Source organism: Scophthalmus maximus, chromosome 20 (genome assembly GCF_022379125.1).
Source record: "Scophthalmus maximus strain ysfricsl-2021 chromosome 20, ASM2237912v1, whole genome shotgun sequence".
NCBI classification, from domain to species: Eukaryota; Metazoa; Chordata; class Actinopteri; order Pleuronectiformes; family Scophthalmidae; genus Scophthalmus; species Scophthalmus maximus.
In genome coordinates, this window is record NC_061534.1 from 17,675,354 (window position 1) to 17,819,532 (window position 144,179).

The following is a 144,179-nucleotide window of genomic DNA, read 5'->3' on the forward strand; positions in this document are numbered from 1 at the left end:
TTGCTCCAAATCAAAGGTACATGGTCTAATCTAATCCAAACTTCTCAGGCATGATAACAGTCCCGCCATAAACACATCTACATGTCAATTTTGGACATAAGTCATAGCGCCACCTAATGGTAATAGGAAGTTTGAAATTCTTCTTTTACATCCTGTGCCTCGCAGGTTCAATGGAGAAACCTCAAATTTGGTCAGCGTAGTTGTGAGACGTGGCTGATATTGTACTGTGAAATTTTTGACCATGTGTCAAACGCTGTTGCCATGGTGACGCCCTGTTCGCCATCAAATACCGATACATGTTTGAGGCACTTATGATGCTTGGTTTCTCACGAAACATGGCAGACATGTTCAGAGTGGCAAGACGATATGTCCAATATGTGTCTTTTGTCCAATTGTGTCAAAATGGCTCCATAGCGCCCCCTACAATATTTCAAAGTCAATTCTAACGCCTTTAAATTTGACTTAGAAGAACCAAATTCGGTCGGCTTATGTACCTCCCAACGAACTACCAAAAAGCCTCTTGGAGCAATTAGCTCCGCCCAACCGGAAGTCCGCCTTTTTGATTTTAATAGGCAAACGATGGAAAACGATGGAAAAACAAAGGTGTCGTATTTTACCACCAGCTCCTCCTTGGTGGATAATCAAATCCACCTCAAACTTGGGCGACGCATAGATGAGACCTTCCCGATCAAACGGCGAATGGGGTTTTATTGTCCACATCGAAAGGCGCGGCCGCTGCGAAGCGCGATTCGCCATGAACAGGAAGTTGCTCCAAATCAAAGGTACATCGTCTAATCTGATCCAAACTTCTCAGGCATGATAACAGTCCCGCCCTAAACACATCTACATGTCAATATTGGACATAAGTCATAGCGCCACCTAATGGTGATAGGAAGTTTGAAATTCTTCTTTTACGTCCTCTGCCTCGCAGGTTCACTGGAGCAACCTCAAATTTGGTCAGCTTAGTTGCGAGACGTGGTTGATATTGTACTGTGAAATTTTTGACCATGTGTCAAACGCTGTTGCCATGGTGACGCCCTGTTCGCCATCAAATACGGATACATGTTTGAGGCACTTGAGTTGATTTGTGTCTCACGAAACTTGGCAGGCATGTTCAGAGTGGCAAGTCAATATGTCCAATATGTGTCTTTTGTCCAATTGTGTAAAAATGGCTCCATAGCGCCCCCTACAACATTTCAAAGTCACGGCCCCCGCCTTTAAATTTGACGTAGATGAACGAAATTCGGTCGGCTAGTGTATCATCCACCGACCTACAAAAAAGCCTCTTGGAGCCATTAGCTCCGCCCAACCGGAAGTCAGCCATTTTGGATTTTACCTTGGCGTAAGCAGTGAATGGAAGGCGACGCACTTTTACCACTTCCTCCTTGGCGGTTAATCGAATCCACCTCAAACTTGGGCGACGCGTAGATGAGATCTTCCCGATCAAACGGCATATAGGGTTTTATAGTCTACGACGAAAGGTGCGGGCGCAGCGGAGCGCGATTCGCCACGAAATGTGAGGTGTTTTTTCACTGTGTCGGGGATGCTTCTACAGGCACGAAACACAGCACACATAATACAAACGAGGACAGGTTCGATCGGACATGAGTTTTGAGTTCGGCAGTTGCAAAGCAGCTCCTTAGCGCTCCTTACAATACAAAAAAACCAAGCCACCCGCGCGTATGAAATATCACCGGCGAACGTATCTACAGGCGGAAGTCTGTCGGTGCCACGAACTGAACCCGCCGGGAAACGGCATTTTCAAAGTGAGGACACGGGGAAGAGAAATCGGCGCGTCCCGACCGGCCGTCGCGAGACTCGGCGGACGCGTGGAGAGCGGCTGCCGGCGCGTCCCCGACGGCAAGAGTGCGAGGGCCCGATCATCGCTGCTCGCAGCTTTAATTATTAGGGCCCGAGCACGAGGTGCGCGGACCTGGGGCATTGCATGCACCAGGGCCGCATGCACCGAGGTGCAAGGCCCTATTGTTTCCGTAAGGATTATTATTATTATTCTTATTCAGCATCGTTCACTCATTTTACACCCTGTTCCCATATGCGAAAACGGATGAAAATTGGCACACACGTCAGAAACTGCTCCCGCTACTCAGGCCTAGAGGCCCGGCACTGGGTGTGGCCCAGGGGCTTCACAGCGCCCCCTGGAAAAATCAGCAGGTATAGGAAAAAAAATTTTGGAGTATCCTACATAAATGAAATTTGGGAGGCAGATACATCTTGTCGGACCTGACAAAAAACCTCTTGGCAAAATTTCCTATGACCAACAGGAAGTCGGCCATTTTGTGTCAAAATCCATATTTCACGTGCCATATTTTAATGAACTACTACTACAAATTTCACATGAGCTACTTCAAATTTGTCGTGTGTCATCTAAAGACCCATGGGATGAAACGATATTAAAAGCTTGAGTGTACGTCAGAGGCCCATGCTGTGACGGCGTGGCGAAAATGTGGCGAATTTCGATCCCTCGCCATGAAAATGGAAGTCGCTCGTAATCGAAGGTACATGCTCCGATCGGACCCAAACTTCTCAGGCATGATAACAGTCTCGCCCTGAACAGATTACCATGTCAATATTGGACATAGGTCATAGCGCCACCTACTGGCAACAGGAAGTAACATGTGTCTACACTTTTACGCCCTCTGTCTTATAGGTTGACCACATCATCGTCAAATTTGGTCAGCTAAGTTGTAAGAAGTTGCTAACGTGGTACTATGAAATTTGTGACCATATGTCAAACGCTGTCACCATGGTGACGCCTTGTTCGCCATAAAATACGAATACATATTTGAGGCACTTATGATGCTTTGTGTCTCACGAAACTTGGCAGACATGTTCAGAGTGGCAAGACAATATGTCCGATATGTGTCTTTTGTCCAATTGTGTCAAAATGGCTCCATAGCGCCCCCTACAAAACTTAAAAGTCAATTATCCCACCTTTAAATTTGACGTAGAAGAACCAAATTCGGTGGGCTCATGTACCTCCCGACGACCTACGAAAAAGCCTCTTGGAGCAATTAGCTCCGCCCAACCGGAAGTCCGCCATTTTGATTTTACCTTGGCGTAAGGGGCGAACGGAAGGCCTCGTACTTTCGCGAACTCCTCCTAGGCGGTTCATGGGATCCGCCTCAAACTTGGGCAACGCGTAGAGGAGGCCTTCCAGATCAAACGATATCAAAAGATTTTGTCTAAATCGAAAGGCGTGGCCGCGGTGAAGCGTGATTCGCCATGAACAGGAAGTTGCTCCAAATCAAAGGTACATGGTCTAATCTGATCCAAACTTCTCAGGCATGATAACAGTCCCGCCCTGAAAACATCTTCATGTCAATATTGGACATAAGTCATAGCGCCACCTAATGGTGATAGGAAGTTTGAAATTCTTCTTTTATGTCCTCTGCCTCGCAGGTTCACTGAGGCAACCTCAAATTTGGTCAGCTTAGTTGTGAGACATGGCTGATATGATACTTTGAAAATTTTGACCATGTGTCAAACGCTGTTGCCATGGTGACGCCCTGTTCGCCATCAAATACGTTACATATTTGAGGCACTTATGATAATTTGTTTGTCACGAAACTTGGCAGACATGTTCAGAGTGGCAAGACAATATGTCCGATATGTGTCTTTTGTCCAATTGTGTCAAAATGGCTCCATAGCGCCCCCTACAAAACTTAAAAGTCAATTATCGCACCTTTAAATCTGACGTAGAAGAACTAAATTCGGTCGGCTCATGTACCTCTCGACGACCTACCAAAAAGCCTCTTGGAGCAATTAGCTCCGCCCAACCGGAAGTCAGCCATTTCGGATTTTACCTTGGTGTAAGCAGTGAACGGAAGGTGACGTACTTTGACGAACTCCTCCTAGGCGGTTATTCGGATCCGCCTCAAACTTTAGCAACGCGTAGAGGAGGCCTTCCGGATCAAACGATATCAAAAGATTTACTCCACATCGAAAGGCGTGGCCGCGGTGAGGCGTGATTCACCATGAACAGGAAGTTGCTCCAAATCAAAGCTACATGGTCTAATCTGATCCAAACTTCTCAGGCGTGATAACAGTCCCACCCTAAACACATCTACATGTCAATATTGGACATAAGTCATAGCGCCACCTAATGGTGATAGGAAGTTTGAAATTCTTCTTTTACGTCCTCTGCCTCGCAGGTTCACTGGAGAAACCTCAAATTTGGTCAGCTTAGTTGTGAGACATGGCTGATATTGTACTGTGAAATTTTTGACCATATGTCAAACGCTGTTGCCATGGTGACGCCCTGTTCGCCATCAAATACGTTACATATTTGAGGCACTTATGATGCTTTGTTTCTCATGAAACTTGGCAGACATGTTCAGAGTGGCAAGACAATATGTCTGATATGTGTCTTTTGTCCAATTGTGTCAAAATGGCTCCATAGCGCCCCCTACAACATTTCAAAGTCAATTCTAACGCCTTTAAATTTGACTTAGAAGAACCAAATTCGGTCGGCTCATGTACCTCCCGACGACCTACCAAAAAGCCTCTTGGAGCAAATTAGCTCCGCCCAACCGGAAGTCAGCCATTTTGGATTTTACCTTGGGGTAGGCAGTGAACGAAAGGCGACGCACTTTGACGAACTCCTCCTACGGGACACGAGTAAGGGAATTTTCCACTTCGTGGCTGAGAATGAATGGGCATTTTCCTGCCATTGGTCAAAGGTCGTCACAATGGACTTGCGTCCCTGTTAGGGTGTCATATGGCTGTGACTAAGATCACGAATTGGACGCAAAGTGTGCTGAAGCCACTGCGCCTGTCGGTGGCGCTATCACTCCTTTCTGGGCTGGGGGGGGTGCCCCGGGTATTGCCGTTGGACACAGGGGCCCCTACCACTTCCCTAACTCGTACACCTGTCCAACTGATGGACCTTTTTGTCCACTTCATTCACTTTGTAAATTTTTGGGTGTCCGCTTCGTGGTACATTTGTCGACATCGCAGAACTTGTCATGGTAGTACAGTACGGTACAGTAAATATGTCCAATCGGAGGAATATTTGTCCACCCTGGGTAAATGGCCCCCTTTTGCCCAAAACTCGCTTGCCGACTCTGGGGAGGGGTACCAGGGGCCCCCGGGGCCCCCAGGGGCCAAAAGTCCAATTAGCCCAGAACTCACTTGCCGACATCGGGGGGGAGAGGCCTGAGGGGGGCCCGGGAGTACCAGGGGCCCCCGGGGGCCAAAAGTCCAATTAGCCCAGAACTCACTTGCCGACATCGGGGGGAGAGGCCTGAGGGGGGCCCGGGAGTACCAGGGGCCCCCGGGGGCCAAAAGTCCAATTAGCCCAGAACTCACTTGCCGACATCGGGGGGAGAGGCCTGAGGGGGGCCCGGGAGTACCAGGGGCCCCCGGGGGCCAAAAGTCAAATTATCCCAGAACTCACTTGCCAGCACCGGGGGCTTTGGCACAAGGGGCCCCCGGGGGCCCCCGGGGTAGGTTGCACTTCCACCGAGTGGACATGTTCCCCCCACTGAGGAGGACTGTGCTGGCCGGGTGGAAGAGACCACCTTGCCTTTGTCCAGTTGGAATACCCTGACCTCAGCTCTAAGGTATTTTGAAGTGTACGTACACTTCGCCGCCTATTTTTAGGACCCCCGGGGAGCCGGGCAAGGGGGGGTTGGGGACGTCCACTCCGCGACATGGGCCGCTTCTTGCCACTGGACGGTTTCCGGAGCCCGCTTCCCTATGGTGGGGAAGAGAAATCGTCGCGTCCCGACCGGCCGTCGCGAGACCCGGCGGACGCGTGGAGAGCGGCTGCCGGCGCGTCCCCGACGGCAAGAGTGCGAGGGCCCGATCATCGCTGCTCGCAGCTTTAATTAGGGCCCGAGCACGAGGTGCGCGGACCTGGGGCATTGCATGCACCAGGGCCGCATGCACCGAGGTGCAAGGCCCTATTGTTTCCGTAAGGATTATTATTATTATTCTTATTCAGCATCGTTCACTCATTTTACACCCTGTTCCCATATGCGAAAACGGATGAAAATTGGCACACACGTCAGAAACTGCTCCCGCTACTCAGGCCTAGAGGCCCGGCACTGGGTGTGGCCCAGGGGCTTCACAGCGCCCCCTGGAAAAATCAGCAGGTATAGGAAAAAAAATTTTGGAGTATCCTACATAAATGAAATTTGGGTGGCAGATACATCTTGTCGGACCTGACAAAAAACCTCTTGGCAAAATTTCCTATGACCAACAGGAAGTCGGCCATTTTGTGTCAAAATCCATATTTCATGTGCCATATTTTAATGAACTACTACTACAAATTTCACATGAGCTACTTCAAATTTGTCGTGTGTCATCTAAAGACCCATGGAATGAAACGATATCAAAAGCTTGAGTGTACGTCAGAGGCCCATGCTGTGACGGCGTGGCGAAAATGTGGCGAATTTCGATCCCTCGCCATAAAAATGGAAGTCGCTCGTAATCGAAGGTACATGCTCCGATCGGACCCAAACTTCTCAGGCATGATAACAGTCTCGCCCTGAACAGATTACCATGTCAATATTGGACATAGGTCATAGCGCCACCTACTGGCAACAGGAAGTAACATGTGTCTACACTTTTACGCCCTCTGTCTTATAGGTTGACCACATCATCGTCAAATTTGGTCAGCTAAGTTGTAAGAAGTTGCTAACGTGGTACTATGAAATTTGTGACCATATGTCAAACGCTGTCGCCATGGTGACGCCTTGTTCGCCATAAAATACGAATACATATTTGAGGCACTTATGATGCTTTGTGTCTCACGAAACTTGGCAGACATGTTCAGAGTGGCAAGACAATATGTCCGATATGTGTCTTTTGTCCAATTGTGTCAAAATGGCTCCATAGCGCCCCCTACAAAACTTAAAAGTCAATTATCCCACCTTTAAATTTGACGTAGAAGAACCAAATTCGGTGGGCTCATGTACCTCCCGACGACCTACGAAAAAGCCTCTTGGAGCAATTAGCTCCGCCCAACCGGAAGTCCGCCATTTTGATTTTACCTTGGCGTAAGGGGCGAACGGAAGGCCTCGTACTTTCGCGAACTCCTCCTAGGCGGTTCATGGGATCCGCCTCAAACTTGGGCAACGCGTAGAGGAGGCCTTCCGGATCAAACGATATCAAAAGATTTTGTCTAAATCGAAAGGCGTGGCCGCGGTGAAGCGTGATTCGCCATGAACAGGAAGTTGCTCCAAATCAAAGGTACATGGTCTAATCTGATCCAAACTTCTCAGGCGTGATAACAGTCCCGCCCTGAAAACATCTTCATGTCAATATTGGACATAAGTCATAGCGCCACCTAATGGTGATAGGAAGTTTGAAATTCTTCTTTTACGTCCTCTGCCTCGCAGGTTCACTGAGGCAACCTCAAATTTGGTCAGCTTAGTTGTGAGACATGGCTGATATGATACTTTGAAAATTTTGACCATGTGTCAAACGCTGTTGCCATGGTGACGCCCTGTTCGCCATCAAATACGTTACATATTTGAGGCACTTATGATAATTTGTTTGTCACGAAACTTGGCAGACATGTTCAGAGTGGCAAGACAATATGTCCGATATGTGTCTTTTGTCCAATTGTGTCAAAATGGCTCCATAGCGCCCCCTACAAAACTTAAAAGTCAATTATCGCACCTTTAAATTTGACGTAGAAGAACTAAATTCGGTCGGCTCATGCACCTCTCGACGACCTACCAAAAAGCCTCTTGGAGCAATTAGCTCCGCCCAACCGGAAGTCAGCCATTTCGGATTTTACCTTGGTGTAAGCAGTGAACGGAAGGTGACGTACTTTGACGAACTCCTCCTAGGCGGTTATTCGGATCCGCCTCAAACTTTAGCAACGCGTAGAGGAGGCCTTCCGGATCAAACGATATCAAAAGATTTACTCCACATCGAAACGCGTGGCCGCGGTGAGACGTGATTCACCATGAACAGGAAGTTGCTCCAAATCAAAGCTACATGGTCTAATCTGATCCAAACTTCTCAGGCGTGATAACAGTCCCACCCTAAACACATCTACATGTCAATATTGGACATAAGTCATAGCGCCACCTAATGGTGATAGGAAGTTTGAAATTCTTCTTTTACGTCCTCTGCCTCGCAGGTTCACTGGAGAAAACTCAAATTTGGTCAGCTTAGTTGTGAGACATGGCTGATATTGTACTGTGAAATTTTTGACCATATGTCAAACGCTGTTGCCATGGTGACGCCCTGTTCGCCATCAAATACGTTACATATTTGAGGCACTTATGATGCTTTGTTTCTCATGAAACTTGGCAGACATGTTCAGAGTGGCAAGACAATATGTCTGATATGTGTCTTTTGTCCAATTGTGTCAAAATGGTCAAATTTAAAGGCACTTTGTAAATTTTTGGGTGTCCGCTTCGTGGTACATTTGTCGACATCGCAGAACTTGTCATGGTAGTACAGTACGGTACAGTAAATATGTCCAATCGGAGGAATATTTGTCCACTCTGGGTAAATGGCCCCCTTTTGCCCAAAACTCGCTTGCCGACTCTGGGGCGGGGTACCAGGGGCCCCCGGGGGCCAAAAGTCCAATTAGCCCAGAACTCACTTGCCGACATCGGGGGGGAGAGGCCTGAGGGGGGCCCGGGAGTACCAGGGGCCCCCGGGGGCCAAAAGTCCAATTAGCCCAGAACTCACTTGCCGACATCGGGGGGAGAGGCCTGAGGGGGGCCCGGGAGTACCAGGGGCCCCCGGGGGCCAAAAGTCCAATTAGCCCAGAACTCACTTGCCGACATCGGGGGGAGAGGCCTGAGGGGGGCCCGGGAGTACCAGGGGCCCCCGGGGCCCAAAAGTCCAATTAGCCCAGAACTCACTTGCCGACACCGGGGGCTTGGGCACAAGGGGCCCCCGGGGGCCCCCGGGGGCCAAGAGTCCAATCGGCCCAAAACTCACTTGCCGACTTTGGGAGGAGGGCCCGAGGGGTGCCGGGGGGTACCCCAGGGGTACCAGGGGCCCCCAGGGGGTACCTGGGGGCCCCTGGGGTAGGTTGCACTTCCACCGAGTGGACATGTTCCCCCCACTGAGGAGGACTGTGCTGGCCGGGTGGAAAAGACCACCTTGCCTTTGTCCAGTTGGAATACCCTGACCTCAGCTCTAAGGTATTTTGAAGTGTACGTACACTTCGCCGCCTATTTTTAGAACCCCCGGGGAGCCGGGCAAGGGGGGGTTGGGGACGTCCACTCCGCGACATGGGCCGCTTCTTGCCACTGGACGGTTTCCGGAGCCCGCTTCCCTAGGGTGGGGAAGAGAAATCGTCGCGTCCCGACCGGCCGTCGCGAGACCCGGCGGACGCGTGGAGAGCGGCTGCCGGCGCGTCCCCGACGGCAAGAGTGCGAGGGCCCGATCATCGCTGCTCGCAGCTTTAATTATTATTATTATTATTATTATTATTCTTATTTTTCAGCATCGTTCGCTCACTTTTCAGGCACTTCCCATATGCGAAAACGAAGGAAATTTGGCACACACGTCAGAAATTGCTCCCGCTACTCAGACCCAGAGGCCTGGCACTGGGTGTGGCCATGGGGCTCCATAGCGCCCCCTTATGTAAGGGAGTCTTTTCGGGTGCAAATAGTGACAGCTCTGAATCGAAGGTGCTTGGTCTGATCTGTACGAAACTTTTTGGGTATGATAAGACGACCGCCCTCAACACATCTCCATCTTAATATTGGCCATAAGTCATAGCGCCACCTACTGGCAATTTAACGTGACAAATCCTACTTTTATTTCCTCTGCCTCGCAGATTCACCCGATCAACCTCAAACTTGCTCAGTACACTTATACATATTTGACAATGTCATATAAAAAAATCGGTGACGTTTCGTCGGAAGCCGTCCGCGCGGCTATTGAAAAACTACGAGCTAACGGCTAACAAAATTGGAATCATCATAACTCAACCATATTTGGACAAATCTTTACCAGATTCCTCATGAATGATAACTGTCCCACCCTGAACAGATTCCCATGTCAATATTGGACATAAGTCATAGCGCCACCTACTGGTAACAGGAAGTATGAAATTCTTCTTTTACATCCTGTGCCTTTCAGGATCATTGGATCCACTTCATATTTGGTCAGCTTAGGTGTGACACATGGCTGATGTTATACTGTGAAAATTTTTGAAACGACTCAAACGCTGTTGCCATGGTGACGCGTTGTTCGCCATAAAATCCGTTACATATTTGAGGCACTTATGATGCTTTGTTTCTCACGAAACTTGGCAGACATGTTCAGAGTGGCAAGGCGATATGTCCGATATGTGTCTTTTGTCCAATTGTGTCAAAATGGCTCCATAGCGCCCCCTACAAAACTTAAAAGTCAATTATCCCACCTTTAAATTTGACGTAGAAGAACCAAATTCGGTGGGCTAATGTACCTCCCGACGACCTACGAAAAAGCCTCTTGGAGCAATTAGCTCCGCCCAACCGGAAGTCCGCCATTTTGATTTTACCTTGGCGTAAGGGGCGAACGGAAGGCCTCGTACTTTCGCGAACTCCTCCTAGGCGGTTCATGGGATCCGCCTCAAACTTGGGCAACGCGTAGAGGAGGCCTTCCGGATCAAACGATATCAAAAGATTTTGTCTAAATCGAAAGGCGTGGCCGCGGTGAAGCGTGATTCGCCATGAACAGGAAGTTGCTCCAAATCAAAGGTACATGGTCTAATCTGATCCAAACTTCTCAGGCATGATAACAGTCCCGCCCTGAAAACATCTTCATGTCAATATTGGACATAAGTCATAGCGCCACCTAATGGTGATAGGAAGTTTGAAATTCTTCTTTTATGTCCTCTGCCTCGCAGGTTCACTGGAGCAACCTCAAATTTGGTCAGCTTAGTTGTGAGACATGGCTGATATGATACTTTGAAAATTTTGACCATGTGTCAAACGCTGTTGCCATGGTGACGCCCTGTTCGCCATCAAATACGTTACATATTTGAGGCACTTATGATAATTTGTTTGTCACGAAACTTGGCAGACATGTTCAGAGTGGCAAGACAATATGTCCGATATGTGTCTTTTGTCCAATTGTGTCAAAATGGCTCCATAGCGCCCCCTACAAAACTTAAAAGTCAATTATCGCACCTTTAAATTTGACGTAGAAGAACTAAATTCGGTCGGCTCATGTACCTCTCGACGACCTACCAAAAAGCCTCTTGGAGCAATTAGCTCCGCCCAACCGGAAGTCAGCCATTTCGGATTTTACCTTGGTGTAAGCAGTGAACGAAAGGCGACGCACTTTGACGAACTCCTCCTACGGGACACGGGTAAGGGAATTTTCCACTTCGTGGCTGAGAATGAATGGGCATTTTCCTGCCATTGGTCAAAGGTCGTCACAATGGACTTGCGTCCCTGTTAGGGTGTCATATGGCTGTGACTAAGATCACGAATTGGACGCAAAGTGTGCTGAAGCCACTGCGCCTGTCGGTGGCGCTATCACTCCTTTCTGGGCTGGGGGGGGGGGGCCCCGGGTATTGCCGTTGGACACAGGGGCCCCTACCACTTCCCTAACTCGTACACCTGTCCAACTGATGGACCTTTTTGTCCACTTCATTCACTTTGTAAATTTTTGGGTGTCCGCTTCGTGGTACATTTGTCGACATTGCAGAACTTGTCATGGTAGTACAGTACGGTACAGTAAATATGTCCAATCGGTGGAATATTTGTCCACTCTGGGTAAATGGCCCCCTTTTGCCCAAAACTCGCTTGCCGACTCTGGGGCGGGGTACCAGGGGCCCCCGGGGCCCCCGGGGGCCAAAAGTCCAATTAGCCCAGAACTCACTTGCCGACATCGGGGGGGAGAGGCCTGAGGGGGGCCCGGGAGTACCAGGGGCCCCCGGGGGCCAAAAGTCCAATTAGCCCAGAACTCACTTGCCGACATCGGGGGGAGAGGCCTGAGGGGGGCCCGGGAGTACCAGGGGCCCCCGGGGGCCAAAAGTCCAATTAGCCCAGAACTCACTTGCCGACATCGGGGGGAGAGGCCTGAGGGGGGCCCGGGAGTACCAGGGGCCCCCGGGGGCCAAAAGTCCAATTAGCCCAGGACTCACTTGCCGACATCGGGGGGAGAGGCCTGAGGGGGGCCCGGGAGTACCAGGGGCCCCCGGGGGCCAAAAGTCCAATTATCCCAGAACTCACTTGCCGACACCGGGGGCTTTGGCACAAGGGGCCCCCGGGGGCCCCCGGGGTAGGTTGCACTTCCACCGAGTGGACATGTTCCCCCCACTGAGGAGGACTGTGCTGGCCGGGTGGAAGAGACCACCTTGCCTTTGTCCAGTTGGAATACCCTGACCTCAGCTCTAAGGTATTTTGAAGTGTACGTACACTTCGCCGCCTATTTTTAGGACCCCCGGGGAGCCGGGCAAGGGGGGGTTGGGGACGTCCACTCCGCGACATGGGCCGCTTCTTGCCACTGGACGGTTTCCGGAGCCCGCTTCCCTAGGGTGGGGAAGAGAAATCGTCGCGTCCCGACCGGCCGTCGCGAGACCCGGCGGACGCGTGGAGAGCGGCTGCCGGCGCGTCCCCGACGGCGAGAGTGCGAGGGCCCGATCATCGCTGCTCGCAGCTTTAATTATTATTATTCTTATTCAGCATCGTTCACTCATTTTACACCCTGTTCCCATATGCGAAAACGGATGAAAATTGGCACACACGTCAGAAACTGCTCCCGCTACTCAGGCCTAGAGGCCCGGCACTGGGTGTGGCCCAGGGGCTCCACAGCGCCCCCTGGAAAAATCAGCAGGTATAGGAAAAAAATTTTTGGAGTATCCTACATAAATGAAATTTGGGTGGCAGATACATCTTGTCGGACCTGACAAAAAACCTCTTGGCAAAATTTCCTATGACCAACAGGAAGTCGGCCATTTTGTGTCAAAATCCATATTTCACGTGCCATATTTTAATGAACTACTACTACAAATTTCACATGAGCTACTTCAAATTTGTCGTGTGTCATCTAAAGACCCATGGGATGAAACGATATCAAAAGCTTGAGTGTACGTCAGAGGCCCATGCTGTGACGGCGTGGCGAAAATGTGGCGAATTTCGATCCCTCGCCATGAAAATGGAAGTCGCTCGTAATCGAAGGTACATGCTCCGATCGGACCCAAACTTCTCAGGCATGATAACAGTCTCGCCCTGAACAGATTACCATGTCAATATTGGACATAGGTCATAGCGCCACCTACTGGCAACAGGAAGTAACATGTGTCTACACTTTTACGCCCTCTGTCTTATAGGTTGACCACATCATCGTCAAATTTGGTCAGCTAAGTTGTAAGAAGTTGCTAACGTGGTACTATGAAATTTGTGACCATATGTCAAACGCTGTCGCCATGGTGACGCCTTGTTCGCCATAAAATACGAATACATATTTGAGGCACTTATGATGCTTTGTGTCTCACGAAACTTGGCAGACATGTTCAGAGTGGCAAGACAATATGTCCGATATGTGTCTTTTGTCCAATTGTGTCAAAATGGCTCCATAGCGCCCCCTACAAAACTTAAAAGTCAATTATCCCACCTTTAAATTTGACGTAGAAGAACCAAATTCGGTGGGCTCATGTACCTCCCGACGACCTACGAAAAAGCCTCTTGGAGCAATTAGCTCCGCCACACCGGAAGTCCGCCATTTTGATTTTACCTTGGCGTAAGGGGCGAACGGAAGGCCTCGTACTTTCGCGAACTCCTCCTAGGCGGTTCATGGGATCCGCCTCAAACTTGGGCAACGCGTAGAGGAGGCCTTCCAGATCAAACGATATCAAAAGATTTTGTCTACATCGAAAGGCGTGGCCGCGGTGAAGCGTGATTCGCCATGAACAGGAAGTTGCTCCAAATCAAAGGTACATGGTCTAATCTGATCCAAACTTCTCAGGCATGATAACAGTCCCGCCCTGAAAACATCTTCATGTCAATATTGGACATAAGTCATAGCGCCACCTAATGGCGATAGGAAGTTTGAAATTCTTCTTTTATGTCCTCTGCCTCGCAGGTTCACTGGAGCAACCTCAAATTTGGTCAGCTTAGTTGTGAGACATGGCTGATATGATACTTTGAAAATTTTGACCATGTGTCAAACGCTGTTGCCATGGTGACGCCCTGTTCGCCATCAAATACCGATACATGTTTGAGGCACTTATGATGCTTTGTTTCTCACGAAACATGGCAGACATGTTCAGAGTGGCAAGTCGATATGTCCGATATGTGTCTTTTGTCCAATTGTGTCAAAATGGCTCCATAGCGCCCCCTACAACATTTAAAATTCAATTATCCCACCTTTAAATTTGACGTAGAAGAACTAAATTCGGTCGGCTCATGTACCTCTCGACGACCTACCAAAAAGCCTCTTGGAGCAATTAGCTCCGCCCAACCGGAAGTCAGCCATTTCGGATTTTACCTTGGTGTAAGCAGTGAACGGAAGGTGACGTACTTTGACGAACTCCTCCTAGGCGGTTATTCGGATCCGCCTCAAACTTTAGCAACGCGTAGAGGAGGCATCCCTGATCAAACGATATCAAAAGATTTACTCCACATCGAAAGGCGTGGCCGCGGTGAGGCGTGATTCACCATGAACAGGAAGTTGCTCCAAATCAAAGCTACATGGTCTAATCTGATCCAAACTTCTCAGGCGTGATAACAGTCCCACCCTAAACACATCTACATGTCAATATTGGACATAAGTCATAGCGCCACCTAATGGTGATAGGAAGTTTGAAATTCTTCTTTTACGTCCTCTGCCTCGCAGGTTCACTGGAGAAACCTCAAATTTGGTCAGCTTAGTTGTGAGACATGGCTGATATTGTACTGTGAAATTTTTGACCATATGTCAAACGCTGTTGCCATGGTGACGCCCTGTTCGCCATCAAATACGTTACATATTTGAGGCACTTATGATGCTTTGTTTCTCATGAAACTTGGCAGACATGTTCAGAGTGGCAAGACAATATGTCTGATATGTGTCTTTTGTCCAATTGTGTCAAAATGGCTCCATAGCGCCCCCTACAACATTTCAAAGTCAATTCTAACGCCTTTAAATTTGACTTAGAAGAACCAAATTCGGTCGGCTCATGTACCTCCCGACGACCTACCAAAAAGCCTCTTGGAGCAATTAGCTCCGCCCAACCGGAAGTCAGCCATTTTGGATTTTACCTTGGGGTAAGCAGTGAACGAAAGGCGACGCACTTTGACGAACTCCTCCTACGGGACACGGGTAAGGGAATTTTCCACTTCATGGCTGAGAATGAATGGGCATTTTCCTGCCATTGGTCAAAGGTCATCACAATGGACTTGCGTCCCTGTTAGGGTGTCATATGGCTGTGACTAAGATCACGAATTGGACGCAAAGTGTGCCGAAGCCACTGCGCCTGTCGGTGGCGCTATCACTCCTTTCTGGGCTGGGGGGGGGGGCCCCGGGTATTGCCGTTGGACACAGGGGCCCCTACCACTTCCCTAACTCGTACACCTGTCCAACTGATGGACCTTTTTGTCCACTTCATTCACTTTGTAAATTTTTGGGTGTCCGCTTCGTGGTACATTTGTCGACATCGCAGAACTTGTCATGGTAGTACAGTACGGTACAGTAAATATGTCCAATCGGAGGAATATTTGTCCACTCTGGGTAAATGGCCCCCTTTTGCCCAAAACTCGCTTGCCGACTCTGGGGCGGGGTACCAGGGGCCCCCGGGGCCCCCGGGGGCCAAAAGTCCAATTAGCCCAGAAGTCACTTGCCGACATCGGGGGGGAGAGGCCTGAGGGGGGCCCGGGAGTACCAGGGGCCCCCGGGGGCCAAAAGTCCAATTAGCCCAGAACTCACTTGCCGACATCGGGGGGAGAGGCCTGAGGGGGGCCCGGGAGTACCAGGGGCCCCCGGGGGCCAAAAGTCCAATTAGCCCAGAACTCACTTGCCGACATCGGGGGGAGAGGCCTGAGGGGGGCCCGGGAGTACCAGGGGCCCCCGGGGGCCAAAAGTCCAATTAGCCCAGAACTCACTTGCCGACACCGGGGGCTTGGGCACAAGGGGCCTCCGGGGGCCCCCGGGGGCCAAGAGTCCAATCGGCCCAAAACTCACTTGCCGACTTTGGGAGGAGGGCCCGAGGGGTGCCGGGGGGTACCCCAGGGGTACCAGGGGCCCCCGGGGTAGGTTGCACTTCCACCGAGTGGACATGTTCCCCCCACTGAGGAGGACTGTGCTGGCCGGGTGGAAAAGACCACCTTGCCTTTGTCCAGTTGGAATACCCTGACCTCAGCTCTAAGGTATTTTGAAGTGTACGTACACTTCGCCGCCTATTTTTAGGACCCCCGGGGAGCCGGGCAAGGGGGGGTTGGGGACGTCCACTCCGCGACATGGGCCGCTTCTTGCCACTGGACGGTTTCCGGAGCCCGCTTCCCTAGGGTGGGGAAGAGAAATCGTCGCGTCCCGACCGGCCGTCGCGAGACCCGGCGGACGCGTGGAGAGCGGCTGCCGGCGCGTCCCCGACGGCAAGAGTGCGAGGGCCCGATCATCGCTGCTCGCAGCTTTAATTATATTTATGTTTACCATCTTCAAGTCTTCAATCCTGAAATGCACTCTAATTTCTGCAAACTAACAAATTCTTCCTTTGTTTTGATTTTTAAATAAAAACTATATAAAACTTAAATATGAATATGACTTCAATATTAGAGCCAGCATTCACTTTTAATTGGCGAATACCCCCTGAATTCCTCTCTCCGAGAAATTAAGGTAACAAGTGCATTATTTAGTAGATTTGACATGGCTGCCACTTATTCACAGAGAAAGAATTAATACGCCCCTGGAAACGAAAGCAAGGAGAAGAAGAATACTGAAAATAATTAATTATCGGAGCCTATTTCTAGTTCTCCTCTTAAGCCTATTTAAAGGGCATTAGGTATTATGAATGTGAGGTGGTCTAAATTTACCGCTTTGATATCTATCTTCATCTGACTACATTAGTATACTTTTCCAGGCTCTGCAGACTCCTCACTTTCTATTTAAATCACATTGCATGACTTTGAAATCCAGACTCATCTTTTTCTTCTTCTTCTTTTGATTCTGAATTTCACACACCCGCCAAGGTTAATCTCGGCATAAAGGTTTACAGCAGCTGCGATCAGATTTACACACCTGAAAGATAAACCTGACATGTGTATTTGCTAAACGGGTGAAAGGCAGCCGCGAGTGACTTCCAGAAATTAATTATGTATATGCTAAAGAGAACTCATTCGGGAATTAAGGAGGATAAGTAGCAGTCCATTTTGTGCCTGTTAGGGGCCCTCTCGGAGCTATGGTGGCTACATTAGGGAGACCTAATGGGCCCTGGGAGGGGGTGAGGGTTTGGGTGGAGAGGTGGGGGTTGGGCCCTTTTGCCGCCCAAGGTCCCTGGGCCCTGGTGACAGATGGTTAGCCCTCCTCGCTGGGTGGCTGTGGCTACAAGGTCTGTCGCGAGGCTGATCCACAGCGTTGACAGCGTAGCAGAGATCAAACGACATTGTGGAAGGTGAAGAGACGGGTGGCGTGCCAGGGCGAGAGCTGGAGAGACTGGGTTACGGCTCAAGCGATTTGGGAGTTTGGGAGAAATTTGCCAATACGGGTATTTTTAGACCAGACTAACTCATAGCAGTTATTTTTATGCTATTGTTCAACGTTTGAAAATGTACAGAGAAAATGTCCATAAAGCTTCTCAAACAGAATACCAGGCATTATGGGAGATTCAAGCCTCTACAAGAGGCTTGAATCTTTTTATACATTGACAATACAAACTGAGCTGCATGAGTAGGAGTTAAATGCTACTTTAAAAACGTTTTCAAGCCAAGAAAATAATTCCACATCTCGCCCTGCAAATGCATAAATACGTAAAAAGATCGATATTGCTTGAAAGCAAATAAAATTTGACCATTAAACATGGGACGACTTGCCTAAGCTGTAACAGCACCTACACATGTACTTACTGCACACTGCAGAGTCGAGCGTTAGCAGGTAGTTTGCACCATGTGTTGGGTGTGAGAGTCAGTCTGTCGTGAGGTTTTGTTAAACCTCATTAAAACTAATGAAGGCAGGGAGTTCAACACAGCTTCACATTAATAGTCGGATATAGTTTCATTTATTTTTTTTGGATTTTATGAGGACTTGTGTAAACAAGTGTGAATTTTCCAATCCTAGTATGATTTGACCACGTAAAAACTTTCTTTGTTGAAGTGTTTTCTCCATTGCAGTAAAGTTCATGCACCGGACATGCAGAATGCTATTCTATTACATTGCTCAACTAATGTACCAACATTTTGGACAAGACGAGCAAAGACGCAAAAGTGTTTTTACGTGTGTCTGTGAAACTGAAGAGTTGATAAATCCTCATTCAAAACTAGCTCGGCATTAATTCCCCACCTCCACTGCCCCTGTGGGTACAAGACACCGGGCCCGTTAGACGATTAGCCCGTCTTACATTCCCGGTGATCGGATTAGACGATCCCCACAGTCTAGTCTGAAACTACTCCAGACCCGGCAGCTCCGGAGAGCATCTCAATATCCAATTTCACAGCTTTCTAAACCTGGATCGCGGAGGCTATTTATTACTGTCACAGGCTTTTGTGTGGAGCGGGGGAGGAGGTGCAGCTTTTGTGTTTCATCTGCTCTGGAGCAGGAATATGATCAACAAGATGGTGAAAAGTGTAATGAGGGGGGAACCCTACAAACACTACAAACGCTACAAACACAGCTCTGCTAAATTAGACCACGAGGACGCTCGTTTCAGCTGTCAGCAGCTTCTCAGAGACCTTTGATCCACGCGCAGCCGTGACGACTGGAAAACACGTATGACCCCGGCGAGTCCTACAGCACAATGCAGTGTGGTCTGTAATTGACGAAAAAAGAAATGGAAAAACAACAAAGAAAAGTGTTAACTTGCGTCAGGGTTTGGAGGACGTAACTTCAGAAGGAAATGGGGATGTTTTGGGAAGTTTTTGATTGCGGCTCAGAGCTACGGTAAAATAGATTTCACAAAGTTATTTTGGACAGATAGCTTAGTGCTGGTTGGATGACCAAAATAGAGCCTCCTAGATAATAAAACCATTTATGAGGCCGTCTTAAACCGGACCAGCAGCTGTAATAGTGGCCTCCATTATTGAGGCTATATAATTTCCCTGCTTTTTCCTCTTAGAGCCTCTGTTGTTCCTCTGAATTACCCCTGAATGATTTATGCTCACTGGTCTGGCCACTGATAGACCCTGGCAACACAGATAGAAACACACTTAGGGCTTTTTGGTGAGTAAACACACTGTATTAAAAGCCAACTTGTTTCAAACAGCCAAACACATTTGTTGCGGCGCGGGCCACTCGTTGTCATTTCGCTTGTCAAACACCGCAGTGTCGCAGCCAATCAGGTGGCTCCACGGGCAACGCAAACCATTTAACCTGAGCAAACACAGCGTGTCACAGAGCCCGAGGACGACTTAAGAGCCTGAGCAAACACTAGCGAGAGCCATCGGGCACGAATCAAGGCGGCCCGGCTGAGGACAAGTCACTCTCATAATGGGTTTGTGATGACTCAAGATCGAGCGGCCATCTGTTTGTTACAGTGGGGGAGGACCGCAATTCACAGTTCAGATACACAGAATATTAGCCGGTAGTGCAGCAGAGGCAGGGAGGATTTGGCCGGGGGCACAGGATGTAAAGCATATGTCCATAAATGGTAAATATGTTGATGGCTGAGGCCCTGATTCCCTGAGCTGGGGCCAGATAACAGGATTTGCATGGTGATTTTCAGCCTCAGTGACACAACGCCTTAAAAAGGTGTAAGACAAGTAATCCTACCCGTGACCTTAAGACTCGTCACTACACCCGGGTGCAAAATGCTACCGAGCAGTTGCCCCGTCAGCAGCACACCGCTGACCTGAAAAGCTCACCACTTATTTAAAGTGCAGCACGTATTTGCATTGGATTTCAATGAAGGGAGTTTGAATAAACCGCAGTCACTTGTGTCCTGTCTGTAACCGTGAAGTTCATTTGAACACCAGAAGTCAAACCACAGACAGGAACCGGGTTTCCCCTGTACAGGACAATAGATACATCGAAAGCCCCCTTCACAACACAACCCCCACATCCCGCCGTCTAGACCTGCCACCTATTAGGAAGCAGTTGTGGCAGCAGTTTTCAGATTCTTTGTTTTTACTAAAATTACAAGTAAAAGTCCTGCAAATAAATTTGTGAAAAAGAATAATCAGAAAAAGTTAAGGTATGAAAGTCAAAGTGGCTCCAGTGGAGCTAATCTAACCAAATTTGATACACTGTTTGGTGGTTTAATGTACTGTACCTTTTTTAATTTTCAATCTGCAGAGTAGCCGCTATAAAAATTATAGTATAAAAATTTGCTCTGAAAATGTGATGGGATTGAATACCAATCCCACCACCGATGTTGGTATCATTTTGGTTCCAACAAATGAATATTCACAAGTAAAGCAAAAGTACCTCAGAATTTAATGTATTTACTTTTCACCACTGCAAAAATGTCTGTAAAATGTTCTAATAATTTGTAGGATTATATTTTCTTTCATGTAGCTAAGGTCCAACTGCTCTTTCCAGGCTTCACACTGCACAAATACAAGACTGTTGGTGAAATACCAACTATTTTCCCACCATAAAATTACTCAAATGTAACTTTAATTTAATAAATTTGATTTACATATCATGATCAGCCTGTAAAATATACACAATTTCTACGTTTGTAGAAAGCAAAGTCCTTTCAAAAATGTAAAAATTCCCAAGAGGACATGAATAATATTTCTCTAGTCCTGAGCTGACAACTGAGAAGAACTAGGAATCAGAGATGTGATTTTTTAAATGATCGTACAGTTTGTAAGAGCTGATATAATTATACATAATGCATTATATGCTGGGCAGAGCAATATATAACATGTATTACAGATTATTGCCATTTAAAGGGAAAACACAAATTAGCTGTTATTCATCATAATAAAAGCTTTACCGCTTTGCTGTTCTTGGTTTTTTATATGTCAGATTAGATGTTGTTAAATATCCTCAGGAAAGCAATCAGTTGTTTAAAGTTAACAGCAATTTGCTGCACTACAGGCAATCAATAAAAAAACCTAGGAATGGGGACTGTAATGGGGTCGGCTTGTAACCTGCTCTGACATATTAAGGCAAGTAGTGTTTTTTCATTACTTACACATCCGTTTTCATTTTTCCCATCAGTGGAACCAATTAAACAATGCTTTCTTAAATTAGTCATTGATTTTTAGCAATAGTGACACTTTGAAGGAAATAATAACTTTAAGGGAGTGTTACCGTGTTGTTGTTGTTTTTTTTCATTACTGCCAGTTTGTAAGAGAAGCAGAAACAAAAGGACAGGAACAATTCACCTACATGAAAAAGGGGTGTGTTAAATTAGCCATTGATTTTCCTCAGGTGTCACTTTGGTTAAATGCTTTGTGGTTCGGAGTTTTCTCTCGAACCTGGAAATTGACAAGATCCCATAATCTATTAGTCTTTAGACAAACTGAAACACATTTGCTTTGGTGTTTCTTTTTTTCATTTTCAGAATGTACATTTATGACCTAAAACTCATTTTTTCTGTCAAGAAAGCAGTGATTTATAGCGCATTTTAACGTGGAAATCACCACGAAATTGCATTTTTTGTCGTATGCGAGCAATAGATGACACTTCCAAAAGAGGAAATACTATCGTTCCTAATGACAAAACCTCAGTGATTAATTAGATTAAAACATCTGAAAAGTGTTTTTCAGGTATATTTTATTACAGAATTTCTGCTATTGCCGATCCCAACCCAGACACGTGGCCTCGAGAACACAACTCATACAGACTAGATTATTTTCGAATGTTCAAATTGAACACAAACAAATAAAATAGAAAAACAAAATGAAAATAAGAACTTTAGAACAGCAAGCCACATGTGCTGCACTTCTTTTCTTTCTTTTTTATCTTGAGACTAGAAAATACATGTACAATTTGAAGCAGCAACAAAATGTGGATTTACCCGATTATATAATGGAACACTTTTTTTTCTTCTTATAACATGAATGTTTGTCATCACATTATAAAGCTCTAGATATTTCTTATACATTTTTTCTTTAACCAAAAACCAAACCTATCAATGGCTTTGCAACATTTTTAATCATAATATACACCTCATGTTCACCTGGAACAAAAAATAATAAAAAAATTCTGGGAATTATTTTTTTCTTTTTTAGTCTGTTATTGTCTATACCAGTGACCAGGGATGCAAACCTTATCTTGAATGTTGTGATTGCTGTTTCCACTTAAACTGTACATACACTTTTACCAGTTATTCTTTTAAAAAAACTCAACACCTGAATGACTAAAATGAGTGGCTTTGACGTATTTCAGAATACAAAGGAAACTGTTAATGTGTTATTTTACAGCGGCCTCCGGGTTTATTGATTATCCTAAACACAGGCTGTTCACATGTGGTGCAGAAATCATACTTTCATCCACACAGTTCAGTACAATTCAAGTGCGTCTTTGAATGCGTTTGTCTCATCATCACTATCCCACGAGGTTTTCAGTCGTTTATCCAGTGGTGTTTGGGTCCTTACATTAAGAACACCGACATGAGATCTACAGTTTGATTGGATGAGGGGCAAAGATGCTGCTGTGTTCAAACAGGTGGCGAGGAAGTTCTCACTGATGGTGGCTAAATGTCTCTTTTATTACTTTTTCTTATTATCGTATCACTTCACCAAAAAAGTATCGTTACAATGCGTCGCCAGGATTCACTTAAATGAGCATAAAAGTACAGGATGGGGGTTTGAGGCAGACTAAAGGACGGTCGAGCAAAAGTGATCATCCTTGGATTTGCTGCACACGTGTGGACGAGACCGTTTCCTTTGCATGAAAATCAAAGTTGAAGATTTTGTTGTTGGGTGACCATGAATTAGCCATTGAGTCCCGTCTCAATAGGCAGTCACATGCTCAAAAATCATAATAATAATAATAAAAATAATAAAAAACAATCAGAATAATTTCCACATTAATGTACAAACATAAAGAACCACATAGATAGCTGGCCCCTGGCAGGTTATCCCCGAGCCGTTTCGTGTCCATAAAGTGCACTCTCCATCCTGCTGCGGACGTCAGAAAGACAAGAGCAAAAAAAAAAGAGGGGGGGTGGGGGGTGGGGGGGGCTCCGCTGAATGTGTGTGTTCAGTCTTATTCCTGGAGCGACTGTGAATTAGAGGACACGACAGTCTCTGGTGTACGGAGGAGGAGACCGGTGGAGTGGAGGTGTGTGTGTGTGTGTGTGTCTGTGTGTGTGTCTGTTTGTTTGTGTGTGTGTGTGTGTGTGTGTGTGTGTGTTTGGGGCTGACATTAATAAACGTAGCCCTCGCTGTAGGGGTGCGGCTGGCAGTAGGGCCCCTCCTGTACGTAGGCCATGTTTTCGTCAAAGTGCGACAGCGGCACCGTGTCCTCCTCGTTGATCTGCCGCTCCATGTCAGTCTTCAGCACAGGCCGCTGATTGTCGGGGAACGCCATGGAGAACAAGGCCTCAGGGTCGCACACGAACTTGTACACGTATCTCTCGCCGGCCACCTGGACACAGCCGGAGGAAGAGGGGGAAAAAGAATTTGGTTTGAACTTTTGGTTTCACACGCAGCACAGCGCAAAGCATCGGATTTAAAAATGCGACTTGTGAATCACTATACACACCGAGAATTTAAAAGAACCTTATCATCCTTAAAAAAAAAGACATTTCATTTTTAAAATTCTCAAACATTTACATGAAAAATTACCATAAATGCAAAGCCTGTAATATCATAGTCATATTTTTAAGAATATTCTCTAGAAAATCTTTCAACGTAATTAGCTCAGAGGGTAAAAAGGTCTAACATCTAGTTTTTTAATTCATGGCAACAAATTTCTGTATTTTTTCCCAACTTTATTTTTATTATTTAAGTTTGCCATTTGCTGACTTGCCCATTTAAATCCTTAAGGTCTTTAGCTCCAACGGTGGTGAGCTGTGCCATAAAATCTACACTACATACAAGTATAAAGCAGGTATAAAGTACATATACAGTAATGTGTTCATACAGAAAGAGACAAAAAATATATATTTTTACACAACTTTCCTGCAGTGCATTCTAATGTACGCGCTTTTGTTATTACACATTAAATTTTATTTCTTGTGTGAATTAGTTTCAGATCATTTGACTCTTTATATCAGTGGAAACTTGTTATCAGCTTGTCAGTCACCTATAGAGCACTTTCAATTCAATTGCACCAACTTGTACGAAAGGTGAGATTAGGTTGACTGATTGACTGCACAAAAAGAACCGGTGGGAGCTGCAGCCTGATCACAGCTGGAATAAGACAATAGAATTTAAAAGAGATAAATGTGGTTTGCTGATGACATGGTTAAACATTTAAGTATGTTGACGTCTTGTTTAACTGCAACCGAGGTCCAAGAAATCTCTGCGTTTTCTCCGATCATTCACAGTTGGTACAATGAACAATGAAACTCTTGTGTGTTTTTTTAACACACATGATGGTTTCAATCCTTTGATCTTCAGCAGGTCCACCATTTTTTAAATAATCCACCTCCTTATATAAGAGAGGAGAGTTAGGACACACCCTCTCCTACAACAAAGGTGGTGCCAATCAGGCATTTTTCCTGATGGCATTTATTCCTAATGTGTATATATCAACAAATATCCATCTGAGCAAAGTTAATCCAAGCTCTGAATCTCCCCCCAGGGCTGCAGATGTGTTATTTTTGTACTTTTGATTGATATCATAAATTCTCTGCTGCATTACCTTCTGCATGATTCCCTTCTCGTAGTAGTAGCGCAGCGATCGGCTGAGTTTGTCGTAATTCATCGCCGGTCGATTCTTCTGTATCCCCCACCGACGTGCCACCTTTGCAACACACAGGAAAACAACGCAATGTCAGCCAGTAAACATCAATAAGAGAGCAGGATGCCAGACGTCCCAAAAACAAGACTCTCGATCTGAGTTCCTGACAAGAACGTTGCGGCAGCTGAAATGTTGAACAAACTTATTAATCCATACTTTCCCTAATAACCGTAATTACAATGCGTCCGGCCTGAGCAGACCTGACCAGGGATGTGTTCATTAGGAGCTTGTCACACACCCAGCGGAGGAGGCAGCAGATGTTACAGCACCTGTCTACCAGACCACCCACCATCCGGCCTCGCCGTCCAAACCCACAGCCCCATGGTGCTCACTTCAGCTTCTCCTGTCTGTTTTTGCTCTAGTTGCCACTTTCTCTTCCCTGAATTTCTTTCTCAAAGCTGAAGTCTTTTTGTCCTCGCAGCCGTTGACATGCCACACCTGGTAAAAAGGCAGAAGTTGCCTACTACCATTCGTCCGTGGAATCCCAAACCCAGTGCGTTTGGTCACCTGATGGCATGAATGGGCCCCCCTGTTAGCTGCAGCTGGCCCAGGCCTCCAGACACCGTTGGGCTACGTGGACCGCTGCCAGGTACCCCTCTATCTCCTCCATGCTGCAGCCCCACCCCCTCCAGCAGCCTGCATCCTCCTCCGTCCCCCGACAGTGAGCAACAGTGACTGAGCCCCACTGTGTGTGATGTGGGCACACACAGACCCAGCCTCTGTTTCCATTTCAAACGGCCCAACCGTTGACACGGGTTATTATTTTTAGGAATATGTCCTTTGAAATATTTAGCAGGGGCCGGCAAAGAGGGTCAGTCGGCTGGATGTGGTGGGTTACAAGGTGAATCCAGGCCTGGACGTGACCACATCGACATTTTACTGTGATGCAATTTACTGTGATTTACTGTAAAATCACATTTCTACGAAGCACATGAATGTATGAATGTAACACACCAAACTAGAGCTGGAACAAGAAGAGTATTCCCATTAACTATTCATCTAATGATACATTTCACATCAAACCAGCAGCTCAAAACCTAAAGGCATTGAATTTACAAGGGTTTAAAGAAAAGCACCAAATCCTCACACTTGAGCTGCTGGAATCAGTACATGTTGAATAAATACGATTGTCTCTTCATCAACTTTTCTGTAAATCAAACAAGTAACACAAGTGTTCCTGAGCCTGAGCCTAATGACCTTTGTCAAAAATATTCTGTGTATAAATGTTTCCCTTAGCCACTCACCTCCTCCGGCTCGATGAGTTTGAACTCCATGCCGCGGCCGGTCCAGGCGATGAAGTGGGAGTTGGACGGGTCGTCGAGCAGAGCCACCAGGAACTGCCAGAGCTGCAGCGAGCCTCTGCGCTGGTACGACGGGCCCTCGCGGTACATACCTGACTCCTGCTTAATGTCACCTTGAGGACACATAATGGTTTCAATACAACTACACTCTGAGGAGTTTTCGGTGTGGGGTTTTAAGTATTGAGTGCAACTCTGGAAGACTCACCTTCGGCCTTTTCAGGCACCACGCAGGTATCATCGTAGAAATGCCTCACCACTTTGTCAAACATACAACCTGGAAAACAAGATAAAAAGGAAAAAGACTTGATATACTATTCAGCAAAGACCCACATGACAACATTCGCTGGTGTCGTCGATTGTACCTTCAGTCCTGTTAGTGTGAGCCAGATAGCCGTCTTGCCGTAAGTAGACAGAATGGCAGCTAGGCACTTCTGCTGAAAGCCAAGCAAGAATGGGAGAGTGGGTGTTAAAGGGCCCGGAGGCAGCATTATGAACACTATCGCAGTTATCTGCGAGCAGTCAAAGCCTGTTCACTCAATGCACCACTGGCTCTGATTAAAGAACATGCCCTCCAGCGCCAGGACGGCAATGGCTCCCAGCCACCGGCGAACTCACTATATCAAAACCATTAATAGGTCCTGCGAGCGTCTCCCCTCAGAGGAAGATTTACTACCGAACAAAACACGGCGCTTGTGTGAAAACTCAAGCTGACATGATGTAAGTTTTTCTTTCTTTTTTTTTCATAACGCTCAAGAGCTCAATAATGTGCTTTTACACACAGATCAAATCTAAACCCACCTGAAGGTGCTGCTTTCTTTAACTGTCTTAGTGAATATTGTGCGATTGCAGCCTGTTAGCTAAACGCAGCTAAATAATTTTAATTTAACCCCCACATTTTAAATGTTCAATTATTGTTCCTGCTTTTTTATATTAAAAAAGTTTAAGATACATCTTTCACATATCTGTTTATTATTTATTCCGTTCATCAACAACGTTGATCTTACAAGATCAAACTTTGTATATAATAGTATAGAATATCAATGAAACATTTTGTGATTAAAATCAAACTTTTCATGTCCGATTAAACATTCTCCTTCAATTACTTTCACTTCTGTATATATTCCTGTATCCCCAGTTTGTTTTACAACATTGGCCAGATTGAATTGTCCATTTTACTGTATATGTCAGAACCTCCCACAACACAGACAAAAAAAAAGGGCCGAACAGGTTACAAAGTGAATATTCAATAAACAGACTGAGGCCCTTCATTTAGGCCCATAAACATTTCTCTGAACTTCATCAAAGTAATGGGCTTGTAGAGGAAATTGCTGCTAATGAAATTACCTGCTCCACGCCCATCCCTTCCAACAGGCCACATGCTCCACTGTGACTGCTAATAAATTTACTCTGATGCTCCAGCCTGGATTCACAGGACAGGACAGTTGTGGATGCAACACTGGCCTGAACCAAAATACACCTTTCCCTCTACTTTAGTTATGACCTCATCATCTTTTGTTGTTTTTACAGTGTGAAGAACTGGTTCTTGCAGTGAAGATGAGCTAAGAACTGAATTTGTTGAAATCTAACATCCCGAGGAGAACTGAAATGAACATCTAACATCTTAGGCCATTCATTCATAACAATTTTGATCAATGATTAATTGTTTTTAGCCATTTTTCAAGCAAAATTGTCAAATAGTCTACAAATGTGTGCATTTGTTGATTTTTCTCGGTTTTATTTGGATATACATTAAATAACTTTCGGTCTGGACAAACAAGCTGTATAAATGTCATTTTGAACTTCAAGAACTTTTTTAGACAAAATAATTAACACATTTTGTCCTATTTTTTACATTAACTGTTGCTAGGGGGGCCACAACCTAGTAGCTTCTTAGAGCTTCAGAGTTTGTCAAAAGCAGGATGTGTTTTTTTCACTAAGGCTGTATTTATTTATTTTTTCCTGAAATGACCCAGTCGTGTTAATTGGTATTCAGAAGCCACACGTCTTTGTGAAACATACAAATTCCAAAGTAAACCTGCCATTGGAAAGTGAGAAAAACATTTAAAAAAACACAGTTTCCTGACTCTTCCATGACTAAAACAGAAGATCAGCAATGTAACAAAGAGAGGAAAGACTCTTAAGAGAGTTTTTTCATGAGCTCATCACCACGGAAGATGTTACTTTTCCTCCTGACTGGTCACAGACTCAAGCTCTGCCTCTCCTGGGTCCTTGTGAATGAACCCAGCAGTCCAGCGTATGTTCATTCATGTCCTAAAGCAGCCCCAGGCTCCGCAGACGCCAGGGGCTGATCATAACGTCCCTTCACTCTCTTACTAAAGGGAGTGAACAAGTGTGGGAGGGCAAATTTTGGACCGTAAACAGACACAGCACCCCTCCTCTTTCCTATTAGAGCACCACAGGAAATGGTGACCGGCACAGACACCCTGCAAAACCAGATCCCCTGCCCTAATAATGGGTAAACTCAATAAACGCCACCCCCTCCTACCATGTATTCTCCCATTCCTGAAATGATAATGCTCTGGAAGAAAAAAAGGCTGCTCTCACTTTACTTACCAGGGCATTTTAAGGTAACACACAAATAAGCATTTTCTATTGAAACCTCTCACCTGAGTCATAGGTGAAGTCTCTGGGCTCCTGCTTGATCATCATGGTGGTGGGGTATGTGTGGGGTAGCGGCGCCCCCATCATGGCCGGGTGTTCAAAGAGGGGGTCGGGGTACTCCTGCTTGAATCCCTGAGGAGGGAAGGGGATGTTGGGCTCTGACATCTGCCTGTGGTAGATGGGGCGGCTGTCCCGAGCCATCGTCGGTGGGGAGGGGAATGAGTGGCATGGCTCTGAGAGCTGACGACGAAATCTGAGGAGGATTCATTGTTATGAGATACACAGAAAGAGCCAGTGACTTCCTAATGTTTAGTTTGATCCTGTTTGAGAATGAAACTTATTTATTAATTTAAATCTTTGAAGTTTTCTTAAATATTTAATTACACAACTAACTTTCATTAAGCCTATACTGAAGCAAATGTCTGATATTGGGCCTTACAATTTTTTTGACTTGAACTAATTTGACTTTTGTCCAATCAACCGCTCGAAACCTAAAAAAAAATCCAAAGCAGCTTTGCTATCTCATAAAACAAATAAAAGCACAAATTAACATCTGCTTGAGAATCAATTAACTCTATTCAAAAGCTCTAAAATCCAGTTAAAGCTTAGATTATTTTATCACAGCTACCAAATGTCAAGAATGAACCTCAGTGTTAAAATGACATAAACTTAACAATTTGACCACTGTAAGTATGGAAACCTGACAGGGGAAGACTACACTTAAAATACTGGCAAAAAATATAAGAAAAGTACAAATGGAATTTACGGAATTCATTCAAGAGAATTCACCAGCTTCTTTTATATATATTTTTTTTTATTCTGACTGAAGTGAGTCATAGCTTCAATTTCCGTAGGTAATTTCCATTGAAGCTTATGCATATGCGACTGATGATCATGGGTCAAAAGTAGACATTGCTTTATTTAAAGGGGTCACAAGGAGAAAAGGTTGTTAATGTATGATAAATATTCTAAATTAAGTCATTTGGGACACTTTCTCAAAACATAATTTTTTCCGTCACTCATGCCCCGTAGTTCTTGGGCACCGCACACTCAGGATTCATTTACACCAATAAGAGGCCTCAGTACCTGTGGTCCATAGAGTAGGCATTGTCAGGGAGCGGCTGTGAGGGCGGTACGTGAGCGTAGGTCCTGTCTGGTTTGGGCGTTGGGGCCGCCGTTGGTGAGGCATGATGGAGGGGGGACACAGGGGTGCTACAGGGGGGCGTCACTGGGCTGGAGGGCTTCATTCCTGCAGGCTGCTTCTGCTCATAGGCACTGCGTAAAAGAGTCTACGTCTTACTTGTGTAAGATAACATCTGAAGCATACACTACTTATCCTGGTTATATTTGGAAGATGCTACAGATGAAGAAAAAAATATAGGAAAATGTTTTTAGAATCTAGTTTTTCTGAGTATATTTGGCCTTTAGCCTTTTTTGATAGTAACTGTGGAGAGAAACAGTAAATGGTCCAGTTGGCAGGGACCTGCTGCCTAGGCAGGTCGACCCCTTAGTATGATAGCTTAGTAAGCAAAATGTTTTATTTTGTCCTTATTACTATACTTTTTTATAAAGATATATCACACCACCTCTTTGCAGTCTTCATAGTGTGGAGATTTTGATATAAACCAAGCACCGCCAAATGTCTTTGAGTGTTTTTGGACCTCTCTGTGAGTCTGAGCAGACATCACCAGGTAAACAAAGGAATCCCACATATGATTCATCACTTACAAAAACAGTTTCATGATGACTCTCTTCATATGAGGTCATCATACAGGCATGCATGTAGAATGGATGTGGTGTTTTACAAATCAAATCAGTTCAGACTGGGTGTAACCAAGCAACACAAGAGAAATCGCTCAGCATGACTGTACTTGTCACAATGAGCTTTGGATTTAAAATGAAAGACGCCTTCCCTTTCTTGTACATCATTATTTGAAATGTTGCTTTCAAACTAATTTGCAGGTGAATAAATACAATTTAAAATAATGTTTTTGAAAAGTTTTTTCAACAATGGGAAATGTTTAAAAAACATTTAAGGTTCATTAATCAAGATTTAAAATATAAAAATGTCATCATGTTTTCCAGATAGGGACACATGTTCTCAAATGTAATTTGTTTTTGGGAAAATGTATCACTATTTGGCAATAAAGCAAATTTTGCTGCATATTATGAGAATAATTTGGAACAAATAACAGTGGCTTCATCTGTGAACGAGGTGTCAGTCAGACAAATAGTTTAGATTATTTGAGAGATATTCAGTCGGCGTGGTGCGGCGCTCACCTGACGTTGTATGGGCACTTCTCTCCATACTGGAGTTTGAAGGGCCGTTCTTGGCTACAGTTGGAGCTAAGCTCTGAACACGGGCTGTGCAGCTCTCGTTTGATCTTCAGCTGCAGTCCGTGGAAAGCCACTGCAATGAGAGAGGAACGGTTATAGAGGAAAAACTCATTTAGATACTGCATGACAATAAACCACCTCCCGATTAAATAGCCACTTGTTTGGTAAAGTGACTTTTTTTTGTCAGTGCTCAGCATTTTTGCAGTAGAATATAATTTTTTGACCAGGGCGAATAAGACCTTGAAATAGAACTCATGAACTCATCAGACAGAAAAAACAGTTTATACTATTTATGGAAGGTTGAGGCACCGTCTCTGTCCTTGTTTGGTCAATTAAGTCAATTTCTGCAAATTCATTCACAAAAAACAAACAAAAATCCACGTTAAAATCTCAATGAAATTAATCATTTCTGTAAAAATAAAAACACTTGGCCTTTACTACAGTCGATGATGTGACTAGCTGATAACACACCCTTACCCTCCTTCTGTGTACTACACTGTGGACCATGTGCAGCAGCTTTCCCTTGATTGAAAAGCAGCTATAATACAGTACAGATACCAGTGTTTGTACCAGGCCATCATTGATAAAGATCATGATGAATATATTATAGTTAATAGGCTCTTTCTACGTATCGGTCCGCCAAAAGGATTTGACATCTCAGGCCATCGTGTACATCAACAACTCACTTCAAATCTCATTTGTTCTGCCTTTTTTTCTGACGGTGACTCAGTTAGTGAAATAAAACTGGGTGTGCGGCGAGCTCCTACTGTATAAATGCTTTATCTGCTTTCAACTGGCTGTCAATACCTTCCAGACGACAACAACAGGGCCCATTGATCTGGGGGGGGGGGGGGGGTGGCACTCTTTACATATGGCTCCGTGGAGCCCGATGCATCTGGGCGGCTGTTAAGTGCCTGATCAGTCCTGATTAACATCCCATCATCTCGAGTCATGATCAACGCTAATCCAATTGGCTGCGTTTCTGAAGAAAAACCCAGTCAGTGAGAATGAAGTCAGCCTCAGGTTGCCCTGCCAATCGCCATCTCACCGCGACTGCACACAAAAAAGCGATGAGGCCATTCCGCAGAGCTCTATCAAACACGGGAGAGGGCCGCTCGTGGTTGGACAGGATGATTTTTGACTGATCTTTCGGGCTGAGAGAAGAAATTATGAATGGAATAAAGGAAATCCATCAACTCCAGGTCAAACTTAAGTACAAATATTTAGACATTTGGTAACCCAAAAACCTCAAATCTGTGGTTTGGGAATATTATTGTTATACATACACCCACACTCAGGAAGGTATCTGGGGCAACAAGGAGCGGAGAGAGGAGGATGTTTTGGGGAGTTTACTCATGGCTGACTGACAGCTGCCGTACAAGCAGGGGTCGATCTGCCAACACCCCATCTGACGCACAGCAGAACCCCTGGGGGACGGGCCACACGGCCCGGCATAACAAAGCTCAGGGGTTGTTCGCAGCCCTTGCTGGGGGCCTGACCTTTCTGGGTCATCGATCGGAGGTCAAAAAGACACTTCCTGAGGGGAGACCTTTGACGATGCTGACATGGAAAAGTCTCGTTAAAGGCTTACAGAGTCAAAACAAATACTTTAGTTATGCCTGTGGAGATCACAATAAGTTTGACATTAACCAACTACTTCAATAAACATACAATTTTCAATTTTTTTTATTTCATCAAAACCCAACTCCCTGGATTTCTGCTTTACCTGATACTAAATTTCTTTTCTTCATTCAACACTCAATCAACGTCAGTTTCTGTGTTTTTCAATTAACAATTACAACATGAGTAATGTCTATAAAATCTTGTGTTTAACTCGGAGCGTCACTTCAGCTATTAACAATAGCTTCACATGTGCTGCAGCACAGGGCCTTAAATTACAAATGGAAATGTCACAATAGATTTTATCAGTGGGGTGCCAAGGTACACAAATCAATACTGAGGGCATTGCCTCTGACTAAAACAGAGACTTCCTTTTTAGTCCAGAATGTCATGCCCATCACCGCTTGATTGCTCTCATTATCTACATATTGATTAACTGAGATGGTAGGGTGTTTAAAAGCAGTTAGAACAATTACTGGGTCTATTTCGAGTGCAAATGTTTTTTTTCTTTTTTTCTCTGTGCCATTAACTTAAATAATCTGTCATTTTCTTTGGTCACTTAATGTACAAATTCACTGGAAGTGTTTGCTTTACATAGAATAAACAACATGGTCACCTTTATTTCAGCTTTGCTATACATGTAAGGAAATATTCAGTAATCTCCTTTTTTTCTTCTATTAAACTTGGTTCTAATAATTTAATTTTAAGTGACATTTTTCTGCGAATCCTTTCTGACCTATCAAATAACTCTTGGCCCCAAACATCGTGATCCCTCAGATACAAATTGTGTGTTTTGGCAGAACCAGAGCCTACGTTTGGCAGATATTTCTCCAGTCCATTCATGAAAAAACACAGCTCTTTTGGCAACAGTGAAAAACCTTCCATTCCATTTTCACCTACTGTAGGTGCTCGCCTTTGCTGTTAAATGATGGAGGCTCAGATCTGCCGGGAACGTGTGGCCTCATTTTACACCTCCTCTACTCCTTCGTTCCCTGCTAAGTTATGCTAATGGTAAGCATCTGTGTTTGAGTTTGAGACAAAGAAAATTCTCCTTCTCCTCCTACAGCCTGAGGACACTTTTGCTTCAAGGCCACTCACATGCTGCTTCTTTCGCTGCACGGATGGAGAGTGCGAAGTCGGCATTGAGGGGAAACTGCCATGGCTCCTCGAGAGGTGATAAATCCATGACAATGTTAAATAACACAGACGGGACACGAAGATCAAACCTGCCTTCAGATACCATCTGAATCTACAGTAGCCTACTCCTCAACTCCTTCAATTTATTTATTTTATGTTTGGTTTCTAATTCTCTGACACAAAAGCCCAAAAATGCAAAAAATACTGTTGCTTCAGCATTGCTGTTAATTCTGAAATAAAACTACAAACTCTAAAATTTAAGTTTTTAAAGTAAAGATCCAAAATGGAGCATGTTTTAGCATGTTTTGTCCATGTTTTAGTGTATATGAAGTCATTTCCTTGACACAACGCTTCTTGTACCATCAGCTAGCACAGGTAGTTACCAAGTTAGCAAACAAATGACAATGCTAGTGGAAAAATTGCTAACTATGCTTCTAACAAAGCCATTTTCCAGCCGTACCACTGGCTAATTTCAGGGTTTTCCATGTGTAAATGAAAGGAGGAAAAAATTACATAGATTGCATGGAGGTAACTTTAAACCTAGGTAGGTGCCACACTTGAGTTAAGTTGCGCCCAGGAAAAAATGAAAAAACAGGCTATTCATTTATTTTAAAGCATGACGCTGCTGCTATTCTACATTTTTCTTATTGTCAACAAATGAGCCAATTAAAAGATAAAAACCAACAATACAACAATACAGCCTCTAAAGGTCCATTCCAACCAACCCACTGCAGTTCTTTGCGCAATGAGTTAACGTAGTCAATGCAAAGCTGCGAGTCACTGACGTCAATGTTGGGTTGTGGTTACTCTCGTGAATAAATGCTCTGCTGGCCAAAACCAAACAAGTAACGTGACGCGAAAAATCTCCATTTGTGTTTGGTGTGAACGCAGCATAAGTGTATTTAAGACATACAGTAAATATTTAAAACCTGGTCACAAATTTTATCTAATTTTTTCAAAAGGCTCTACAGTTGCATAAAAACAGCCAGAGGAGTAAATTATGCTTTTTTAAATTGGGGACAGAGCAGTTTTAGCTGTGGATTTGGGATTTATTAAAAATAAACTACAAGCCTGGACGTTTCTTTTTCACAAATGTTGCTGAAACAACAGTTAACAGAGAAGTATTTCAGTCTGCGCAGAAATACACACTTACCAGGATGGGGTAGGTGGGACTGACGCATAACGAACAACAGTGTTCAAGTTCAGTGTTATAAGGGAACATGTCAGTGCAGCGGTGTGACTCATTTTACTGCTTGATTTTGTCTCGGTGATTTGCTGACATCTGGGAAAATATAGAATATACTTACAGTACATATCAAAGCTGCTTTGTTGCAGTCATGCCGTTGACTAAATATAATACCTGCACCTTTACTCACTTTCTTTCGCCTCTCACTCTCTTTTCTTTACAACTTCTGGCTATATCTCTTCATCTTCTCAGTCTGTCTCTCTATCTCACCGTCCGCCACTCCATCTCTCGGCTCGGTGAAACCCATATGGGAGAGCTGCCGGCTGGGATGCCTGCTCGAGCGCCCAACCACGGTGCCCTCACCCTCTCGCCATCTGTTAGTGCCTCTCCAGTCTACTGCAGGTTTGCCAACAGGACAATTCAGATGGTCAGCAGTCTCCTGCCACCGTGGCCACCCACCCTGGCTACCTCTGAAGGACAACGGGAAAGTCTCTGTGACCTCTGGTTCTCTACTGTACACCACCGCGCTCCTCCATCTTTGATTTTTAGGATAGGCTAATTCTCCACCAAGGGATGGATTTTGTTTTATTCATCCCCACTCACCCAAATGTTATCTATGACCACGACACTGAATCTAAGGTGACCTTGGCTTTTTGAGTCTTCCCCTTTTTCATTTTCCGCAACTTTGTTTCCAGGTTAAAGGGCGTTGAGGACCCAGGGAAGACGCAGGGTGTGGACACACCGTTTTGTGTCTTTTTTCGCAGTTTCATTGGCGCTTTGGCTCATCTGAAAGACATGTGCTTGCTCTGGGTCCCACTGAGCTCCTCACTCCATTTCTGTCCCCACCTTGGCACAACTCCCTCCAGAAGTGGACGGTGCCAAGTCACCAGTTACCTTGTGCAACCACCGTGCACAACCAGGTGAAGTACAACTTACTACCTCATCCTTATCACTGTACGAGTCAATTCAGCTCAGGTCAGGTATTTTTTTAATCCAACTCTAAAAGTATTCGTAGAAACAAAATATTATCTCTTTCTTGAAAAAGTCGAGAATGTGAGAAAAATTCATGCTTGCTTTCGTACTGTAAAATCCCCAGTGAAGGTTGGGCAGTGTACAAGAAGGCCACCAAACCTTCCGCTGAAAAGGATAAATGTAGTAAAAACTAATATTAAACTGCCTGATTTAGAAAATCTTACCACACTGGATGGTTTCAACAAAAAGCACTTTGAGGAGAGGTCTTGGGGGAGCATTTTTTTAAAAGATTTTATCTAAAAAAATTATTCAAAACAGCCATCAATTGACAGTAGTTTTGCCTACCTGGAGTTAAAAATATCCCCTCAACCCCCCAAAAAAACATCAACCACAATATTTTGATGTTTCTTTATGCAAATAAGTCACAGTGCAATAATATTTCAGTGGTGTTGAGAGGTACACAAGCAACAGAGGGAAGGGAGAGACAGATAGACAGCAAGACAGAGAAAGAGAGAGGGAGAGATGAGCCCCAACCCCCACCCATGCACCTGTCTGCAAACCTGCAAGACTGCTGCAGCTCTCGGGAGAGCACTTGTGTAAGCAAAGGTGAGGGCACTGAGAGACACGGAAAAGCACACACTGCCACGTGCACTCTCCCTGAACACAAACACACCAGTCAAGATAAGTGAAAAAAAAAAAAAAAATACCACAGATGTTCACACACATGCACACACACACAACCAAAACACATGAACACAAGCACTGACACGTGCACAAACACACCGAGAAAAAAACAAAACAAGAGACATGGTCTCTCACTCACAGTTTTCAGTCTGGAAGTCTGGAACGAACTGCTCGTCATTGTCGGGAACTTGGGCTGAAAACATGAGCGGAGAAGAAGAAAGAGAGTGGTTGTTTCTGATGTTGATGGACAACCCAGCATTGATCACAGCTCACTACAGTCCAATACCCTCCTGGGATATTAGGTCAGTCTATCCCAGCGCTGTTTGCCTCCGCTGCTGTAGGTTAGAGAGCACAGCTGCGAAAAATGTATCCAACAGGAAATCAGGACAAGATTTGTGTTTCTTTCTTTGGTACACACATATGTTTTGTTTTCCTTTAAGATTTTAATGTCCTTTAACAACATTGGCTTCATGACAAAAATCTCCGTACATAATTGTTTTATCTCATATCTGGTCTTATTAGAATTGTTTTAAAAAAATACCAAAAATAAGAATAAATATTAGCATTATTAAATTCTTTTTATTTAAATTTCATAAATCGAATGGCATTTTGACTTCGCTGAACAATCTCGGAGCAATGCCCCCCCCATCTAAAGACAGATACTGCCCCGTTTACAATTTCCTTTTGTTGTGAGAAGTTAAAGGACTGCCTGTCTAAATTCAATAAAATGTCGACATTATTTTTATCGATTCTTGTCCCTTATTTTGTCTTGTTATCAATATTTACACACACCTTTCAAAAAAAACTTTAAGCACACTAATTTACATGGAAAAGAGTTTACCAGATGTAGGTTTTATGAATTTTATGAATAACCAGCAACAACGTTACAGACCTGAGGACAGCCAGCTAAAACACAAAATAAACTTGAAATGGTTTGAGCAATATGTTTTCATTGGTTCACTGGTGAAATAGGCAACAAATGTCAGCCAGCATGGAACATAATATTTTGCATTAGATGTCTGTCTACGTACTGATGCCAGTTCCTTAGGGCGCCTTGTCAAATGACTGCACCTCGGCCCCGGCTCTCACTCCTTGCCAGCAGCCAAGCACCCATTGTTAACTGTATCTAATTGACTTCTTCCCTACTGTTGAATCCACCTGCACCTACCGAGTTTGGTCTGTTCCAAACTCTTCACCTGCGCTTCAAACGCCCCTGCACTCAGGCTAATGCTAAAATAATGAAGACCACCCCGCCCCGGCTCCAATTAGGCATGTCCATATTTATATCACACATATTTACACTCAGCGACATTTCGTCATGTCCCTCAAGTTTGACACTTGCTTGGCGAAAGGCAAAGGGAGATTTAAATGTGTCATTAGCACGTCTATTTATACACACAATGAGGTGGATCCTCATTATCGCAGGAGCAGTAACATGTCTCTACACGTCTAGAAATCTTTAAAAAAATAATTCACAGATTTTCCTTTTTTTTGTCACTCTTGATGCGATCAGGGATGGGTTTTTTTCTCGGCAGAGGTGTGAATTGAGGAGAGTAAACAATCAACAGATCAAGAGGAGACGATTGCTCCATATTTTTTAAGCGGGTGAAGAGCAACCAAGATGTAGAAATGATTTCTCTCTAGAATCCGCTGTAACTAAAGCCATCAAAACTCTATTGAATGTGATTCCTTTAAATACAATTTGCATTTTTGGTTGAATTACTGGTGATCAGGAAAACAAAAAGGGCTACTCCTAGTTGCAGGCTTTTTTTAAAGGGTCATGACATCATGACATCTATATAATACATTCACTGAAAAAGTTATAAATATATAAAGGGCCATCCATACAAGATAAATCACACTCAAACCTTCTAAAAGTCTCCTCTGTTACGTTTTCCCTTTAGTAGTGAAAACCACAACCAAGCAGCCAAGTCTGTGTCCGAACTGAAGCACAGGATGGATGCGTCACCGGCCTCAGTCTGTGAATGAGACAGCTGATCCCTGCAAAAAAACTCCTGGGGAGAACGGCAGAGCTGGAAATCTGCCGCCATTCACAAAAAAAAAAGGGGGGAGAGGGAGAGAAGGGAGAAAAAGGGCTGAGGGTGAAAAGAGAGGAGTTGTAAAGGCTTTAAACGAGAGGCCTGAGACTGTTGGAGGCGTTTCCTAAACCTGCAGCAGCTCTGCGAGTTTTAAATTTATCATCAAAGCATCAGCACCAGAATTTCGCAGAGAAATCAGTTCATCAACAAAAGAAACCATTAAGCACTGAAGTGAGGAATCTTGAAAGAATGAGAAGAAGAGAAGGGCCTTTCTTGTAAAATACACTGAGTCCCAAAACCCCTGAGTGAACAGCTGTGATAGCTGTGGTTTGGGGGGGTCAAAGCGCTGGCAAACTCCTTCAACCTATCGGTCTTTGGAGTCGAAAATTCAGTCTGTCTCTCATAATTCCTCCTCTTGTTCCAATTACCTGAACTAATAAATCTCATAAATGGGAAGGTATTCCTTTATATCTTAATGGACAGGAAGTCATTCATTAAATCTACAATCTGGAAGCGTACATCATCACATTGATCCACGACAGGCAGAACTGTAATCCTTAACAGTAATACCTCTTATAAGCCGCCGCCGTCTCTTTTCTCACTTTGGATACTGAAATATTAAAATCGTGTCTTATTCTTTTACACGCCCTGCGGTGGGCGCCGCGAAACCTCCTAATCTGACTGCTGCTCGGAGTCGTCTCAACTACTCCAATATCTGTTTCCAAGCATAATTTTCATTTTTTTAAAGCTCTTGCTGGCACTCTGAGATTCTTCAAATGTGTTAAAGAATAGATGGAGCCTTTAAAAGATTGAGAGTCTTTTCCACCTGTGTGAGGGGTGAGAGCTTAAGTATTTTTTGCTACAATTTTCCAGGGAATGTATTACAACTCAATTCTATTTTTTTTCAAAGCACTACATTTGAGAAACTTGTTTAACAATTAGAATTTCAGCTTTGCAGCCTGAGCCTGGATATGTTGAAATAGAAAGGTTGGCTGGGATTTAATGCTTAATTAATTCTATGAAATACAAATAAAAAAAACCCCTACAAATTCTAATCAACATTTTTTTAGCAAAAGTATCAAATTAAAAAAGGGTCATATTTGTGCTTTAATACATTAGATGTTCTTATAATTTCTGTATTTAATGTTCAGTGAGAGGACTAACAGATAACACCAACAGTAATTTAAGAAATTAACAAAGATTTTTTTTAAAGGTTTTAAATTTTCACTTGAACTTAAAATGTATTATTTTATAAATTACCGTAAAACATTAAGTATCAAACAATTCGCTTTTCATAACACTGTATGTACATAACAATAAAGTGCAGTAAAAGGAAGATGCAGTCTACTGTTACCATTGTCTTTAAACTTAATTTTACACCAACGCATCGGCACATTTTTGGACAAAATACTGGTGTTTTGTTTGGCTTCAGATATAATATGCAACAACTAGTTCAAATCACCATCTCAAAGTTATTGTGCTGTCATTCTGTAAAATTGTCTGACTTTTACTGCATAATTTGCAAAACTCTAAAATACTCAACTATACAGAAATACAAACTTTCAGATTACATGCTTTGTCAACCAAAGTTGCATTTTAGTGAGATGCAAAATTACAAAAGTCAAGCTAAGCAACCAAGTTAAACATGGACACAAAACCACAATCAAAGAAAGTAAAAAATAAAAACAGATGAGCAATATTCACCACGAACCAAAACTTCGGTGCTGCAGACACGTTGGGAAGAGGACACTCGTACTTAAATCCTGAAGCATCACGTCTCAGTCAGACCACAATGAGCAAGTCTTGCCATTAGAGAAAAGATATATATAAAAAAAATATTTAAAAATTGTTAACTATTAAGAAAAATATGCAGATGTCACTTTGTGAGACCAAGTGTGCTTTTTTGGAATCTGCAATTAAAAAAAAGGTATAGATCCATTCTTTTTTTTGAGCCGCCAAGAAATGAAATTGAAGAAGACAAGGTGATGGTACAGCTGTAGAAGATAGAGAGGTGTGCTGAGAGAGGAAGCAGATAGAGAGAGGGAGAGAGGGAGGAGAGAGGGAGGCTACAGCAGAGCTCTGGTGGAGGTGGTGGCTGGCGTGCGGCGCGTTAGCTCCTGCCAAAAGCAGAAGAGACAGTGAGCGTCGGAGAGTCTTCTCCTGGTAATTTGTGATGACACTCTCTGGGTAGAGCCTCCTCTGTCTCCCTCAAGACCCCTCGCTCACAGTCTCTAATGTATGCATGACACACAAGGTGCCTCTTCCACACAGGCTTTTAATTGGACTGCGACGCTAGGCATGTAACTCCAGGCAGCTTCTTTTTTTCCCCCCCCACCCCTCGCAACCTCTCCATTTTTAATTTTTTTTAATCCATCCCTCTTCCTTTTTTATTTTTGCTCCGAGATTTTAAAACACTCACCTTCTGCCAGCCATGTCTCCTGCAGCTGACTGAGGTCCTGGAAGAGCTCTGGATGGGGGAACCGAAGCAGAGAACAAGAGTCAAAGCCTAGGAGAAGCATCAGAAACAACTGACTTCATTATTTGCGGGCTGATATGCCATCAGTGCCACTGGAGCATTGTGGGCAAGTGTGCAGCTAATAACAAGTCAATTTGTGTCTCTGACCCCTGACAGACGCTTGTGAGAATCATCACAGGCCACTGTGTTGTAATTGAGATTCTGCAGTTAGCAGTGCAGGTGGCTAGAAACCAATTGAATTTTGCTAAATGTTTAGGAGCCGTGAAATTAACTTCTCCCTCTGCCCTGTGCATATACCTTCAGTGTCCAGAGCCAGGTCGGACTTAATGAATTTTCTCTTTCTGTCATTCGCTGGCCTCTCGCAGCTCTTCGTCTTTTCTTGCAGTCTCTGAAAAAGGAAAAGAAAAAAAAGAAGAAGACACAAATCAATTGTTTTCTTTCCCTCGCTGCAGCGGTGATTCTGTTGTTGGCTGCACCAGGCGACTGGAAGAGCCTCAGTGAGCCACTCATTGATGCCTCACTCACTTCTAAAGTCTGGTACATGCAAAGGGAACCTGTGCTACACTTATCAGACATGGCCTGATTAACAAGTTGTAGCATAGTGCATAACCAGTACTACAGTGTAAAGTAGTGGAGACCTTGTTTAGCTGTTTATCTCTGATGGTGAGAGGGAACCTAAGGGAGGGGGAGGTCTCTGAGGGGCAAATGAGTCTTGGCAGCATGGCAGAGAAAGAGAGAGAGATAAGACATAAGAGATGAATAGAAGAGAACAGACATTAACAACAATAAATATGCTAAAACGGCTTTTTGAGAAGGAAAAAGAGAGAACAACTTTTTTGATTTAAAGTTAAAATAGAGATATGAGAAGGATAAGGTGTGGCATTAAATGATTTAGTTGCAACTTTTTCTTCAGTCATCAATCACTCACGTTTGAGTTACAGTAAGGCACCCGCTGGTCATGAAATCCATCCATTTTGCCCCGCTGTGGATTTCAATTGACGGGCAATCTGCGGAGTCCCACGCGTCGTCAATCCATTCAAACTTTGAAAAGCAACATGGACAGAAAGCAGAGATAAAGACGTGAATGACAGATGCCCATCTCGCCCAGAGTGAAAACGGGACTTAAGTCCGCTGAGGCACATTTCGTGAACCGCTGATTCCTGGTCAAAGAGAGAAATCGCCGACAGCGCGTTCCGGGAAGTTAAACTGACCACCTGCAAAAGCCGTGCGTAAAGCAGGAGCGCGTCAGACCGGAGGGCGCGCGCGAATGTTTTTGCGTCTTTTGCACGAGAGCACAAACTTGGGAGAAAGTATTGAAAGTGACGCGCTCTTACCTACAGCAAGCCCGCACCGCTCTCGTCCGCATGCAGAGGGACACTGGGCGACTGCAGGATCTCGACAGTCTCCGGCTGCTGCCTGCGCGTCTCCCCGCTCACTGGGTTGCTGTCTACCGGCTTGGCATCGCCTCCCGGGGCCTCCCATGGAAACGAGCCGCACTCCGCTTCCTATTGGTTGTCAATGTCTTTCACCGGATCCGATTGCTGGCAGTCAATTTCGCACGGCTGCAGGCGGCGAGCGCGGGAGAAAGTCGGCGGAGTTAGGTGTCATGCCCGTATTATCACTATTTTTTAGTAAGTAATGGGGTTCATTTTAATAGCAGATCATTTTCACCAAAACGGTATCATGCTTTTGAAGTGACACATGCAAAGTGCACATACACGCACACTCCTTTCTTCACCCTCTTTACCCTTCCCCCCCTCCACAGCGTTCGCACACAAACACACTCCTCTGTTCTCACTCCTATCCCGGTCAAGCATGTGTCCATGGTAACAGTGTTTTGAAGAGCCTCCGGAGAGATTTGTGAAGCGCCAGCTCTTCGCTATACACATGTAAGGGATACGTTGTTGAGCTTGAGGGAGACCTTACAGAACACACTGACCTGGAAGTAAAGCACAGGTCAACTGAGGTCAAACCTGAGGAGAGCTTCCAAAAAGCCTAAACACTGCATCCAAACACACACTGCAGATGAATGAGGGGGAGGGCTCCAATAAAGCTGGTGTTTTCTCAATAAAAACGATGAAAGTTGTTCGAAATTACCATCGGGTAATTTTTATATTTCCAAGAATGAGTTTTTCGGTTGACAAAATTTCTCAGAGGCAAATTTATGTCCTCGGTATAAGATATTGTAAGACAAATCTGCTTCTGAACATTGCAGTAAATTTAAGCACTTTATCAAGTCAAAAAGATAAAACAATGTTTTAGTTTCAATTCAACACAAATACAAATTAATATTACCATTTAGAGCAAGTACTTCCCTAACACTAACAGGAGGAAGCTTTCTTTTTTTAAACAGTAGTAATATTGTGAAAATGTTCGATTATAATATACAACAATCAAAATACACTCCTGCTCTTATACAGAAGATCTAGTGCAAACACCCGAAAGAGAACTTTACCACTGCATTAAAAACACTGGACTAAAAGGTGGTTATATCCGAAGTCAGTCGTGGTCAAACTGATGCCATCTTGGATCCAGGCAGGGGTCCATTACCAAGCAGGTGAAGTGGATGTGAAGTGAAGTACTGTGTCACTCCTGCTGAACCTCCCCGAGGATGGAGAAACGCAGGTCAAGTGCAGGCGTCCATCCATCTGACATGTAGACACGCAGTACACCAAGTGCCCCTCCGGACAACACAAAGGTTTCTTGTTGCCTAAAGTTCACTTTTTGAACATGCACCCCAGGCAGAAAGAGCCTGGGGGGAACCAAACAGAAACACTCCACATCCCCACAGCCCTAAGAAACTTGATACCTAACCGCATCATTCTAATTTTCAAACAATTCTTTCATCATTAAAAAATATTTTCTTTTAAAGTAAACACTGTGCATTACATAAATAATAGTAAAGTAGTAATAGTGGTAAACAGTACAAACCCCAACAACCATCCCAGGCACATCATGTTCATGAAGGAATAGCTAACTTTGCATAACATAGCTACATAATGTATATGAGCTTGTTGAAAAATATTTTCTCTTGCAAAATGGCAAAAACATTTGCAAAAAGGTGCAGTATCATTTGATAAATCCAAGATTAATATAAAAAGAACACCAGGACACTATGTCAAACAACAAAATCTTTTGTTTTATTATTATTTTGATTTATCACTTTTCTCAGTCAACACTGGAAAGCATAGTTTTTTTAGGCAGAACAACACAGTGAGTTCTAGAATGAAGCATTAAGCAGAAAAAAATAAATTATACTGTGTACAAAAATACAACCTCACTGTACAAACGCTGCATCATACAAAGCAAAGATTAGGGAGACCGATCAGAGCTCGGTCCCCACGGGCATATGGCAGTTTTAAAGACTGAAACAGTCGTGCCTGAAATTATTCTCTTAAAACATGCAGGTGTGTCAAGCTGGTGAATCTGAAACAAATCCCCCCAAATTTGATGTCAGTAGTCATTTTGTATTTAGACTTTAATTGTTTAATGTACGTTGGTGTGTGCAGCAAATTATATTCACTCAACTGTAGACATCAGAACAAATCAATGACCAGAAGAGGTCAAACTGCTTCTTGTCATTGTCTATCTATACAGTCATGCAGTTCTATTTAACACTTGACTCTTTTCTGTTGCCTTCTTACCGTTTTGTCATTTTAAAAGTACTGTACCCGAATACCTGCTCAAAAAACCCCCACAGAATCTTATAAAAATGCAGCCATCTCATGGAAAGAGTTTGATATGGTTAAACCAAGCTGCGCTGTAGAAGTGTCAAAACAGATCTTGGTCACTCATGCAACAAAAAATGTACACACAATTGGTAAAAACTGTCTAAAAATCTCAAGTGCCACGTCGAAACAAAGAGTATCATGCATTTTTTATGAGCGATCAATAACAACAATAATTCCTAATCGTTCCACTGACGGAGCAGCAACACAAGCAGATCCAAACATGACAAGCAGGAACTATTAAAAGAAAGCAAAAAAGAGATTCTCTGTCTCCGCACTACTCGAAGCCAGTCAGGAGTGAAGCTATGAGGAAATGCTGACCAAATAAACGGCACTTCTTTACTAAACACACTTGAAAGATGAGCCGCAAACTCCAGATATGTCAGTTCCAACAACAGGACAACTCTATCACTGCCCTTCATGCATCTGGGGTATGCAAATGCAAAACAAAAAAAAGTTAAAAAACATCAATAGCAGCAAAATATGAATTAATGAATACATCATGAAACAAAACACATTCATTTGTGGACTGATTCCACATGGCACAGATCACAACAGAAAAAAATAAGAATTGGCTTTTAGAAAATTAGACCACAGAAATAGCTTCACTTTTTGAGCTAAACTACACGACACAATGTAGATCAAAGCGTCAGTCCTAAACACACCTCACTCTGGATTAAACGAGGCCTTTTCATCAAGGTCGCCATGCTGCAGGCAACATACACTGAAACCGACAGTTTGCTACTGTACTCTGGGCAATCGAACAGGCATCCTTTCGGCACGCCTTTCACGACCATCTGAGTGAAGATCGACTGGTGACCACTGCTCTGCAGGCACTTGTGCCGACTCGAAGGTCTTGGACCGTGTTGGATCAGTCTTTGCTCTCAGCATGTGTTCTCCTGATGACTGAAGAGAAGAAGCTTCGGCCTTGTGGCATCCCTGTCAACATAGGAGCCTGATTCTTGTGGACGATCTCAATCTGGTGTGAGAGGGAAATAAGAATTCAGATTTAGTGTGATACTGCAGGTCTCAGTAAAAGTTAGAGACCATTTTCTGTTTCGTGTGTATCTGTTAGCTCCTTGTTTCAGTAATCTGAGCCTAATGCTTGAATCCCATCAGCCTCATGAGTCGCACCTTTTCACCTCCACCCAGCAAGCAGATTTTTTTCTTCAAATTACATTCACACATTCAACGAGTTAATGCTGCTCTACAAACCGATGATATTTCTCTGCGTTGTTGCAACAGGCCAAATTCTTCAGTCCATTTTTAGACTAAACATTGATACCCATAACTTTTCGAACATGCTAATTAACCTTTGCTCAAGCGCTAACAAGTCAAAATTGCCACTTGTGCACAAGAAATATTTAAATCTAGTAATCTAGTGAGTGGAATGGCATTTTTATTAACTGAACACATTCATTCTATGAAGCAGGATAAAGTTTACACCTGTAGATTCACAAAAAATCTGACTTTACGTCAGCAAAACAGTCCCTTGTTTGTTCTCGTCAACACTTCCAAAGTGCAGGATGAGATGAATATTCCATCCTTCAGGGGCTTTTGATATGTGCCTGTTTAAATAATTTGTTGTTAAAGGCAACTAATGGAGTTTTTTTGGTGGGGTAAACAAACAAAGATGTGATAATGTTTCTCATCAAAATTCATTTTATGTGTACTTTTAAACACATTTAATTGAATTAAATTCTTTCCTCACATTTGCAAAGTAAGTTTTTGGAAGAAATTTATACCTTGTCTACATCAATGTTTGGTAGCAGTCTGTCCTTCCTTTTCTTTGTTCATGTATTGCTGCAATACTTTGCTGTTTATCAGTGAAGCAGCATCAAAATCAAGACATCAGCAGGATCATGTATCATGAGCATGCTTCCAAGAGGTACTCAGTCAGGAAACTGCTTTTAAAACATTGCTCTGTGGCAACACTTGTGGTTGTAAACTTCATGCATCTGAGCAAGACCACCAGAAAACACAAAAACTAGATTTTGAGAGTCTCTGTAAGTTCTGGTGCTTACAGAGGTTAATCAGTTTATCAGGTTCTGCTTCTCCTGGATGATACAAATGCTGATAAAGCAACTTTGAAACAGAGCTGGTCCCGTGATTCTTGTATTTTAAAGAGACTCTCCCTGTCCTTGAGTGCATATGGGCTCTAGTCAAATGGAGTCTGTTGGGATATGTGTGTATATTTTAGGATACTTAACGTTACAATCTGACATTCCCTGTTCTGTAGCAATTACCAGGTTTTGTATACATCCTTCCATCATTTGAAATGATTGATACTAATGTTTCTGATGTACTTTACAATATACATGATAACCTTTTAGGGAGAAACATTGGACACAAAAGGACAAACCAAAGGAATACCCCAGATAAGTTTAGCGAATAATTGAACTCTGTTTTTAAAGATGAATCATTTGGCATCGCAAGTATCAAGAGTCGCAGTTAAGCTGTGTTGACACCAAAGGCAAAGCAAATGCAAAGACGATGTAAACGGTATGAATGACGCGGCTAATGCAAATACACTAAATTCCTGCCGTCAGCTTAACAAAATATTTGTGTGACGCGATTTTGAGAAAGCCAATTAGCATTGAGATCCTCCAGACATCACTGACGTCAGCATTCAAAAGAGAATGGGTGGATATTCTCAGGTTGTTTTTACTCATGTTACTCAAGCGACCAGTGACCAAACTCACGCAAGTAACCCAAGCGAAAATTCACTTTGCCTTTGTTGTGAATGCAGCATTGCAGATATATATGGGCCTTAGGCAGAAATGAAAAACAATTTGAACAAATTAATTTTGTATGTAATATATTCCATTTAGCCTTAAAAAAATCCTCCAAACTAAGAAACAGGTGAGGGTATTGTATAAAAAAAATAGCAAAGAGGCATTTTAAACAAAAATCATACCTGGAAATACAGTAAAATTTAATTCGGTAGCAGTTTTTTCAGATGTATTCATCAAAGAGACCCTAATACATGTCATATGTCACTTCAAAATGCAAATGGATTGATGGTGTTAAATATGCATGCAGAGGAACTGAGATGCAATTGCATAGTTGTTGTTAATAATTAGTGGGATAACAACCCATTTCATCTGTAATGTTTTCATAAGCATTTAACAGGTCAACTGATTCACATACAGCACCAACATACAGTATTAATAACTTGCCGTGGAAATCACTGCGACACAATCACGTGTCATCAGATCCAAACTTTTCCCTCTGGAGCTGTGACAGCAGATGCAAGAGCACTTTCCGGCCACTTATTTTGTCATGCACTGGGTCCTTTTAAAGCTTTGCCCGGGTGGTCCGTATGTAAATCTCAGCAGCACTTCAAATGCCGTGGTGTAATTAAAGCTAAACATGACAGCAATCAACACAAACTGAGGAGTTTCATTTTGAAAAATGAACAACTTGGATAGAGAGCAAACATTCCTCGCGGTACGTGTTTAAGACGTAGATGAAATTAGAAAAAGCATAAGGCCTGCATCATTGAGTATTTGTTATCATAAATTACTGCAGTGATCTGTGGAAAAAATGTGAGGCACGGATACCTGCACTAGAAGCCAGTTTGTCATTTATTTTGAAACTTTTGAACAATTAATTTTCAGAAACAGTTTCAACAATAGCTGAACTAAGTCGTTTAGTGCAAGGACTGTTGTTTTGATTGACTGTTCTATCACTGCTGAGATGTCTGTCATTCACACGCTCTAATCAGTTTGAGTGAAAATGTCTGTGCAGATGTAGCATAGCTGTGTGGGGGCTTTGAATAATGACACTCTCAGGTCTCTAGGAACTAAACACCAGCTGAACATTTCGTTTTGTGCAGTCACCTTGCTGCAGTGATGCAAAAGCATTCATCTCAATATCACTATTGCTAATGAGAACAGGTGTAACAACACGCCTCTGATGATGCACAACATAAGAGGTGGGTGTCGACAAAGGTGCTGCAGGCATGATATATTCAACCTGAACAGTTTGGTGAAAAAAATCCATAAGTTCGGACAGTTGACGTTGGCGAGACGTATGTGCTGCCTGGGAATGTCATATACTATCATCACATGAACCGATCTTAGCTGGTTAGCTATAGTTAGACCACAGACAGACAAGCCAAATCTGAAAATTTGCTTCTTTCTAAAACAATCACCCACTTTAGCTTATGATATGAAAAAAGCTAACGAGTGAGTTAGCATCTTTCTAGCATGTGTCAGGAGCTGCTATATGCTTTTAAACATGCTTCATTCAGGTTGTGAAGAACTTTCAATCAACAACCAGATGCAGCTGATAGAACTTGTCTCATTTTTCATTATAGTTTGTTATTTTCAAAATGGTTAAAGTGCACTTTATTTTTTAGGTGATTACAGTGAAATGCTTTCCAAAAAGAGGTTAATGCAACAGTTCCTCAATGTTGCATTCCTCACATCCCTGTTAAATAGTATAACAGGCTCAAAGCGAACAGCTGAATCACTTGACGTCAATGCACATTGAAAAGTCAACCACACTGAGAGGCACTGTTTATGTAAAATGTATCATAGATACAGTATACATATTTTGGCTAAACTGTAGCTGACCACCTGTGTGTGTCATACACATTGAGGAAAAATAGTGAATACATTTAACAGCTTACTGTGCAGGGAGTTTGCATCCAAGGTTCACCATCAATCTGCATCGGAAGGGATTTACTAGTTCTGTAAGTAATGAAAGAAACATCATTTTATAGTGGAAGTGATGAGTGAAACTACAAAAAACAAGAAACAAAACAAACTCAGCCCACATTGGGCAGCAAGTTACCATTTAAATTTTTCAATATTCAATTGACTTTATATATTTAAAAAACGTCATACACAAAAGACTGATAAAATAATGCGATCACTTATTTGATCGGGGTCAATTTTCCTATGCAGCAGGGTTTAACACCAACCTGATGGTCACGGAGGAGCACTGTGCCAGACGTCGTCCAGCACTCTTCAGGCCGGTGTAGATCTGTCCCATCTCCATGGCTCCTTCCAGCCCCACCACCTCCAACAACTGGTCAGACAGGTCTAAAACACACACACACACACACACAAACAAATATATTACAGATAGAAAGTCCAGCTAACATGGACATGTCTCTCAGTGTTGATGTCGTGGTCTCGTTTGAACACGGGACAATAAGAAAAAGTGTCCTTCTCTTCAGCATGAACACGTCTGGTTCAGTAAATGATTCAATATGAAATATCTGTTGCCCCCAAATGTTGTTGATGTTATTTGTAATTGTAATTGTTAAGATGAAAACACTTGAATATGACCGAAGAAGATTTAGTAAGAAAGTGGAGAAATACATGATACATATTAGACGTAACCTTCTCCGTCTGAAATATTAAACATTCACTGGTAAAAAAAAAAAGAAGGAAAAATGGCAACGAGAAAAACAAGCTCCAAACAAAACAGCTATTAATTAGATCGCACCGGCGATGCAAGGCAATCTTGTGATACAATAATTATTAATTTCTCTTCTGTTTTGCAGTTATGAGCATTGATTTTGCCCCTGCTTGAAGCCCAGTGTCATGCAGGGCCCATCTGTTTCAGCGGCCCGTTCTGCCTCCGACACTCCATTGACTCGTCCTTCCACAAATTAAGAAGCTGCTGCCTCGCTGTTGGGAGTATACAGACACTAATTGAAACCAAGACCCATTTTTAGGCACTTGTGGTGCGTGCGGGCGAGTTAGCTCGCTGTCACCGGTGCTGCTCTGTCGCTGTCATGTTTATCTGAGCCGTGTTGGTTTCCTGAAGGAGTGTCGTAGGTAATGTTGCTGTTGTCGTGAGGCGTTGCTGTCGCTGCCAAGCTGTGGTGTCCAGTTGTCACCATGGTGATGGACATGCGTCTATCCCTATCTCGGCACTGGCTTTCCAGGATTGTAGTAGAGCAGTGTGTGTACATACACAGCAGACCTCTTGACACTGGGCTTTATAGCTGCTCCCCCACCCTTCATGACATCTCACGTTCACGCAAACAGCCCGTACAGACCTGCACTGACACGTGATGGACAGCGTCACCACGGTGATAGGGCTTCCTTGTTGCCTGGGGATACACAGATACAATATACTAGAGAGTGTTTACTGTGGGAAAGACCATAGAGCCTCTCTCTGCCAACGACCTATATGGACAGGCTCCCTTAAACCCATCTTCCAAAGTGACATCACATGATAATTCTTGTCCCACAGACTATAGACGCTTTTAGATGAGAAAACCAATGCCACTATCATATCTGTTCAATTAGTATGTAGCTAGAGCCATGACATTGTTAGCTTAGCTTAGAATAAAGACAGATAAGTAAGTCCCGTTTGTAGGTTAGGTCTTTTTTCGACTCCATAACCCTAACCCTAACTAAAAATAAAATCAGTGAAGAGAATAAAAAATGCAATAATGTTTTAATAATGATAAATTTCTGTATTTTCAAAAATATTTATAAAGTACAGACACACAATTTCAACACAGAAATGAGTGAATCAAAGTCCGACTTCATCTAGCATAATTTACTGGTGAAATTTCCATTTTTATCTTGGATCACCAGCTATTATTTATCATATTAGTGGAGCAAATGAAATGCCTGAAACAATAATAATAAAAACATACAGTGTCAAATATAGACACAAAGACATCATGTTACTGTCCCAAGATATATTGGGAGGAAAACTGAGTCAAATAAGTGTTTTACACCAGAAGGATGTGTAATTATTAACACAGAAGATTATCAGCTGGCAGCCAAATACAAACCGAAACACCTCGTACTCTACTCTCTCGAGTGATAAAGACAATTCTTAACTGCAATAAACACAAACACAGACACGGTGACGTGTGAGTGACACATTTGTATGAATGAATAGTTCATATGGGACATTCAAAAAAGCAGTGCTGGGGCTTTAATCTCAGAGTGTGGGATGAGAAACGGCATCCGCGTCACTGTCTAACAACCACTAACTGTCGTGGCCGGTGGCGGCACTGACACATGTGGAGCGACAGATGTGAGAGCGGAGGAATAAAGGAGAAAACAACTAAGGAGCAGCAGCTGAAAGTAAAACAAAAGAGGAATGGCGGGAAGAGGAAGGAAGGTGTGTGTGTGGAGGAAGATCGTCCAATGAAAGCTACACGAGGCTTGTCATGGGGCATCAGTCCCAAGAATCAACCCTCCACCCATGTATCAACATCCCCCTTCCTACTATGCACCCACCCCTGAAACCTCAGACCCATTCTAAATAATTCACTCCACAGCCATTCCCTTCCACCTGAGGGGCTTGTCTCCTGGCGTCACCAGCGGGACGATTTAACAGCTCCCGAAAGGTCAGGATTTTTTTTTTATTTTGATCCATGCAACGTGCTCGGCGGTTCCCTCTCTGGGCTGATGCACTGTGTTTACCTCTAAATACGCCGTTTTCTTGCTCTGACAAGTTTGGCCGCTCAACTTGAGGGCACCTTCAGCAAGGGCATCCATTCACACACAGAGACACACACAGAGAGACACACACACACACACACACACACACACACACACACACACATACCCATATGCTCTCCATCACACATCAATAAACTGACAAAGATGGGCATGAACATACAGAGACATGGTGGCATACAAAGACACACTTAACACTAAGTGCCTTCCCAGGTTTGGGAAGGCACTTTTTTTAACCACAAACACCAAACAGATTGATTTTTATTCAGGCAGTAATGGAGTGTTTATTATTGCATGATTTGGCTTTAAATTGATCACCTATCTCCCACGCGTTGTCTCCTCATCTGTCCCACCCACATCTTCTGTACTTAATATATGTCTATCTATATCCACCACAACTCTGCAATTTGTATTATTGTGTGCAATATATATATATATACCGTGTTTCCCCTAGTTGTAGCAGCTGAGCACGAAAATTTGTGAGCCAGAGAATAGAATGGAATGGATAGATGTTTTGTTTACACCTATATATATACACATTTTATTTTAATTTTTTTAAATTTCAATCCAAACCACTGCACTTTTTAGCCTTCTTTCACAAGGGCAATACCTAAGAATAAAATGTATGTAGCTTTTTGTAATCTTTTTTTTCTTGAATATATTTTTTTATTTTCTACCTCTTCCCAGATGCCTTTGACTCTTTCTGCTGCTGTAACAAGTGAATTTCCCCAACGTGGGATTAATAAAACTCTAATTTTATCTTCATCTAACAGTCACATAATCAAACTTGAGAAGTTAAAGCATCCAAATAAGCAGCTGTGCTTGATAGAACTATGTTTGTTTGTTTCCTCAGCCACCCCCCACATTTTTTTTTAATTTCAATAGTACAGTAAATGCTGCAATAGATTCTAAAGAGCGTTGAAGGCACAACAGCTAAGAAAAACAAAACCATAAAGCCTAATAGACAGCTTCGCAGAGATGTTTTTTTTCCCCAGCCAGTCATGTTCTGACCAGTGAAGTCTCCTAAGGGATCGCTGGCAGCAATGTCTGGAGAGCCTCACTGAATCGTCATGTTTGAACCCAGACGCTGATTGTAACATCCACTCCATCCCCGAGTACAAACACACCGTCGCTGCAGGAAACCGAAAACAAAAAAAAAACATACTGGGCCATCACCTGAATGGGCAGGAGTTTCACATGATCGAAAATAAAAAAGCAAAAACCAAAAGGAATCTAAAACTTAAGGCAGTTGTTCATTTGTGAGGAGAAAAAATATGTTGCTCTATTTTTTTTTCATTTAAACACTTTTTCTACTAATTTATTTTCATTTATTTCTGTCCTTTGATGCTTTGATTATTTTACATTCAACATAAGACACATTTTTGAAAAGGTCAGTTTTACAGGAACTCATACCAACTGCCTTGTCATCCAGAAGTAAAACATTTTGAAAACCAATCTTTGACATTTGGACAAACTTAACATATTGATGCCCATATGCTTAACCTTAGTTAGGCATCTGCTAATTTCATTAAACACGAAGAAAAGCTGCGGTTGTTGAGCTATTTTAAATATCAATATGAGGTATAATATATGATCTTCAAATAGTTTTTTAATGTGTCAAATTGGTTGCCTTCAATTCTACATTTGTGTCTTGTAAACCACTTTGTTTGAGTTATGAAAGGTGCTCTACTACAACAGTCACTGAAAGGGAAAAAAAGAAAAAAATGTGAGAACAAGGTCATGAAATAAGTGGTAATATTACGAGAAAAGATCATCATTTTATGAGGATAAGTCATAATATTTCAATAATAAAGTTGTAATTTTACAACATATCACAATAATATTTTGGAAAAAAGTCAAAAATATTATCAGAATTAAATGTAATTTTAGGCTGGGTGTCATTCTAGAGGGAGAATATCAGAAGATTTGCCTGTCGCCCGCGTTAAAATGAGGAATGTGGAGCATCTTGTTAAGTTTACTTTGGTGGAGGTTTCACAAATAACATCAGCACCACAGGTCAAATGTGGCTTCCCCCAATCTGCATGTCAAAGTGTCCTTGGGCAAGACACTTAACCCTTCACTGCCTTTAATGGCTCTTCTGGCAGTGTATGAATGTGAAAATCGCAGTAAATAGTAGCGCTGTATGAATGTGTGTTAAAATTGGTGAATGTGACTTTGGGTGGTTGATAGGACTAGAAAAGTGCCTTATAAATACGGTCTATTCCACCATCTACATTATCATAAGTATCAGGACTTGGAAAAGATTGAGCAAGAAACTGTATGTATAAAACTGTGTCCATTAGTGTGTGTGTATAGAACTGTATGTAAGATCTTTACCAGTATTTTTTTTCATTCCATATTAATACTTAGTGGATTGGGATCCACCTGGATCTACCACAGCTTTCTGGACATTTCTCTCATTTTCCGAATAACTCCTTAACGTGGCTCACATAGTTTTACCAGTGACCACAGAGCAGCTGCTCTCACTCTGCTCCATTCATTCATGTATTTCAATTGACGGGCTTCCTTTTGACGCAAATGGATTCATGGGTTTGCCCACCACTCCCCCCCCTCCCCCCGCCCCCCACCCCCGTTAGTCCGCTCGTATTAATTTAGCGCGTCTACAGGCACCTACACAGGACATTAATACTCAAGTGACAGTGCCAAACGGTCACATGATTGTACCTCTTCTTTGCAAACAAAACCTGCTTGATATGATTCACCTTGTCATCGGTGAAATATTCATGCACTTTGATCTCTCTCATATGAGCAAGGACACAGACTGTCTTTGGGCTTGAGGTCTGCCCAAACTGTCAGACCTATTTAATTCACAGTATTACTGTCCAAATGGGCAAACCACGATCAACAGTATACACAGGGCCTTGAAAGTACTGATGACTCACCAGTTACCTCAGTATGTGTCAAGATTTCTGACTTTTCAAAAACAAAAATCTTGAGAATGTGTTTGTAACCACGCTAGGACCTCTCACATCAGTGAGCAAAATGCTAACATCAGGATAGCTACCTCACGATGACAACGTTCACATGGTGATAAGCAAGTCAGTTTAGAGTTGGCATGCTAACGAAAAATAATTAGCAGTCAACACAAAGTATGGCAATGGGGGAGTTATCAGGATTCAGTTTGAAGGCCACAAAAGTCGGTACAGAAATAAAGTGCCAATCCAGCTCATAATGTTTGGCTATTTAACTCAAATGAAAAGTCAGGCCATCAGTGATACATGATCACAGGGCCAGTTCTTGGCATAGGCGACGTAGGCCGTTACCAAAGAATTTCCGGGGGGCTCCGCATGGATCAAAATTTTTTTTTCATAAGTGCGCAGCAGCGAGGCCAGAGCGAGACCCTGGGGAGAAGTTACGATAGTTAGATGTCTCCAGCAGCCTCTCTGCTGCCCTACTATATCAAATGTATGTCTGAAAATTATATAAATTTCTTTGAGGATCACAAAGCATATGTATGATAGGGGTACTTAAATGAAAATCATAATAAAGACAGAATTATGGTATTAAAAATTTGAGGAAAAATCCAGTCATAATTCAGCCTAGGACACCAAAATGGCTAGAGTCGGCCCTGAATGATCAGCATGCTAACATTTGTTAATTAGCAGAAACTACAACGTATGACTCAGGAGGATCACAAGAGTCATCAGGATTGACCACCACAAAAGTTGGTACAAAGATTTAGTCCCTATCCAACTAGTACATTTTAAGTTATTTGACAGGGGAAACAAAAACTGGTGGCCTTGAATTAAAAGACAGGTTGTGATTAGCAGGCTATGAACACAATGTTGTGCCAATCCATATAGATGCTGATACTTCACTGGGGCATAAAATGAAAAGTCTAAGGATCACCAAATTCACCAGGCTTCATCAGTCACGTCAATTCTTATGTTGTCAATGCTACCTTGAACTGCAAACATGAGCTCTTTGGCGTCGACCAGGGGCGTCCTCTTGTCTTGGCCCTTTTTGCCTCCCCTCCGGTTTCCCCTCCGCTTCTTGCTCTCACCCCAAAGGTTGGAACCGCCGTGCATGCTGGGAATGTTGAGAATGGCAATTCCTTCCAGGGAGATACTGCTGAGGTCCAGAGTGACACCATCACACTTTTAGAAGGAAAAAGACAGAATTTAGCTAATCACACATCTTCCATATGGGTACGCAATGTAAGCTGCATTTTTCTGTTTGAGCAATGACAGGTCACAGTTACTGCACAAAAACTCAATTAATTTAGCTTCATTTATTAAAGGTATAATACACTAAAAACAAAAGCATTTTATTTATAGCAATTATAGCTATTTATTTATAGCAATTTTATTTACTGGTAATAAAATTCACTTTTCAGCCATTAAGGTTAAGATTTTAGGTTTTATGGCAATTCAGGCATACATACTCAGGAAAGTTAAACTTCCATTATCAGAGAAATCACTGTTTGTCTTAAGAATGCTGGGTAAAAAAAAATATATAAATATAAAACCAATGCACATGACCATTTGAAATTAAGGAGCGTTACTGAATGGCTCAGCATCCACAATTCACCTGATAAACAATCATGTCTGATGTAAATATGCTTTTGAACCAACCAATGAGTGTTGGTTTGAAACTGAGTTTATATTATGTGGTAAGCGGGCGTAATTCAAATTATAGAGTCTAAAGTAGTCAGATAATTCGCCTGAGCTTTAAGCCAATGAGAAGCTTCTAAAATGAAATTAGCTGGAAAAGGAAAGAAAATATCAATGATGGTAACCTCCTGTTTCGGTGTCAGTATTCCCCTGTCTCTTCATTAGAACATACAAAGGTCTCACTAACTTTACCTGAATCATTTGTATTTGTCTGAGCCTAGAACAGTCTTATCCCGAACCTGTCTCTCCTTGTCTAAGCCTGGGCCTTAACCTGTCTGTCTGAACCTAAACGGTCTCTCTGTGTTTGCTTGAATACGAATACGCCTCTATAACAAATGAATCATGTCCAGTCATTGTTCAGATTTTCGGTTTCACAAATGCAGCACACAACCAGAGATTGTCTGTGAGAGATGCATTCTCACCTACTGAAAATACTCTTGTTCATAGGAGGGGTGGCGCCCGGGTAGAGTGTTAGAAACGTCATCAACACGCCCACTCGCTTGCTTTGACTTCTCCGAACTGTTACCTGCTCTGTTCACACATCAGCTCATTCGGACATTACATGGATATTCTACCAGGGAGCTGGCAGGGTAAAGTCTGTTGGAGGTCTGGTTTTATCTGGTCCGATTCGAACATTTGCATTCTCACATACAGCTCCTCTGGGTAATGTCTATAAGTTCAGGGCTACAGTGCAAGTGTGAAAGCAGCTTCTGTCTGTGCCTGAGCCCATTTTTAAACCCCCATTCATTACAATTTTGTCTGACTAAGCTGAAAAGAGTCCAACAGAACTGTCCGGCTTTAGAATAAAGAAGTATTATTCAAAATATTGTATTTTATAACAGCATTGATCTGTCTTCACCTCCATTCATGCTCTAATATAGTATCCAACACTAGTTAATAAAGACCTGTACACTGAGTGGATATCTCTGAGATGTGGGAAGATGAATTGTATAGACACCATCTTCATTATCACTCAATATCACACACAGCAGGGTCATGCCGGGCTAATTACCTGTGTGTTGAACTGAGGTTCAGTGAGAAGCCGATGAGGAGGTGCACAGATAGCCATCACCCATCAACGCTTTGTCTGGGTGAATTTGAAACTATTATAAATTTGGGCTATTTATGGAACAACGATTGAACCGAATCATGTTCCGAGGCATTTTTTATTCTTATGGTTTGATCAATGTATGACTCCATAGGATTCATGTAATAATACATTAATAATAAATAGAGACAAAGGCGGTGACTACTACTTCTTTGTTTCTTTTGTCTCCACAAACAGAAAACACATGGTTTGATTTACCTCAACCTCCAGAAAGTCATGGAGCTTCTTACACGTGGCTGAAAAGGTCTCCGAAGTGCCGAACTCAAAGTACCACAGCTTATTCTTTGTTCTGAAAAAGACAAGATAACAGGTATTGCAAAGGGACCAAGAAAAAAGTTAACATGGGAGTTTTTTCCCCCTACCACATCAAAATCTGGTGCAGTCATTGGATTGCTTCTGCTCTTCTGTCTACAGTCCCTTATATGCTGTGAATGAAAAAAGGAAAAGAAACCACAGACAATTGTTTAAAGGTGTATTTGTGTATGAAGTAAAATGATCTTCTAAACTACACAGGAAATACAACTCTGATGTCCTAAATGTAATTAATCTCCAAAGAATGCATAATGTGCTTCATTAATCACATATTGAAGCATGATGATGAATAAAACACCAGTTAAGGAGCCATCTGAGGGACCACATGGGATGGCCAGTGGGTACCCATGCCCAACATTAAGGCCCTGTGAGGGGTGTAAGAGGGTAATCTACCTGCCCCTGCAATTAACAGAGGACTGGGGTGCTGCCCCGCGGGCTTCCTACAGTACACACTAAGGCTGATGATGAATGACCTTGCTGGGGTGAGTCACCATCTGTCCGTAATCTGCTTACATTCTCTCAAGGCTACAAGAATAAAATAACACCTTTTCTTTTTCCGGTAACCCCTTTTGTTATATTTTTTAGTTTTTTATTAGTGAAGCAAGATATAACGCAGCAGTCTCGGTAAAGTATGTGGTCATGATAACTATAGAATACAGGCCTTTAAAACTTAAAGGAAATCATTTGAAATTGAATATTTAACACGTACTATATTCCTGTTCTCTGCTGGAAAAGGGTGGATTGTTCTCTGAGGGTTGGGGATGAGTTGCTGCACCAGGTGAAGTGTTAAGTGAAGTGTCTCTGGGTCTTGTTGATGAGTGAGGGGAAAATGGATCGGAAGATTGACAGGCGGATTAGGGCGGGGTCCACTCTAATGCAGACGTTGTCCAGGCCTGTTGTGCTGATGAGGGAGCTGAGTCGCAAAGGAGAAGCTTTTGGTTTACCAGGAAGTTCTGACCCTCACCGATAGTCATGGTCTGGTAGAAACCGAAACAATGAGATTGTGAATACAAGCGGCCGCTATTAGCTTTCTCCGTAGGGCAGCTGGGCTCAGCCTTGGTGATAAGGTGAGTAGTTGGGTCATACGGAGGGAGCTCGGAGTAAAACCACTGCTCCTTTGCGTCAAAAGGGGTCAGTTTAGGTGGTTTGGGCATCTTTTTACAGGATGCCACATGGGCACCTTCCTTTGGAGGTTTACCAGGCAAGTCCAACTGGAAGGAGACCTAGAGCTGGAGGGGCTATATATCCCATCTGGCCTGGGAACGGCTCGAGATCCCGCAGGGTGAAGTGGAAACCATGGCCGGGGAGACGGATGTCTGGAACAACGTGCTTAGCCGGCTGCCCCTGCGACCCGATCCCAGATTAGCAGAAGAAGATGGATGGATGGGACTATATTTCTGAACGGAGCTTAATAGATAGTTATGGATGGTTATGGACTGGATCTTTAGAGGAGTTTCCTCATTGGCAGAATTGGCACAGTCCATTTCTAATATGTTATTGGGGGAAAGTTTATGGTTAGTGTTACCAACTTAGCAGTTTTGTCAATAAGATGGAAAAGAAAAACATTTTAAAGGTCGGAGAGTCACCAGTATTGCCCCACAAGTGTGAGGCTGGGCTTTCCCTCCACAGGCACATCTCCACATGCCTCTCAATCGATAGAAAAAACAGGAACAGGCGTGAATGAGCTTCGAGCTAAATACAGCCAAAATCACAGCACAGTTGTTGTCTTTAACTTATGTGTGAAGTGATTTAGATTTTTAGTTACAAAATCAGGATTTTAACATTACAGCGCAGCAGCGTCCTAATGTTTTAATTGGTTCCATTGTCTGACAACAGAAATAGAATTACATGTACATGAGAAGAGCTGTATTGGGAAAGTCGATGGGAAAAGGGAAGCAAACAGATAAAGGGCTGAAGCCAGCTCACACAAGGCTAAATGCAAACACCAGAGTCAATAAATCCGTAATGAGTCCTTTCCTAAGACCTGCTGATAACTGTCAATGAATATCACAAATATTGTTCCTATTGGAGCACAAATAAACGCATGAAACTCATACTCATGAGAGCTGGAGGAGAGGTGTGAAATGGATGTATCAGATCTGAAGAGCAGTGAGAGTGAGGGTGATGTGAACAGTGACGTACTGAATGTTAAACCTTAAGGTAACTTTCAAACCCATATGGTGGGTTCACACTGAACACGATGCAAATTGTTCACGTGAGGAGATTACATACAAAGACAATGCAAAGACCAAGTAGACGCATGCAAGTGACATGAACATCCATGTCACTTGCATCAGGCGATTCAAATGGCACCATTGGCGGGATGTGAATAACACTCGAGTTGAAATATTTAGGGAAATTCTAGGGAAATATTCCCTTTACGCGTTGTCACAAAACCAATAAGCGTTGAGATCCTCGGCGTAACTGTCGTCAGACGTTCTGACGTTGTTTCAGAAATGGAGGATAAAACTATTGTCACTATGTGGGCACCCCCAAAATTCAAGTTGCGTGCGGTGTGAACGTACCATTACTGAGCACTCACACGTATGCCTTGCTTTAATACTTGAAGGTAACCATGTCCGACGCCTGTTGCTGGCACAATTGTCATGATGACAACAGCCAATAACAGTTTCCCGCTAAGGATATACTACACATTTTGTGCTAACATGCCATGCTAGCTGTCAATGCAATGGTAAAGGGAAGTTACAGGGAATTAGCTCCACATATATGAACACATACCAGGTTCAGCAGCTGCTTTCTCTCTCCAGACTCATTTTGACGTTTGATCTCTGGCAGGACCTGTATTTGCTTTAGCATGATTTGATAGACTGGTGCCAAGTTGAGTTTTTCTCAATTTTCTTCTGTATACGCAGCGCGAACAAAGTGCATCATCAGAACCACGATGCAATTCAGCGACATCATCCTATTCAAAGTGCAGGAACAGCATTTCCGTTGAAGCCTCCAACAAGTACATGTGAGTGCTCCGCTATTAACAACATTTAAAACATAATGCAACGTCAATATGATTACCCCAGTCACATACACTGTACATACACAAACCAACACCCCAGAGCTGACCCCAGAGCTGCAGGACCCAAACCCGTCACTATTATTGTTATTATTGATATTAATATTCATATCATCACTAATAATAACAACAACATAATTGTATTTTTTTATTATAAGTATCAGTCTGGTAGAGATTACAGCGGCGGTTGTACAACTGTCCTCTCTCTCTCTCTTCTCTCCTACTGTCTCTCCTCCCACCCTCTTTCCTCCCACCTCTCCTCTCTTCCTCATTTCTCTCCTCACCCCAACCGGTCGAGACAGATGACCGCCCACAACTGAGTCTGGTTCTGTCAGAGATTGTGCTTTGCTCATTGTGGGATTGTTGGGTTTTCCCTGTAATATTGTAATATTGACCTCACTATGTAAAGTGCCTTGAGACAATGTATGTTGTGATATGGCGCTATACAAATAAAATTGAATTGAATTGAATTGAACACAGTTTATGTACAATGGGAAATTTGATTTTTTTTTCTTTCTAGAAAACTGTTCACAATAACACAATAGCAGTGACAGTTTTCCACTCACTCCAGGTCTGAGGTGAATTATTTAATGGAAAATCATTCATCTCAATTTTTTATGGCAAACCTCATCTAAGTGAACAGAGAGCAGCCAGTCTCATAAAAAGTGGTAAATAAGTATTTAATGGTTAGTGAAGTAAAGTTCTTCACGTTCATGATTTCAGGTGAATTCTCTACAGAAGCACACATCCCAGATGGCTTTTGATCTTTCCAACAAGCAACAGACAAGAACAGACAATTTATCTCAAAGCTTCAAGGACAGAAAAAAAAAAAACCCACCTACAACAGTGCTGACAGCTGCAGAACTGAAGACGGTAAAAAATGTCCGTCTCTTAGCTGGAATCAAAGCACTGCAAGAGGGACGTATTAGTATAAGCAGAGTAACAATCACTGAATTATTGATTTCCTCATTAGGACTTTTGTCAGGACCATTTAGCCACTTTATAAATGAGCTTTCATTAGGGTACTTGCAAGGTAGCTCAACTCGCAGTTGATTTATAATGTGCAACATGGTCAATAGCAGAGGGATGGGGAGCAGAGGGAGGTGGGAAGAGGCAGGAGGGCGACAGGGCCAGGCTGAGAGGCTTTCCACAACAACACATCCTTACTGTACATCTCCTCCTGCTCCGTAGTCCGGAGGGAAAACCCAGGTGAACACGGGAACATAGGTCTGGACAATTTTGCAAACAAACAAATGAAAGTGGCTACTTTGAAAAGCATATTCAAAACTCTTGGTTGGGGATTGATGGAGAGAATGAATCCAGATATGAAGAATGTATTGGATCCTTTGACTCTCTGCCATGCTTTGTTAAAGCTGGTTTTGGTACATTCAAGATCTGTTTAGACTGAGCGCAAAGTGTGTTTAAGAAGTTACACAACCACATACAAAGTATTACTCGTGAAATAAAACATTAATAATGCATTGTTTAGGATTCACTTTGCTTACCCAAGCCATCTACAACCTCATACTCAACTGTAAGACAAATAATCAACTTCCCTAAAGGAAGACATACATAGCCAGCAACATGATTGAGTTATGGCATACTTCTGTTTTATTTCTCACAGAACTTTTGGCAAAATGTTTTATGGTCAGCACCCTTCAAACAAGCAAAAAAACACATTGAACTGTAAACTGTTAATTAAATAATAATAAATTAACACAAAAATATGATGCTGGAATGTCGTTCAATGCTAAGTAGATATATAAATAGGCATTTATTTGGTATGTTTACTGTAATGTATCGGATCGGATTTGATTTCCTATTAATTCCGATATCCGATCCAGTCATTTTGGCCAATATCGCCCCAATACCGATATGGAATATCGGATTGGAAAATCCCTAATCTCTACTGTAGAACCACATGTCTCTGAAACAATCTCACTCCTCCGGTACTTTAGTGATTTTATCAAGAATCTCTAAATGTTTTCAACAAATGCACAGAAATAACTGAAGGAAATAAAGAATATAAGTTTAATTCAATCAAACACTTCTAATACGTTTAAATGGCCAATTAAGAAATATTAAACTTGCTGTGGTTAAAGCAGTAAAGTAGTCTGGCTTAATTTATGAAGTAATATGATTGATTCTGACATCAGCTGCTTTATACTGTAGGAAAAGCTTCTCCTTCGGGTCATTAAGTCCCTACAGCCATGTGAAGGCAGAAGGACATGTATGTTAATTAATCTGCACCCTCATGCCGACAAATCTGCTCCTTAATCCTTTGCATCATGAAACTTATTCCAGCTGTGCCTAATTGCACATACACGAGATGAACACTGAAAAGGCATCAGATCAATGAGATCATATAGAATAGCTTCATCAAATTATAATTTTTTCATTATTTATATATTTATTTGTTAGAAAAACAGCAACATGTCATGTGTGCCCTGCAACATCCAGGCAAATATCGCCCCCCCAAAGCTGCTGACTTTTTGTTTGTTCAAGTATGATGTCATGTCAATGGTGTTGAGTATAAAGAGAGGACACCATTCTGATTTAAGCCAACAAAAAAAATAAAAAATCTGTTCTGCATGGGTCTGAAACAGTTATAAGAAAATAGGATGTTTGTAGGATCACCTGAGAGAAAAATCTACTCCACATCTAGGAAACCTTTATATTGAATATTCATGTGATTTTCATTACATTTTACAAACAGACTACAGATTTCAAACAGAAATACAGTCCAGCAAACCAAACTGCTCTCGGCGTAACAGAAGGCAAATCCATGAAACTGACGTACCTTTAAGAACAGATACAGTAAGAGACAACATCTAACCGTCCTGTCGATTCCCACCACTTAACCTAACAAGCGAACCATGGCAACAAATCACCTCATATCCCCGTTCATTAGGTAATTAGGAGCATCTCATTGGCTGAATCAGATTGTCGTTTGTTATCTGCCGACTGATGCTGAACACCGGACTTGTCAGACAGACTGAATGTGAGCAGAGTCTTCAACAGTGGGCATCTTGTCCCTGGATTCATAGGTAGTCCTTTGATGATACTTATAAGGTGGATTAGAAGGAACCTTACCGTATGGTAAGTGCAATAAAAGTGAACTTAAGTGTCAATTTCCTTAAACTGTTGGCTTAGATTGAGATCCTGCATCCGTCCATCAACGTCTCAGAAGTTCATTCATTAGATTTCCTGTAAGAGTTTTTTGTTTCTATGAAGGAAGCAGCAGTGCCCTGTACACAACAGGTTCCTTCAATCCTTCAAGTATCCACAAGGCCTCTAATGTGATTCTACCTGCAGTGTATCAATGCAAATCATGCTGCAATAATAACTATAGCGGTGTGTGCAAGCGAGATCAGCTGTTGTAGTCACAGCTGGCAGGCCGAAAGAAAACAGTGGCTCAGATTTCCAGAGCTGCTCAGGTGTCATTTACAGTATTTGCAAAAACAAATCATGAAACAAAACTGAAAGAAGAGGGCCAACACAAATTGTGTGACCAAAAAACAAAGAGCTTTTAAAAAAAACAAAAAACATCACAAACCAAAAGAGGAAAAGGTATGGAATATGGAATATGAACAACACACCAATGTTCATAAAGACTTCGCTGCTTGGTGACCATATTAAAGGATGTCTGAGGTGATAAGCTTCAGTGTAGTGTCGCTGTCTTGAGGCCACAGCACCTTCAGATGCACCCCCCCCCCACACCTCTGACACTTAATCGAACCCACATGATCTACGACCTTATTTTCACACTAATTTCTTCTTGATCAGAGGTGATAAATATCACATTGACATAACCAACTCTTTGTGCATTGCATCAATGCGCTGTTTTGTTTAACATGACACCGCTTGGAGCGCTGCGACTCCGACTGGCAGTTTGACAAATGACCCAAGTTGGCATTGTCTTGCCTTCAGAGATGCAGAAAGCAGTTTGAAAAATGTATTTCCTTCTTTCCTCTGGTGTTTTTACTATTGATAGAAGTATAAAACATCCAACATCTTTAGGAACAAATACAACAACTTAAACAACTGAACCATAACTCGCTAATTTTCACACATTTTTAACCAAGCTGCTGTGGAGGCAGAAAAGATCTCAGTACTTGATTTAATTAAGCTGCTTTCAAACATTTCACTGAACTTTTCTGGAGAGGCTGTATATGAGAACGCAAATGTTGCGCAACACTTTTGGAAAATGTCAGGGTGAGTCCATGTGAGAAAACAGGTACGTCAGCAAATCTCCAAATTATTCATGGCAAGCGAGTGGGCATCCCCTCGCCTGAATGTTCCTGAAAATGTTCCTGCTGTTGTGAAGGCGTCTGATGTAGACTATCCCCAGCTGTGTTCTTCATATGTGAACGGCAAACCAATAGAAAATGTCCAGAAAACTGGATCCATACAATTCATGTCTGGATACAATGATCTCTATAGAAACCTAACCAAATTGTTTTAGTCCCTAAACGTAAGCAAACGTGACTGTTCCAAAACCTTCACAGTGCGTTTAGCCAGGGTGCGATTTGTGAAAAAATCAGAGAGGGGATGGCTCGAACCCCTGACCTCCGCATGGGAGATGGGCGCTCTACCAAGGGAGCTTAAAATCATGATTGCTAGCATTAGCTGCTAGCACGTTTCTCAACATGTCCGTGAGGTCTTAACACACTGCACTGCACGCACTCGACTGTCTGGCCACCGTTACACATGCACAACAAAACTTTAAATCTCCCTTCCAAATATTCGTGCTTGGTGACATTCTGAAAAGCCGTGCAGTGGTCAAGGCTGATGGAACCAGGATCATTAGGTAAATCATCTATTGTCTCACGAACCCGAGCGCTGACAGTGGGTTGTCCATTTAGGATTTTATCGTTATATCACACTATAGACTGTTCACGTTACAGCACTTTACTTAGTTTAAAAATGTATATATTAGGAATTTTGTATGGTCTATTGGTGAAGTAGCATTGATCACTATGAGGGGAGGATACATTTTTTCCCCCATCGGGATAAAAATTAATCAGCAGAGGTTGGGATATGAAGATCAGAAGGGGGGAAATCCCACGCATCACCCCCCGGCAAATTGCCCCCTGTGTTTAAATATTCAAAATGCTGCAGATTTTCAATTGTATCATTAATAAGTATTTGGAAAAAAAGAAGTTTGGAGATATAAAAGAAAGACTCCTTTAGCTTTTACTCACAGCAATTAAGATTAAGTTATTAAAAATAATGTATTTAAATCAAAAATCTGTATTCAATATTATTGAAATATATATTATCTTTAATTGTCATGATAGGATTTTCTTCTCATTCTGCTCAGCGTGACGACTGAAGATTCTTGTGTGCACTTGAGATATCTTGTGTGTGTGTGTGTATGTGTGTGCTCCAACTGAGATGGGGGACAGGGCCACAGGTGAGATCCCTCTAAATTACACACAAGTGATCATTAATTATAGACGACACTTTGGTCACATAAAAGATTTCATCTTTAAATGAGGTCTGAGGGAGCAGCCACTACTGAGGTCCACCTCAGTGTGTGTGTGTGTGTGTGTGTGTGTGTGTGTGTGTGTGTGTGTGTGTGAGAATGAAGGCATGTGTAATTTGGTGCGCCATCACCTGTGGCCCCGTTCCCAGCTCGGCAGGAAACACACACACGTACACGCGAACACACACATAGCATGCATGCGTGTGTTGATGGGTGCATGTGTTGGTGAATCCGGCGGCCCCATCCAGCACATCGCTGGGCTTTGATGAACATACTCATTATGCTAAAGAGTGCTCCATGCCTGGGCATCCCTGTGCCTTCAAGAAAGGTTAACTCGGAATGGTTACACAGCACAGCGAGAGACTGTGGGCGCACGGGGGCAGAGCAGGCTGACAGTGTTAGATGTCTCAGGACCAAAAATAGATCTGGGTATGCAGAGCAAATATCACGGCAACATCAAGGTGCTATGACTGATGGCACCTTGATGAATTAAAAAAACTAAAACATTGCAGCAGCTTTAAATGTTATTTAATTTGTGCGGAAACATAGACTGTATACAAAAATGGATGTAGTCAGTGGGTCTGGAAAATTAAGCCAATGCGGAAGTGCCGGAGACCTGTATTATCTGGAATGACCAGCAGAGGGCGACTCCACTGTTATTTCTATAGAAGTATATGAGAAAATGTCTCTACTTCTCACTTGATTTAGAACGTCAGTAAACATTTTCCTTAGGAGTTTATGGTTCAGGCCTTAGTTTTGAAGTATTTTCTTCAATACTGCATGATGTTCATTTTTATCAATGATGGTCCATTTTAGTCAAATAGATGATAAAGCACCTAATGCATTGGAGCAGAGATACAGCATGATTGATAGCAGGTTCTGTTCAATCGGACGAGCTCTCAGTCAGACCCACCAGTTTACTGGTTCTGATGCCTAAAATTGGTGTCACTATATTGAATATGAGTTATATCATGTAATAGATATAACCATACACATGTATATTCATATTGCACATTTCCAGTTATTGTCTTTCTGTCTAATTACAAAAAAATTTACTGAACTCATTTCCATGAAAATTCGCGAAGGGTCGGGGTACGACCCAAGGAAGAATTCATGCAATTTTGGAGCGGTCTTGATAAACGGGCGGATACAGGATTTTTTTTTCACTTTCTGTAACATGGCGAGATTCAGTATTATCTTTGGCGGAGGTTTGCCCTCTCTCTTCTGTTTCTATTCTAATTTTATTTCGAGCTACATTTCCCCTTGCACTTCTTCTTTTTTGTACTGCTGTGTCTAAATCAAACTTCAATCAATCCATAAATGTACATCTTTTATTATCTTATCTTAACCTTTGCCAAAAAGTTCAGAGATGAGCAAGGAATTGAAGTGTCATCTGTGCTTCTATCTTGTATATCGAAACTGAAAATGTATTAACAGGATCAGACAAGTAATCTTGTCTGTGGCTCATTAACAACCAATCTGAAGGTAAAAGAAACAAATAAAAAAACTTTTATGAAAAAAATAAACTGTATAACAACATAAAATTGCTAATGTTCAACCCCCCCCCCCCAAAAAAATAGAGATTGGTGTGTAATTACATGGGAGATCAGCAAAAAAACATAGTATATTTTAACACGGCGATCGAGGAGGAGTGTGGATGGGGGAGGAGGTGGCGCAGCCCTCGTCACGGGCCGACTGATTGTCTGCTTTTAATCCTCGACCTCATTATCACCTCCAGGTCCGGCAGTGGCAGTAAATGAATCTATCTGCCGAGTGTCAAATCTTCACACCTTCACCCTGGTAATCACCCCAAGGTGCAAATACAGAAGATGGATAGAAAGAGGGAGATGATGGGAGGGAGAGGAGTGTGTGACCCCTGAATTTCATCAACTAAATCCTCTCATTTCATAATTAAGAAAAGCTACATGATGTTGTTTGCTTGGTAATTACAGCTGATTAAATATTCAGTTCCCTTAAGGTCAAACTGTGACAAAATGTATAGATTCGGTACATATGAGCAATGAGGAGCCATTACTGCTGCCAGATTAAAATCGAATAAATCAGTATTTGACATTTTTCTCTTTCCGATTCGTATTGAAATCTTACATGTTAATTGGTCAATTTATTTTGACCTTAAAAAAATTGGCAAAGGTTTAAAATATTTACATGAGAACAGTACAGAATCATCAAAGAAAAGTCTTTTGATACAGAGGATTTCTGGGTATACCATATTTTACTTTCTGCAGAGTCCTCGGGCTGCGGAGCTCTGTGCCTGGGGTGCGTGATTAGGGAGGTGTCTGCAGTGTGGTGCAGTCTTAAATACTGGCCAAAATAGTATCTGCTGATAAACCACATTGATCAATTTTCTATAGCATGCTATCTCGGAGCCCACCAATATCTTCGCACTCTTCTTCTCTTGCGATCCAGTGGTCTTTTTTTTCTTGGCTCTGAATTGGAGAGATAGGCATGCCCCCTGATTTGCATATAAGAAATAGAAATAAATAGGGAAATATATAAATATATAAATGTGGCATTAGGAAATAAAAGACCCCGAAAATAAATAAAGGTGGACTTATGAAATAAAACTACCCTGAAATAAATAAAACTAAAACCTATTTTATTTATTAACAAATGTATATATATTTACATGTCATTTATTTATTTATATTATTGTTACACCCCTAATTTTATATATATATATATATATATATATATATATATATATATATATATATATATATATATATATATATATATATATATATATCTCCTGTTTTCACTGGGTTTTCTTAGTCTATAAGGTTTTACAGTTAATTCCATATATATTTACAGCTTCTATTTTATGCCTTTTGTAGCAAACCAGGGGAAACAGACCAGCCAATCTGGCACAGGGGGCGGGTCCATAGGCTCAGGCTCAGATTGGGGGAGGTGATAGAGGGAGTCTATCTGCCTGTGCAAGTGCTGCAGCCACTTGGCACATGGCACTGGTCACACCTGCAGCCCATCAGGTGATCAGGGGAAGGCATTAAGAAAGCCAGCCCAAGGCCGCATGGGGGTGAGGAACAAAGGACCAGAGAGACAACACTGCAGGAGTTGTGGGGTTCAGTAAGGAGATTGGCTGGAAAAAGGACTGACCTCTCGCTCTGCTCTAAACCCCCACAGGATAACCCCTCATGAAGGCTGAGGGACCCCAGACGGGAGAATCCTGAGTTAAAGTTTGTCCTACGACCCTTTTCCTGACTTAATGTATTAAAGAACACTTTATTTTAAACTAACTGTCTCTGAGTTACCTATTTTCATTGTGAATCTGGTTTTCAAGTCCCCTGGGTTGCTACATTTTGGTGGAGAATATGGGCATTTCTGTTCTGTCGCTAAAGATTCACAATGAAATTGGTAGAGGAGAGAGACACAGCTAGTGCTATGGAGAGTGCCTTAGCCCAGCTTGTCCAAACCCAAAGCCTGGTGGCCTTACAAGATGCTATGACTGCGCGAGGCCAGCATTTGATGAAGCCAGAGAAGCCTACAGAGCCCAGTTAAGTGCTGACCAAACAAGGTGGTGAAGATGATATCGAGGCTTATCTTGAGGTGTTTGAAAGAACAGCAGAGAGAGAGCGTTGGCCTAAAGCAGAGTGGGCAGGCATCCTGGCCCCTTTCTTAAAAGGTGAAGATCAAAAAACCTTTCGGGACCTCACATTCCATGATGTGAATAATTACGATGCATTGAGGCGGCCATTTTAGCTCATTATGGCCAGAATCTCCAGACAAGGGCACAACAGTTCCATTCCTGGATCTATGACGGCGCTGCCCCAGTACGACCACAGGTTGCTGCACTGATGTGCCTGACACGCGGCTGGCTAACCACCGGGGATGGACCCCCAGCCCTTGACCGGATTGTGATGGACAGGTGCATTAGAACTCTCCCAGCAGATGCAAAACGACATGCCTCCCAAAGCAGCCCCCAGACAGTGGATAAACTGGTAGCGCTGTTGGAGAACCACCAGGTCACAGTGGAGCTTATGCAAAGGAGCCGGATGGAGAACCCATGTCCAAGCCGTTCTGACCCCAGAGGAGACAAGACAAGGCGGAAGAAGGGGGATGTGGAAGCACCAATCAACCCTACACCACCCAGGTGGGGCAGCCTAGGTCAACCCCACGGCGTCGGTCTCTGGTGAATCACGACCGCCAGAGATGTTGGTAGAAAAGTTGCCAGTACCATTGTTGATAGGGCGGGACTGCCCTATATTTTGTGGGACAACAGGACCAGGGGCCCAGGAGAAGAAGTACGAGAAAGAAACCTCTGAGAAACCAAAAAGCAAAGTTGGTACATACCTGTGCAGCACCCTCGGGGCCCTCCCTTTCCTCTGAAGAGGAAACCGATTAAGAAGCTCGGGTCCCTGCAGAGGCCCTGGGGAAGGAGGACCCGGGGCCAGACAAGACCTCATCAGATGAAGTTTTTCTGAGGTTTTTCCTGAGTTTCGCCATGCTGAAGGGTTAAAGGGGGCTGGAAAATGGCAGTTTGGGACCGGCCAGTTGGAGGTGGCCAACTTGGAACACGCCAGACAAAACCTAGTGGTCGTTGAAGGGAAACGTGTGGAAGGGGTGAGACAACTTAGTTTTCCACATTTTTCAGTAAAAAAGGGCCTCTTGTATAGGGTGGTTAAGCGGGGTGAACTCTTTGTTGATCAGCTGCTTTGTAGAGCAGTTTAAAGGGCCTATATTATGCTCCAGGCACCTTTTCTGCCTGCCTCCACGTATATTTGGTTATCTGGGGTGTCTGCCAGCCCACGGAGAATGAGAAGAAAACAATGAGTCGTTGATTCGTGGTTTGGGTTGGCCGTGCAGACGGTCTGTAAACGAGCCATTCACAGCCCGGGCTCAAGTGACGTGAGTTGACTCCTGCTACTGGGGTAACCACGCCCCCAACCTGAGCAGCACCACCCCCCTCGCGGCCGGCCTGCGAAGCTCGCGCCGGCCGGTGTAGCCAGACGCGCGGCCAGCCGGGGTAGACTCGCGGCCGGCCGGCGTAGCTAGACTCGCGGCCAGTCAGGGTAGCGGTTGTCACATGCGACTGTTGTCATAGCAGCGCAACGCCGTAGTTGCGCAGCAGACCCGGGGAGGAGCGAGGCGGGGGTTTGCAGTTCATGAATGGAGGGGGGCGAGATGTGACCAGGAAAGCGCTGGACTCGACCATAGTCTCACAGGGCTGTTCATACAGAAAGAGGAGGGTGCTGTGTGTCTTGATCCTTGAGGTGTTTTAATGATACTAATAATAATATATTTAATTTTTAAAGCGATTTCATGGACCCAAAGCGCTGGTTCAAAACAAAAAACAAAAAAGTGGGACGGGGGGAGCTAGGGATATGCAGAGGAAAAGAGGTGGGTTTTTAGGCGTGACTGAAAGGTGGTGACGGAGTCGGAATCATGGATCTCTTGGGGGAGGGAGTTCCACAACCTGGGAGCAGCCCTGGAGAAAGCTCTGTCTCCCAAGCTGCGGAGCTTGGTTTTGGGGGTGGAAAGGAGACCGGCAGAGGTGGATCTGAGGGACCATGTGGGTTGGTAGGGGGAGAGGAGATCAGTGAGGTATTGGGGAGCAAGATGGTGGATGGCTTTGAAGGTGAGGACCAGGACCTTGATTAATTCGGTGGGAGACAGGGAGCCAGTGTAGTTGTTTTAGGACTGGGGTGATGTGGTGCCAGGATTTGGTGTGGGTGCGGGCGGCTGCGTTCTGGACCAGTTGGAGTTTTTTGATGGAGCTGGGGCTGATGCCAAGGAGAAGAGAGTTGCAATAATCTAAACGTGAGGAGATGAAGGCGTGAATGAGTCGTTCTGCGACGGGGGGTGTGAGTGAGGGTCTGATGATGCCCAAAGGTTGAGACGGCCGGTGTACGGGGGCAGCGGCAGCAGAAGACAGGAGACGGAGAAGCGACGAACAGACAGCGCCAGCGTCCTCTCGCGTCTGTTTGGAGCGTGAGCGTCAGGGACAAGTATACAAGTGACATTGAATGGCAAAGACATGTAGTGCACACACCTGAAAATCAATGTAACTTGTGTAAAAGGGGGCATAATATGGGCCCTTTAATAAGACCCTCAAACAGATGCTGAGGAGAGTTATTGATGTGGATGGGAAAAATTGGGACCAACTAATTCCTTTGTCTTGTTTTCCATACGAGAAGTTCCCCAAGCTTCCACAGGTTTTTCGCCGTTTGAGTTGCTGTATGGACGGAGACCCAGAGGCATGCTGGATCTGGCTAAAGAGGCTTGGGAGCAACAACCATCGCCCCACTGCTCCGTCATAGAGTATGTGGATCAGATGCAAGAGAGGATGGCTAAAATATGGCAACTTGTACAGGAGCATATACAGCAAGCACAACAAGCCCAGGCCCAGGCCTACAAGTGGAATGCTCAAGTGCGGAAGTTCCAGCCTGGTGAGTTTGTCCTTGTCCTCATACAAACTGCAGAGTGCAAGTTCCTGGCAAAGTCGCATGGGCCCTATGAGGTGGTGGAGAAAGTAGGTGGGGTCAACTACAAGGTGAGACAACCGGGCCAAAGAAAATCCTGCCAGATTTACCACATAAACCTTCTTAAGAAATGGCATGCCTCTGATTGTGTGCCGATGACATTGTTAACAGCTAAAGGCCAAGGTTCTGACTCTTCACAGGTACCTTTAGGCTCTCAGCTGACCCCTGTCCACCGCCAAGACCTGGTAGAACTGACCAGTCAGTTTAAAGATGTCTTCTCCAACCGACCTGGCCAAACTAAGGTAATCCAACACCATAAAATCACCGAACCAGGAAAAAAGGTGAGGCTCCGGCCCTACCGTATCCCAGAGGCCCAGAGGGCAACCATTAAAGAAGAGGTGAGAAAGTTGTTGGAAATGGGTGTTATTGAAGAGTCACGTAGTGCCTGGTCCAGCCCAATTGTTCTGACTCCCAAGCCGGACGGCACTGATAGATTTTGCAATGATCTTAGAAAGTTGAATGAAGTCTCTAAGTTTGATGCCTACCCCATGCCTAGAGTGGATGAGCTAATCGAGCGATTAGGCCCTGCCCATTTTGTGTCTACTCTTGATCTTACCAAAGGATACTGGCAGGTTCCTCTCACAAAGGAAGCCAAGGAAAAGACAGCCTTTTCTACTCCAGATGGCCTGTATCACTACAAAGTGCTGCCCTTTCCATGGACTGGACCTCCCACCTTGGCCACCTGGGAACGGTCCTGGGAGCTCTACGACATGCTGGCCTGACAGCCAATCCCAAAAAGTGTCATCTGGGCCTTGTAATAAGTGACGTATATTAGACGTAAGTTGCAAAAACATGAAAAGAATTATTCTACAGTGGAAAAAGAATGACACTTATGCAGACTTGTTCCTGGTGAAATGTAGAGTATATATTGAGACGAGCCGCACTTTGCTTCCAATGTCACTGATGTTCCTGAGAAAAAGCTTCCGGCTGCAGGAAAATGACACTGTGATAAGTTGCAATATATTTCCAATGGACACAAGCCCTTTGGACAAATCCAACAAAATCTATGCTACCTTGAAAAACTATAATCATGCATTATTGAATTGGCAAGGATAGTGTGTAATAGAGAGATCCTAAACCCATTCCCCCTCATGAATTATTAATTGAATTCAAATAACAGACAGAATAATTTTCTTAAAATATCTCAATCATTTTTCACAAGGCCTTAAAATGGGGGTAAAACAACAGAGATGCAGTCCATGTATCCAACGTGACGGAATCTGCGTCTAACAAACTACTGAAAAAAGAAATTTGGTTATCAACACAGGTTGATAACTACCCATTAATTTCTTTGTTACAGTAACGTCACAGTCTCTTCCGTTTGTTAGCATTTCTCTCCCATTGTGGTACATCCCTCATAACCATCAGTAACTATCATATGGAGAGACGTTTGTTCGAAATCCCCTTCACTTCCCTTTGGACGGTTTCGCCGGCGTATCTGCATATGACATAATGAGTACAAATGGGATTATTAGTGGACTGTGTGTCATCAGTCTGACTGATCCATGTTGTCATACTAGCCAAGCAAATTCAATCAGGCCTGCAATTACTCCCTGGCTCTAGTGGAGACATATTGGAGACGTTAAATATTGATGGAAACATAGATGCCACATTGTTCTTCTACAAAGGTGAACGCGCCCCATTGAGGTAATAACAAATGCTAAATATGAAGATCCATTCGTCACGTTGAGCTCCAGAGCATCTACTGTACACACCAGTCTGTTATTATGAAGCAGAGGTTCTGCAAATGCATGGTAGTTTTTTTTTTTTAACTGGGATCAGTGTGATTTCATACTTTTTTTCCAATTATGAAATTTATAAGTAAATTTACAATTTAGACTCATTTTTTCATCATCATCATGCCATCATTGGCAATAAAAATGTAAAAAAGAGGGAGAGTTTATATTATTCAAGAAACCCTGAGAATTACTCAGCCTCATCTTTAGGACATACAGCACACGTCTTCTCAAGTAATAGAATCTTCAACATAGAAAGTAACACAATAAACCAAATCACTGGAAGAATTTAGATTCTGAACGTGTTTTTTTTCTTCTTTTTTTCTTAACATTTCAATAATCTCAATGTTGCAATACTTTGCAAATTATGAGGAATGACAGACACGTGCCCCTTCAGCTTCAATGTTTGTGCCAAGAGCTGTATTTAGAAACTACTACAGGCGGACACTACAGTTGGCCCTTGTAACGTACAAATTTCTGACAAATATAGTCTTGAAATGTAAAAAGAAAAATAGGATAAAGATTATCGGGGATAGCAGAGACCAGAGTATGATAACTAGTACAGAGAGGAACATCTGTTTTAATTCAAAACCAACATACAACAACAGGTAGCGGGTTGTAAGTTGTCAAAATAACAAACGTGAAATAGCTTTTTGGTATGATTTTGAAGGACCATTCACAGTAGCAAATAGCAATGGTTCCATAAGAAATTGTTGCAGCCAATCAAGAAAAGGTGCACAATACTGAAACACCACTCACTTTTTAACCATGGCGTTAAAATCATGTGTGTCTTGTCTCAGCTCTGTGTGTCTTACAGACATCTTTTTTTATAATGATGGTCTAATAGGAAAATGTGTTTTGGGCCACAGGAGATTTTCTTGTTGCAATACAGTCATTGGTCACTGGGATAAAGTGGCAGCAAGGTTGATCTATAATTTCATCCATTGATGACTCAAGGCGTGCCTGAGGCCTACAAAATGGTACCGACAACACGATAAGAATGAGCTCGTTCAAGGGATTCACCGCATGAGCATTGTCAATTCCCCTGGAATTCCAAAGATGGTTGACAATGACATAACATCTCATGTATTTTCTTTGATTTTACACTTTTTAAGTATTGAACTGCTGCATTTAACTTCAATCAGGTCAGGGTCAGTTGTCGTTGCAGACTAAATGGACATCAAGCGACAACTTTTTTATGACCTATCAAAATTAAATATATTTTGGTTTTAGATAGAAATAATCACTACATCTTTATAATGTCAACCTAGGTCCCTTTTCTGACATTTCAATATCTGCCACTGTCAGAGAAAAGGGAAAACCCTGGAGCAGAAGGTCCCCATAATGCACCTATTACGATGGGCTGCCAACTGCCATAAAAATGACGAAGAAGGGTATACAACCAATCACGTTGTGATATCTTATCGTGTTGTGGCCCTACAACAGGGTTGCAACGATAGCTAGTTGACACGCTACCCTGTGTCTCTGCTGTTCGCTGTTGGGTTCATACATTAACAGTTCTATTCTGGTTAAAAAAAAAAAAGAAGCAAACTGGCCACAAACATACCTGCTGTTAAACTTCTCAGGATGCTTCTCCCTCATGACGTGGAAGCGATGTGCGATGGAGGCGTCCTGAAGGAAGAAATCAAATCATTATTTCAGGTTAGATTACATCACGAGAAATGCATCCGTCTTTACTGCTGTACTGTACTACTCCTCAAACTTAATGTATGTACCTTTTGCCTCAGTTTATAATTATCATGATTCAGGATTTCAATTTATTAGCCCACCAACATTTGGAGCTAACATGTAAAGTTACTGAACACACACTAAAATGAAATGCTTTTACATCCAGGATAATCAACTTTCTCAACTCCTGAAACACTGCAGTCACACCTTGTGTGTCCCTTGTGTATATTTCTATAAGATGAAAGTGGCAGGAGGGTTGAGTCTGGGATGGAGAGGTATTGACAGAAACCCTGAACAGCACGCCGTCTACAAACGGGCTAATTAATTAAACGCAGTGTGAGTAATCACAGCTCCCAACTTACCTACAGGATGCTGCTGACACCCTAGCAACCCAGTTGTTATCTCTCCCTCCCTTCCTCAACATCTCCTCTTTCTGTCTTTCGTTTCATGTCACTCTGGACCTCTCTCTCACCCTGTCTGATTTTCTCCCTCTCTCTTACTCTCTGTCTGTGTTTGTGACCTAGTGCAAAAAAGTGTAGCATCCGAGTTTATGGTGTTAAGGCAATACAGTTCATGTTACATATGTTAGTGTGATGCGACTGACGGAAACACTTCACCACTATGTTAACACCAGTAAAACTGTAGTATTTAAGCTTGAATGCATATAATCAGGTACTGTTTATTAACAGTTTAGTAAACCCATGTGATGTACAGTAGTTTTTAATGTACACACGCTCCTCTTAAAGATAGTCAAGATTAGACTGCTTTGTGTTACAGATTGATTTAGATGTCTGACAATCTGACAATTATTTTGATCAAAGCCAGAATCAGAGTCAATCTTTTTGAAGCAGCTACAGGTATTGTTTCAACTGTAGGTGTCGTGTGTGCGTTTTCTTCTCCTGTCTTCTCCAGGTTCCCTCCCTCCTCCCAGCTGTGCTGCGGTGACAGTTCACACCTGTACAAGGTTTTGTAATGAAGGACTGGAGCTTGAAAGCGGCTGGAGAACCTACAGACCATACCAGTTTATCATGTGGCAGCGTGTGTGCTGTGTGTGTTTTTGCGAACTGGGTTCGGTAGGTTACTTCCTTTGTTGAAAGCATGAATAATGTTCTTTATATTTGGGTTAGCACTCACTAACTTTAGCTGTTTTCAGACATGAATTCCGGAAAATGTAAGTGTCATCTGATCATTTTCCGGAGTTTGAGCGCAGCAGGAGATTGTCCAGGTCAGTCGCGTTCACAACAGCGGGAAAATCTCTGCGGCGTCTGGATAGAGCATGCAGGAGGCATGACATGACAATAATTAAGATGCGCAAAGCAGTGTTTTTTTTCATCAACACGCCCACTCACTCGCTGTGAATCTTCCAGAGATTTTCTGGCTGTATTCTCAGCATCGAAGCATCGAGTTAAGCATTTTGACCAGCGCCGTCTTGTGCTTTTTCGCAACCGGGCATAGAATTCGAGGTCGGTCTGACTGCGAGCTAATCAACTCTCAGTCATAAGGATGAAGAGGAGGGAGGGTTACAGCTAATTACACCAGTTATAGACTTCATTTACGGCAATCCTTCCTTTATGAATTGAGAAAAATCACCTTCTAGTGAAGCTACATAAAATATTTACAAAGCAATAGGATCATTTTAAAATAAACACAAAGAAAAACCAAAACACTCCTTTTTCTTGGCTGGTGAAAAGTTGATGTTTTGGAGATACATGGCTTCCACAGAAAAATGTAATCACAATGGATTCAGAGTCAAAATAATGAGAAAGCTTATCAATGCCAGGTGAAAAAGTCTGTGATCAGATTTCATCAGAATATATACTGATTCTGATCACATGTTAATACATGGTGAAGTGTTAGTTTATAAGTATTAACCATGTGTGTATCATTTGCTAAATGATTTTGTATCTGTATCATTTGCTAAATGATACAGATACAAATTAAATTATCTGTCTCTATCTCTGGCTGTTTTGCTGTAATAACTTACATATTGGATGTTTAATATATGACAAGAATACAAATATTATATTATATTAGTCAACTTTGTCATTAAGTTTGCACACAATTTCATCAACGGATTGTCTCAAGAAAAAAACTAGACAGGGAATAGACAAAAGTTTTCCAGCTCTGAAAACATCTCAAGAAAGAATTGGAGAAAGTTGATGTAAACTTTTATGGGGGGGGGCTTGTTCCTCTGGTCCCTCCACTGAAGCAATCTGTTTTGACCCACTCCATTTTGAGTGGCACCATTGGAACGGCACCGACAGGGAGGACCCCCTGCTAGCTCTCTGTACTGAAATTTAGAAGAAGCCAAAAAGAGAAAAATCAATGGCGCTTCTCTTGATGTCTCTTCAAGATGCTGTAAGCCAAAGACCAAAAGGATTCCTCAAGATCCCTGCAGACTCGCCTCACGCCTCCAATACGAGCCAGAGAGGTAAGATGATGGATGTATCTAAGAGACTGTATCTTGATTTTCTTACAAACAGAAAATAGCTGCAAACAAGAGAGCAAAAGCAAGGGAAGGTTGTCTCCCCTTTGGTTTGGGTTCTATTATCTAAGATCTGTACAAGTGGAGCTGTGGCTTTGCAACAGTAAACAGCGATTTCAAGCAACGGAGAGTGGATATAGCATTTTGTTTTCTACAATGATGCCACGTTTGTGTGCTTTAAGCTGTAAAAACTGCCACTTTGAAATCAATTTAAAAAAATATGTGATTTATATATTCATAATTTCTATTGAATATTTTTTTCAACATAGATTTATATAAAACATAGCATACATACAATTGATGAGCCTCGGTCCACATATAACATATTTTTCATTTAAACTTGCTTAGAAACCTTAACTTTGGCCAGTGGTCTGTACCATCATATCAGATTTTGGGGGTGAACATGAATAAGGAACAGTTCAACCAAAGGTTGACTTTGACTAATTGGATTGTTTCAAATTGGTTTGGATGGTTTTCATAAGCCTCAAGAAGTATTTTCGATTTTTATTTGGAAAAAGCAAATTTTTGTTTCACAAAATTATCTGTTTATTTTCTTTTAACTAGCCCTTTAGTCATTTTGTGACCCCTAATATTTACCGTGGCACAACATCGTTTTCAGTCGATTGTACAATAATGCAGAATCTTTGGCCTATTTACCTGTACAAACTAAGCCAAACGAAAAATGTTGATTCCACCAACCTCCAGTGTTTTAAAGCGTCAACCTGCTGCTGAGATGGAGAGGTGTACTCCATTACAGACATTAATGTTGGGTGTGGCTACAGAAGAAACCAAATTGTCAAGACATAAGTGAGAGAATGCTTTCACTCTGGTATCAAATAAGAGCTGTTTCAGGATTTTGTGTTTTTTTTGTGTTTTAGTTTTATACATTTTTCTATCTGTAGTATTTAGTAACAAAAACTTTTTTTGTTTAAAAAAGTGGGTTCATTCATTCAATTTCCACCAAAATCCTTAACTCCATGGTGACAACACGGAGCAAGAAGATTGGTTCACCTCAGTAAATAAATTCACAAACTTTGGCACTCGAGTGTGTTTACAACATTTGAACTGAAAATCCTCCACTGAAGAGATATGAACTCGTTTCAGTTTGAGAGGTTGTTGCTTTTGGGCAATGGAGCTCAAGTAGAGCTCAAGAATCAAGAATCAAAATCATTAACACAACTTTTTTAGGTTCAGTGTTCACTCTTGGCCTTGGACAATGCAGCTCAGCAAACAACATCAACACAAGTTACATTCATTGTGCCTGGTCTGGATCTTTCAACTACATTGTTTGATCTTCATATGCAGATGGCATAATTTGTCCAGGGTTCATCTGTTTAAATTTACATTTTGACATTTCATGTTGAGGTGTATTCTTGAGAATAACTCCATTGAGTGGTATAATAAAAACCTGAGAACAGCTATTAAAGGGACCTTGTGGTAATTCTCAGTTTTTAAGCAAACATGGTTGCGAAGTCCTCACAGTCTCAGAAAATAATTTTTGTTTTGTTTTATTCTTCACACCAACACCAACAAATGTCGGACAAATTTACATCTTAAATCTTGACCTCGCGGCATTGGGATGTCTTTAGCTCACTCCCCCTCTCTCTCTCCCCCTAGCTGCCCTCAAATAATTACCAATGTAAAAACGTGGCACCCAAATTAATACAGGACATGTGTAATGTCCTCTCATAGCTCAAAGTTTAGTCCAATTATGAGTGGGCCCCAGCGGTTTGATGTGCCTTTCACTATGGGGGAGAGTAATGGCTTTGACAGGAGTGCTAGGGTCATTAGGGCGACTGACTGCATTATGGTAGTGGAGCGTGCTCAGTGATTAGTTCTGTCTCTCACCCCTGGTCCTGATTGAGATCATTACACTTCACGTCACTTCCCCATCCTCCCAAAGGGATGGCACCATTAATTCTCAGTCCAAAAGGGGCTGTGTCAGATGCTTAGGTTAGAAGATTTTTTTTTTTTTAAATGGGGTGGTCTTTTCTTGCAGAATTACCTGTATCTTTGGTTTTTAAATTAATTGGAAAATTAAGTTTTACAGTAAATGTTCCTCGGATTTTAATCTGGTATAGAAATCAGACTAATATAAAAAGGCTTGAACTTCTCTTGAAATTACTTCCGATTTGAGCATGCATTGGTGGCGACACTGCCGGTCCGTGGAGGCTGCCACTGCTGATCTTTTGGTTTCCACAGTGTCATTACTGAAACAATCTACCCCCATCTGCATAATCTCTGAGGTAATTATCAGCTTGACTTGGCGCATAATCTTTATTGTAATTTTTTTTTCTCTCCATTCAACAGAAAACTAAATAAAAAAATTTGCTGCCAACAAAAATATTATATCACACTTAAATCCATAGAGAGCTCAAAGTCTTCATAATCCCCACACAAACAACTTCATTTGTCATCATCACGCCTGCTGGGCACTAATCCCACAAACAGAGCAGAAACAAGAGGGGATATAATGACTTTATGAACCAGCAGGACAAAGATCTTTTCTTTGAATGTTGTTATATAAATTGGGATTAGCAACAAGGAATCAACTGATCGCATTGAAGCAGAAAACATTAGGGTATTTTAGTTTTGATTAACAGCATGCATTCAAAAGTATTTAAACAAAAGACAAAGATGTGTTGAAAGCCACAAACATCAACCTCCTGACTCAAAAGTACTGAAACATACAGAAGCTTTTCAAAGACTTTTTGTCCTTTTTCTAACTATTCAATCCTTCATGTCTGTCACTCTGTTATTGCTCAGATCTACACTTATATTCTGTATGCTTTTTCCAAATTCTTTAGCAAACACTCTCTTTTGCTCATACAAACACTGCTCAGTAGCACTTCCTAGTGGTGAAAACCTCACTGATCTTCCTTTAAAGCTGGGTTTATACTTGAAGCAAGAGGCTCATGATAGTTCCACCATGAATACCTGCAGCATGGGTTTAATGTGTAGTTTAGTGTCAGACCTCACCTATTAATGATGCCACCCCAACCATATCATGCTTTCATTACAGTTACTGGAATTACATATTTCATTACTCTGCAATGAAACACCCCTGTGTGTGTGAGTTTGTACAAAATTACTCAATGACACATGGATGGATTTTCACCAAACTTGGTGGGTATCTCCAGGGTGTAGCTGATCAGTCAAAGGTCAAGGTCAACAAAAATATGGTCAGAAAAACACATTTCCCATGATATCTCTGCAAATAATAAAGACAATCTGAATTTAGAAAAAAGATTATCTTTGATCATATGGTGGTATTGACGTTGTCATGACATCACTACGAAGTCAGAAAATTATGCTATATAGTTTTGCAATGCATTTACCAATAATTTGCAACACAATCTACAGCTTATTTAGTTTAACCAATCATGTGTCATCGCATGGTATACGGTAAATGATGTCATGATCACGTTATCATGAAATAGCATTATTACAATATAAAAAAGTAAGCATTGCCTGATTGGGGACGTATACAGGGTGCATGTAGTGTATGTTCAGTATCGCCCCTCCATTTATTTACATTTACCTGTCATATAGAGCAGTGACGACAGACAGCGTGAAACTTACATCCATGTCAATTCAGTTTTGCATTTCATTATTGCGCAGGAGAAGACTAATTACAATGTTCGTGTTTCATTCAAAACAATGAACAGAGAGTCTGTACTGGCGATATACAATATAAGTTAAATGTATGTTACAGAAAATGAGAAGATTTTGAATAGTATTTAACTTGCTTTGTATCTTTTATCAACTAAATATTGTTTGAGGAGGCACAAGTTTTGTTAATTTCCTTCCCCATGAGCCTTTTTGATAAACTATCATCATGTACTTTGTGACATTTATACTGACATGAAATTAAGGACGAATGTTCAGATATTTATTTCACACTGTAAACCTCTTCCTCCTGTACACATCACCATATGTTTCAGCGCTGTATAGAAAGATCACAGCCATTGTTCTCCTCTATCACAATGTGAACAAGACCTGTCTTTGAATATCCTCCGACATCATAATTAGGGGCCCGGCCCGGAGGTGTTATTCAACTAACATTTGTAAGGCCATGCATCACTTACGTCCATGCCACAGTCTGTATGAATCTCACAACGCACAGTGGATCCCTCCTCTGCCACCTGCAAATGTAAATTACCATATTTCCCCCTGACATTTACCAGTAATGGCTAACATGAGCTATGTAAAATCAGTGTCATTATGGTGGAGATGGACAGGAGGGGTGCTGATGGGTGCGATGCACAACAAGGCTTGTTTATTGATCAGACAGTTGAGGCTTGAGCACATCTCAATAAAGACTTAACCAGAATGTGATCAAAACAAATAAATTGGATGATTAGGCTGTTCCTGCAGGTGCAATATACTTTTATTTGTTTGGTTTTATTTATTTATTTATTTTAATTCATTATTAGTTACAGCGGCAAATATCTCAGTATATCAGCCTGCACTGCAGAGGCTTCTGTCTTCGTTCGGTTTTTGTTTTTGTGTGAAGCCGTTTCCAACAGCTTCACGTTTCAGCGACTAAGACTTTTTGTCACCGCTGAATAAACGTAACTTTGGTGTGAAAGGTTTGAAAAGGTGTCATGTGCGTCTCCTTCACCAACATTAAATGAATGCTTTACCCTACAGTCAGAGCCAAGTATTGTTTTATTGTGTTGAGTTCAGTGTGGTTGTTATGGCGCTTATAATCATCTTTATGTATCTGATACCAGCATTTTTTTTATAAATATCCAAAACTTTAAGAAGTTAAAATACACCAGGAGTTGAAATCTGGCTCCAAATATCTGTAAGAAAATAATATTACAGTGATTTGCAAGGAACACTAGAATTAAAGATATTGCTATTCAGAGGAAATCTAGCTGTATTGGTTTTTTTTTCTATGATTGTACTGTACAACAATAAATACGATTATAAGTCAATAACCTTCTTTGTGTTGTAATTGCCCACAGGAATCAAACTGGTAACAGAATAAAAAAAAAATCATAATGTAAAATATAAATGTGTATTTTATATGGTGGTTTGTAGCTTTTCAACACTCTGCCACAAATGCTTATGTGCAGCTACACAAAATGATAATTTAGTTTGGGTTTACAGATAGTATGGTCCTAACTGTAATTAATTTTACCTTGTTATAATTTATATTTGGTATTTACAAATATTCTTCTTTTTTCATTTTTGTATGGGGTCTCTCATAGTCTTTCATTTTGATTTTCAAGGTACTTTGGCCAGCTGCACTGTTGGACTGAGCCTGGGAGGTTACATGGGCTTATTTTTTGTATAAACCATGCATGCACTTTGTAACTTGTGCGCGCAGTTTACTTATTCGCACGCGCAACCTACTGAGGTGCACGCCCCCCCCTTCCCATCGCCATTTCATTTCAAAGTTCTCTAGCGCCTGGCTGCAGCCTGACTAAGAATAGTGGTACGGCATACTAATAGCATATTTGTGTTTTATATTCATGTTGGCTACAAGGTAACAATATGTAATGTTATGTAGTTATCTAGCTTTTAGGCCTTAATTACACTAGTGAAATGTGAACCAAAATGATGATGGGAAGGTGGTTGTGCACCTCAGTAAGTCGCACACGTGACTTACTAAATCACATATTATAAAGTGCACGTGCTGTTTATAAGAAATGTATGCTCATGTCACCTCCCCGACACAGTACTGTTGCAACAAAGGTGCTGTACAAATTAAGTTAAAAATATTTGAACTTGTTCAGGTAGAGCTCATTGTATTATGTTTTCAAATGTATTAAAATGTTTTCAACAAACAATGACAAAATACCATTTGGATGAAAATAAAAATAACCTTTTTTTTTTTTCTATTTTGGAATCTGTCACATTTAAGGTGAGACTGACAGGCTTTGTTACCCAACATGCAACTAACTTTCAATTACTCAAGTGGAGCCAAAGTGACACATAAAATCAACTACGTTCAGGCTGACAAAGACAGTTTTACTGGAAAATGTATTTTCTGTAAAATGGAGTGACTGGTTTCTTCTTGCAGCACTACAGACAAGCACTACCACTCTCTATTCTCCATGTTTGCGATTTGTTTGGAGTTCTTGTTCATTGAAATCAGCTTTTCAATTTGCTTTGTAATGCTCGTCTGTAAAGGAAAGATGCTTTTAAATTTTCTGGTTTTCTGAAAAAAAAAATCGTCAAAGTATTGACAAAAAATCCTGAAGAAGAGGTGAGATGTTTAAATTCTCAACCCAAAAAAAAAGAACTTGAGACGCCACGTAAAGATCAGAGTTATCTCTGCATGTTAATCCCCCCACGGTTCATTCACTAACTCTCCCGCCTGCTTGGCTCCACATATGCCGCCTGACGTCCGACTCACCACTCCGATGGAGAAGTAGTTGTTTATAATGCTGTAAGGCACCAGGTCCCCTCGCTCCTCCTGGTCTGTGGGTGTGACATCAATCTTCCAGCGATCCAGCATCACCTCCGTACTGTTCTCAATGTCCCGCAGGATCTTCAGGAGGCTCTCGCCTTCGTAGCCTCGGGAAGAAAAAAACAAAACATGAGCAGGTGACACATTCCAATGGCAGGCTTGTGCCAGGTGGCTGACGCCTCTAAGAGTTAATTTCTTTGATTTATCTGTGTAATATTGTCTGTTTGTTAAATAAAAGACACTAATAATGTCGTGTATGTTTATTTTTTAATTTTAATTTTTAATTTTTAAATATTTCCTTTACTGATTTCAGTAATGTTCAGTTCAGTTCTTATACATTTTTTTTTAGCGTTAATGTGCTTCAGATTTGTTTCTGATATTGAATAAATGTTTTTAGTTTGCTTCCTCATAGAGACCTAAAAGAGATGCCATAATGTTTATAGTTTCCTCATTTGTCTAGTTGCTCTAGTAAATGATTTTCTAACAGCATGGATAAGAAGAAAATTAGTAATTTCTTCTATGAAAATCATTTACAGGTAATGACCTATTGGCCTTGAAAATCTCCTCATGAAATTGTGCTGCAAATGTTTTTCGTTTCGCTAAAACTCCCTCAAGGTGTAATAATGACAGTTGATCAATTGCTCAGTCAATTACCAGAAAATTATTATTGTATTCTGATAATTTACTTAATGTTCAAAACACTTTTAGAAAAACTGTGAGCGATCCCTGGTTGCGGTTTCTCCAAAGTGAAGAATTTTCTTGTTACTGAAAACCTTTGGCTTTTGGTCGACAAAACAAGACATTTGAATACGTCATCTTCCTATAGTTTCTTAGAATTTTTAGACATTAATCAATTAATCTACAAAATAAAATCTGTAATTCAGAATATAAATCATTTGCAGCAGTATTTACAGGCCTGTGATTACTCCCTCAGTCTGTGTTTCTTAAAACAACTTAAATAACTTGGCTACAGTGTTGTGTATGTGTACCTATAAATAACTACTGTATAAACGTAATAAGGTTAATTGAGGACAATGTATTTCACTGTTATGTATCTATTTTCTGTCAGTACCTCCTCCCCATCGCAGACATCTTGCCAGATCGTTGCCGGTGCCAAGAGGAAGTATACACACAGGGGGGTTCCTGTCCAGGTTGGCCTTATCTGGAGCAGCAGGACAAATATCACAACACGATGAAAAACACGGCCAAAGCAAGAAGACAAACTCACTGCAGAGACTTGCAAAAGAAAGCATTAAATTAATTTTTCAACCCCTCTTATAAAAAACAACACGTCAATATGAACGTCCAGTTGCACAGTCTATTTCAAGAGACACATTTTGCCTGATGGTTATTACCTCTCTTGTTCTGATTGATAAAAAATTGAGGCAATTTGTGAGAACCCAAACAAGTAACGCGTCTTGAAGACCAGAGGGAGGATGGCAGGTGATTCTTTTTTTCAGTTTTTTTTCAAATGATGGCTAATATGTTGTTTTCCAACTCACGTAATCATCCCATTTTACCACCCCTGAATACGCAGGCTTGTATGTAATGAAAGTGTTTATACACAAACCATAAAGTACGCTTTACCATTTCAGGCTGCACAACAAGAGTGCAGTCATCTTTGAAAACTAATAAGAACAAAATGCAATTTTACCAAAAAAGGAAATGGAGTGTTTAACTTCTACCATGTTGCACACTATCAAAGTCTGAAGGCAGCATGAGCACATGTACTGTCGCACCCTAGGAGGTTTGACATTTTGTAATTACTGTAAAATGTCTCTCAAACAGCACAAATATTGGGAAAAGTACAACTAATTCGGTACCTATGAAGTCCAGGATCCAGCCCACAGTGCCATCCCCTCCGCAGGCCAACACTCTGAAATTAGGAACGTCTCTGAAGAAGTTCAACCTAAAATCAAACACAGCAATATTATAATTTATTCCATAAAATGAAGATTCTTTCATTATAATTTTTTTCATCCTTTATTTTCTAGTCCTATCGAGATTCAAGATGCCGAGTCTCATTTTGTCCGTTCCATCGTAGATGAAAATAGCCAATGTATGTAAATGAACTACTGATGCAACATTTAACCCTTGTGCATTTTGTTGACACATGATTTGATTCTGATCAAATTTGATTTTGATGTGTAATAATCATAATTAACAGTTTAAAATTAACCACATTCATTTCTGACCTTATTATGACTCGGATGTATGTAGAAAAATATTGTTATAATCTCTCAATTTAAGCAAATGAGACAATATTTCCAAATGAGGAAATATTTCGCGTTTTATAATTTACATGGGCAATGTACCAACACATCTTTGTTACTTTTGTTTGACACAAACAAAGAAATTTGTCGCACTTTGTAACGACTGATTTGGAAGGTTATATAACAATAAAGAAATGGACATTCCAGCGATATAAAGTCATTTCTATGGAAACTCAAATATGTAAAAGTTGTTCTTACTTTCAAACTCTGAATAAGGGAAAGTGTTTCCACACTATCACTCAGGGAGTAAAGTACTTTCTGCTTCATCATCATTGTGAAGTTTTTTGCTGCATCATGTCAACTCCCACAAGGGGCCTTTTACTCATTCTGCTCTGACAGACAATGTAGAAATGCCAGATTTACTCAAGTGAATGATGTTTAATTAAAATATCTCTAAAATGCAGATGAAGTGTGCAGATCATAAGCATATTTTTTAAGCCAACAGAAGCATCACAAACCCCCTCTAATCCCACAAAGTAGCGTGTCACACTGACAATTATTCATTCAGTGAGCTTGCCTGCCTGTTCGAGGGTTAATTGGATCATGACGGGCAATGTTCAGTCCAACTTCTTCCGTTCCTTCACAATAACAAAGCCCTAACTGAATGAACCAGCCTCCGAGCCTCATATAGCGGGTAAATGATTCGCTCAATTACTTTCCAACTGGGACCACAAACCGTATTAGACTCAAAACAGACAGCCGCAAACATGAAAGGCAACTTTGGGGATATTTAAATACCAAGAAACAAACGCTTAATTTGCTGTAATTGCGTTAGCGAGGCAGCTAATTGACAGCAGTGCATGCGGTTGTCTCGGCCAGGTGTGTCCGACGGTGACCGTCCACCTCGCTAATGTGCGCTGCAGTGCATGCACTTCACAAAATATTAACAAGGTTACAGCGGGGGTAAGGTCGTGTTCTCTGCTCTGAGGAGCAGCTCTGGGCTCAGCTCCAGACAGATGGGAAGCAGGTGATGTTTCAGGCCCCGTGCAGGGACGTAGATGTAAGAGAAACAGAACAGTGGACGCAAGGTCAGTCCAGAGAAACTTGGAACTGCGTCGGCACAATCGTTGATGACATGAAAGCTGTGCCAGCTCCTGATGTGAAACCTTGTGCAAGTTTTTGTATCCTGTGTGTGCCGCCGAGTATTTATTTTTTATAAAGGCACAAAGATTCTGTTTTCAGATCTAATCAAAGCCAAACAATGAGGCAGCACGGCGGCGAGGCATTCCTGTGCATTCTAGCGCTGCTGGACGCAAACGGCAAAGTGAAGGAGCCTTGTGCATGTAAATGATCCATTCATTTTCTTAATCCCAGATGTGAACAATAGGAAACCCGATGCTGGCCGCACCTACAGCCTACACATTGAGCTGCTCGTCTGTATGCATGACCACATGTGGTATAGCAAGAGTTTCACCCCTTATCTGTCCGTCACTCGACTGTGTCAGCTCCACTGTCACATACAGGCTTATGCATATGGAGCCGCTGCTCGTCTGAGGCTACAGCCTGAGACACTTTTCTCCAGGATTTGTTATGTGTGAACTAACCTCATTTGTGTCTGAGGGGAACTGAGTGGAGGGTTTAATACCACAGGCCTCTGCTGCATGTGATGGTGGTTATTATATGTGAGCAACAACGGAAAACAGCAGCATGTTTGTAAACAGAAGCGCATTAATCGATAAAGTTGAATGAATTGAGACTGCCTTCCTTCCTTTTTTTGCATTGCATGGATGAAAACAAATATGAAAATGAACATTTTAATATTGAAAACCTAAAAAGTTTTTAAACTAAAAACCAGTGCACTTGTAACATCTATCTGTGAAGAGCTGTATAAGCAGAAGAATATCCATAAAAAAAAGTATCTTCCAACAATTACACCTAAAAATGGTCTTAGCGAGGCGACGGTTGGCTCACTTGGTAGCATCGGCGCTCATGCCCGGAGGCCTGAGGTCTCCTGCAGTGGCCATGGGTATGGTTCCGACCCCGGCCCTTTGCGGCATGTCTTCCAAACTTTCTCCCCCCTTCACACTTAAAATATCAATAAAGGCTTAAAAAGGCCCCAAAAATATTGTTTTTCAAATGATCTTTACAGCAAACTCTGTTTTTTAATAAAGAGTTCTTTGCTGAGTTTGAGCAATAACACACACACTTATTAAGCAACTCACTCCTACTTACAGCCAAACTGACTGTGAGAAAAACCCTTAAAAGCAACTCACAAGTGATCAACAAATTAATCATATTCATGCTTTGAATATGATGAGCCAAACAGACTGGAATTCACCGTGTAGGTGCCATATTGTCCATTCTCTAAAAACTAATGTTAAAATTAGTGTATTGTTTGGTAAAAAACATGTTACAAACTGTATAATCAAGTACAGTTAGACCTACAGTAGGCAATTCCTGGTGCAGTGTGGAGTAAATGCAAACCACACAGATTTTACAGAATGTTGATTACAATCTTGGAGGTCGTTTAGCAACACAGTGTCAACCTCTACATCCATATCAGTGCTTAACTGAACTAAATCCCCCATGAGTCTCTCCAAACGAAACTGGATATAGTCAGTGGGTGCATTTCTGTCAAAATCATTTGCTGATTATCCAAAATAATTTGCAATATCTCCAACAACACTTTCCATAACCATAACTGGTACAAGGCTGAGTAGGACTGACAATCAATTACAATTACTTTCCTTTTGTGAAGTGGCTAATACTGAGCTAAAGGCACCTCCATCGCACTGGCCAAGTCAAGACAGAAGTAGTAAATCTAATGAGCACAATGCTTTAGACTGAGTTAAGCCCACCTACCTAATTGCCATTTATACACTGACACAGAGACACAGAAATAAATAAATGTAGACATGTAGAAATACAGAAATAAATAAAAGTAGAAATGTATTAATAAATAAATAAATGAATACATGTAAAATGTATAAATGAATAGATGGAGAAAAAAAGGGAATCTTTTATCGCAAACTGTATGTATTTATTAATTTATTTGTGCATTTAATTATTTATTTCTGCATTTAATTATTTATTTATTAATTTATACTTGTCCATTCTACTGATGAATAGATTTGAAGTAGGAGTAAATTTGACAAATTTGTATTTTACTCTGTCACCTTCAGTTGTTTGTTAAATCGGGCAAATACTTTAAATACTCTTCCATGTTTGTGCAAGGTGACCTACATACCCTGGCATTGGTCCATTCTTGGCCAAGTTGTACACTTGTCTCGGGTTCAGAAGATACTGGAACTTTCGGTAAATCCTTGAGTGAAGACGCAAAGAGATCAACATCAGAAAACATCTGAGATGTCCATAACATCAAAACAAAAAACAAAAGCTCACAATACAAACATCTGGCTCAGAAACGTCGATTTAGTGTCGTACAGCATGTGCTGATGCCGACCGCAGCGTCCAATCAGAGCGTGACGAGGGCAGCGAGGGGTGGGATATACCCAAAGTCCCCTTGAGGAGAACCATTAGAAAGACTAATTCATTTTAATTTCAATTTCATTATATCAACTGGCTGAAGTCATATTTTGATCACATAATTTAAACGAATGAGGGCCGGCATACTAACGAGCAAATGAATATGTTTCAGTAATAACCCAATTAGCCCTGGGTTAAAGAAGGGGGACCAGCCAGGGCCATGACAGTGAGGAAGGGGGGAATAGAGGTGGCTGCGGACGGCGCGTTAGGTAAATTGTATTGTGTTTTTATTTGACTAAGTAAGCCTAAAGCACTCGGCAGCCAAGGCCACGCTGCTGCTGTCGATCTGCGGCGGAGGAGCAGTGCTGTCGAGGCCCCTTGTAGCATGTTGAGACAGATCATGTGCTTACCGCTCTCCCTGCTTCCCCCCGCTCTTCGGATTGACAAACACTAGCAGAGGATGAGTGCCCTCTATTGTTGTGATCTGAATGGGAGATGTCAAAACAAACCGTTGGTGTTGGGAGACTGCAGGATGCTTCACAGGAATTTACTTTTAAGCCCTATCCCCCTCAGACAGTATACAGAGCACTTACACGCTGTACCAGGCATCTGATACGTTTCATACTGTTTTTTTCATGTTACCTGCCCATGGTGAGGTGTGGCTGCTCACTTTTCCTTTATGGCATGAGTCCTAATTTAATTTTGTGTTAATTATAATATCTAATTATTAAGGAGAGACGTGATGAAGTGCAGCAGAAATGGAATTTTAAGCAATCCCATCAATGTTCATTTTCTATTGTAGTTCTGTTGTTACAGTTACTATTTATTGTTGTTATTCCTATTAAAAAATCATCACAGAATAGGAAAATCAGAGAGTATTGAGAGACAGACAGACAGTCACTGTCTGTCAATACTCTCTAATTTTCTTAATCCGTTTTTTAAATCTTTAAAAACAGGGACCAAGCATCCAGTTTCATTTTTATAAAGTATAAGTCATTACCTAAAAACTTTTTTTCAATCAAATGTTATTCAAATAAGAATAAGTAGTGCATTTGTTGGAGACTATTTTCTGTGGTGGATTTATATACTAAAAGTGCACTCGTCACTCAAACATGTCACTTAATGTGAGATGGAGCCACTGATGTGTTTTCACAGTGTTTGGAACAACAAGTGAGCTTTATGACAGTGGAATAAGCTACGCTATATATTTTAGGATTTTAGGATAAATTCGTGGCTGGTTTTGGTCTGTTCATGGGAATAAGAGGATTATAGAACATCTTAAGCGAAATGTATCACACTCAACTCAACTATCGGTTGGAAGAAAAAAAACAGCCATGGGCCAGTTTTACTTTACAGAATAAACAATGCAGAAAAGATGTGCACAATTTTTTAAATTTAACATCCAAAAATAAATGGAAGAAAAAAACGTTTCTTGATTCAAGTTCTAAATATTTCGTTGAATTTGTAATTTCTTTTTATTTCTAGTTATTTATGGTTAAACTGTAAAATATCAAGCCTCAAATACGTATCTTTGTCATAATCATACTTGAATAGTTTTCCACTTCTTATATTTTTTTACATTTGTATTTCTTATATCTTTTATTCTCTATATTTTATGGTATGCTGTTAGCCTGATACCTTCTTCTGTAACACTGGAATTTTCCAGTTTGGGATAAATGAAGTTCCTCCATCCATCCATCCATTCATCCATCCATCCATCCATCCATCCATCCATCTTAGAAACCATCCTTAATTGTTTCCTATATTGGCCGATATATATCGGTATCAGAAACATTTTACTACCTCAGAGCCCTAAAATTCACATCAATCGGCCTCTAATAATCGTCATTACACTTTTGCTCCAGTTTGCTCCGAAAATTTATCAGTTATCAAGGTTGTTGTAGGAGATGGCGATGGTTGATAAGAAAACAGGAAATGTACGGCGTCCTTCTAGTTCCAGTAACTAGACAACCTTGCATGTACAGTGCAGTAAAACCAACCTCCATCTACCAGTTAGCCAATCAATACTCTCAACTTGAGAACTCATGACTCATAATTTAGTCGTAATAGTCATTTGTCACCGCTTCCTAATTGGCAGAGCAGTTTGTCTCGTGTGACAGACAGAGCCTGCGGTGCCGGACCCCAACTCACACAAGTACCACGTAAACAAGCGATAATCCAGATGCCCCCCCCCCCGGTTTGAACTGCCCCCTTCCTGCAGTTAGTCTGCAACAACTCGCCCTGTGCTCTCCCTGACACAGATGAAACGCTTAACTCCCTCTGTCTGCTATCCCAGCAGGCCAAGGGTGAATTAATGAGCTCCCTGTCCAGTCTCGAGTGATCCATTACTTCCTGTAATTATAAATAATAATCTTGATTATTACGCTGGTTAGCCAGCAAGAGGCATAGATTGATGTGCCTGGGATATGATTCATCACATTTCTCTCCCAGCCACGAGTAGACGAGCAGTCGCCACAGACGACGGCAGCTTTCCATCGCTGACAGATATCAGAGCGCATCGGGCCGGATTGGGCTCTGCAGTATGACACTGCCTGCCAGCAGAGTCCAATCACACACCCCAAAGCCGAGCACACAGGCTCACTTCAAAGCATGAAACTCAGCAATGAATGCATGTTACAATATACGGTTGGTGAAGACAAATATTTCTATTCATGGCTGAAGTACATCGTTTTGGATTTCAATTTTAAAATCCTGTTGGTTACTTTAAAATTTCCCACGTGGTCTGAGTGTGACAACATTTGAGGCCTTGTGAGACTTTGTTCAGCAGCAACACCCCCTGCCTGAGGACCACATGTTCAAAGCTTCATGGTTCAAATTAGTGCAGCTCCAATGCCATTTGCTGTTATGGTACATCATTAAAATGTGGAGGCTTGCCTCTGGAACTTAATGCACACTTCTCAGAATAAGATGGATTAGCAGCCGACGTGATATCCCTCTCATTTCCACTTCCTTTGTAATCTGCCACTATCATCAGAGCCTCACATAACGAGGCTATCTTTCCATTCATTCATTCATTTATCCATCCATTTTTGCGTCAAGATTCATGTGTTGGTCGGTGGTGAAACATTTCAAGAGGGTCTTGATGCAGACCGCTGGAGCTGTGGAGCTCCACAGCAGAATGGAAATACGTGACCTCCATGTCTCTAAACCGGAAACACGTGACCTTCACGTTCCTCAGATGTGAGAAAATAGTGTACTGTAACATATTGAAATTTGATTATGTTTATATGTTTGTTTTTGTCAATATAACCAATTACCAACGTCACTGATAGCTGAGTTGCAGCTTGCAAATCGCTAAAACGAAAATCTTCTTCTTGAATTTTTTGGGTGGTTGGCAAACAACAAATGTGTGCATTACCGCCACCAACTGGTATTGAGTGTGGATCAACATCGCTATCATTTACCTTATAAAAATAAGCATAAAACAAAACAAGAAAAATCTCTCATATCTACTCAATTACATTTGTTTGTCTAAGATATTGAATAAGGATTTAATCACACTACTTTTGTAGAATTAAAAAAAAAATGACCCAGCTACTTCCTTTTTGTATAGAGGTCACGTGTTTCCAGTCTAGCGTGGAGCTCCACAGCTCAAGCGGTCTGCAGCCAGACCCTTCTCAAAAATTTTGCGACATATTGCTTACTCTAACTTTCACCAGCAGATGTCCTCATCAAGTGCTGATTTTAAATGCATTGAGTAATGAACCTTTTTTTGATTCACTTGTGTTGAAAGCTTCGCTGGTTCATAAAGCTTCAATTTCGCCATCACTAGCATTCTTCAGATTCTAAACCTCACCTTTACACAGTAAACTAACAGTTTAGAACAGTTAAGTTATTTTTACTTCTGTGGTTTCATGTTCTAAATATATTTCATTTTATTTCTCTGTATTTGGACGCTATAGTAGTTTCTGAGGTGTCACCTGCAGTCCTTGGCCGTCCACTGTGACCGAGTTTGCTCTCTGCATCTTGCCTCGGCTCGACTGGCTGGACCGTGAGTCTTTCCTAAGCGTCGACTGCCTTTCCTGGGGTCAAAGGTCAAACAGTGATGTTGTTAAAAGATCTATAAATGAAGTTAAGTTCCAAATAAATAAATAAATAAATAATATATGATTTCCATTATCAGTGCCTCTGAGCAAGTGTGCTGTGAGAGCTATGAGACAAATTATGGAGAAGATTTCAATTAAGTGATTGTAGTTTTTTAAATCTCATTATTGCTTTTACTATATCTGGATCATTTGGAAAGTTATGGTTATTATCCAGATATTTTTAGTTATATTAGCTTTTGCATTTATTGTTGTAACTAGAGCTGGAGCTACCAGGGAAGGATCTCTCATTTTTTCATTACTTTTAGGTCAACAAAATTTTATTCCTGGCAGCATGACAAACAGTTTCAAACAGCCCATCATGCTGAGAAATAAATCATTTAATTTAATGGGCTAATAGTTAATTAATTGGTCTAGAAAGTTACCTATTTAACCTGGTGCTAATTATAGGGAAAGTTCTGAGATTGTTATTTTAGTTTGATTTATTGTTTATAAGCATTTTTTCCATAGGAATTTGTTTTGTGGTACTGCTGTTTATATCTTATTTATACATATATAAAATACAAATGCACTTTTATAGACCAATTAATTAAATATTTTAAAATTGTTTTAAATTAAAAACCCTAGTTGTAACTCTGCTTATATTTGGCCAGCTTTACCACATTTAAGGGATGGTATAAAAGTACTTAGATTAGATAGTACAGATTTAGAGGGATCTAATTTTTTACATCTCAACAGGGTAACAACATCTAGCACCTCTTTAAAACTTGTAAAGTTCGTAAAGACTTAATAGTTCCATGAGCTGCACAATTTATGGTAATGATCAAATTGCAAAGGACAGTAAACATGTCAAGGAAAATGTTCTAATTGTTTTTTGCCATGTTTACATGTAACAATCCTTTTATCATGGTATCACATTTAGTCTCTTCCTACAATTGTGCAGCTCTAGTGCCCAACCAAGAGCACGCACTTGCGACTGTGGCAAGGAAAAACTGCCTCTTGGAGGCAGAATACCTCGAAAGAACCAGTCTAACCTATCAGGTCAAATAAGGTAGGGAGGGAAAGCAGGAGTGCAAGAAAAACAGGAGGAAAAGGAGAGAGAGAGAGCGGGAGAGGGGGTTTGATGTTTGTATGAATTTGTATGTGTGCGTGTTTGTGTGTGTGTGTGCGTGTTATGTACATGTAGTAGGTGAATGTTGTGTACATGTGTGTGTGAGTGTGTCTATGTGTACATATGCGTGTGTGTGTATGTCATTGTATGCCTCAATGTTGCAATATGTGTAACTTAAGTGTGTGTGTGTGCGTATATGTCTATGTGTGTGTGAGTGTGAGTGTGAGTGTGTGTGCGTGTGCGTGTGCGTGTGTGTATCAGTTAGATAAAAGTATTAAGTCAAAAACGGAAAAAACAAAAACAATGAGAAAAAGTGAGTTAATCTGGGGTTGGAAACCAGGCAGAATGGGACGTTAACTGAGTGATGACGGGAGTCCAGGTTAAATCGAAATAAGTTATATTTTTATTTTATTGCTTAGAGAGGTGAATTTTTTTTCTGTAGATATATGATCCATTACTGTAATAGGTTTTTCCAGATAGCAATTTTTAGGTTGTTTTTTGATCGTTTTCTTGGCGATCGTATAACAACAACACAAGTACATTTTTCACTTTTTAATAGAAGTTGTGAAATGTCTCTGAGGATACCGGTTCTTGGACAAAGAGGGATGCTGCAACCAAGTATGTTAGATAACTTAACTGTGACTTCCTGCCAGAATTTTTTAACTGATGTGCAATTCCAAAATGCATGCAAATATGTGTCTGGTGCGTCAAGTGAAAAATTAGTGCAATTATCTTATTCTGTGAATCCCATCCTGTGTAATTTAGCGACAGTGTAATGCGTCCTATGAATAATCTTGTACTGTATTAACTGTAAATGTTTGCTATGGTTCTTAATGAAGATATTACTCCAGATTTGGCTCCAGAAGTCTGTGTTAGTGCTTATGAAGAGATCTTCTTCCCATTTAGATACTGGTACAGACACAGACTTGTCAGACTGATTTAAAATAATCTCCATTTTTGCACTGGAAATATTTAATATTTTGTCAATTGGGATTGGATCAGTTAAAGAGTTAATTTTCTTACTGAGTTTTGGTAAAATTGCTGATCATAGTTGCATGTATTCTAAAAAAAGGTGAGTTTAAAATGTTCAATTTCTGGACCAGATCCGTGAAGCTGATAAGAGAGTCTTCCTGAATGATATGATGAAGATGTGTAATACCCTTGTCCTTCCAGCTGGTGAAATGTAATGTTTTCTTGTTAATAGTAAAGTCTGGATTCTTCCAGATAGGAGAGCGAGAGATGGAGCAATTCTGTTAGAGTTTTTGATCTTAACTGTTTTCCACCAAGCATTTAAAGTTGTAGCTACAGTTAAACTTTGGAAGCAGGGATGTTGTTTGATGCTTTGAGTGATGAAAGGGAGGTAAAATAGCCGTAGGTCATTACATAGTGATTGTTCTGAGTCCAACCAGGAAGACTCAGCCTTTGGGCCTTTGAGCCATTGAATGAGGAATTTGAGCTGGTACACTAGGTGATAAAATTCTTGGGTTTTGTAATGTAGAAACTGTTATCCAAGGAGGTTTATCTTCCCAGTAGAATTTGGTAACTGTTGATTTAAACCATAAGCTGTTGGGAGTAATAGAGACCATTGTGAATAGATAATAGATAATAATTTTAGGAAGAATTTACATTTTTATTGTTGCTATTCTTTCAGCGAGTGATAGCGGAAGGTTTAGGTTCAGCATTGATTGGAGAAGAGGTGTACAATTTAAAGTGAACAGCTCAGAGGGATAGAGGGATCTATTGACATAACTGGGAATAAGAATAAATAGTAGAAATACTGATGTGTATCATACTTTTAAAGGGCCAGTGTGTAGGAATTAAGGGGGATCTATCAGAAGAAATTGAATATCACCTGATACAAAGATGTCCCTTACATTAGAATGAGCCCTTTAAATCTTGCACCGCCATTTTTCTACTGTAGCCCAGAATGGACGAACCAAATACTGTCGCTAGAGAGGTCCTATCGTGTTTTTTTATGTTACCTGAGGGCCACCTTAAAAGTTCCTACACTTTTGGAGAGGGAGGGTGAAGCGAAGGGTATTCAGTTTATTGCAATGCACAACATACACACTAGATGTCACTAATTCCCACACACTGACTGTTAAAAGGAGTATCATAATTTATATTTTAATGAGCAATTCCATGTGCAGTTTTTTTTCCCCCCGACTTTGGCTTGCATCATTGTGGAAAATAAACTCTAGAAATTAGAAAAATAAAGTGGGAGAACAGGCTGATGATTGGATCCTCCGATTTATCACTCATTCTTTTTCTTCAACTCTAACGAGTGAATTTCCCCTTTGGCGATCGAATAAGTTTCATCTCATCACCTCGGTGTCAAACGAGGTCAACCACAGGACCACAGGACCAGTGAGAAGTGAAATCTTACCAGGATGACGGGGCAGATTGAGTTGGGGGGCAGGATGTGATCCTTCAGGGGTCCACAGTCACACTCAGGTTTCACGTGGGAGGCACACTTGTTGTGGAGCTAGAGGAGTAGCCGTTATCAACAACCAAACTTGTGTTAAAAACACTACATGTTTATGTACATTTTACCGTATATGCTCAGGATTTAGGTTGTGTTACATGTGTCACTGCCTCAGTTAACGTTCAGCCACAAAACAAAGTGTTTTCTGGGTGTAAATTGGAGGGACAGAGGTGCAAAAATGATACCTTAAACAATACGCAGTGGAAATATAATGAGGAGGTCGCTGCAAATCCTCGGGTGGCGGCTTACCGTGATTTGACACCACACACAGTGGAGCCCAGTCAGGCCCTGGTAACACTTAATGGTTTTGTGACACTTGTCACACTTGGTGGGGCAGTTCCCCTCCACCCAGAAATGATGCATCACCTGTGGAGAGAGGCAGAGACAACATACAGGGAGGAGGGAAGTGAGAAAAAGAAACATGGTGCAGAAAAACAAGACTATACACAAAAAATAGTCAGAGGGAAAGAAAACAAGACAAAAAAAACAAAAGGAAGAGGCTGAGAAAACGATTGCGGCCGGTATCTGTGTTTTTAAACTCATCCTGGTAATTAGCGATGCTTAGTAGAAGACTGAGTGGCTTTAATTCCATTTGAGGAAGAGAAACCCTCGTCCTAAGCTCCGCAGAGCATCGCTGATCCAAGCGTGCCAACTGCCAAACACTTCAATCAGACACACCTCTGTGTTTTTCTTGGACTTGACATAGGTTTTGATGCAGGACGGCGGCGCCCGCGCCACGCAGCGCTCATGGACCGTGTACTTGCAGACTGGGGAGAGAGGAAAAAAATGCAATTGAAGACTTTCAACTGGGAAAATATAGCAAACAGAAAAAATAAGCTGTTAGTGGAAGTTTAAGTAAATATTTACTTTAGGCTCAAGTGAATCATGCGGCTCAGTTGTTTATCTATAAATTGATATGTATTTTATCTATTTGTGCAAATCAATCTGTCAAACACTACAGTAGGTGAAGTACTCACATGAGCAGCAGAGTCCCTGCTTCCCCAGTCCAATCAGCATGTTGAGACACAGGTTACAGTAGGCCGGCTTGTTAAAGTGCTTCAGTCTCCACACATGTTGCCCGTCGTCTTTTACATTCTGCAGCAAGAAAAAACAGATGATCGATGATGAATTGATTGATTCAATACCAATTAACTGACAGACTAACTACAGTTTTATATATCCGGATGTTTATATTTAGCTAATCATGAGTTGTTTTTTTTATTTTCACTCAAAAATATTTTCTTTAAATTGTATTTTACTTTTTAAACTGCAGGCCAAATGGTTCAACTGAAGCACAGACAGATATTAGTTCTGTATATTTACAGTAATATTCATTCATTATTTTATTTTTATTTTGTTAAAGCTGGTCAAATGCTTCCATCTAGTGGGTAAATCATGAACTGAAGACAGAACTGATGGCGCATTCAGTGTTTTGGGGATTTGGGTTTTGTTTTGTTATATACCTGTGTAATGGTGATACAGATGTGATACTGTAATTCATTGCACTTCTTGGTTCAAAAGATTCATCTCTTATCAAGTTGAAATACATTATGATTGGTAATCCATTACTCTGACCTGTTAGAAGAGGCTTAAAAGAGAAATATAAACAACAGCAAAAAACAATTGCTAATGTCTCGTTCAGACCGGGGGAATAGGGGAATGTGCGGCGCGCTCCTCCATTACACCAGTGGACGTGACTGAAGCAACATCGTGTCTGTGTCATATTTTCTATTTTCGCCTCTACAGGGGCGTAACACCTGCACATTTTGACACCTGTGTCATTAAATAGACTTAGACTGATTCCAGGATTACAAGATGTATATAGATTTATGCCTTTGTCAGTTTTGACTCTTTAAGACCCTGTGGCGGAAACACAGCTAAAGACACAGTTGGAACAACTGGACGCAAATCAACTGATGTGTGACAGTCTTTCTCTTTGATTATTTCCAATCTAAAATATTTGAGTGTTGTTCAGCAACATGTGTCACTGGCAAATGTCAGCGGTCAGTCTGTGGACTCACCGTCTCCAGGCCCAGCAGCACTAGCAGCGGGATGGTGGTCATGCCGCCCTGGATCCACTCCTCCAGGGACACAGTGCCGTCATGATCGTAGTCGATCTCCCGCATCATTTCCTGGAGGATCTACAGACAAAAACATTATAACCGCAAGGGAGCTTTTGAATCAAAAGCAGATGACGATCATATCACTTGATGTTCATCTACAGATACATTTTGCCTAACTGCCGTCAAATTGTAACTGCTCAAATTTTAATTTTCAAATTCTGTATGATTTTTTTAAACAGCCACTTCCAAGGTCAAGAATGAATAAGGAATGAACATTTTTAATGCACAAATGGTTATTTTCTTTATAGAAAAAAGCCATCCTATGACACTATGAGGCTTTTTGACAGTGAAGGCCCAAAACTTCCCAAAAAAGGGAAATTATTAAATAAATATATTTATGAATAAATGAGCATGATAGATTAAACAAACATACCATTATAAGACTAAATAAAAGGATGGATGGGAAATAAATTAATTATTAAACATTATTATGTTGTTTTATTCTGAAAACAGTTTTTACTTATTGCCCATTGAAACATTTTTATTTGACAATTTATTTTTCAATTAATCAAGCTAATTCATTAATTCACAGCAGGAAACAATGTTTGGATCTAGATGAAAAAAACAACATATTTATGGTATTGGATCTACAAGTTTGTACAATGACACAGATCTGGTAAAAGAAAAACATTTGGCCTTGGCAGTGGTATGGGATCTACTGAGTGACAGTGTCGTTTATCTATTGGTAATTCCTTATATACATCTATTCAGCCTGCAGAGAAATGTCTACTCCGAGGAGAATGCCGTGAAGCATTGGATAGCAGGCATTGTGTTCTTACTTCACAGTTTACTGTGTTAATTCATCAAATGTCTTTCTTACTGGTTTCAGCTCAGTCACGTCCCACTCCAGGTACTCTGCTACATGCATCATCTGGGAGATAATGTGCTCGAGCTCCTGCGGTGAGACCACAGACAGTCATTACAGGCACCAAAACACTGTGTTTACCTTTCTGTATATTGCAGCCTTACACACTGATGTCACTAAATGTCTGTGGCCTGAATAGACTGATAAACATGTGTGTAATAGCAGGTTGGGGATGTCATCCTTCCGCACAGAAGAGTCGCACGGAGGAAAACAAAGGCAGCGTGGGAAGAGCTAAGGAGCTGATGGTTTAATTACAATGGTTGTTTTTTTGTTTTTTTTGGCAGCAGGAGAAAAGGGGGACGACACTATTAACTCGTGGCAGCCTGTATCGCTCTGATGCCCTTTGGGTTCATGCTGAGTATTGATAAGAATGTATGAGAGTGGATGAAGAGTTCACACATTCAAAATGTGCCTACATATTTTGTATTAACTCTAAATCTAGAGTTTGATCTGGGGTCCTAATAATGTCTCTGGTTGCCCTGAATTAACACATCTGTTTTTTATTGTACAACACTTACTGTTTCGCCTCTTTCAGGAAATAATGAGTGGGAGATGACTAATACACACACACACACACACACACACACACACACACACACACACACACACACACACACACACACACACACACACACACACACACACACACACACACACACACACACACACACACACACACACACACACACACACACTTTCTATGCATATACACATAAATACTGGTGCTCTCTCACTCATAAATACACCTATACCCCACATTTATATTACACTAGATAGAGTTATGTGGAGAGATGAGAGAGAGAAAGTAAGAGTAGGAGAGAGAGATATAAAGTGAAGAGAGACAAAATAAATTGACATAGAGATAGAAAAAGATAGATAGATACATATATATAGATAAACAGAGATAGAGGAAGACAGAGATAGATAGAGTTATACTGTAGATAGATAGATAGATAGATAGATAGATAGATACGATTAAGTGATTAAGCATAATCAGCAGATTCATTGATAACTTAAATAATTGTTAGTTGACAATACTTCCAATATTTTGTGTCTCCTGCTGTCTTGGTGACGATTCTTCGAAATTTAGATTTTTACATTTTAAAAACTCCTTGTGAATGTGATCTGTTGAAGTATTGAAAAAAAAATGGTTTTAAAGTAATTTACCGAGCTGTCCAAGGACCCGTTTCCATCCACGTCATAGAGACGAAACATAACTGTGGAGACAAAAACACAACGTCAGGCTACAGTATTAACACCATGTTCTCTCTGCTCCTCATCAACCATTGAGGTGAAGTGTCTTGTAATTGGCAGGAGAAGCCGCATCACTCACTTCTCCTTAATCTTCCTTATCTTCTGTGTGAATGTCACTGTGTACTCCACCAACACAGTGAAAACCTGTATTCATAAGCATCTGAATGCTGCAACTTTAAGCATTTCCATGCTTTAGTGTCACCATGGAAACAGAAGGCTTCCGCAACCCCAGCTATTATTGGCTGCTCCTGAGCGTCATGGCGATGCGTAGACAACCCCCTCTCAAGTCTGAACACAGCGGAGTCGTGACAACAACAGCAACAACTACATGACCTGGCTGCAGATCATTTCCATAGTAGTGGCTATACTTAGAATTGCTATAAACTCCACCCCGGCCCCCGTGTGAGCGTGGTCCAAGTGCAGCAGTGGGTGGTGGCTGCTGACATCATCAGCAGTTGACGTCAGACGGAGGTTCGTCGGGCCACTAATTAGGAACTATTGCCAGTTTCCTGAGAGATTGTGACCTTTTGAGGCAAAGGGAGTGGGAAGTGATGCTGGTGTCTGGTGTTGGGTGGAGGTTGATGGTGTTACAAGAAGGTAAATGGTAAATGGACTGTATTTATATAACGCTTTTTTAGTCATATAGACCACTCAAAACGCTTTACAGGAAAGTCACAATCACCCATTCACACACATTTACACAACGCTGCTATAAGTGTCTTGCCCAAGGACACATCGGCATGTGGACTGGCGGAAGCTGGGATCAAACCCCCAACCCTCGGGTTTATGGACAAAAGACTCTACCGGAAAAGCAATAAATTGCAAAGGAGCACAAATAAGTTGGACAAACCAAAATCTCTGTGAGAGAACAACAATAAAAGCTTATTGATAAACTTGTTAAAACTTTTAAATCTCTTCCTGGAAAAAGGAATAGGAGATTTACAATTGCATTTGTCCTTGTAGATGAAAAAAGGTTTCCTGAATTGTGTGTGATGAAATAAATAAATTTCAATGAGCCAGTCGAAATCAATAGTTTCATAATGAGTTCCTGTAAAATAATTATGAGTGAAATTAGGGCATTTTACTGAAGCTACAAACAAATGGGGCCATATTTTATTTGGGGAGTCAAATCCTCATGAATAAAACTGTTCAGGGATTATAGTGTAATGATATAATAAAAAGACGTCAATATAACAAATCACATTCACACATTCAAGTTTTTTAGTTTTTTAGTGACATTTCTCTGGATTCAGCATCTTGTGCTGGAAAAAGAAGAATCCAATTTTAACACAATCTTTAAAAAAAACCATTATTGAGTTAAAAAAATTGGACATTAGAGGTATATCACGGGGAAGATTTCAACAGGGAATGGATGAGATCTCATATCTCATCAAATTATGTGATCAAATATAATGTTTTAGGAATTATGTTGAACCTGGTTCTTGATTCTTCCCTACTTTGTGGTGTTTAAGATATTCATTTCAAAATGCCTGCAGTGAGAGGAACTACAGCATTTCACCCAGCAGATAAATAGTGATTGTTGGTTGAAACTGGTAATAAATAACTCAAGACATGTTTCCTTTCAGTGCAGACAAAATTTAGTCACATGAACAGTTCAAATAAGTTGCACTTCTGAGACAAACCAGCAGATAGAGCCATCAACTACAGAAACAACATCAGTTTGGACCACAGAGGAGGAAAGAGAGGGGGATGCAGGGATGGCGGGAGGGAGTGCATGGGAGCCATCATCCACAGTTAAATGTAGATTGTGCTCACATATTCACACACAGCATTGGCTGAATAATTTAGTCTTCCCTGCACTTAATGAGTGCAGGTCCACTCAATAATTCAGTAGCTGGATGAGAATTACAGAAACATAGAAAAAGTCTGATGTCCAATTAAGTAGCGTAACCTTGTGAATAAATGATGTGATGAATGCAATTAAGAGGCTTGGGAATGTCTGGCGATAAGCGGCAAATACCAGGTATCAATCAATCCGTCAGAGAAGCTTCATCAGAGCTGCAAAGATAATTTCCAAAGAAATTGAATAAGGCAGAAACAGAGTCGAAACAGTAAAATGAACAGATTTTCATTTGATAGTAGATTAAGGCGTACAGACTCTGAAGAAAGCAGAAATCATGAAAAAAATAAAGGATAATATTCTTTTGTAAGCTAATAAAAAGCTTATTTCAATTACTGTTTTCATCAAAGAGAAAGAGCAACAAAACAAGTATGAAAAAGTTTGATTGATTTTGTTTATTAATGATCCAATACTACAGAAACAGAAATTTAATAAAATGCTGAAGCAAAAGAAAGAAAGTTTAAATCAACACCAAAGATATTCTGTGCCAGGATTTTGCCCCGATGAGCGTTTATGAAAAAATGGACACAAACAATCTCGCTGGTTTAGTTGAGTCTCCATGTGCAGTGTCAAAAATTGATTCAGATTCTTTATCATTCATTTCTCTTTCGATTCATCTGTACCTGACAAAGAGCCAATTTAGATATAAGTTTCTTGAACTCAGCACCTGGAAAATAGTATTTTTTTGCATTGGTTGTGGCCAAGACACAAGAAGCAAAGATTTTAGAAACAAATAGATGAGCAAATGTTGCTTGCTATGCCATAACCATGTAAAATACTTGTTTCTGATTTGCTGGCAGCTGCTTTTGAAATCGTAGAAAATGACATCATACAAGGATCCATTGAGTTCAGCTACCGATCTAACTGAGGTTTCCATCCACCTGTTTTATGCACATTTTCATATTTGATACTTAGCTACTTCGAGTGGCTTGATGCTGCTATTTTTCCTCACAAGCTTTTGTGGTATTAACTATGTCCTAATTTACCCTTTTGTCTTTTTCTCTGAGCTTCTGTCTGACCTAACGTAGACTATGACACTGTTTCCACCCACTGAGGGTTTACTCACCCAGTTACAATTTCTGCCTGATAGCTCAGTTGTCTGGCTTGTGAATCTTTTTTTGTTTATTTGTGAATTCAAGGTTCCCAGTGTTTCCTCCAATGTATCTCAGAGATTCATAAATTTAGGACTTGTTCACTATCTGCACATTACATTCGATTGTTTGCTGTATATTTATTATAGAAGAGCCAAAAATGGTCATATGACTTGGGATGACACTCACACTCAAGCTTGTCCTCAGGACGTCCGCCCTCCAGCAACGACAGGTAACACACAATGTTCTTCAGCTGCACCGTGTCCAAAGGCCTGGGCAGTGCGGGTGTCTTCAGAGGGCTGGAGCTGCCTTTGATCAGCTTCAACCCTGTAGGGAGACGGAGACAAAAGGTCAAAACTGCCATAACGCCTCTCATGTTAGCCCAACAACCTGCTGGATTAGGATGCCTCACAGTCAAACTGATCAATGGTGTGTGGTGTCCAGTTCAACAAAAGGGCAAATAAACAGACAGTCCAGGTTTCGCCTTATCCAACGCTTGCTTTATTTTCGGGGCAGAGCTGTATTCCTGCAAGTGTTATTAAGTGGATTCATCCATAGTCTATGCACAAATGTCTCAACCTTATCTCACTTTGTTAATGGTGAAGAGAAGTATATGATATAAGTCATTAGCACTATTGATTCTTCACTCTGGTTAGCTAGTTAGTTTTTTTCCCCCACATACAGTAAAAAACAAAGACAGGGTGGTGCAGCCAATCCCAGCTGACATTGTGCGAGGGGCGGGGTACACCCTGGACAGTTCGCCAGCCCATCACAGAACCAACTTTTACTCTTTGTCAATTTAGAGTTGCATGTCTTGGATTGTGGGAGGAAGCCTGAGTACTCGGAGAAAAACCCACGCAGACATGGGCAGAACATGTAACTCCAGAAAGGCCCTTGGTTTGTCCGAAACGGGATTCGAACCAAGAACCTTGTTGCTGTTTGGTGACAGTGCTAACCACCGGGCAGCCCCATATAACCCAGCGTGATAACATATTAGACAAAACATAGCTAGCCAGGAATGTTTGCTGTGTTCATCTATTGAGAGTTAGAGTTATCGTAATTGCCTAAGAACTTTGCATTTTTTCAGAAAGCTTAGATAAGTTTTAAGTTTTTTCGTCTTAAGTTTGCTACTAAACATTACAATGAAGAAGTCATGTAAAGATCAACATTACGGATGAGAAAGCGCATGGTAGAGGGAGCTGAAACTGAAGGCAATACTCTCTATTTATTTAGTCAGTCTACTTTCTTTCATATATGGTCAGGAGCTTTGGGTAATGACCAAAATGAAATTGCAGACACAAGTGGCCAAATTTAGTTTCCCCCACTACGCTTTGAAAGAGGCCAGCTGAATTGGCTCAAGCATCTGATGTAATGCCTGTTGAAATCTTCCCTGTGGTGATATACCTCACATGTCCAAGTCTGAGGAGAATAAAACATGTTGGAAGAATTATATATCCAACCTGGCTGAGACACACCTTGAGATCCCTGACGAGCTGGAGGACGTGGCAAAGGAGATGGTTGGAATTCATACTTGTATAGGATAGGAAAGATGGATGGATGGATGGATGGATGGATGGATGGATGGCCAATACTGGCCTAACATCTCTGACAATGATTTGGGGTAAAATATTTCACAAATTCTAGCCCTGAGGTCAAAATCATGACGACAAATAGGAAAACACAATAGCAAATCAAAAAACATGATTTCAAATCAAAAAATCCAACACTGAATTAGAAAACACTGTTTTGTAATTTATTGATTTGATTTAATGGAAAACAATGTGCATTAATGTTTCATTGCTTGTTTGGTGATGCTTCCTTTGATGATGTTGCTGCTGATGTTGATCTGACACAACATTAAAACCGAAGATTATCTCATAAGACTTTAGACAAGAGGTCGGTTAACCACTGTATTTTAAATCCGTTTGACAGAATGGAAATCCTGGCGGATTAATATCAGTTAGTCATCACCACATTAGAATGAGATATTAGTATAAATCCTGTAAACAAACAAGGCAATTGCCAAGACAGTTGGCAGCTTCTACAGTACAATTTACATTATGTTCCATCAGGCTGGACTTGATAGGAGTTAGATTGTCTGAAGGCTCAAGACAGAAAGATGGTGCTGTTTTTGATTAATATTAAAAATCGTAAAAAAAACATGCCACTGACGAAATGCTTTGAGGAATGAGCAACAAACAGTACATGTCAGTAGCAAGACAAGACACCAAAATGTTGTGTTTGTAATTTGAGGGTTTGTTGGGGTAAATATTTAATTTCTACACTTACCTGAGACTTTGGGTTTGTCAGGACATGAAGGACTGGGTTTGAGTCCCTTGTTACTAAATGACATGAAGAGGTGTAAACAGAACTCTTCAGGAAGTTCGCTCTCCAGGAACGTCTGCATGAAGACCTTAAAGCCCTCAAAGTCAATCTCCTAAAAAAACCAAGACAGGGAGAGCATAGTTGCACTGTAGTGAAAATACAGAGGATGGTCAGTATCAAGACAGTATGTTTCAACTTTTGCAGGAAACATTTGTGATCATTTGCAAAATGTTGCAGAATTTGTGCTGCAGATTTCTGCACCTCGAAAGGATGCCTATAGTGTTGTTTGGACTGTGAGCGGTGAAGATCTATTTTATAGTTTCAGCTTTTCTGCAGCTTGTTCTTTTGCATTCAATGGAATTAAAGGGGCAGTAAGTAATTTTAGAGATGGCTTGGATCCCTCTTTATTGTTGACAACTCTACTGCACTGATCAGGCCTTGAACCCCCAGCCTAATGTATGGGAGAAAGACGCGCTAACCGCTAGTCCAAAACCCCTGAGGCATAGCATTGTTAGCAAGCACGTCTCTTAAGATGTCGGGAAGTGATGTTTACAAACTGCACAGCATTTTTTTCGGCGCACACAGATACTACAACTAGTGGACCATGAGGATTTTTACAAAAAGTGTATCGGAAAAAAATCGCCCCTTACTGCCCCTTAAACATAGTCTTTATTCTTCTAACATTTAGGCTTACAACTTCATCCATCCTGATGATTGCTTTATTAACTGAATCTATGAATCTTCAGGTATAGACTGACACAAAAGTTGCTCCACTACAGCTTGAGAGTTTAGTTATTCAATGACGAACTTCATGAGCAAAACATACCGACCAATACAGAAAGAGGAAGAGACATCGGTTACCTGGCTGAGGATTTCCTGCTTCTATACGCAGCAGCATTTTAGAAGGAAAGAAACCCAACACGTGCATGGATTCATAGTGCAATTATTACCTTTAAAGTGTACTATATGTACATATTACACATGAAAAGAGTCACAACAAAGACATGACATGTAAATACAGGTTTATACTGCCAAGCTGTCACTCAATTAAGGATATTAAAATCATCATGCAGAAAAAACTTCTAAACTGGATCAAAATCAGTGTATTGGATAATGTGAATTGTGACTTTTTTACTGGGAGATATTTCCCCCCAAAAAACATATCAGGAACTGAAACCAATTTTATAGTTTGTCACAAAATGTTATAAATCATGAAAGTGACAAAAGAATTATCCTCCTCTCCACACCTCATTATTCCACCACGCAACTGTTAAATCAATAAAGAAAATTTCAGCTTTGAAATGTTTTCATTATGGTGACATACCTGGCTAAACCTTTCAGCTGCAGGAGTGTAATCCACATATTCTTCAAGCTAAAATGGCAGTTTACAGCTCAGCCGGGTGTCAAAATATTGTTTAAAAAAAGTACGAAGGAGTGCAAAATATGTGAGGAGCCGCTCTTCTAAAAATCCTTTCTTCTGGATCGTTTTGTGTTAAAATGTTCTGTGTTAAGTCCAATTTGTCAATTCCAATTCTTTAAAAATGTTTTTCAGAAAGAAACAAAGACAACAACCATACGTCGAGATATTTCCATTGTTGTCCAAATGCAGACAGGAGTGCTGTATGAGGACTATAAGCACAGCTGGATTGAATAGACTATAAACTATCTGTGACATAATATAAATGGAACATACCTCCTCTGGATTGTATTTAGCCAACACACCATCTCCATGGAACTCCTGCAGCACATCCTTCAGCTTCTTGGTTGAGTCTGAGCAAATACATTGAGGACGTTAGTGTGTTCTACTGTTAATCTTACAAAAAAATTGTCTTCCCCTTCTAGTGTGTATATATTTGATATTACACATTCATTTAAACCACTATACTCTGAAAGAAAGGGCATTTGTGCAGAAAATACAGATTGAACCACATCTTTAAAGTCTGTTTTATTTTTGAACTTGTTAGCAAACGGCAGCCCGTTTATACATCCATCAAAGCATTAGCATTCAGGCGGAGTAAGGTTTCTGGCTACCTGAATATAAACTCAAGTCTGTTTATTAGTCTTCGCTTTCCACTAACTTGAGTAAAGACATAAAGCTCCAAACATCTGAGCGGAACAGCAGGTGATAATCTGTGGGTTCATCGCTATGAGCAACATCTACAGTACATACAGGTTGTCAATGATAATATAAAGGATAAATCTTTTTAAAAAATGTATCTAATTTGTGATATTTTCTTGAGACAACACATAACAAAGATCTTTGTAAAGCAATGTAGAAAATATTAATTTGTACAAAAAAAAGGTAATTTGCACTTGTTTTACTTGTGTCATAATTAGAGACGGGCATTTCAGCACTGTGTTAGAGACAGAAATAAGTTGAACATACTTACTGTGATAATTACTTTATGCTGCAGAGCGTTTACGAGCCCCACTGCTAAATCAATTTGCTGCGCCACAGATACCAGGTTCTAATGTTACCCAAGTTAATTAGAAGAACCGTTTTATCACACACACTGAACGGCCTGGTCACATAGTATTAGCCAATCACAAATTACTCTATGATGGTTTATAAGTATGGTGCCTCCTATGAGCTAGCTTGTCTCCGACTTATTCAGACCCAAGAAAAGGCTACTCTTCGGTTCCACATAACGATGAAATTATGTAAGCTTCTGGAATACTGAATAATGTTTGCGAGGCTAAAACTCCCACCTGCCATCACGGAGCAGCCAGACACCCTGAGACGAAGTTGTTCATAAAACTGCGCAGCATGTCACTGATTGATAATCAGCAGGTGTGAGTTCAGGCTTGCATGTAAGCAATGAAATTGTTGTCAACCAGTGTGAAATGGGATATTGTTTTTTTTCAAGTGTTTTTTAAAGCTTCTTTTTTTTCCTCCATCAGGTGTCAGGCAAAATATGAATATACACACTTTACACAAACCTATCAGTCTCTTGTTAAATTTGTTCAATATCCAGCTCATGATAACATACAATGCTGTAGGATAAAATGTTACGCATAGGTAAAAACAAATATTGACAATAGCTGATATTTTGCATCTGTTTAGATGCTTTTCTTGACAGCCTTTTGTAGGTCGTGACATTTTGTTACTTCGTGCTGTAATGGTTTTATATCTTGTATTTTCTCAGGGTGCATTTTACCATAAGAATCTAGAAATAAACGCCTCACATTGGACTGATTGTGCCATCATTAGTGACCATCTTTATTAGCAGGCCATCTACACAAATCATTACAGAGCAGGGTGATTGTGTGTCCACTGATTGCCTGTCACAAGGATGTATCCATTGTGTTGCATCTAGTAATCAGAGGACAAGTCTCATTTCATGTTTTTTTGGAACAGCAAAAATGCTCCTTCTCTTAAGCAGCACTCTGGTGCACTGTGTGCACATAAGCAATTATATCAAATAAAGAGAAACTCTAATTGTTGTGAGTCAGATCTCAGGTGCGTGACTAGCCGCACAGCCATTAAAATGTTATGAAAGTGTGCGCAGCTCACTTTAATGAGAAAGAAGGGGGGATGAAGGGAGATATGAGGAGGGAAGGCGAGGCAATGTGATGCCCATTGTTGTGGCTCAGAGAATGGGATATTTTATAACCTGTAGTTGCGCAGCGCACAAAGAGTCACCCAGAGCTTGTTGAAACATGATTATCAGAATGTGTCTCGCATGCACACATGCCTGCACGCACAAACACACTCAAAGACTCTTTAGTTCTCTCTAGCAGCTTTGTTTTTGTTTTTTTCATTCTGCTCTCTGCTTTCTATTCAACACAATTTTCATTTCAAGCTACATTGTGAAGCCTCACATGTTCTTGCTTCGTTCAACAAACTGCCCACAAATCAAATATTTGTAAAACATGGAAACAACAACCAGAACCTGATTGCTCTTATGTGCAGCATCAACCGGACAGAGCAAAGGGCAGTCCCTGAGAGTATAAGGAACAATGTTGTCACTAGGGTCAGAGAAATTTCACGAAGATATGTCTTTACCATGTAAAACACTGGTACAAAAGATCCTGCGTGAAAAACATACTCAGTAGCAAATGAAGAGACAATGTTTAAAATGGCTTTGAAATGTCATGTTTGATACTAAAAATAGCTGAAAGACTGTCTATTCAACCACTGTATCTACACACAGAAAGCACTTAGTATCCAAAAGAGTTGGACAATGAACAACTTTATTTCTTGTCCATTGTTAGTTGCATCGCTTGTCTTCCTACAAACCATTTACTGTGACTGGCGTTTTTGTACTTCCAAAGCCAGTCCAGCAAGACACTATGTGTGGGTGGTGCACAACATCCTGCCGTTAGCCTGCCAGGTGTCGTCACATTTTCCATCCCTGGTACCATTTCAAATGATGAGATGTGTCAACATCTCGAAGCATAACATAAACTCCCGGCACCCAGAGCACAGTCTACTAAGCAGGGGGCCCGTTTGTCGGGGTTGAGAATGAATCATTCAGAGCTCAAATGGCACTGCACAGATTAAATGCCCGAGCAGCTTGAGCTTCCTACATCAGCAACACGAACGCACAGGCAGCAATTACAACATCAAAAATGTATCATTAAAACCAAGGGATGTGTGAGAATAACCATAGTGAATTGAATTGCAGTTTATAGCAGACACAAGCACACCTTTGTGATTTGTGTCTTTGTATTTTGTGTGCATCTCGGCACGAAGGGACTGCTGTGAAAGCAAATTTGTCTCCATGAGGAGAAATACTGAGGGTCTAAAAGCAGAAATCATACTCATACCAAGAAATCACAACTTTTGTGAACTGGGTGAATCTGCACAGACTGAACAAAGACACAAAGTAATGAGGAGATGATTCAACATTTTGGAAAAGATTGTGCATCGTTTTTTCTTACCAGGGTTTACTCAGATGAGATGATGAATTTCAATTCAGTATACATTAGCCTAGCACAAAGTTATACCTCAGATCTCTGGAATCTGGGTTATTGTTCCATTATAATCTTGGAACTTGGAATTACCAACCTCCGAGTCGGAATTTGCAACTGGAACGCCCCTCCCAGTCGGAATAACAATTCCGGAGGTCGGGAAAGAAATCACCATGCCGACTTCCAAGCTCGGAAATACAAGTTCCGAGGTAAAATGGAACGCAACATAACACCTCCCACATGGTCTAATTTCTCGGTTGTAGCTCATCAGAAAACAAACTAGCTGCCAATCCATCCATACATCTGAAGGTAGTGACTTCATGACAACTGAGCCCAGCTCATGCTGATTTGTAATTAAGGTATTACCTATAAACCACTTCCACATTTAATATGAACGCTTTAGAGTTGTTAAAAGATCTTTGATGTCGGCATTCCTACTCTGCTTCCAGTTTGTAAACTGTTATGCTAAACTACTTGTAATGAACCTACAGTTTATCAATGATGAACACACATACATGAAGTTGGTCACAGTTGTTCTTGTTCAATGCCAAGTGATTAGCAAAATGCCTGTATTTCAATAAATGCTGATCTTTGTCCTAAAGGAATATGAATCGCAAAAGTTGTTTATGACAAAGGACCTTGACAAATGGTACAAGAACAAGCGAATCTCAAAAAGACAAGTCTAATCTCCTTAAGCCTACACAAATATTGTTGCCTTTTTCATATTGGTGAAAATTCAGTAACAACTTTCCTTTTTGAAAATAAATGTCTTCGTTTTTTGTCCCACACAGTGAATGAACCACAAGTGTTGTAGCTAATTTGCTGATGCAAATGTAATTTGATGAAAACCGCCTGCCCATGAGGAAGTGCACATTCACTAAAGACATTATCAGTGGCCCCGAATTATTGATTTTGCCGCAAGTTTAATTCACAAAAATATATATAAAAATGATTTGACATTGCAAAACCTGAAGTTCTGCTGTCAGAAATCAACGGGCCCAAAACCCCAGATCCAGTCGGACCTGAAAAACAACAACATTACCACAGCTGTTACAAAGTCAGGGCTATAATGGCACAGAAATACATTTGGGAATGATTGCTGAAGCAGAGCAATCAATGAGCGGAGAAGGTTAAATGGATATGATGGTCACAGGAGTACAGTAGATGAGTTGTCACGTCCACAATTATAACACTGGACAGCACCCTGAGGCAGATTGTGAGTTTTCCTAGAAACTAGCCTGAACTGAATTGTATGAGATGTTATCATGCCAATAAAAAGCCAGTAACATATACAAACTTTAAATTATTAGAGATTTCTATATAATATAATTGATTATAATTGCTAATTCAAAGGGTTTTTGCCCAGTGGAGAAATGAAGACTATCTGTAAATGACTGTTTGATGGTGTAGTAGGTTGGAAATGATATATCTTAAGTTTCAATATTTGAACTACTATAACATTATTTTGTGTTAACATCAAGGTAATACACTTCCAGACCAATAGATGGCAATCTGATGCTGTTGTGGATATTAGGGAAACTTTAGCTACAAGTTCTGTTCATGCATAGCTCAGAAATAAAGGAGCTCTGGCATGAGAAAGACGCTAACTTTTGGTCCTCTCTATATCAATCCACAGGTACTGAAAAACTTGGTTTTCTATCTTAAATGTGGTTCATGGTATAATGTGAATGTTGTAGTAAGTGTTTCGTAATGTTTGAGCATTATTTGAGAAGTTTGAGATTTTTATTAAATGTATTTAGCTTTATGTATGCAGCTTATTGCCCCATCGTGCTGCGTATTTCTTTTCATGAACTTCAGTTTCACAGTTAGTTTTGTAAGTCTACATAACTGATTCAAACATTCGGTAACAAGAGAAAATGTGTTCTAAAAATTGTTAAGCATATTCGCCAGCCGCTAGTGATTACTAAAATGAAACCAAACTAGTGTCAAGTTCTTGCCCCACCAAATCTTGTTTGCGCTGCAGTCAAGTGTGTGTGTGTGTGTGTGTGTGTGTGTGTGTGCATGTGCGTGTGTGTGATAGTAATGTTATAAGAAGGGTTTGTGTATGAAATGCTAATTTTGTAAAAGTGATAGCAGGACTGAATGTGATGATAAAAGAGACTGGAATGAGAGTAAAGTGAGTGTGTGTTTTGGGTTAATTTAGGTTATGTGTAATTATGTGTAATTATTTTGAATTCATGCGTTATTTTCATTCCTTTATTTCTCAGAAATATTTATGTATTATTTAGACAGTCATGTGAGTTGGAGAAATGATGTGACTGAGAGTTTTGTAACTCAGAAATATAGGTGCCCTGGTATTAGAAAAACGCTAACTTTTGGTCCTCGCTCTATCAATCCACTGTCACAGTTTCTATATTTGGTTAAGCAGTGTGTAACCCTTGCTACCTGTCCAGATTACCCCTAGGTCTGGCGCCGGTAACTGTACTGACTCATTATGTTTGTTCTTACGGAAGAGAATTTTCAAAATACAAAGAAATTGCAAAAGTGATATACAGTCTTGACTGAGGCAAAAACTTAACTTAAACTTGTATGAATTGGTATTTTTGATTACTTTGGGGCAGAGCAACAAGTTGTAAACACAACACATCACCTTATAAAATGATGCCAACTCAGAACATATTCACACTTTTTTAGCTGTTTGGTTAGCCTTTATAATAGCATTAACTACTTTTTTGTAGATGTTGCTAGAAGTGATGAACCCATTATCACCTGACTCTGTTATCGCCTGCTGTTACGCTCGGATGTTTGGACCTTAACCCGTCCTTCCTTAAGTTAGTGGAAACTAAAAACAACTGAAAAGACACCTTAGATTTGTCAGGTGGCCAGACAAATTACTAGCCTGTGACCCAGACAAATTCTTGGAGCTCATTTCATCTGCTCTACCAGGCTACGTCTGGATCCCCTCCATTGAAAAGTGATGTCCAATTGGCAGAATGTTGCCCGTCCAATCACAACCAATTATCTGATAATGGGCGGGGTTTATACAATGACTGGGAGAAAAGCGACTTTTGCAAACAACCAAGGCTGCAGCTGATGAAAGAGCAATTGACCAAAACAGCAACACCAGTTCACAGAGATTGTGGAATCATCATCACATCACATCTTTCTGCATCCTCTAGTCTGTTGACATTTTGGCATCGATCAACAGAAGTCACATGATTCGTTGCTCTCACTGGTTGTAGGACTATCCAATTGCGCCCCGAGGCATTTTGGTCTGCGTCCGTTGGTAACGCCTCTTGGAAATTGTAAATGAACTCAGAGGTCCCAGACTAATACGCATTTGAGTATTAGTCTGGCTACGCCAGGCTAACATATAACTGCACCTATGTTTGAGCGAATATGTAGCCGCAAAAAAACTCACTGTCTGCAGGTTTGCATTTATTTAGATGTGCAGCTTTGGCTAATGAATATGGTGAGAGTGAGTTGCTGAGGGTGTAATACAGTATGTTGCTGGAAAATTACTTTTCACACAGAGAAAAGAGTCTCCTCAACACCATCAGACAAACAGAGAGTACCTCTCCTACTCACACTGGGTGTATTCCTGTAGCAGGGCAAATTCAGCTGGGGTCAGTGTGACCCATTTGTCATGGCCGCTCATTGTGTTCAGGCCTCGTCTCTTTGTCCGCCAAGCATTCCCCGAGCGGCGACACGCAGCGGGGCGTCACTCTAGGGTGACACGATAGACATCAGATCACCTGTCCCCTTAACAGCTGCCAACACTTTTTGACTTAATGGCAACGAAAACTAAAAAAAAATTATGTAGTGAGTATGTTTATCAATTTACATATTAATATATAAAAACATTTTCTATATAATTTTCTATCAGTTCTGTTTCTGCAGCTGCCACTTCCAACATTCACTGCGGTGTGACGTGCTAAATATCCTTCTGCTTCTCCATCAGTTCTTATCAAAGTTGGTGCAACGACTTGACAATTCGGACAATGACGATCATATGTCAGCCAGGTTCTAATTTTAAAAAAAAAACTAATGGTAATGGACTTTTATTTTATGAAGTATATTTCCAATGACCTTGGTTCATTATTCTTTAGTTTCATGTCAAGATTTCAATTTTGATTAAAATAATCCAAATTGTATAGTTCATTTCTTTGATCAAAATAACAAAATAAAATTACACATAAATGACAGGTGAAACATTCTATTGAACTACACACTGTCACATTAGAAATGTATTTCCAACATCTGGAAAGTTGGAATATTAGCCAAAATCCATTTTGCTGATGTTTTTGTTTTTTAATGTTTACAAGTGTTTATGCTTTTTCAAACTAATAATGGGTTACACCGCTGAGTTTGGTACAGAAGTTCGGGGGCAATGCCCTTAATGCTACTGTACCTGCCTCTATGATTGTAAGTCACCTTGGAAAAAAGCATCAGCAAAATGAATTTCATTTTATGTAATGTAAAATGTAGAAATAACAGCAGCACAAAAACCTCTAACATCAGCTCAACTGTTCACTCATTACATGTTCAAGTCCTTGTATCGAAAAAAATCCTAATTTGGTCATGAAAAGCTCCAGAGCTGGTATTTAAAACAACCAATCAGCCTGACTGGTTGGTATGATGATAACATTATTGGGTTCAAGCTAAATGGGAATTTTCATTCAATATCCAATATTATTATTACTATAAGTAGTATGTGTTTCTGCAAGAATTTTTTTTTGCAGAAAGCTATTAAAACAGCATTTATACCATAATGGCATAAGCATAATTTAAGGTTTGAAACTTTTTTTGAGGGTAAATTATGCATTTTAGGGGAAGGAAAAATACACATCATCAATGAGACAAAAAACCTTGAATATAATTTGTGTGTGTGTGTTTTGGTGTTTTTGCATGCGTGTGTTTAACTAATAAACACTGATGTGCATGAATTGAGGCATGTGTGAGGGACCATGCATGAGTAAATGTGCAGAAGAGGAACATTTTACCTTCAAGAACCCCAGCAAGAAAAGGCATGGACACAAACAATAGCTGTATAAATTATTAGTAGGACATCATGATTATTATAGAGACTAGACATTTGGGGGAAAGCAGCAGTCAACAGAGTGTGCAGAGTGTGCATGGGAATCAGCCTCCCTCGCATCAACTTTGATCTGCCTCTGGAGCTGAAACTAGAAAATGCTCAGCATTGTCTTATTTCATGTTTTTGCACCGACAGCAGAAAAATACTGATGGTGGAATCTTCTCAATCGTATCTATCTCCAGTGACTCTAATTCCAACACATCATATAGCACTTATGTGTGCGTGTGTTCCAGCTGTACAGTACACCTCTCTCTCTCTCCGTTTCAGTGCATCCTCAAAAAACCAAAAAACACAAGGCTGGCTTTCTTTCAATGGTCAAAATCCTGCTCCACCAGTGCTATCCGATGGGCTTCACTGTCCTCAAGTAGTGCAGTGAGGAGGATTCAACTGCCAGCGTTGGTCCATGTGCAGCACCCCCACTGGCAGTGGCAGAGGACCCGAGCTGCTGCTGTGACACGAGATGCAGACCACTGCGACAAAGAGCATCACAGATGAGACGAGATGTCAACACGATGCTCACCTGCTGCAGCGCAGGGGTGGACCTTGACGAGTGGGATGAGTGGGAGGATTCCTCCAGGCAGATGTTTTCAAATGGAGCTCCTCGCTGTCATCCGTGCCGTCTTTCTCAATTGCAAGGCAGAAGTGGGTGTTCGTAATTAGATGCAGTTTGAGAGAGAGAGGGGGTATGGAGGAGCAGCGGCAGCAGCAGCCCTCCTCTCCGCTGCATGTCAGTAGAGGTGTTTGTTTTTCTCCGGCAGTGTCTGGTCTCTGGTCAGAGCAGCATCACCGGGGATGTGGAGTAGAGAGAGAGAGAGAGAGAGAGGGAGAGGGAGAGATAGAGAGAGAGATAGAGAGAGGGAGGGAGGGAGGGAGGGAGAGAGAGAGAGAGGGAGAGATAGAGAGAGAGAGAGAGAGAGAGAGATAGAGAGAGGGAGGGAGGGAGGGAGAGAGAGAGAGATAGAGAGAGAGAGAGAGAGAGAGAGGGGGAGAGAGAGAGAGAGAGAGGGGGAGAGAGAGGGAGGGGGAGGGAGAGAGAGAGATTTTTTTAAAACAATGTTTATTAAGATTTACCAGAGAACATCACGGTACTACAAATGAAAATGGAAAAAAACCACACTACAAAATAACTGGAAAAAACAGAATAAATCACAGAGTGAATGATGAGCTCTCCCTCCTTCACAGAGAGAGAGATAAAGAATGAGGGAGGGAGAGAGAGAGAGAGAGCATAATTACCCAACGCTGCGCTGCCTGCAAAGGTCAGTTTCCATATACCCGCTCGCTCGCGTCACATCCCTCCATCCCTTCTCTCAATCGTTCTGGTCCTCACCTCCCCCTCCCTTCCCTGAAAAACCCTGAGGTCCTTTGCTCTCCTGTTTTTCCCCCCTTTGTCTTTCTCATCTCTCCCTCTCTGTGTATGTGTACTACTCCCCTCCTCTCTGCTTCTTTCAAGCCATCTCCGCTCCAGTCACTGTGGTACGCATCAGTAGGCGACATTAGCATTCAACACGACTGTCGGTAAGTGCAGCAACCTGTGGGATATCTCCTCCAGAGTGCTGAGCAGAAAGTTTGTGTGTGGGGGGGAGCACTCAGAGATGAGAAATAAGAAAACAGAGGTTGAAGGTGATGCAGGGGAACAGCAGGTGATACTTATGTGACCAATGTCTTCACAAAAGGGAGATTTGAAAGCATCCATACCCAAATGTTGTCCGTTTTAATCAAAAACTCTAGAACATAAAATATAGTACCAAGAATGAAATAATAAAATACTGTAAACATATGCCTACTAGTATTGTATGTCCCAGTTTGAGGTGATGGTATATTTAAAGTACATAAGATCCAGTATAATCGTATAGGTTGATTCCACATCAAAGTATGTTTACATTCTGTTAGAAATCATTTTCAACATACTACGACCCTGACCTCCAAACCAAGTCTTTCCATCTACACAAAGGACAAATTAGGTGTGGAATAGTGTTTTTAAAATATGTTACAAAAAACAAAAAGCTGAATTAGCAAAAAAAAAAAAAAAATCTCCAAAGATAAAACAACCTTTCATTTAATTTTGGTTATAAAAGAAAGTTATGCTGCTCGAGGCAGAATGTGTTCATGCATCACTAATATTTCAAACCATTGACATTTTGGGCATTTAGCCGACTCTTTTCTGGAGAGATGCATGACAAGTGCACATGTTGAGATGAACACTGCTAAAATACAAAACAAGGGGGACTTTCTTTTTGAAAGGTTCAAACGCTTTCTTAGCACTGCTTGATTGGACATGAAAGAGATCAATAAAGCACAAAAGAAATCAATAGAAACCACAAATATTTATCACAACACAGGCATTTAAAACCAGTGTTTATAGGCTACTTTATCTGCAAATAGAGACATGCATATGCACACACAACCAGTTTACACTACATGAATCCAGCTGTATGATGGTATTGACCCCAAAGTAAAATGTTCAGTCAACCTAAGACAATGCTGTGATTCTGCAACAGAAAATGTCACGGCTGAACAGGAAGCAGGACCCAAATGCAAAGGTGATGAAGATATTTAATAATAAAAGAAAACCAACTAAAGGTGTCCACAAAATGCAGCAAACAAAGGCAATCCAAACACTGGAGCCAGGGGGAAAAATGCAGAAACAGACGATCCAACAACAGACAAAGGAAAGCACAGAGACTAAATACACACAAGGAGGGCAGGGCAATCAGAACACAGGTGAGACACATTAGGAACAGGTGCAGACAATCACAGAGGCAGGAGACACAGGAAAAAACAAGACACCAGAAACCAGACAGGACAGGAAGTGAAACACAATGAACTAATTCAAAATAAAACAGGAAATTAGAACACAAGATCATGACAGAACCCTCCTATTAAAGACCGAATTCCAGACGGTCAAATAAAAAAAAAAATCTACACAGAGCAGGATGGATGGAAGGGGGCCAGGACAGACTGAAAAAACTGTCACTGGGGAACTGGACAGGGGTTTTGCTGGGGGTTTTCAGCAGGCGTAGGAGCTCTGGGGGACGGCCTGGAGGCCGGGCATGCGGGCGTAGCAGTTCTGGGGAAGACCCAGAGGCCGGCCATGCAGGCGTAGCAGTTCTGGGGAAGGCCCGGTGGCCTTGCAGGCAGGCACGACAGTTCTGGGGGAAGGCCCGGTGGCCTCACAGGCAGGCACGACAGTTCTGGGGGACGGCCAAGAGGCCTTGCAGGCAGGCACGACAGTTCTGGGGGACGGCCAAGAGGCCTTGCAGGTAGGCACGACAGTTCCGGGGGACCACCGACGAGGGGCGCGTCAATCGGCCCACCGACTGGCGAGAAGTAGCAGAGTTCGGCTGGACCACCGACGAGGGACATGGAGCAGGCGACGGTCGGAGCAGGCGACGGTCGGACCACCGACGAGGGACGCGTCGATCGGCCCACCATCCGGGGACGTGGAGCAGGCCTTGGTCGGCCCACCGACGAGGGACATGGAGAAGGCGTCGATCGGCAAACCATCCGGGGACGTGGAGCAGGTGACGGTCGGACCACCGACGAGGAACGCGTCGATCGGCCTACCGACCGGGGACGTGGAGCAGGCCTTGGTCGGCCCACCGACGAGGGACATGGAGAAGGCGTCGATCGGCACACCATCCGGGGACGTGGAGCAGGTGACGGTCGGACCACCGACGAGGAACGCGTCGATCGGCCCACCGACCGGGGATGTGGAGCAGGTAATGTCGGACCACCGAGAGGGACGCGTCGATCGGCCTACCGACCGGGGACGTGGAGCAGGCTTTGGTCGGACCACCGATGAGGGACATGGAGCAGGCGCCTGTCGGACCACCGCCGAGGGAACATGTCGATCAGCACGACGACTGGGGACGAGGAGCAGGCGTCGGCCGGACCACCGACGAACAATGTATCGAGCGGTCCATCGACTGGCGTCGAGGAGGAGCAGACGTTGACCGGACCACCGACGAAGAACGTGTCGAGCGGTCCATCGACTGGCGACGAGGAGGAGCAGGCGTCGGCCGGACCACCGACGGGGGAACGTGTCGATCGGTCCTCCGACGGGCGACGAGGAGGAGCAGATGTCGACCGCACCACCGACGAAGAACGTGTCGATCGGTCCATTGACTGAAGATGAGGAGGAGCAGACGTCAGCCGGACCACCGACGGGGAACATGTCGATCGGTCCATCGACTTGGGACGAGGCGCAGGCGTCGACTGGACCACCAACGAGGAACGCGTCGATCGGTCCACCGACTGAAGACGAGGAACAGGCGTCGGCCGGACCACCGACGACGGACGTGTCGATCGGTCCTCCGACGGTCGATGAACAGGCGTCGGCCGGACCACCGACGACGGACGCGTCGATTGGTCCTCCGACGGGCGACGAGGAGGAGCAGATGTCGACCGGACCACCAACGAAGAACGCGTCGACCGGTCCACCGACTGGGGACGAGGGGGGTTCGGCTGGACCACCGACGGGGAACGTGTCGATCGGTCCATTGACTGAAGACGTGGAGGACGGCTGGAGGCAAGCAAGCCGCAGGCCTGCCGACATTGTTGGCCTGTTCTTAGCTCGAGCCGAATCATCCAAAAATCCCTGGAGTTCTCGTATTATGTCAAAAAGCTCCTCAACTGAAACGCCACTTTCCCCTACCAACTGAGGACGAGGAGGAGCAGACGTCGGCCGAACCACCAACGGGGAAAGTGTCGATCGGTCCTCCGACTGGCACCGAGGAGGAGCAGACGTCGGCCGAACCAACGACGGGGAACATGTCGATTGGTCCTCCGACTGACGACGTGGAGACCAGCTGTACCCTCGGAACCCTGATGCTAGCAGGCCTGACGCTAGCCACCTGGGGTTCTGGCTGGATGCTAGCAGGCCTGACACTAGCCAACTGGGGTGCTGGCTGGATGCTAGCAGGCCTGACGCTAGCCAACTGGGGTGCTGGCTGGATGCTAGCAGGCCTGATGCTAGCCAACTGGGGTGCTGGCTGGATGCTAGCAGGCCTGATGCTAGCCAACTGGGGTGCTGGCTGGAAGGCACACTGGAAGACTGGGTGGGAGTCCAGAGAATTCAAAAAGTCCTTGAGCCAGCCAGGCAACAAACTCCTCAACCAGGGCCTCTGGGAAACTTCCCTGCGTGCCATGCGCAGGCACCCCTCCTTGTATTCCCATCCTATGTCTCTATTAAATTGTCCATAAATACAAGTCAGGGTGTAAATTAATTCACGAAGATCTAAATCAAAAAAAATCACCTGCTGGGTCCATTTTGTGGTTGGATCGTTCTGTCACGGCTGAACAGGAAGCAGGACCCAAATGCAAAGGTGATGAAAAGATATTTAATAATAAAAGAAAAACAACTAAAGGTGTCCACAATATGCAGCAAACAAAGGCAATCCAAACACTGGAGCCAGGGGGAAAAATGCAGAAACAGACCGGGCCAGACAAAATGAAAAAACAGACGATCCAACAACAGACAAAGGGAAGCACAGAGACTAAATACACACAAGGAGGGCAGGGCAATCAGAACACAGGTGAGACACATTAGGAACAGGTGCAGACAATCACAGGGGCAGGAGACACAGGAAATAACAAGACACCAGAAACTAGACACAAAACAGGAAGTGAAACAACACAATGAACTAATTCAAAATAAAACAGGAAATGAGAACACAAGATCATGACAGAAAATGTCTTGTTTTACGTTTTGAGAGCAAGGTAATGTCGCCCAGAATTAGTCTGGGTCCAGAGCTACACATTTGTAGTATTCCAACATGTTAAAACTGCCAGTACTATATCAGATGTGCTTGTTTGGATAGTTTAATAGTTTCAAGTAAAGTAAGTACGATGATTCATTGAACTTTTAGAACACCCTTGGTTGTTTCAGGAGAGAAGGTCCATTCTGTGAGGGTGGATCACACCCTTGTTGCTTTTGCTGATTCCCTTGTTTATGGATTTATTTTTGCAGGGAGGAGTTTGGATTGTAAAGCCTCTAGGGAATATTTGTGATTTTGGACTATGTAGTAACTCCGCAAGTACTATTTTCTAGAAGACAAGAAGTTCATTGGCCAGATATTTAACCTCCAGCCACTCCTGCGGAACTGCTGTGTAGTAGAAATGTCTTGCATTGTTGAGCACATGGTCTCAGCAAAACCCCTTATGCAGGCAGAGGCGCCGCTTGCCAGCAGGCAAGGCAGGCAACTGCTTAGGGCCCCCAGGTCAGTAGGGGGCCCCCGAGGGCTGACAAACTTTATAACTACAGCAGTGACAATGCTGATAAGACACAAATTAAATCCACCAGCCAGGAACGGGAACTTCAGCTCTTCACTTTATTTACTGCTCAGACCGTTACAACTCTTGTGTGTCCCACTGTCTCCTGCCCAGTGCGTCATTAGTATGTGACATCCCCTCCCTTACTTAAGGTTAAACTCCAAAACTCAGTAGTAATCAAAACTGACAATATTCCCTTACCTTGGAATTTGCCCTTAAACAATTTTCGTATAACTAACATACCCTAGTGAACCCTTCTCTGAACTGTATAAAGGCTTACACACTTTTTTCTTTTTACAGTCAATTACAAGATTTCTGAACATTCATGTGAACATCATTCTAACAGTCCTTTTGTCCTGTTGGTGTTGGTTCACTTAATGACAAAGTCGGTAAGTCTCTGTGGCAGTTAGATCTGCCTGTGGGGCCTCTTATACGTAGGTGTGGGTCTCCTCAGTGTGGGTCTCTGTAACAGACTCAGCCGCAGGTACGTTTTGATTCTCCTCTTTCTCAGTCCATGTAATTTGTGTTTTGTTGGTCGATTGTTGAGCAGCTACCTCTGCGAAGTACCTCTTGACGAAGGAAGTGTCCCTGGAGTATGTAGCTCCACTTGGTGACTTAACAACCACATTGTTTCCGTTCTTACGGATTACCTTGTCAACTTGTCTGTCTTATCTTGTTTCAGTAAAACCTGATCTCCGACCATCACATCAGTTTATTTTGTCCTGCTTTTGTTGTCTGTGTAGATCTTTGATTTACCTTTTCGTTCAGCATCTCTGTCTCTGGTTTTCTGGGGCCTGTACTACGCAGCGAGGATATGTTTTCGTTGTCTGGATTGACTTAACTTGACATTGAACATCCTGATAACCTGTACTACGAAGCTGGACATCAACTGTCTCAGTCGACTCTTGGTTTACCTGTCCGGTGATTAGCGTGTTCATGTGAAAGAGGCAGAGTCAGTAATTACAAGTGACATCGTCAGACCCATAAATAAAGTTTTTAAAATGAAACGAAGGAGAAAACGCTGACACACGCAGGTCGATTTGGTTTAAGCGACATGTAAAAGTGACATTCCACAAAAGTGAAACGAAAATATGATCAAACACTTACACCTGTGAAAAAGATCTGACCCGAAATCCAATATTTATGTATGTTATCTTAAATTAACCACATGAAGCCTTTTCCTTCTTTTACATGGGAAAATACTTAATGTAAGATAACGTTCACAATTAAAGGATTTCGGGTCAGATCTTTTTCACAGGTGTGAGTGTTTATGATAAGGCATATCTCAGAGAAATGTGGTGATTATTGATCGCTGCTTTAGCACATTAAGTGATGTTAAGCCCTTTCACGTTAAACGTTGAAGTGATGTCAGACTGTTTCTGCTGCTGAAGCAGAGAAGACGTTAATGTGCGATGAGGAATATTGATCAGTGCATGGATCATTGTTCTAATAAACAAGATAGTATTTAGTTTTAGTTACTATTTATTGCCACAGTCTCCTCGTTTTGTTCCGAGCTGCAGTAATAGAAAAAGAAACTACAATGAATCTGTCGGGAATCAAATCATCTTCATTGAATTAAAATTAAGCTCTAGTATTAATGTGCCTATGGTTTTATTTTGTGTGATAATCTTTCCCTCTGTTTATTAGAAGTTCAGAGCGGACACATGAAAAGTCTGGAACAGCAACATGATTCCATTCATTCATAAATATCTGCTGCACTTTATTATTAGTCACGTTACTCCAAACTCCTCTGATCCTGACGGGATCCTGTGAATGATGACTGATCTGATTGGTCAGTAGTGAGGCTGTTGACAGGTTTTGATCTCGTATCTGGAACATAACCTGCTCCGGAGCAGGTTAGCCGTTCAACATAAGTAACCATGGTGATTTATGCTGATAAGAAGAGAACCGGCTTCGTAGGACGGAAAGCTTATCTTGATATTTTTTTTCAAATTGATCGATATCGATATTCAGTGCATCTGGAAAGTATTCACAGCCCTTCACTTTTTCCACTTTTGCTTATGTTACAGCCTTATTCCAAAATGGACTACATTCATTTTTTTCTTCAAAATTCTACACACAATACCCCGTAATGACAAAGTGAAAAAAGTTTGTTTGAAATTTTTGCAAATTTATTAAAAATAAAGAATTATAATGTAACATTTATATAAGTATATAAGTATTCACAGCCTTTGCCATGACACTCAAAATTTAGCTCAGGTGCATCCTGTTTCCACTGATGAGATGTTTTTACAACTTGATTGGAGTCCACCTGTGGTAAATTCAGTTGATTGGACATGTTTTGGAAAGGCCCACACCTGTCTATATAAGGTCCTATAGTTGACAGGGCATGTCAGAGCACAGACCAAGCCGTGAAGTCCAGGGAATTGTCTGTAGACCTCCGAGACAGGATTGTATCGAGGCACAGATCTTGGGAAGGGTACAGAAAAAATTATGTAGCATTGAAAGTGCTATATAAGAACAGTGGCCTTCATCATCCATAAATGGAAGAAGTTTGGAACCAACAGAACCACTAGAGCTGGCTGCCCGGCCAAATTGAGCGATCGGGGGAGAAGGGCCTTAATCAGGGAGGTGACCAAGGACCCAATAGTCACTCTGACAGAGCTCTAGCGTTTCTCTGTGGAGAGAGGAGAACCTTCCAGAAGGACAACCATCTCTGCAGCACTCCACCTATCAGGCCTGTATGGTAGAGTGGCCAGACGGAAGCCACTCCTCAGTAAAAGGCACATGACAGCCCACCTGGAGTTTACCAAAAGGCACCTGAAGGACTCTCAGACCATGAGAAAGAAAATTCTCTGGTCTGATGAAACAAAGATTCAACTCTTTGGCCTGAATGCCAAGCGTCATGTCTGGAGGAAACCAGGCACTACTCGTCACCTGGCCAATACCATCCCCACAGTGAAGCATAGTGGTGGCGGCATCATGCTGTGGGGATGTTTTTCAGTGGCAGGAACTGGGAGACTAGTCGGGATCAAGGTAAAGATGAATGAAGCAATGCACAGAGACATCCTTGATGAAAACCTGCTCCAGACCACTCTGGACCTCAGACTGGAGTGAAGGTTCATCTTCCAACAGTCCAAAGACCCTAAGCACACAGCCAAGATAACAAAGGAGTCGCTAAGGGACAACTCTGTGAATGTCCTTAAGTGGCCCAGCCAGAGCCCAGACTTCAACCCCATTGAACATCTCTGGAGAGAGCTGAAAAGCTGCTGTGCACCGACGCTCCCCATCCAACCTGATGAAGCTTGAGAGGTCCTGCAAAGAAGAATGGGAGAAACTGCCCAAAAATAGGTGTGCCAAGCTTGTAGCATCATACTCAAAAAGACTTGAGGCTGTAATTGGTGCCGAAAGTGCTTCAACAAAGTATTGACCAAAGGCTGTGAATACTTATGTATGTTAAAATTTCAAGCAAACTTTTTTCACTTTGTCATTATGGGGTATTGTGTGTAGAATTTTGAGGGAAAAAATGAATTTAATCCATTTTGGAATAAGGCTGTCACATAACAAAATGTGGAAAAGGTGAAGCACTGTGAATACTTCCCGGATGTGCAGTATATCACGTCATGTCAAATCACTATTTCTGTCATGCTTAAAGGTTGCAGTGATATCAAAATATTTAAACCAAAGTTAATTTTGGTAAAAGTATTATTTATTTTCTGTGAGAAGTTGAACATGAAAAATGTACTGTAGAACATAATACAACTGCTGCTGTATAATGCACTTGTATAAATCCAACTGCTACAAATGCTTCCGACACAGTTTGCAGCGCACACTACTACTCTGCTTCTTGTCGGACTTTAAATATTCCTCTGATGCTTTTTTTAAACAGTGTCCTGTCTTTTGAGCCTTGTCACGGACTGATGAGCTGCAGAGCCAAAACATAAGTGGAACTTCAGCCGGCTGCTTTCCTAAGGTCTTTGCTGTGTGCGTCAACCTTACTTGATGTGGCTGTAACTCTATTCCAGCCACATGATTGGTTCAGCTCAGCGCTATTCGAGCTGAACCAATAACACAGCTGCTCGTGTTGTCTGCCAAAACATGGATGGAATTAGTTCTATCAAAGTTAAATCGACAGTGTCTTAAATGTCTATCGAGCGAAAGTTATTTCACAATAATTATCGTTAGCGATCAGCTAACTTGGGAAATACTTTTTCTGGAGCCTAGTTAACTGATGAAAGCTGTGTCCGACTGAGCTAACTGTCAAGCTATGAATGCTAAGTTATGAAATTTAGATGTTTGGATTTTGGACAGTGTGAAATTTGAAGTGTATTCTAAATTACTAAGGTGTATTGTGCAGTTTGGTGACTGTATTTAATTGTATTTTCCATATCTGTGGAGCAGGCCTAGTGGTTTAATGAAACTGAAAACTGTATATTTTCATTATGCTGTAAATGTAAAAACCTTGGTAGCCATAGTGCAGGCTCCAGCACACAAGTTTAATCCTCTGTATTGGAACTATGTTAAATTACATGGCACTGAAATGTAAATATTAAACAATGTATAGTTTTTAAATATTTTTTTTTTTACATTTCTCAATTTTCAGATTATTTATAACATAATGGTGATGAACGCTGGTTCAAGGGTCCCCCTGGGATTTCTTGCCTAGGGCCCCAACATACTCTAGAATCGCCTCTGTATGCAGGAGGCCTAAAGATTACTCAATAATAGTTTCCGCCCTGCTGTTCTGTCTTTTAGACGAGGCTCTATTCGGTTCTTATCTCAGCAGACTGGAGGATCAACTCCACTACTTCACTCTGATTGACAGCGCTTATTCAGATGTCACAGCACAGTTCTGTCAGATAAACATATAAATGTGGTTGGTGGTGATGGTGACGTACAACCAGTGGTGTATAAAGTACTTACATACTATACTTAGTAAAAGTAAAAGTAAAGATATCTTACCATAAAATGACTGGTAAAAGTAAAAGTTACCCATCCGAGTAAAAGCTACCCCAAGTAACCCAAAGTTACGGAAATGACTTGAGTAAAAGTCTTAAGGTAGCTTACTTCAAATGTACTTGAGTATCAAAGGTATTTGTCAGGTATTAAAATGTACTTAAGTACCAAAAGTAAAAATAAACAAACAAAACAGACAGAAATGAAATTATATAATTTAAACTTTACTAACAGTATATCTTCCTCCCTCCTCCTCCCTCTACTCCTTCCCTCTCTCCTTACTCCCTCAAGCCCTCTCCTCTTACTTACTCCCTCCCTCTGCTCTACTCCTTCCTTGTCTTAAAGTCACTTAATTAAAGTCAACAAATTTGCAATTAATCTTCTGCAGTAGTTGGTTTTCACAATTGTGAGAATCCAGACGTGCTCTTCATGGGCTGAAGTCAAGTCCTGCAAGGCTAGATAGTCATTCACAGGCTTCATTCCCAAAAAGGAAAACATTTGTTTTAGATACGACCACGGGTGTTCCTCTTCCTCCGAGCTAGCCTTGCTAGCGCACGCCATTGTGGCAGCATCATCCATACTTCCTCCAACAGTGGCAGTGGACGAGATCACGTTCTCTGTTTACAGCGAGACTTTGCGAAAGTGTCAGCTGTTCGCGCATGAATACATTCAGTCCAGATAAAATATCATGAGAAAATTGGGCTATTATTCAAATTTTATTTTGTAGGGAGCAACAACGGTGTCCTATGATAATGTAGCAGAGTAAAAGTATGTATTTTATTTGTTAAAATGTTCTTAAGTAAAAGTCAAAGTTGAAATAAATATAAAAACTCAAGTAAAGTATAGATACTCCCAATCTCTACTGAAGTACAGTAAATAGTACACCACTGCGTACAGCACACAACATACACCTCCTGCCCTTTTAGTGGAAATCTTCACCAAGCAGTGTGATTACAGCAGGTTTTCAACGTGATCGTATAATTTTTGTTGAATAAATAAAAGTGCATTTCTACTGAGAAACAAAAAACTCTCATAAACAAATGTGCATTTTCTTCTGCATACGTTTCCTTTTTGTTGAATTTTTAATGGGAAAAATACAGACAAAAAACACTGTTAAGCAACAGCTCTAACAGAATTAATTTTAAAAATAATAGCTTACAGAATATGCAAACCTAGCATATGTTATGATGAACACATATGTGGATGGTGGTGATGTTGACGTACAGCACACATCATAAAGCTCCTGTTGCTGAACAATAAAATAGGAATGAAAACAGCGCAGCACGTCCGCATTACTCAAGTTTGTGAAGCACTGCAGCTAACAGGATAGCTAACGTACTTACAAGATAACTTGCCTTGAAAAAGTATCAAACATAAAAAATGAAAACTAACTGTAAGTCACAGAACGTAGCGAGACTATTCAAGTTGCTTATTATTCACTTTGATTTTGATTAAGATGATTTTGTAACTTTATATTTATAATGGATCACAGAGCTGTTCTCAATACATACCTCAGTGGAAATCGTCAGCAAACAAAGGAAACGACCCGACAGACAACTTCACGTGACTACAATAACCACCACCAGCCACACAAGGGAGATTTGCATTGACAAAGGCAGGACACAAACACTTTCCTGAAGGAATAAAAAGAATATTACAAAACAGTTTGCTTGGAAAAATAAAAATACAGTATGAATACATAGAGGGATTTTGACGAACGTCAATATTTTATATCAACACTGTAAAATTCCAAAACATGCAATTTGTGGGTAGGGACTCCATAAGGAAGTAACAACAGTAAAGTGTCAAATGTGTCTTATCAAGCCATTAGGCTGTTCAGTGAAGAACTTCTGTGAGGTAGTGCAGTGATCATCACAACCGCAACATAGATGACATATAGAAGTGCCCACATACACTTCTCACATTCAATCCAAATTCAGACTAACCATCGACAATGCACGGCTCAGAGATATAAAATACAGCAAAGGCAAAACAAACAATTCACCGGGAAATGAGTAACACACTCTGTTCCCACTAAATAAAGAATTAGCCCATGGGTTTAGCTTGCTTATCCGCCAACTCAATGGCCTCACGAATGTCTGACCTCAGTTCCTCAATGTACTGTGGGAATGAGACTTCATTAACAGAATGTCAACGAGTAAGCGGTGAACCCACCTAGAGGTGTGATGGTCCTGATCATGTTTTCCAAGGTGCGGATAAAGCGCTCAGCTGACCCGTTCCCCATCTGGTGATAGGCTGTGGTGCGAGATTTGACACCTGAAACTTGAAGAAGGACAGCTATCAACTCTCTAAAAATTAGCACCTTGATCAGAGTGTATTCTCTCAGGGAAGCCATTGTAGCACAGGGAGCTATCACACAATCTTTGTGCCACCTGTTTAGCAGTCTGGTCTAGGCAGTAGAAGGTGTTTGCCAGTTTCGTCAGTGGTCCGACGAAAACATCAACAGTGCAGTTCTTGGAATCCTCTGATGACCAAAAGTCGATGCACACTAATTCCAATGGTGTGTTGTGCATCGGCTTGGGCTAATTTGGTTAGCAATAATTTATAATTATCAAAGATAATTATGAATTATGAAAATCAATAGAGTTTATTAATCGATGTTAATAGCAATGGGGCACCACCCTGAAACCGGGACCAATAACCAAATTGTTAATTCTGTCTCAAGAATTAAAGGTGTTCATATCTGGTAGATATGAGCATATATGGAGTGAACTGAAGGTGTGAATTCGAGCACTGACTTTGTCAACCAGCCAATATCACAATGTACATGCAAATAACACAAAAATACTTCTCTTTTAAGTATAACAGCATTTATTAACTTTAGCAATATCAATTTACAATCAATACTACTTTTATCAATAAATGTCTATTATAAGCTAAGCTACGAATCATATATCATATGATCATCATATGAAAAGACAACAACAAGCAAGTGTGTGTGTGTGTGTGTGTATGTGAGCGTGTGTGTGTGTGTGTGAGAGCGTGTGTGAGCGAGTTTGTGCACAGGCGTGTGCCCGTGAAAGGGGGAGGAGGAACAAAATGGCGGTTGTGACCAGGGGCGTCACTTGGCGCCAGAGAAAGGTGGTACGTGAGACCTCGAGTTAAACGGCGGCTACCTTTTAACATGTGACTCTAACAAAGGTGACGAAGTTAACTTCGGACCAGGATCTCTCAAGCACCCATGAGTGTGTGTAAATGTTTGTGAGTAAGAAAGCAAAGGGAAAGCGATCAAAGCAGCAGTAAGGCTCATGCGATGATGACTGAAGTCCAGCACCTGGTCTGGGACGCAGGGGCGCAGCGGCTCAGCTTGTGAGCCGGCGCGTCTCTGGTCTTTAAACAGACAACAGCGTGCCGAGTTCAGACACGATGGCAGAGCAACACAAAATATTCCGACGTGGTCGGACACAAATCACAGTCAAGCAATACTGATTATAACGTGGTTATTATAGCAGCAATAAATGGGACACGGTGGTCTGGTACAAACTTCACAACAATACACAGTAATTTAACTTACTGAAACACACATAAATAGCCTACGTTCTGCCCAGAGCTAAAGCCTCTTACTGTACTCTTTTGCGGGGGAACAAGCTTGTGTGGTCCGTCTTCGGATGCTGCGATGCGCGAGGCGGGTAGTGTCCTAGCGACTGGCGGCGGGGTGCGCGGTCCGCCGGGGTTCAGATCGAACCCGCGTTCGACTCGGTTGAAAGACTGTGGGTTCAGATCTTTCCTTCTGCAGGGATCAATAGACAGAATGTTCCTTCTCAGCGGTTCTTGTCCCGGTACCGGCGAGACAAGAACCGCGTTTCCAAACGGGCGGAAACGCGGATTCTGATTCGTCCAGCGATGTCGGGAATCCTGGGGCCTGGTTCAGCTGCGTGCATGGTCACTTCTTCTGGTTTCTAGAGTAATCGTCGCGGTGGACGAAGTCTCAGTTAGAAGTGGTTGCTTCCTTTGTAGGTCAGAGGAACCCACCTGATCAAAGCCGGTTTCTTTCCCAGAGAGTGATGAGTGGTGGGCATCGCATTGTTTTATAGAGTCTGTGACGTAGCGCGACCCCTCGCAGTGCAGTGCGGGTCTCTGCCAACGAGGGATGCGCGTGCAAATTTCCTCAAATCATGTGCCTTTGAACATTTGTTAAAAAGATACAAACATCTGAGGGGCATCCCTCTGAAGTATTTCAACAAGGTCCAACCCCAGCTTCTCATTGGGTCAGATAATGCTCATCTGATAATACCTACACACCCAGTTTGTACCAGACCAGTCGGCAGCCCTGTAGCCGTGTGTACAGTGCTGGGATGGAGCGTGCAGGGACTAACCAACTTCCTCCAACATCGAGCAGGTGTGAGCACCTGCCATCATTTATCATTCCTCTCTCCCACAGAAGAGCTGCATCAACACGTCAAGAGACTTTGGCGGCTTGACACACTACCCTTCAGAAACAGTAAGGAGGCAATCCGCTCTGTTGAGGATAAATCAGCCATAGAACAACTGGAGCAAAAGACTGTGCGTGTCACCGTCGACGCTGTGTCCCGCTATGCCACTCCACTGTTGCATAAACGGAATGCACCCATTCTACATGCACCTCCCACTGCTGTGATGTCGCTCCTCAGAGCTACAGAGTGTCATCTCTCTAACAAGCCTGAGCAGTGTGCTGTGTACAATGAGGAGATCCACAAGTTGGAGGAAGCTGGATATACAGTTAAAATCAGCGCCAACGAGGTGAGCAACTCAAAGGAGTCATGGTTTATCCCTCACCACATTGCACATCATAATGATAAAGCCAGAGTGGTCTTTAACTGCTCATTTAACTACCAAGACATGTCCCTTAACAACAACCTGCTTCCTGGGCCTACCCTGGGATCAACAGTCCTTGGCATGTTGCTGAGATTCAAGGAACATTCTGTGGCAATCAGCGGAGACATACGCGGAATGTTTCATCAGGTGCGTGTTCTCCCTGAAGACCAGCCGCTGCTCCGATTCTTGTGGCGCGATGGGGAGAGAGAGCGCAGCACAGATGTGTATGAGTGCCGTGTACTGCCCTTCGGAATCACCTGCAGCCCATGCTGTGCTACATATGCTCTGCAGCGTCATGTGAAGGACCACAGCGAGGGAAATGAAGAGGTAGTTAACTCTGTGCTGCAGGCATTTTATGTGGATAACTCTCTCCAGTCTCTGCAGTCTCCAGATCAGGCCAGACATCTCATCGACAAGTTGAGAGCACTCCTTGCCAGTGGGGGCTTTGATCAGACAATGGGCCAGTAATGTGCCTGAGGTCATCTCTCACCTACCATCAGAAGCCAAATCAACAGGATGTGAGCTATGGCTGTCCGCTAATAAGACAGATCCCCAAGAGTCTTCACTCGGTCTCCTGTGGCACTCCAGCGCTGACACATTGGGTGACAAGCACCGTGCTATTCCACCAACTGAACCCACCTTGAGGTATGTGTTCCGAGTACTAGCCAGTTAATACGACCCACTCGGCTACATTATACCCTTTACAACGCGAGCCAAGGTCCTGGTTCAAGAACTTTGGAAGAAGAATAGTTGATGAACTCCTTCTCATGTGGCAAGCATGGGAAAGTGAGTTGCCACAATTACAGAACATTTCCCTGCCACGATGCTACACCTCCAACACTCCTGCCAACGCTTCAGCTGAACTGCACATCTTCTCTGACGCATCAGAGAGAGCCTACAGTTCTGTTGCATACTTGAGGGCTGAGGACAATGAAGGCAGAGTTCAAGTGTCATTTGTGATGGCAAGGTCCCGTGTAGCACCCAAAAAAAGGCACCCCGGCTTGAACTATGTGCTGCGCTAACTGGAGCACAGTTAGCCAAGGTCCTGCAAACAGAACTGACTTTACCAATACAGCAAACAACCCTGTGGACAGAATCTACTACTGTTCTCTACTGGATCCGGTCTGATTCTCAGCAATACAAAGTGTTTGTAGGGACTCATGTAGCAGAGATTCAGGAGCTTGTCGGGGCTGACAGCTGGAGAAACGTACCCTCTGAAGAGAACCCTGCAGACAATATCACCCGGGGGAAAGCTTTACTGGATCTGGCTAAGCCTAACTGCTGGACATGTGGCCCAATGTTCCTTCAATGGTCTCTAGCTGACTGGCCAGCTAACCCCACAGGGTTGATCAGAGTTGGAGGTAGACTTCGAAAGGCGGAAAGTCTGAAGGAGGATGCAATACACCCCATTGTTCTGGCACCTGACCATCCGGTGACAAAGCTGTTGGTACAGGACTATGATAACCGTCTGCTACATGCAGGTCCTGACCGTGTATTTGCAGAGATAAGAAGGACATATTGGATCCTTCGTGGGCGGCAGGTGGTCAAAAAACATCAACATGACTGTGTCGAGTGCCGTAAATGGTGCAGTAAACCTGTCATTCCCTGCATGGCGGACCTACCAGCTGCATTGCTACGTATCAACCAACCACCATATTGGTCCACTGGAGTTGACTGCTTTGGTCACCATCAAAAATCGACTTGAGAAAAGGTGGGGCATGATATTTAAATGTCTCACCAGACGGTGTGTGCACTTAGATCTTCTATGCAGCATGGACACTGATTCTATTCTGCTTGACCTGCGACGCTTTGTGGCGAAAAGAGGGAAACCATAAGAAATCCTCTGTGACCAAGGCACCAACTTTCAGGGAGGAGGACGAGAGCTGCATGAAGCTTTCGTTGCACTTGGACCAGCTTTGAGGGAGCAGCTTGGTACACAACAAATCCACTTCAAGTTCCACTTCTGTGGAAGAACAGCCAGGTGCTGGCTGATCACTTCTGGACCCAGTTTACCCGTAACTATCTCCCTAACCTTCAGCATCGCCGGAAATGGCACACATCTGCCCCAGACATCACTACAGACCAAGTGGTCATGATTGTCGATGAGCAACTGCCGAGGGCTCTCTGGCCAGTTGGACGGGTAACCAAAGTGATCCCCAGCGACGATGGTAATATACGCTCGGCCGAAGTGAGTATTAAAGAGACCACATATACTAGTCCCGTAGCCAAGCTCATCCCACTCCCTGAGATGCCAGAGAACTGAGTGGCCGGTCCACTTCAGCGGCAAAGTCTGGGCAGAATTTTCTAACTAAGCCTAGTTCCATTCAAACATCACACACATCAAAACACACAAACAAAATAATAACCATAACCATTCCCTTGCTGCTGTTTGGTCATCGGTGATGGCACAAAACAAAAAGAAAAGGAGAAAGATATAGGAAAGGCTGTTAATACACTAGCTCCTTGGAGTTAGTCAGTGAAATGGCGCAGACTGGTGTGTGATGTTGTGTCTGAACGAGGATTCCAGTCTGGCCTGTGGTGTTTTGCGTGTCTGCATGTAATGTGTCCAGCAAATGCCGTGATGATTCAAGCACTAAAAAGACAAACTGACTTGGTGTTTTGGAAAAACGACGACCTACTACTTTCCTAGTTACTTAATGGTTAGTCTAGTCGCTTTGAGACTGAGTTTAACAATTTGGTCCCTTCAGCTGGAAGCTGTCTTTGAGGGGTGTCGTCGTGGTGAGGTTTTGACCTTTGAATGCGTCCATGATCTCAATCCCCGTGTCGACGGTCGAGGTTGAGGTGATGGAGGACAAAATGTACAGGTCCCCTTGGGGAGCCGTTAAGAACACGGTCTAGTTTTCAAGGGTTAGTTTAGTGGATGGATCATGGTGGTTGTAGGACATGAGCTTCGGTGGCAGGTCTGCCAACGTGCCAAGCTCGTCCTACTTACTTTTACATGTATTAGGGTATAGTACCATACTATCCCAGATGTAAATGTGGGAGTTATGTAATAATTGTTCCTATTATTACAAACTAAACCCTAGTTCATGCTGTCCGGAAGCTGCTGGCAAAGTCTAATCATGCAAAATATAGAAAAGCAGGAAGGAACATATACAGTGACTCTGGTACCCTGGAGGGTCTTATCCAGGTCATGCAATTGTTCTTGTTGGAGGACGAGTCTCTGTGGTTCTCGGTGACGAACCAGAGTTTGACTCCTGTGTGAAAGGGGAAGGTGCTGGGAGTTCTTCCCTTTCAAGGCTGGAGGGTGCTTCTTCCTGGTGGAGGAGAGGATGCTCCTGGGGGAAGGCGTGGCCTTGACCCCCTTTGTTCTGTAGGTCCCTCTGCTTGTGAGGTGTTCAGCGCTTCTAGCGCCACCTACCTGCTTGCTAGCATGTGTTTCTTGCAAGTTAGCTGCACATCTCCTACTTAACTCCCTTTTGAGGTTACTCGGTTTGCAGTGCAAGGTGACTCTCTGGTCACAGCTGTAAAAATAGAAGGGATTTCAAGTCTGTTAGTAGCTGGGTCAGGGCGAGGGAGCCCTGGCTTCCTGACCAGGTGGTTGACTTTGGTCCACCATGCACTGCAATTCCTTATTGCAGGCAAATAACTTAGTTACAAAGGTTATTGTCTTGGGGAAAGGAGAGAAAGGAGAGAAAGATCTCAGCCTGCAGGTCTGTGTGAGAAAACCTTGAAGGAGCTACAGCTCCGGCCACTAGGGGTGTCTGGCAACTTATTTTACCTGTCTGTAAATGCGCTACCTAGGGCTACGCTGACCTCTGGTGGTAGGTCGCAAGAAAGGGTGAAAGGTGTACAGGTGTAGCTAAAACCTGTGGCTTACAAGGCAGCAGTGTACTGCTGAAGAGTTGCTAAATCCTATCTTACCAGGAATTTAGTGAGGTGAACCGGCAGGGATTGAACCTGCAACTGTGGTGGTTTTAGCACCACGTTCAAGCAAGCTGTTTCACAGCTATGTGTACGCCTCCGACCACATGGTCTTGAAATCCCTTCTATTTTTACAGGGCTGAGTGTGTTTCCCAGCTTGTGGCTTGTGGTCAAGAAAATATGACGATTGTCATGCTGCGGCGGCTGTGGATTCACAGGCGTCAAGAAGTCAAAACCAGGATCAGGTTGTCGAAGAAGAAATAGGCGTGAATACACCTCACTACCACCTCTTGGGTGTAGCGGCTTGGCCACTCAAGAAGGACAGGAAAGAGAGGGCACAGGTCTTGTGTGTGACGGTTCAAGGAGTGTCTTGGGTGCTCTTGTTCCCGCCCCCAACCAACAAAGTGAACTTTGGCAGTGGAAGGGGCACTTACCCGGCCTGGTTATGCTGGCGAGGGACCAGCATCAAGTGTTGTTAAGGGGTCCGGCGGACCTGGGGAAGGACGGGACATGTCAAGCTTCTTTGCCGTCTCCGTCATACGTTTTCGGATGAGACGCCCCCTTGTATCGCAAACCTTCCCTTTTTGGTTGAGGGAGGTTCTGCAGACATGGTTTGACTCGAACCTGGGTTGGTTCATCACCCCCTTGGCTGTGTTGCTCGCTCTGCTGACGAGGTGGTCCGCGTCTTTGGGGTCCGGTTTTGCCGTTCACCTTAACGCGAGGCCTGTCTTTACCATCGAGCGCTAAGTTCCCTGGAACTAGGATATTGGCATTGCCTTCATATCCTCTGGCAGAATGCACGCGTGTTGTGCATTCTAGCTGGCAGAAATCCTCCTTTCTTCATTCAGAACGCAAGGAGGTGGGGCTGAAGATTGATGGGGGTGCGTCCCTTGGTTGTGGGGCACCCATGTCCAAGCAGGCTGGTGTAGATGCTTGGTGGTCGTCTGAACTCCCAAAATTGGAGACAGCCCAGGCAGGTGTTAACCTCAAAGCTGTGGAGGTTATCTGGTCCTCTTAGTGAGAGGAGGAGGATAGCGGCGACCACATCCTCTAGATTTGTGTCGCTTGGTCTCAGAGGAGCCTCAGCTCTGCCCTCCTGGGGTGTTTGGGGAATCATTTCACTGCCTAGTGAATTCACCTGCCCAGTGGGTCTGTTAGTAGTAGTAGTAGTAGGTACTTTATTTATCCCCAGGGAAATTCAAGCATCCAGCAGCATTTACATACATTACATACATCAATCCTACATAAAATAAAAATACAAAATTAAATTAAATATTAAACTAACTATAAATAAAAACTACCTTATTACTACAGTGCAGAACGGGAAAATGTGCAAATGAAGGTTGAAATTAATTGACCTTTTCTATTGTCCTGCCTGCCTTTACTAGGAGCTGTTGTACAGTCTGATGGCCAGGGGGACAAAAGAGTTTTTCAGTCTGTTGGTGGAGCTGGACTGGGACAGCAGTCGGCCACTGAACACACTCCTCTGCCTGGTGAAGGTGTTGTGCAGTGGGTGGTTGGCGTTGTCCAGTATGGACAGCAGTTTGTCCAGGGTCCTTCTTTCTGCCACTGTCACCAGAGAGTCCAGCTCTGTGCCCACCACTGAGCCAGCTTTCTTCACCAGTCTGTCCAGTCGACCAGCGTCTCTCTTCTTGCTGCTTCCTCCCCAGCAGACCACGGCATAAAAGAGGACGCTGGCTGTTGAAGGACCCTAGCCTTCTCACGAAGTACAGACGGCTCTGCCCTTTCCTGTGTAGAGCGTCCATATTTGCTGTCCAGTCCAGCTTGTCGTCCATCTGCAGCCCCAGGTATTTATATGTCCTGACCACCTCCACATCGACCCCCTCGATGGAGATGTGGTTTCTTCCTTCTGAAGTCCACCACCATCTCCTTGGTCTTGGAGGTGTTCAGCTGCAGATTGTTGGACCTGCACCACCTCACGAAGTCCTTGACCAGGCTCCTGTACTCCCCCTCCTGTCCATCCTTGATACAGCCAACTATCGCAGTGTCATCCGAGTATTTCTGAATGTGGCAGAGCCCTGAGTTATACTGGAAGTCAGATGTATACAAGGTGAAGAGGACAGGAGAGAGCACGGTCCCCTGCGGTGATCCGGTGCTGCTGACCACAGTGTCTGACGTGCAGCCCTTTAGTCTGACGTACTGTGGTCTCTCCGTGAGGTAGTCCGTAATCCATGTTACCAGGAGTGGGTCCACCCTCGCTGGAGAAGTCAGAAAACGCGATTCTCACAGCGCCGCTCTCCTTGTCCAGATGAGAGTAGGCCCTATGGAGCAGGTAGAGGATGGCATCCTCCACGCCCACCTTCTCCTGGTATCCAAACTGCAGTGAATCTTGTGCGTGGTGGACCTGGGGTCTGAGGACATGGAGCAGCAGCCGTTCGAAGATCTTCATGATGTGTGATGTCAGTGCTACTGGTCTGAAGTCACTCGGCTCCCTGGGGTGTTTTTTCATGAAGACATGAAGTCTTAAAGAGCACTGGGACCCTCCCCAGCTGCAGGCTTCGGTTGAAGATGTGCTGGAGTGGCTCACCCAGTTCAGCAGAACAGGCTTTTAGCATCCTTGGACACACTCTATCCGGGCCCGCTGCTTTCCTTGGACGAAGCCTCCTTAGCTCTCTGCTCACCTGATCCATAGTGATGATGGTAGGGAGGAGGGTTGGGGGTGAGGAGGGGGGTGAACTGTCCATGGGTGTGGAGGGTGGGGGTGGTCTGCAGTCTGAGGTGGTGATGGACATGGTGGTAGCGTTGGGGGAGGTGATGGACATGGTGGGGTTGGCCGTCGTTGTTTGTGGGAGCTGGAGTATCAAACCTGTTAAAAAACAGGTTTAGCTGGTTTGCTCTCCCAGCATCCCCCTCTCCTGTGAAGTTGCCCTTCTTCTTGCAGCCTGTGATGGTTTTCATGCCATCCCAGACCTCCCTCATGTTGTTGTGCTGCAGCTTCTGTTCTACCTTCCTTCTGTATTCCTCCTTTGCCTCTCTCACATGGACCTTGAGTTCCCCCTGTACGCGCTTCAGCTCCTCTCTGTCACCATCCCTGAATGCCCTCTTTTTTCTGTTCAGAATGTCCTTGACATTACTTGTGATCCAGGGCTTGTTATTGGGGAAGCAGCGTACCGTTCTAGTGGGGACCACAACATCCATGCAGAAGTTCAGGTAGTCAGTAATGCAGTGTGTGACCCCCTCGATGTCCTCACCATGTGCGTCTTGCAAGACGCTCCAGTCAGTACATTCAAAGCAGTCCCTCAGAGCCTCCGCTGTCCCAGAAGACCATTTCCTGAATGATCGTGTGGTCGTGGACTGTCTCTGGATCTGTGGTTTGTACTGTGGCGTAAGCACAACCAGGTTATGATCAGACTTTCCCAGTGGGGGTAGAGGAGTGGCAGTGTAAGCTTCCTTCACGTTGGCATACAGGAGGTCTAATGTCCTGTTCTTCCTTGTGGGGCAGTTTACAAACTGGTGAAAGTCTGGCAGTGTGGAGTCCAGTGTGACGTGGTAACAATCTCCAGAGATGGCGATGAATGCGTCTGGATGTTGTGTATGCAGTCTCGCGATGGTGGAGTGCATGACGTCACACGCGGTGATCGAACCCGCGACTATAGTGTCATGAACACCAGGCACCAAACAAATTAGTGATGTGCGGTTGCAAACTTGAACAATTCACCATGAATCTACTAACTACAAATTAGACACTGAAAGTGGACCAAAAAATCCCACTATGCATCTGCTTGGCAAGTAGCACGAGAAGCCTAAAAATAATCAATTCTAAATTTGAGGGAAAATGTATAATTCTCAATTATTAATATCAGGTTATTATACATGTACATGTGGCAATAAAGCTGATCTTTTCAGAGCTTCGCAACGGTTGTCATTATGTTCAGGCAAATGATGTCCGTTCTCACACGGTGGCTCCATTATGTGGTGCCCCATTGCTATCAACATTGATTAATAAGGTCTATTTATTTTCATAATTCATAATTATCTTTGATAATTATAAATTATTGCTGATAACCAAATTAGCCCAAACCGATGCACAACAGGTGGCATCGTCTTGATACTCTCAAGTGGCGCACAGCCATCTGGCTCTGTTGTCTTGCCCATTACATAACTGGCAAAGCAATGGACATGGTGTTATGGTCCACTATGACCAAGACACTTTTGGACCTTTGTGAAAGATGTGAACTTTGAGAACTCTTTATAGAACTTTGTTTCTTTGTGGACTTTGCATATGACTTTTTTGATTGCCCTTTCCTGTGTCTTGATTTATGTGATTTATTGTGATCCCTTGTGTTTTGTTCATCTTGAGTTTTGCATTTCCTGTTTTATTTTGTAATTCATTTCCTGTGCCCCTGTGTCTGGTTTTCTGTTACTTTACATCTCTTGTGATTCCCTGTGATCATCAGCACTTGTTCCCTATTCGTCTCACCTGTGTATCATTACCTGTGCCCTCTTGTGTGTATATTTGTGTCTTTGTGCCTTCCTTTGTCCTTGTTGGATCGTCTGTTCATTTCTGTATAGTTCTGTGTAACTCTATTTATTCCCACATATCTTTGTGTTGCCATACCATGCCATATCTCTCATCAGTACTTGTTGTCCACGTTCCTTTGTTGAAGTTTTGGATTTTGTTTATTTTCCTAGTGGAGGACTGGAGGTCAGTTTTTTTGTTACCTTTTATTGAATACCTTTTCCCCCCCATACCTGCGTTTTGGGTCCTGCTTAAACCCCACCCGTAACAGAATGATCCAACCAACATGGACTCAGCAGGTATGACTTTCGAAGAGGAGCTGGACGATCTGCAATTCACAGCGTAGTTGGGCTTGACTGTACCATATGTGGCACGTCCTCACCACACCACTGATAAACACCAGCGAGCATAGCAAGAAAGTCATCCCGGCCCCCAACGTCAGGACCAGTTTTCTCAGAGATCATTTTCCAGTATGTATCTGACTCTTTGAATCTGTGTTAGACATTTGATTACATTTATCCGCACGGTGAATTTCACCCATCAGTCCAGGAACAACAAGTGTGGGCACAGTCACTGTACATCCATACACTTCAAGGTGTAGGTTGCAAACTCTCTTAGGATAGGCTTTTTTACCTCATAAAACCCAATGAGAACAATATCTTGCGTGTGTGAAAGAAACTATCTGTGCCATTTAAGGGCTGTGCTCTGAAGGATGACTGTTTGATTACTGGGGAGGCTCTCACTGACTGACTCATCCACTAACGGCAGATCATCATTGAGGGAATTGTTCACAATGCCCACACTACCCCTCACAAAATATAGGCCATCTAGTTTCCCTGACGAGGAGAGGAGACACGGGCAGACTGGGGCGTAGAAGGAGACCGATCACAGCATTGACATTTTGTGTGGCCTGACCGATGGCATTGAAAACACAGGTGATGCAGCCGACAATGGGCAATGGTTGAATGAGAACTGTCACTGCAGATGTTGCCAATTCTAGGCCCGAAGACTATTCTCCTCTGTCAGCAGACAAGGAAGACTCATTACAGTGTCTACATCTACAACATC

The 144,179-nt window shown here is 42.4% G+C and overlaps 2 protein-coding genes across 11 annotated transcripts; both read right to left on the reverse strand.

The window, feature by feature from the left end:
* Positions 1-21,769: 21,769 nt before the first annotated feature.
* etv1 (ETS variant transcription factor 1) lies at positions 21,770-42,950 on the reverse strand. 9 transcript variants are annotated; one of them, XM_035609070.2, is made up of 13 exons: positions 42,633-42,950; positions 42,227-42,339; positions 41,596-41,686; positions 41,242-41,289; positions 36,923-36,976; positions 31,128-31,257; positions 29,934-30,122; positions 28,853-29,100; positions 26,588-26,656; positions 26,431-26,499; positions 26,169-26,338; positions 24,826-24,927; positions 21,770-23,604 (listed from the first exon to the last, which is right to left on the reverse strand). In XM_035609070.2, exons 2-13 carry the CDS (start codon positions 42,269-42,271, stop codon positions 23,383-23,385), a joined length of 1,437 nt encoding a protein of 478 aa, XP_035464963.1. In that variant the 5' UTR covers positions 42,272-42,339; positions 42,633-42,950; the 3' UTR covers positions 21,770-23,382. The 9 variants fall into 9 exon arrangements, with proteins under 9 accessions (XP_035464963.1, XP_035464962.1, XP_035464960.1 ...); XM_035609069.2 differs by having other exon boundaries at positions 26,588-26,659; positions 42,637-42,949; XM_035609067.2 differs by having other exon boundaries at positions 26,588-26,659; positions 42,633-42,948.
* Positions 42,951-44,416: 1,466 nt separating this feature from the next.
* On the reverse strand, positions 44,417-119,535 carry dgkb (diacylglycerol kinase, beta). 2 transcript variants are annotated; one of them, XM_035608988.2, is made up of 25 exons: positions 119,265-119,535; positions 117,235-117,372; positions 110,465-110,541; positions 109,633-109,653; positions 108,736-108,883; positions 106,636-106,773; positions 103,408-103,457; positions 102,196-102,270; positions 101,274-101,393; positions 100,230-100,347; positions 99,931-100,019; positions 99,502-99,618; positions 99,154-99,252; positions 95,534-95,635; positions 92,003-92,076; positions 91,354-91,428; positions 87,717-87,802; positions 86,966-87,055; positions 85,840-86,000; positions 76,863-76,927; positions 58,412-58,502; positions 56,394-56,589; positions 49,957-50,077; positions 49,663-49,723; positions 44,417-46,005 (listed from the first exon to the last, which is right to left on the reverse strand). In XM_035608988.2, exons 2-25 carry the CDS (start codon positions 117,302-117,304, stop codon positions 45,898-45,900), a joined length of 2,352 nt encoding a protein of 783 aa, XP_035464881.1. In that variant the 5' UTR covers positions 117,305-117,372; positions 119,265-119,535; the 3' UTR covers positions 44,417-45,897. The 2 variants fall into 2 exon arrangements, with proteins under 2 accessions (XP_035464881.1, XP_035464883.1); XM_035608990.2 differs by lacking the exon at positions 109,633-109,653.
* Between the last annotated feature and the right edge of the window lie 24,644 nt (positions 119,536-144,179).

Bases quoted from the DNA above. Each gene is read 5' to 3' on its own strand.
- etv1 (XM_035609069.2), bottom strand. From the start codon at position 42,271: ATGGATGGATTTCATGACCAGCGGGTGCCTTACTGTAACTCAAAC. The intron at 41,687-42,226 runs GTGAGTGATTGA...TTCCTTTTTCAG, and splicing joins TGCCTTACTGTAACTCAAAC to AGACTGCAAGAAAAGACGAA. The intron at 24,928-26,168 runs GTGAGTGGCTAA...TGTGTTGCAAAG, and splicing joins AACTCATCGAGCCGGAGGAG to GTGGCACGTCGGTGGGGGAT.
- dgkb (XM_035608988.2), bottom strand. From the start codon at position 117,304: ATGAGCGGCCATGACAAATGGGTCACACTGACCCCAGCTGAATTTGCC. The intron at 100,348-101,273 runs GTGAGTCCACAG...TTCTTGCTGCAG, and splicing joins TGCTGCTGGGCCTGGAGACG to AATGTAAAAGACGACGGGCA. The intron at 49,724-49,956 runs GTTGGTGTTAAA...CATTACTTACAG, and splicing joins TGCTCCTCCGTGACCATCAG to AACTAGTAAATCCCTTCCGA.